The sequence below is a fragment of the Henckelia pumila genome, chromosome 1 (genome assembly GCF_033568475.1).
Source record: "Henckelia pumila isolate YLH828 chromosome 1, ASM3356847v2, whole genome shotgun sequence".
NCBI lineage: Eukaryota > Viridiplantae > Streptophyta > Magnoliopsida > Lamiales > Gesneriaceae > Henckelia > Henckelia pumila.
The window spans coordinates 169143930-169288108 of record NC_133120.1 but is presented as its reverse complement, the minus strand read 5'-3'; the positions used below and the strand labels follow the sequence as shown (position 1 = coordinate 169288108).

Below are 144179 nucleotides of genomic sequence, written 5' to 3'. Positions count from 1 at the left end.
GTCTGATCCCAAGAAATAAACCAGCATTAACTTCATCGTTTAATTACATAAAGAATTATTTATTTGTACAGGTACTGATCGTAAGTAAAGTTATTTAATCATATTTTGAATATTTTTTAAATATATTTTCATGAAAAGAAAGGTAAAAAATAAACAAATAAATAAATAAGGATTCTCCCAACCGTAATTCTCCAAGACAGCGGGAGGATGAGAGATGGAAAAGGCCACCGAATAATTTTCTGAAATTCAATGTGGATGCGTCGGTGGTAGATGGTTATCCTCATATTGGTTATGGTTGTATTATTAGAAATTCTCAAGGTATAGCAATGGCAGCTATACAAGGTACAATTCCTGGCGAATTCTCTCCAACAGTGGCAGAAGCTATGGGTATACGAGAAGCTTTGAGTTGGCTGAAAAGTTTAGATATGTCGCACATTATAATCGAATCTGATGTCATGCTCGTCATTGAAGCGCTTAACTCTCATGAGCCATATTGCTCTTATTTAGGTTTAATTATTGATGATTATAAAAGACTAGTGACAGATGTTCCAGTCTCTAGGTTTGCTTTTGTGCATCGATCAGCGAATCAAGCTGCTCATGCTCTTGCTAGGGGAGTTGTTTCTATGTCTGGTCTGATAGGATGAGTCTCTCCTAATCCTATTTTCTTATCTGATGTAATTGTTCGTGATTTTGTTTGATATAATATTTTAGTTTGCTTCAAAAAAAAATAAAAAATAAATAAATAAGACCACAAATAATTATGATCGATATAATTCCGATTTTAACAAAAAACGGACGACAACAACATTTTTATTAAAAACCGTTGTTAAATGTAAAAATACAATGGTTTTTCAAAAAACCGTTGTCTATTGGGTGTTGTTAAATCCCAAATTTCTTGTAGTGTGAACCTATTATTGGTACCCATGTATCATTGAAGTTACTGACATGGCAGAGATATTGTTTTGATTGGTTAGGTTTTTTACCACTTGAGACAGACTTTAGGGCCCATAGTTTAAAGATGACATCTTTGCACTTGCATTGTACGCAAACGATGATTGACGACAATAGTACAGACATACAAGTGACACAATATTCTCGATGTATTGCGTTGATGATTATTGGTGGTTGCATGCTACCTGATTCTGAAGGTTGTGCTGTCAAATTGATGTACTTACATTTTTTGCAAGATATTCAGAGGGTCCGTAATTATAGTTGGGCAAGCGCTGTATTAGCATATCTTTATCACGAGTCGTGTGCTGCTTCTACAGTAGGAAAACAAGAGATAGCAGATCCTTTATACATTTTACAAGCATTTTTATTACGAGATATTATGTGTATGTATCAATCTTTTTTGTTGCACACATTAATTATGTGTACTGAATTAAATTGTTTTCTTAAATAGAGAAATTACATGTATATTTCATAATAAAAAATTAACATTAGTTTTAACTTTCATAAACCCTTGATTTAAAAAAATCCACCTTAATTGTAACCAGCAAGGCACACATTAGTTTTTGTCTCAAGTTCTCAACGTTCCATTCATTTTCTTTTTTTTGGTTTATTTTATAAATAAATATTTTACTGTGTTTCTGAGATTTCATATGCAAATTAGTTTCATTTTTTCTTTCATTTGAATATTTTCTCATTCTTATTAAATTTCATGCAATTATGATGATTATTTTTTCCTATGATTGTGGCATATTCATGTCAAGGTGAATCTCGAATCTTTGTCCCTATTATTTTATGAGTTATTTTCAATTATTTTCTTACTCAATTTCATTCATGTTTTGCATGAGTACGAAACAAATATTTTAAGATGAAAATAATAACAAAAAAATTATAATAATTACAACAATAAATTTTATAGTACTCAAATAAATTAAAATATATCAACAAAAACATCACCAACGATAATAATAACAAATAAATTTGATATTACTCAAATAAAATATATCAATAAAAACATCACCAATGATAATAATAACATTAATATTAATACTAAAATCATAAAATTAACAATTCCAATGTTTAATACTATTCAATCATATGATTAATAATTCAAAATACGATAAATATTCAAAAATTAAATAATAAGTTAATTTTATAAGATTAATACGTACCTGGAATAAATTTAACACCAAAACTTTACCCAGAAATTGAAAATGCAATTTATTTAGGTGCCTTCAAGTGAAACAAAATTCATATTAAAAAAGATAATGAAAGTATAAAACTTAAGAGTACACGTATTATAATTTTTTACCTTATGTTCGAATTTCGTATGCCTCAGATTTACTAAAGTTCGAATATGATGAACCAATTTTTAAAAAATCATATCTCACTTTTGATAGTTTAGTGCCACTCAGATATGATCAAACAATAGAGAAACATGCTATTTATAAACCATGATAGTAAAAAACACACCCTAAGAAATGGCGTGCCTTTGAATTGCATGCTGTGAATGACAGCCTTTGACTGATTTACTTTATTTTAAAAAAATTTATACTCACACGTGACTTCAAATATTATTTTTTTTCCACGCCAGTTCACGCCTTTCATGAAGGCGTGACTTCAAATATTAATTTTTTTTCCGTGTCAGTTCACGCCATTCATCAAGGCGTGACTTCATTTTATCACGCCAATTTTTATGGCGTGTTACGGTAGAAATAGATATCCTCCTCAAACACTTTAAACACCAACAAATTATTAGATCTCACAGTAAACAGTGAAAAAACCCGTTTTGTTCCAGGCCTTTTTTTCTTTTTTTTTTTTTTTACGTATTTGAACTCTAAAATTCATGTTTATAAGTTTTTAAGGTGTTTTAAGTATTTTTAAGAGTTTCTATGCAAAAAATTTCAAGTTTTGATGTCAAGAACAAAAAGAACAACTCACATTGATCGGTTTAGTTATGTAATGCATTATATGCTATGTTCTCACGAAATATATGTTCCTTATGAAAAACATGAAATATTGCGAGATTTTAATGGACGTTTTTGTCTTTATTTTATTTAGCACGCATGATTTTCAAGCACGAAAGAATCAAGAGCATGACATATCAAGTTTCAAGTTATTTTCAAGGTTCATGATGACATGATAATTTTAAGATGTTTTTAAGTATGTTTCATGGACTATAAGAAGTTTATGATAAGAATGATGAAGTTAGGAGAAAGTTTATAATGATGATGTTATATGATGCATGAAAAATATTTTGATGTTGTGTTTTTCTTGTGGTGGTAATACGGGATTGGTGCCTCGGGATGAGCTCCGAGGAGGATCTTTCCAAACGATGCTCATGAGATAAAAATACAGGACTGACGCCCTGGGATGAGCTTCGAGGAGGACCTTTCCAAATAATGAAAGTTTAAGCGGCCAAGGTCGAGATGAGGAACATATTGACCAAGGCAAATATGTTTCATATACTTGTTGTACAACGACCGTGATCACGAGAACTCAATGTGCTCATTATGATGGTTGCCACAATTGCATGTATTTTATCACCCAAAATGAAAAATTTTATGAGATATGTTGTTATGCATGATGTTTATGTTTAAGTCTTGCACGTCCAAAGCAGGATAATTTTTAATATGTAATTAATTTGTATATGAATAATTCTTGTTGAGGCTTTAGACTCATTATACTTGATTGATGCAGTTGAAATTGAGAAGTAAAAAGGCTGAAGAGTCCAAGGAACGAAGGCATTGCATGACACGACTGTTCGAATCTCCAGCGTTTTAAAGCGAAAATCTTTGCCTATATTTACTGTTCTTTTGTTATTATATTATTTTAACGCGCGACCGTTAAAAGTCAATGGTAAAGAAAAGTTTGGATTTAAGTATTTTCAATGACGGTCTCGTGACGATGAATTTTGATGATTTTGAGTTTTTAACCTTTTATGTTGTTTATTTCATTCTGATAGTTTTATGCTTGGTTTCACGAATGTTTTAACAAGTATTTTTCGCACTCAGTTTATTTTATTGAAACTCATGTTTCGTCTGCTTTCTTAAGATTTTAATTGTCGGTTCAAGTTTGCTATTTAAGTAGTAGTTTTGACGTGCCCGTATAAAAACCGATCGTTGACTATAGAGTTGCATCATTTATTTCAAATATTTTATGTGCATTACAGTCATTAGCTATTAGCTTTTTATGTGTTATTTTCATAGATTTTAATTTCAATAATGATTTATTGAACTTGCAAATGCGATGCATACCTTGTACTGCTGTATTTGAAAAATTTTCCCACACTTTTACACATTTAATCTAAATCTAAAATCTAAAATTCTTAAAAACGCCTAAAATTACGCGATGTCACGAAGACCTTACTAGAAATTGATTTTTAATAAATTATGCGAACAATGGTCTGAATTGACGTGCACATAATAATACATTCATGCGAGGGCTGGATTAGTGGAAAGCCCAAATAGATTGTGGTCAAACAAAGGACGGGCCATTTGCAAAAATGGCCCCCCAACAAAATTCATTTAAGTCTATAAGCTTCTCATATTTTTTTTTGGTCAGTAGACCTTTTTTAATTTAATATTTAAGATAAATACTAATTAATTGTTAATAAGAGTTTGGGTCTTGTGAGCGTTGAGAAAGAACAAAACCCCACCAAAAAAAATGGCTCCCCTCTCTGGTTCCATTTCTGCTTCCTTCTTCAGTTCATCGATTCCATTTATGCTTCCTTCTTCTTTCCAACTGCTCTCAATCTTCATTTAATTTGTTGTGTGACCTCATCATTTATTCTATAATAAGAAATCTAGATGAAAAACCAAAGTTAAATGGCATTCTCATTCTCACAAATTTTTTTTATCACTAGAGATCAATATATATAAGGTATTTTGTTTGCTCATTTATGTTTTAATGTTTGTGGGTTATCCATTTGTCATGTAATTTGATATTTCATTGTTTGTTAAATCATTTATTTCAGTCGGTTACGTTATATATTCCAGTCAGTTGATAGAATTAAATCAGTTGGTTATATTTCAGTGTGTTAAACCATATAGTACAGTCTGTTAATAGCATTCGATCGGTTGGTTATGTTATATATTGCAGTTGGTTGAAAGAATTAAATCGGTTGGTTATATTTTCATTAGTTTAAAACATAATTTTCAGTCGATTGAGTTATATATTGCAGTCGGTTGCAAGAATTAAATCGGTTGGTTAAGTTATTTATTATTCTTTTATTTTTTGTTACAGATTTTGTGAACCGAGATATGATTGAAATCTTAATTAATTTTTATGGCGAGTGGAAGACTGACGGTGAAAATAAATATTCATGGTGTGATGGAAGTAATTCAGGATGACATGCTATATCTATTGATGAGAGTAATGTGAGTATTGAAGATGTTGAAGATGCAATTTTTGAGACACTTCATTTGGATAGGCAAGATATGGTATTGAAGCTAAGTTACTTGCCAAAATTTGAGGGATGCAACCCAAGACCAATATATATAAAAAGCTCACGAGCATTGGAAACTTATCTGTCTTTTGGCATTTTACATGTTAGAGCTTTGCTTCATGTTGAAATGATCAAAACAAGTGGCTTCAAAACTAATTTTGAAATAAATGACAATGCAAGAGATATTGAAGTTTGTAGAGATTTTAATGATGAGAGAGTTGCCAATTATGAAACTGAAGTATATGATGGTGATAATAGAACATATGATGAATATTTTGACGGTGTTTTTTTTGAAAATGAGTTAGAAAATGGAATGAATGAACATGAAGTTTTGGTGGATGAAACAACAGAGATTGATAATGTGGTGACCGAAATAGTGGAGCATGTTGTGAATGCCCACATAGACAGACTGATATGTAAACAAGTTGTTTAGTTTCTTGTTTAAAGTGTTGTATTTGGATGTTGATTAGTTTTTTTTGAGTAGGTTGTATTTTGTAAACATGTTATCAAACTTTGTATTGGCAAATGATCTAATTTTTCTTACAATCAGTCGGCTAATGCAAATATATCAGTTGGTTGGATATGTGAAATCAGTCAGTTACTGTACATATATCGGGTGGTTCAATGTATTTAATCAGCCGGTTAATGCAAGTTCAATATATTTAATCAGTCGATTAATGCAAATATATCAGTTTTTTGAATGTGTTACATCAGTCGGTTATTGTACATATCGGGTGGTTCAGTGTATTTAATCAGTCGGTTAATGCAAATATATCAGTTGGTTAGATGTAAAATCAGTCGGTTAATGCAAATATATCAGTTGGTTAAATGTGTTAAATTGGTCGGTTATTGTATACATCTTCAATGTATTTAATCAGTTGGTTAATGCAAATATATCAGTTGGTTAGATGTAAAATCAGTCGGTTAATGCAAATATATCAGTTGGTTGAATGTGTTAAATCGGTCGGTTATTGTATATATCTTCAATGTATTTAATCAGTTGGTTAATGCAAATATATCAGTTGGTTATATATAAAATCAGTCGGTTAATGAGAATATATCAGTCGGTTGCATGTGTTTAATCATTCGGTTAAAGCAAATAAATCAGTTGGTTAAGGTAAAATCGATCGATGTATGATAATCACATTCACCATCACACACCATTAGTATTCATCAGTCTCTGTCGACCATTAAAGTATTTTAGTTGGTTCAATGTGTTAATGGGTATGTTCAATTGGCTGAATCTTACATGTCAATTAGTTCAATGATATAAAAATATGCTACATTTGATATATTGTTAGTTTCTTATGTCCGTCGATGCGAACGAAAAAAGATTGTCCGAACTTTTGTAATTATATTTTAACTTCGTAAACTATATTTTCAACTGATTCAATGAGATATATCAAATAGTTCAATGTGCTTATTTAGTTTGTTTTAATTGGTTTAACGTGTTAATCAATCATTTATGCTTATGATCTATTAAGCATGTCTTTTCAAAGAAGAATATATGATGTAGAAGCAAATTTTACATTTGATCGTGATTGTCGGTTAATAAAAGTATTTTTGTTGGTTCAATGTGTTTAATCAGTCGGTAAATGCAAATATATCATTTTGTTAGATTTAAAATCAGTCAGTTAATTCAATTATAACAGTTGGTTGAATGTGTTAAATCAGTTGGTTAAATGTAAAATATAAAAGTATGCTTATATTTTCAGTCGGTTAATAAAAGTATTTTAGTCGGTTTAATGTATATATTCAGTCGGTTAATGCTTATATTTCAGGCAGAATAAATAAATTTCAATTGGTTCAATGTGTTTAATAATTCGATTAATAAAGGTATTTTAGTTGGTTCAATGTATTTAATCAGTCGGTAAATTCAAATATATCATTTTGTTAAATTTAAAATCAGTTGGTTAATTTAAATATAACAGTTGGTTGAATGTGTTAAATCAGTTGATTAAATGTAAAAGTATGCTTATATTTCAGTCGGTTAATAAAAGTATTTCAGTCGATTCAATGTATATATTCAGTCGGTTCAATGTATATATTCAGTCGGTTCAATGTATATATTCAGTCGGTTAATGCTTATATATCAGGCGGAATAAAAAATTTCAATTGGTTCAATGTGTTTAATAAGTCGATTAATAAAGGTATTTCAGTTGGTTCAATGTGTTTAATCAGTCGGTAAATGCAAATATATCATTTTGTTATATAACAGTTGGTTGAATGTGTTAAATCAGTTGGTTCAATGTATATATTCAGTCGGTTAATGCTTATATTTCAGGCGGAATAAAAAAATTTAGTTGGTTAATGATAAGGGTCGTTCAAAAGGAAATGACTTATTCTTATATTTATACTGTATTCAATCAACCAATTTCCACAAAATTAATCATTCTGAATACTATCACATCAACATCAGTCCAAAAACCATCACATCAATAACATCTTTCAACTACACAAATAGATCGACAAAATAATTTCAAATATATAACACCACTGCAAATCTATAAAATTCATTCACCATACCATACAGATGTTGCTAAATATTTTCTATATGAATTCACAATATTATCATTCAATCCATATGGAGACTGCTGAGACAACTCCACCTCAAAAGTCTTCAGCATCCATGCACCGCAATCAGAACTGTAAAAATGAATTATTTTAGACTCCCGCAAAATATATTGAGTTCAAATGAAATGGTGAATTATGTTTTGTAATAAAAATTCCAAAAAATTCAAGAACATACATAGCTGCTCATATTTTGAGGGAAATCTTTGGGGCGTGCAACTGTCCATATGTCAAGAATCTTGACTTTGCAATAATGTAGAAGTTGTTGAACCACATATGCTACTGGATCAATATAAGCAGTCATTCGAACACCTTTTGGATGAACTTGAAATGTCCAAAACTTGCATTACACGTTCAAGCTTGCTATCCAAATTCGAAACCATATTTTTCAACTCCACAAAATTTTTATCCATGTGCTCTTGTAAATCTTTTACTTGTCTAATAATATTTGATTCACTGAGGACATCAACTCGTCCAGCTTGATGAGATTGTTTTTCTGGTGCTTTCCTGGCTGAATCAATTTTAGAAGACCTTGTTGACTTATTTTTGAGACAAAGTTTACTTTCTTGATCTTCTTCTTTGGATTGGAGAGTCTCTTTAGATTCACAAAGAGCGGGATTCCTAATGCAATAAACAGATTTTCCTTCCAACAACAATGAATTGATAAATGACAAATCAGAATCTATGGAATCTTCAATGAAAATATTTTAAATGTAAGGAGCGGTAGATTCTTGATCTGTTGGTGATAAAATACTTCTAATAATCTATAAATTTAACATATTTTAAATTAGTAAATAAATAAATAGAACTTAATCATAGAAATCAATCATATTCTAAATACACTAACCTTTTTACCGCTCTTTGATCCATTTAAAATGTCAATATACCTAGGAGATCCTTTTTTTGGCCATTTGTTTGAAATCCATTGGCACATGCGTGATAGAGATGTATTGTCTCCTTCTCTTTGTTTCACAAATCGCTCTCCAATACCACAAACGCATTCGTATGCAAGAATCTAAATTCAAATTCAATTCAAAAATTATAAAACACATATAATCAATTATGTTAGAAACATATGAAAAATATAAAAATATTTATTTACCTGTAGCGGATAAATGAATCCAACCATATCATGGGTTCCACTGTTCGAACGCTTACCGTTTCCTACATTTTCGCTCAATACAACTTCTTTTTTCTTCAAGTCACACTTCAAATCACGAATAGCTCCTTTGAAAGCTATCGTACCTCAAGGATACTTATTAAAAGCATCAAAATCATCAATCAAGCTGAAATTTTTTTTATCAACTAGAGGATTCTTAACTGGCGCTAGAGGCCACAGTACACCAGAGACAAAGTACAAACAAGCCATCTTCACTCTCTCTATACTCAACAACTCATCCACACTTTTCAACTCCTTCAACTTCATTTCAACTTCCATCACAGAAACTTTATTACTGTCTTGAAAATATCTACCACAAAAATCTGAGACCTCAAGCACTTCTCCAGGAAAATTATCAGAACATTCCAACCCTGTTATCAATGCATACTCCATTCTAGAAAATCTTATCGGTCTATCATTCACATGAAACAAACCACATTTCATCATCATCATCAGTTACATAATTTTGTCTCATCAACATAAACCACAAAATCTGACTAGATAAATTATAATCTGCAACATATTTTATCAAATTGTCAAACTGTGTTTGTTCAATCATGAATATCATTTCCTCCTCGTCCAAGCAATTTAATATACTTTCACTCACTTTATGATATTTAGAATGTAAGCTAAACTTGCAGCTAAAATATTTTTCCTCTGATAGTTGAGATTTAAGATTAATCTGAACAAAAAAATCAATCAATTCAGCTACTAATATAAATTAACTGAACACTCAATTATTTTAAAATTTCAAGTGATTTATAGAGCAACATGAAAAATAAATAACTATATAAAAAAAACTAGCATATCCAAGTTTTTTGTGCAACCATATCTGATATTTTTTCTTCTATAAGCTGGAAGCTTTTTAAGGATAAGAGACCTTGATCGAAATAAATTGTGCTTGTGCCACAGTGGATATGTTGCTTATTCTTCAACAAGTATTATCCTCGAGCAAAACCAGCAACATATTTACATCAGAAGATTCCTATAATGTTTCACTAAAAATATGCATCATTGAGTAATGCAATAAATTAGGTGTATACAATCATGTTGAGGAATCAATATAAACGTGACAAACAAAGGAACTACATACCCAAATGAATCATAAATTATGTAAAATACTATATGATTTCTATTGAATTATGAATTAAACAAAGATGCATACATTTGTAATCTATATATGAATTTAAATAAATATCTACCTTTTTTGATAACAATAGACAACCTGAGGTAGTAAAGAGTTTCAAGAGTAATACCATATTTTCAAGTTACACTTTTTCTGGACGTCCAAGGGCATTCCCAAGCTGAGGCACGGATACCTTAACCCAGCCATTGTATCAACATTTGAAACTGAAAATCAATTACTTCTCCTTTTGTGCACAACAATACAAACGGAAAATTAGTTTCCTAACAAAAATACTCAATATCACTCAAATCAAAAGCTTTATGCATTATAATTACCTACACAAACAACATTCACATAACTAGAAACTAAGAATAAAGTTTATCAATTGGCATTTATGTGGGGCCTCGGGTTGCTAATCTCATACTTAGAGCAAATATTAATTAAACATCATTAATTAACAAAGGAAGGAAGAAGATCAAACAATTTTTTTTTTTTTTCAAACAAGGGTGCGCGAGGTCCGTCAAAAACAGCGGACCGAGCGCCCCCCCTACCCAACTCTCCGGTTGGGGAAAAATGGGCTGCGCTCAGTCTGCTAAAAAGAGCAGACCGAGCACAACTCTGGGCAGTCATTTTCTCTGGTTTTTGAAGGCAAAATTTGATCCTTCCATTCCTCCAAATCATCATATTCAAGTCCCAAAATGAAAGAGTGGGTGCCCGGTTAGCCAACTTGTGGCTAAGGGCTTTTATGACTCTATATAAAACAATCTTTTGTTTAATATAATTTACACTTTTATAATGGCATTGACTTTATCTTTCTTCATAATGTTATATTATGATATACTATTGTTGTTTTGATAAAGACCTTGAATATACTATAGTGTATGTAAGATGTGGTAGCACATGGGGATGGCTATCATGAAACACATCTTATAGTCACTGTATATTCTAAACTGTTCCTAGTCAATTGAGCCGTCCGCAAATAAGGGTAAGGATCGCTCGAGATTGAGACTAGCATTTGCAATGCCGAGTACCACGTTTCATTGGTATGGAACATAGAGATGTTCAAAGCATGCAAATAGATATTCATATGATGAATGATCGAACTACCCTATTCGCACTTTCCAAGTGGTTATCACTTATCGAGTGGATAAAGTCCGCGGTTTTGGTTGTACACCATTAGTCCTTATTACTTGAAACATCATTGAGACTCTATATGCTAGTACTGTAATTTGACTCGTTTACCGACTCTATTGGGGTCATCAGGTGTCGGGATTGGGTACAGTTACGACACATATAGAAGTCGATGCTTTGTTGTCAAGGATTCACCACATACTTGCGAGTGTGGATATCCTATGCGATCTGAGGAGATATTAGTGTGACGAATCTCTGGCCAGAGTACATGATGTATTTTAGGTTAATGGGTTTTCCTAGTAACACATGCGATGTCACTAATAGATCTCCAAGATGTTATGCATAGTTATCGAATCTCGAACGACTCTCGATATACCAATGGTTGTTGATTCGATCGGGATATATGGATGAAGGGACCGTACTCTACGCTAACCAAAATCTACTGGTTCTTGCAGGCACTATCAGTAATACCTAGGGAATCATGGGGCGATGTTGCTAGGCGCTCTTACCATGATTCGATGGGTAAGTTGGAAATTGTTATTCCGAGTCACAAGGAGTTGTGAGCCCACGGCTAGCTGTATTCCTAAACCATTGAGGGTTACACAAGTAATGGATTACTAAAACCCCGTAGAGATAGTTAAATTTAAAGAGTTAAATTTAATGAAAGAGAAGTTGGACTTCTTAACTAAAGGGAGTGTGATTTTCTAAAATGACATAGGGATGGGCATTTTTGGAAATCACTGAATTCGGATTCAGAAAAATTATCTTGACTTTAAAAGATGCAGAAATGGTTTCTGTGCACATTGGTAAAATCAGTTTATCAATCGGAGTCACGATGAATTTTATATTAATTTCTAGAACAACGGGCTTGGCTTGTTGGGCTTAAGTTATGGATTGTGGGTCCTAAGGAGTTAGAGTTCTAATGCAATTATAACTTAATCTAGTCTAGAAATTATCTATAAATATATGTACTGTGTTCGAAAATTACACAAGCTTTCAGTCTAGCAATTTTCAAAAATCAGTCTATATTATTCAAGAGGTTTTTCGAAAATTCCTCTGTCCCTTTTGAGAAAATTTGGACTGTGATTTTTGTGAAAAATTACAATTCGAATTAACAGATCATATCTGTTTATTCTCTACGTAAAACTTCTGATTGATTTCTAGTGCAGTCAATCAGAGGGTTTCTGTTTTTCATTCGTGGACATAATTCCGGAGTTAGATCGTGACTGTCATCAGTTCCCGGGATTTAAAAGAAGAGCAGATTAAATTCTGTTGGAGTCCACAATCAAGCCTTTGCTTGACGAGGTAAAAGTTTAACTATGTTTTTATTTTTATTTGAACAAATTTAATCGTAAAAGTTTTGATACCCATATATGAAATCTTTCCATATAATAAAATAAAATTTTTAAACTTTCGCTGCACCGGGTATCAATTCTTAATTGATCTGAACACGTTTTCCAACAGTGGTATCAAAGCCAGGTTGCTCAGATCAAACGATTAAATTAATCGATTGTACAAAATTTTTAAGCCTCGATTTTTTGAAACAAAACGAAAATTTTAAAATTAAATTTTAATGGGCAAATCGGGCAGCGAACGTCGCTGCCCAAGGCAGCGCTAGGCTGCCCTACCCGGGCCCCTTTTTGGGGCGCGGGCTGCCCGGGATTGTTCCGGGCAGCCCAAAAAAAATTATTTTTAATTTTTAATTAAAATTTTAATTTTTTTTGAAATTCTAGTTTTTGATCCGATCGAAAATTGTTTTTGATTGGTTCACGAGGCATCGGATCGAATTGTTCGAGTCCGAAAATTTTAAAATTGATTTTTGGATAAATTTGAATTTTTGGAAAATTTATAAATTTTATCCGTTAAATTAAATTTTATAAAATTAATTATTTTGGTACAATTGATGATAAGATATGATCTTATGGATGGATTAAATTATGATGTCTTTGCATGTTTATCCAATTATTCAATTATTGAATTAATTAATGGATAAAGGATGATCGATTGCCATGACCAATGTTTTAGGTGTATGTTAGGTGATTTACATTTGTCTTATTGTTGTTGGTGTTTATTTATGGGCTTGGTTTATAGCCCAATATGATTGTCATATGTAATAAAAGTGGGCCTGGTTTATTGCCCGTTCCCACCCCTAAAATGTATCTCATATTTGTCATCGAAATTTATTGTAAATTTATTAGACTTAGTGGGAGACAAAGATTTGAAGAAATGGTGGGCTCAGCAGACAATGAAGACCGAAGAAATGTAAATTGGAAGCTCAATGTAATATGATTGCATTGCATACTTGCATATCACCTAGGATTGGACTTAGACTCGTGATTGGCAACCACGGGTCGATTAGTTAATGGGATCAATCATCCTTAAATAATATATGATATTATTGATGTATGCATGTTTAGACTAAATTGTATGAATCCCGCAAGCATACATAAATTGCATGATGAGACAAATTTTCAAAATTAAAAATCCCTCATTTTAAATATGATTTAAAATTGATATCAAGATTAATAAAAATGGAATTTAAATATTGTTTAAATATTCCTACCTTCCATCAACGATCAATGTATGAGATGCTACCCGCGGATACGGTCCGGCTCATATTATTGGGGGGGCCCGTTCGTCGGAAAGCTGTACATTAGATCGACACATGTTGTAAGTTGGGTGGAACTCCCATGGGATTGGCTCATATTATTGGGGATCCACATGGCGACCGTCCATCACAACTTAATATTGATGGGTTATCTTGACATGTCACAATAAATGGCGTCATATTATTGGGCCCTTATTGGACATGAGGTGAAAACATGGGGGTTGCTTTGGAAGCAATTGGGCTCTATCTTTTGAAAATTATGGTTGGCTGATATTATTCGGGACTATAATTTGTCAATTGAACTCCATATTCCCACTAAAGAAAATGTTTTTCGTTTTCACTAAAGGGTAGTGAAATCGTCAAAATAGTGGGAGTGTAATTCATAAAATAAAATTTGCCATATTTTATGTCTTAGTAAATTAATTAAACAAATCACTGATTATTGTCTGTTTACTTTTCAGTATTATATTACTATGAATCCACGCAATCCACTGTTTTCAATTCTCGAACAAAACAAATTGATTGGCGCAAACTATACGGAATGATTCCGTAAGTTGAAAATTATTTTTACTTCGGAAAAAGCTTTCTACGTGTTAGAGTAGTCGCCTCCGAAGGAAGCCCCGGCTAATACAAGTCCGGAAGAGTTGGCCAAACTTGATTTATGGTGGGACCATGATATCAAGGCCAAATTCTACATGCAGGCTTCGATGTCTGATGAGCTTCAAAGGAGATTCGAGGATGCCGTGAATGCTGCTGACATTCACAAGAACCTCAAGGAACTCTTTGGAGCTCTGTCAAGGTCGGAGAGGTATGCCACCGTCAGAGAGATCATGACGAGCCGCATGCGAGATGGGACTTCGGTCCGTGAGCATGGGGTGCACATGATTGGGCTCATTGAAAAGTTGGTAACACTCGACTTGACTTTGGAGCATGAACTTAGTGCGGACTTGTTGCTCCTATCACTTCCTTCATCGTTTGACGGTTTTGTGATGAACTTCAATATGAAAAATATAGAGGCCACCCTTGAAGAGATGGTCAATATGCTTGTCACATATGAAGCCACACTAAAGAAGGATAAACCGGTACTCTTGGTTGGCTCCTCTTCTAACTCTAAGAAAGGACCAAGTGGAAAAGGTAAGAAACGTTCTGCCCCGCCCAAGAAGATTGTACCAAATAAGAAGGGAAAGGCCAAGGCTTCAATTGGGATCAAAGATGAAAACGTTTGCCATTACTGTAAGAAACCCGGTCATTGGAAACGTAACTGCAAGGAATACCTCGAACAGTTGCGAACTGCAAAGGGTATGTTTTACATTTAAATAAATGTTTTGCTTAATACTTCTTCTTGGGTATTGGATACCGGATGTGGATCTCACATTTGCAATGATTTGCAGGTGATAACAAGAAGTCGTAAGCTAAGGATGGGTGAGACCCAGCTAAGGCTCGGGAATGATTCTAGAGTCGAAGCCAAAGATATAGGAGACATTTATTTAGTTTTGCAGAACAATTTTAAGTTATTTTTGAGAGATGTTTTATATGTTCCGGATTTGGTCAAAAACATTATATCTATTTCTATGCTTGATAGAGATGGTTTTTCTTGCAATTTTGTGAATAAGATTTGCAATATTTACAAGAATGAATGTTTTATTGGAAATGGACAACTTGAAAATGATCTATATAGCTTAAAATTAAAAGACGTTCCAATTAATTATGTTGATAAACCGGTAACAACAATTAAAAGGAAAGACGATAGTCAAAACCCGGCAAACCTTTGGCATGCTAGGCTAGGTCATATTTCCTCAAGGAGGATGAACAAGCTAGTGGGAGAGGGCATGTTTGATATGTCTGATATTAACTCTCTACCTACTTGTGAGTCCTGCCTAAAGGGAAAAATGACTAAATCTCCTTTCAAAGGGAAACCTGAGCGTAGTCAAAATCTGTTGGATTTGATCCATATAGATGTTTGCGGTCCATTTAGGATTGGTACTAAATGTGGCAACACATACTTCATTACCTTTACTGATGATCATTCTAGGTATGGGTATTTATATTTAATGAAATATAAGTCTGAAGCATTTGAAAGGTTCAAAGAATTCAAGGCTCAAGTAGAAAACAAACTAGGTAAAAGTATTAAGGCACTTTGATCGGATCGAGGTGGAGAATACTTAAGTACCGAGTTTCTGGACTATCTAAAAGAGAATAGGATTCTCTCTCAGTGGACTCCTCCTATGACACCTCAGCTTAATGGTGTTTCGGAGCATCGCAATCGAACTTTGTTGGACATGATTCGATCCATGATGAGCTTCACTGAGCTCCCACCTTCGTTTTGGGGATACGCGCATGAAACGACGGTATTGTTGTTAAACAACGTCCACACTAAAGCAGTAGATAAAACATCATACGAGTTATGGAATGGCAAAGCTCCTAAGTATTCGTACTTGAGGATTTGGGGATGTCATGCTTACGTGAAGAAGACAGTGGGAGATAAGTTGGATAGTCGATCCACCTTATGTTATTTTGTAGGGTATCCGAAGAATTCAATCGGATATTATTTCTATCATCCTGCTGAAACAAAAGTGTTTGTTTCAAGGAATGCCACCTTCTTGAAGAAGGAGTTCTTATTGGATAAGAAAGGCAAGATGATGGAACTCGAAGAAATTCGAGAAGAACCCGAGATACAAAATAACGATCCTACACCTCAAGAATCATCACAAGACACGCCTATTACTAGGAGATCCGAGAGGACTTCTAGGCCTCCTATTAGATATGGTCTTCTTCTTGAAGGGGATCAAAGTGAACCCGACATTGGATGTGATCCAAGAAACTTCAAGGAAGCAATTTCTGATGTGAATTCGAATTTATGGCTTGAAGCTATGCAATCGAAAATAGACTCGATGCATTCTAACCAAGTTTGGTATTTAGTAGATCCTCCCGATGAAATTGTTCCAATTGGGTGCAAATGGATTTACAAAAGAAAGCTTGGGCCTGATGGAAAGGTATTGACCTACAAGGCACGATTGGTGGCAAAAGGTTATACTCAAAGACAAGGAGTTGACTATGATGAAACTTTTTCACCAGTCTCAATGTTCAAGTCCATAAGAATCCTTATTGCCATAGCAGCATGGTATGACTATGAGATATGACAAATGGATGTAAAGACTGCATTTTTTAATGGAAACATTAAGGAAGAGACCTATATGATGCAGCCTGAGGAATACACATCCATGGGAAGCGAGCATAAGGTATGCAAGCTTCAGAGATCAATTTATGGTCTCAAACAAGCATCAAGAAGTTGGAACCAGAAATTTGATGAAACGATAAAGGATTTTAGTTTTATCAAGAACTCGGAGGAGCCATGCGTGTACAAGAAAGTAGTTAAGAATGCGGTAACATTCTTAGTACTTTATGTTGATGACATCCTACTCATGGGAAATGATGTAGGGATGTTGCAGTCAACAAAGATATGGTTATTAGGTAGATTCTCGATGAAGGATTTAGGTGAGGCATCCTATATTCTAGGAATTCAGATCTATAGAGATAGATCTAAAAAAATGATAGGACTCACTCAATCAACCTACATCGACATCATATTGAAAAGGTTTTCAATGGATGGGTCCAAGAGAGGACATCTACCTATGTGTTATGGAGTTTCTCTATCCAAGTCTATGTGTCCCAAGACTGACGAAGAGATAGAGAAGATGACACACGTGCCATATGCGTCAGTCATAGGTAGTATCATGTATGGGATGATATCTACCAAACCGGATGTGGCCTATGCTCTGAGCGTCACGAGCAGATACCAAGCTAATTTCGGTCAAATGCATTGGAAAGCCGTGAAGGATATTCTTAAGTACTTGCGAAGGACTAAGAATTTATTCATGGTTTATGGAGGGAGAGAATTGAAGTTGGAAGGCTATACCGACTCTAGCTTCCAATGTGACGTGGATGACTCGAAATCAACCTCTGGATTTGTATTCGTGCTCAATGGCGGTGCTGTCTCTTGGAAGAGTTCCAAGCAGGACACCACAGTGGATTCCACCACTGAGGCAGAATACATTGCAGCATCAGCTGCTGCTAAAGAGGCGGTTTGGATAAGAAAATTCATCCAAGAGTTGGGTGTAATTCCTGAAGCTGTTGGTCCAGTCCCGGTGTACTGTGACAACACGGGTGCCGTTGCTCAGGCAAAGGAACCAAGGTCTCATCAGAAGTCCAAACACGTACTGAGGAAATACCACATCATCCGGGAGATCGTGGAAAGAGGAGACATCAGTGTCGAAAGAGTGGCCTCTACAGACAATATCGCTGATCCGCTTACTAAGCCCTTGCCAGGACCATTGTTTGACAAACATCGCGAAGCAATGGGATTACGTAGTATGACTGGTTGGCTTTAGGGCAAGTGGGAGATTGAAAGAGTGGGTGCCCGGTTAGCCAACTTGTGGCTAAGGGCTTTTATGACTCTATGTAAAACAATCTTTTGTTTAATATAATTTACACTTTTATAATGGCATTGACTTTATCTTTTTTCATAATGTTATATTATGATATACTATTGTTGTTTTGATAAAGACCTTGAATATACTATAGTATATGTAAGATGTGGTAGCACATGGGGATGGCTATCATGAAACACATCTTATAGTCACTGTATATTCTAAACTGTTCCTAGTCAATTGAGCCGTCCGCAAATAAGGGTAAGGATCGCTCGAGATTGAGACTAGCATTTGCAATGCCGAGTACACGTTTCATTGGTATGGAACATAGAGATGTTCAAAGCATGCAAATGGATATTCATATGATGAATGATCGAACTACCCTATTCGCACTTTCCAAGTGGTTATCACTTATCGAGTGGATAAAGTTCGCGGTTTTGGTTGTACACCATTAGTCTTTATTACTTGAAACATCATTGAGACTCTATATGCTAGTACTGTACTTTGACTCGTTTACCGACTCTATTGGGGTCATCAGGTGTCGGGATTGGGTACAGTTACGACACATATAGGAGTCGATGCTTTGTTGTCAAGGATTCACCACATACTTGCGAGTGTGGATATCCTATGCAATCTGAGGAGATATTAGTGTGACGAATCTCTGGCCAGAGTACATGATGTGTTTTAGGTTAATGGGTTTTCCTAGTAACACATGCGATGTCACTAATAGATCTCCAAGATGTTATGCATAGTTATCAAATCTCGAACGACTCTCGATATACCAATGGTTGTTGATTCGATCGGGATATATGGATGAAGGGACCGTACTGTACGCTAACCAAAATCTACTGGTTCTTGCAGGCACTATCAGTAATACCTAGGGAATCATGGGGCGATGTTGCTAGGCGCTCTTACCATGATTCGATGAGTAAGTTGGAAATTGTTATTCCGAGTCACAAGGAGTTGTGAGCCCACGGCTAGCTGTATTCCTGAACCATTGAGGGTTACACAAGTAATGGATTACTAAAACCCCGTAGAGATAGTTAAATTTAAAGAGTTAAATTTAATGAAAGAGAAGTTGGACTTCTTAACTAAAGGGAGTGGGATTTCCTAAAATGACATAGGGATGAGCATTTTTGGAAATCACTGAATTCGGATTCAGAAAAATTATCTTAACTTTAAAATATGCAGAAATGGTTTTCTGTGCACATTGGTAAAATCAGTTTATCAATCGGAGTCACGATGAATTTTATATTAATTTTTAGAACAACGGGCTTGGCTTGTTGGGCTTAAGTTATGGATTGTGGGCCCTAAGGAGTTAGAGTCCTAATGCAATTATAACTTAATCTAGTCTAGAAATTATCTATAAATATATGTACTGTGTTCGAAAATTACACAAGCTTTCAGTCTAGCAATTTTCGAAAATCAGTCTATATTATTCAAGAGGTTTTTCGAAAATTCCTCTATCCCTTTTGAGAAAATTCGGACTGTGATTTTTGTGAAAAATTACAATTCGAATTAACAGATCATATCTATTTATTCTCTACGTAAAACTTCTGATTGATTTCTAGTGCAGTCAATCAGAGGGTTTTTGTTTTTCATTCGTGGACCTAATTCCTGAGTTAGATCGTGACTGTCATCGGTTCTCGGGATTTACAAGAAGAGCAGATTAAATTCTGTTAGAGTCCACAATCAAGCCTTTGCTTGACGAGGTAAAAATTTAACTATGTTTTTATTTTTACTTGAACAAATTTAATCGTAAAAGTTTTGATACCCATATATGGAATCGTTCCATATAATAAAATAAAATTTTTAAACTTCCGCTGTACCGGGTATCAATTCTTAATTGATCTGAACACGTTTTCCAACACAAAACATGTATGTTTACAAAGAACAATATCCAGACATGTTTACACATAATTGATACATCAAACTAGAGGTGTAAAAACTAGCAATACAACAAGATACAACAAGATCGAGAAATCTCTCAATCAGGGTCATCCATACTCAAATCTTCTGGATAACAAACTCTGCTAAGTGAAAACAACTCACCTGCATCATATAACTCCCAACAAGTGAATCAATTCTGGCTCTATGAATAAATAATGAGAGCCAATCAATATCGATTGAGGTTGAATAACAAAAACCCCAAAATTGATCTCAAACAATTCAAGAATTATATCTCCAATTGATTTAATATCTTCAGCATAATCAAATAAAAGACTCAACTGTAACTGATTTCCTTATCAACATATATTCTATAAACTTTCAATCACCATATGCATTTCATAATCTTATTCTTCTCTATTGAATTCCAGTTCATAACTTAATCTAAAGTCGATAATCGCATCTGGAACATATTTGCAAACTTCAACCATTGGTATTTCTACCAATTCTGGTTTACTTCTTGAACATATCTAGTGCACAGAATATACGCATTTCGGAATTTTATTGTACTCACATACCGAAATAAAGAAATCTGAATTCTAGATGTCATACCATATCATCATATTCATATGCACTTCCTATTTTGGTTATTCCAGTTTAATCATTTCAGAGAAGCAAGCTCCTGTTATTGTGCACTTGATTAGTGCATCTTCATCTATCTTGAAAACATCACTAAATAATCCCAAGTACGAACACATCATGTTCAAGCATATCTCGTCAAAATTCTAATTCAACTAGTCAATCAAATCCACAGATTTTCTTCTTATACAGAGATCATAACATAACAAAGCTTTCAGCTATCAAAATATATCTATTGCACCAAAACATAAACATGTTAGCTAACCAAAATCATCTGTTACCTGCAATCTCATTTTCTGGTGCATTTATGTCTGATCCTCTGTGTAGCTCTGGGATTAATCTTCATTCTGATTTTGTCTTAATCTGCTTCAATTAAAACACATTCTAGCAACATGTGTCATTTGCTTGCATCGATTACATCTTTATGAAATTTCTCTGTACTAATTGCTAGGATATCTCCCCCAACAATGAGTACAAAACCATCAGCACACTCTGCATTCTGACCTAACTAATCTATTTCGGTCCACTAGAGCTAAAGGAATACTCCCATAACTCTTACACTGTTGACTATTAAGCTGAGGTTAATCGTTGTTGCTACTGCCACTACCTCTGGCCTCAAATCTACTCGGTTGTGGAAATTCCGTCTGAGGTTGTGATTATCTCATATCCCGTGGCATGTCAAATGTTCTTTCTACTTCAGAAAACTAGTTTCAACTTTCTTGGCTCTGTCTATGGCTTCCATAAAAACTTCAGTCGCCATCATTTACTCAAATATAAATCTCTGAGTTCAGGCCTTTCATACACAACTCAACTTGAGTTTCTTCATTATCATCTACTCAAGGAATACTTAGCAGCAAACTTGAGGATCTAATTTCATAGTCCTCAATAATCAAATTGCTTTGCCTCTAATTAGCATATTCTGCTTTCTTGGCTTATTCTATTCTCATATCTTTTCTATCTGATATGAAAAGAAATCGCTGATAAAACAAATCTGTTTTCAACATAAGCCAACAAATAACATACCTCGGCTCTCAACGGATTTCTTCGTAACAATATCTTCGTAACAATCCACCAATGTTTTTCCAAATCTTGAAGTTGGTATACAATCATCCTGATTCTACATTCATCTGAATGTTGCAAAGAATCAGCAACTGATCAAGCTCTATAAATCAACTTCCACATACACTGGCTTCATCTGTATCTTTCATGTTGGTGGATGGTATGTCTGAAATGTCTTCAATACTATCTTCATCAAGGTAAGCATAACATTGTTTCATTCAGTCATAAACAGTTCTGCTCAATTTGAGACTCTTTCTTCATCTGAAGACTACTGTTCTGTTCCATCTGGGGTACTTACCTTACTCGAAACAAAGCACTGTTCTGGGATGCTTACTTCACCCGGGGAAAACCTTATAACAAAAGCTATAAGAATTTACAAAAATCATAACTCAGTAAGGCAAGCATTTCTATCAATAGTAATCATACTCGCATGCAATTTATCAAATCAAGTAAAGCATTAATCATGCAATACTATAAATGCATACGACTCAATCTACCCCTCTCACTCATATCTATCTCGGTCCAAAAGCAAACCAACCACTGCTCTGATACCACCTGTTGTGGGGCCTCGAGTTGCTAATCTCATACTTAGAGAAAATATTAATTAAACATCATTAATTAACAAAGGAAGGAAGAAGATCAAACAATTTTTTTTTTTAAAACGGGGTGCACGAGTTTCGTAAAAAACAGCGGACCGAGCACCCCCCCCCCACCCAACTCTCGGGTTGGGGAAAAATGGGCTGCGCTCGGTCTGCTAAAAAGAGCAGACCGAGCATAACTCTGGGCAGTCTTTTGCTCTGGTTTTTTACAGCAAAATTTGATCCTTCCATTCCTCCAAATCATCATATTCAAGTCCCAAAACATGTATGTTTACAAAGAACAATATCCAGACATGTTTACATGGAATTGATACATCAAACTAGAGGTGTAAAAACTAGCAATACAACAAGATACACAAGTATTTTACTAAGTTCGTCAATAGTAAACCAACTACTTTGTTCTCTAACATATTGTACAACTATAACACATAATCTTCAGCTGAAACCCGAGTCCACAAATGCTAACACTTTCAATCTCGAACCATCCAAATATCGTTCAACTCGCTCCAGCCCTTCCTATTGTCATGCACACATACAAACAAGACAATAGCAGGAAACATCCGGTGAGAATATAATTCCTAGTATAAAAGACATAAACATAACAGTTCATATCAATTCTAATTACTCAAATCAAAGCTTCAAATCAATACTTCAAATCAATAGATTTATATAGCGCGTTAAGGAATTGATTCATAATAAATCACTGCCATCAAGATTCGTATACGATCTTGACATGGATATCTATCTATCGTAGTCATCTGACTCGAAAATAAGGTCCATCTGACCTTGGCAAAAGAATCAATTCAATTTTCTTCATATCATATATAACTTAAATAAAGATCCACTACCTGAGATGGATCGACAACATCAAATTCTAAATCAAGAATAAAGAGCAATAAATATGTGGTTTATCGGGACAACTCAAAAAGCTTCATCCTTGAGTTTCAAAACCCCTGACTCTCGATGTCGTATTATACCTTTCATTTGTTTAGTCGTGGTTGATTTGCTCCCAATCTGGACAATCAACACCACAAACTCATATCAACTTATGTTCACAACTTCAATTAAAGCTTCAAGGCTAACAAGTCACAATCCTTGTTATTTCGTCAATCGATTTCGAAGTTGTCTTCTTAACTTGAAGCCCCCTGTTTTCAATTTGAAAACACAACATATATATCCAAGAACATCAGCAAGAACTCAAATAATATCCAACTCAATCAATCTAGACTCGAATACTTGCCAATTCTTGACTCGATGGCATAACGGTTAAAATTCAGCAACCGTAACTCATTTCCAATAATTTTAACCATCATATCTAAATCATAAGCATCTCATACCAGCCATATATCATCAAACATCAGCAAAATCAGAAGCATAGGATCGAATATAACTTCTGAAAAATCATAGCAATTGCAACCGACGCTTGTTCTTCGATCCAACGTCGATATTGTAATACATATCAATTCTAACAATCATATTAACTTCTAATACACTTCCTAACATCAATATATCAGCATAAACCAGCAACATCAAAGGTGTATTAATTCGAATATAAGCTGGAAGTTCATATCAAAGTCCAACGACATCCGTTCTTCGTCTCGGTTTTGAATATATTATCACAACTAGATCAAGAACATGTATTCATAGTTCTAATCTGATTTTCCAAACATATAACATCTCAAAATAGTTTGAATCATAAGAATTCTTACATCAATTTTTAGCCCTCATCGCAAGGATTTCGGAACTATCTTCGGAATTCAAATCGCACGACCGGATCAAAAAATATCGACGTTTGAAATATAAACTTAACTTAAAATTCTGAATTCTCTCCTCTCGGCTCTTAGCTGAAGATTGATGATTCAGACTTCAATTACTCTGATGTATGTATAGCACACACGTGTGATTTCCCACTTGCAAAGAAAATTGCACTTTAGCCCCTCAACTCTTCATTAATTGCGATCTAGTTCTCGGCCAATGAATTAATTCAATTTCAATCCTAAATAATTTAAGAATATTAGAATTTAAATCTAAACTCCAAAAATTCTCAAATTAAATATTCTCGGATTAAAAATTAAAAATTGCATTTTAGTCCTCGAAACTTCGATATTTGCAAAACAGTCCTTGCTCGAGTTTTACCTCCGAATTAAATCCTCTTCAATTCTTGGAACATGGAATTTCCATCTTAAATTCCAAAATATTCAATTCAAATATTTTATTCTTTTAATTTAAGAATCCCGGAATTTAAATATCAAAATCCGTAAATTCTCAAATTAAATATTTTCGACTCGGAAATTAAATATCTAATTTCCATAAATAATCCAATTGAATATTTTCCAATATTCGAAAGTTACATCTCTAATTCCGTAATTAATAACTTAATATCTTTGAGCATTACAATTTACTAGGAAGAAAAAATAAAATGTTGAAGGTTGCACAAACCCACGCCACCCAAATATAGAACTCAAATTTGATATCTAAAATTTTGAGTTTTTTTGAAGGTTAAGCTAACGGAAAATCGCGAGAGTGAAAAGAGAAGAAGAGAAAAATTAAAAAAAAAAAACGTTGAGGGAGGGAGTCGGTTAGAGGAAGATCAAAGAAGGCAAAAAGAAAATGTTCAGGGAGGGACAATGAGAAGGAAAGAGCGAAGAAGACAAAGAAAGATTAAAACTAAAAGAATGAGGAACGAGAATTATTAAGAGAGTTTATTAGGTTTAGAAACGATAAAGCTGTGGACAAATTGGTAATTTTAAGTACAAGACCTCTTTTTTTAAATGCAAATGTTGTGAGGTCCATTTTTCTAAATTTTCCAACAAAGGACACCCAACCCGATTCGACCCACCAAATTTTCCCCATTATAGATGACCCGGCTTCATGTCCATTCTCAGTCGCCCTGAGATACTGCCAGCACCGTTTCACACCAGGAGGAAACGAAGAAAATTCTTCCCCATTTTCGGTTAATCAATCAATCAATTCATAACATTAGTAGAATCTCACGACGCCCCTCGCCACTCTTGAATTCATCGACTCTTTACCCGTTAATGGCTGGTTTTCAGCACCGATCACTAGTTTTGAATCACTCTGCATCGCGGAGTACATCGATTTGAGCGATCGGGCTCCACGCTTCGCCATGTTTGAAGCGCATGTACGCATTCTCTCGTTTAATTTGTTTTAACCATTCCCCATATTGTTTTGCTTGTGCATTTATTTTCTTGTACTTCTCAATCGGATATTCGTGGGAATTTATTATGTTCGTCATTCATGTTTAAGGGGTGGATGAAGAGTTAGTAGTTACTGAAACTAGTTTATTTTTAATTTTTGGTGTCTCTGGGAAAGTTGTAGTGAATCGGGCTTCTGATTACCTCATCAAAATGCTATGCTATTCGTATCGTTTATGGTTTTTTTTCCCACATCTTAATTGCATGTATAAGAGCACAGATTTGCTGAAATTGTCATGTGGAGGAAATATGAGTTTATTTGGCTTTTCTTTGTTTCAAGCATGTAAGGGTTGCCAATCTTTTTTTTTTTGGGTACTCTAAAGTGGAAATGGAAGTGGCGAGGGTGATATTATTAGGCCAAACAGGTTGAATGAGGACATAATCTTTGATTGTAGCTTTAGTGGAATTGGAGAAATTTGGTCAGGCTTACTGTTTAATGTAATGGAATAGGATAGTTTGTGCAAGCACTATAATATGAAGAGAAGTGAATCCTCAGAACCACAATAATGAAGTTTCTTCGTCTTGTTTTTTTAATTAATACTTGAAAGCGACACTCACGTAATCAGGACATTTGCTTATGTTTCTACAGTTGGCCGTGAACGAGAAATCTATTAGACAATAAAAAAAAAGATAACACGTGAAACGTTTGGTGGTTCATCTTCAGAAACATTTGTTTGATAAAAGCTGTATGTACAACCTGTAATACATTTGACATTCTCACTGTCACCGACATGTAATAACTTTTAATGGTGAACATATGGTTTCCCATGATTAATGACTTAGCACTTACTTTCCAGAAGATATTCTAAAGATCTAGAGGTGCCCCATGCCTGTAGTGCTAGTGGATTAATTGTCTTTAAGGTCGAAACATAAACTCTTTATATATAAAGTTCTAGTTTCCTATCAAAAAAAAAAGATAATCTGTACTATCACGTGTTTGGCGCGCTTGTGCATTTCAGTCTTCATGTGACTATCCTTTTTTGCTTGGTGTACTCTGTTGGTACTGGGTTTCTTCAGAATCCTTCTAAAATATCTTCATATGGCATATCCTTTTCTCAAATATCAAATTTTTGGGTTTGAGATTTTGGTTATCATGGTGGAAGACCCTTAGGGTGATTCTTCAATTGTGTAATTGAGCTTTTCTTCTTTATGCTATTGTAGGTTCTGCATTTGCTTCGAAAGTATCTAGGTGAATATGTACATGGTCTGTCAGCGGAAGCCTTGAGAATCAGTGTGTGGAAAGGTTATTTCCCCCAGTTTAATCCGTCTTTTGTTTACATTTTATGATTTAGCTGTACATTTATTAGCATTTTCAGTCTACATATTTTAGTTCAATGTGCCTATGTCATCAATCTCTTATTTTTTACTTTGTGCAAACTTATTCTACCTTATCGTCTGAGATCGAGGATTGAATTTAGAGTATTTTAATCCAGGATACTAAACACGTAGATAGAAGTTGTGCACCCTACCCTTGGATGTTGATTTGGTAATTTTGAGTGCTCATGTCATAGGTTACACTATTTTAATTTTATAGCAGTGCTTTTCTCATTTTTTCATGGATTTTACACTTCATGCAATTTGTAACTTTTTCCATGTTGACCTTGTTGGGATATTATCAAAATTTTCTATATTGCAAAATGATAACTTTATAATTCACCCAAATTGTTGCTCGTTTGTATTCTTCATTTATGGCGGGCTTTGAAAAGGTTTGCTTGGTGATCGATCAGCTCTATGTATTTGCTTACTATGCCATCTAAGATTGGGAGGCATGCTAACAGTGGATTTGTTATGTGTTGTTTTCTTTAGGAGATGTGGTTCTCAAAGACTTGAAATTAAAAGCAGAGGCATTGAATTCCCTGAAGCTTCCTGTCACAGTCAAAGCTGGTTTCCTTGGTACAATAACCTTGAAGGTAGCTTTGTGACATGGTTTGTTGTTTGTGCATTAATATACCCGATGAATGTGATCTAACAGCATATTTGTTAATCTTCAACACTTTTGCCATCTTTTCTCCTTCTTCTCTTTTAGCTGCAGTGAAAAATTATATTTATGGCCCTTTTGCTCTTAGAATAACAACTGAGAGAAATTGTACAACCTGAAAGTTGCCTACTTTTGAAAATTATGCAGCTTGTTTCTTCGAGGCTTTATTCCATGATATTATGTAGTTACATTAAATCTTCTATTTAGGTGGATGATTAGTCATTCCTGAAGTGGAACAGAAAGAACTAAATTTTTGATTGAAAGGTTGCCTGAATGCCGCTTTTTCTTTACATCGTTGTGGTCGTGAATATATTGGTCTTTGAACTTTGTTCATATTTTGGATTTCACATTTTTAATGTTGGTGGAAAGAGTAGTCCTTTAATAAGATATGGAGACTTTGACTGGGTGGGGGATTTTGGGAGTGGTACGTTATAGGGTGAAGACTTTGGCTGGGTGGGGGATTTTGGGAGTGCAGTGCTGTCTGAGGGCGAAAACGATGCAGATGATGTGAAGTTTTAACATAAGATAGATGCGGAGGGTGGGGTTGATAAGGGTTCAGTAAGAGAGGATGTAGACAAAGTGGCTGAAGACGAGGGCGGCCTTTTAGAATGTGGTGCCGTGGATAATTCAAAGGTAACGGCTGTTCCTTTACTGGAGGATAGCAAGGATGGGTGTTGAGAAGGTATTATTAGAAAGTGAGACGGGGAATAGATTGAAATCTGATTCCTCAAGGGAACTGAAGATTGAGCTTCGAGATCAAGTGAGACGTTGCAAAAGTGTTGGCCCTCTTGTTCTCTAAGCCCAAGTTGGTGTGTGCTTTGTCGGCGGGAGGTGGAGACACAGGAACACATCTTCATTCATTGTACCTTCACCAGAGGCCTTTGGTATAAGCTCTGGCGGAGTTGGGTTTCGTGTGGGTAACTCCGAGTTCAGCAAAGGATTTATTTGCTGGTGATCTAGATTCTAGGGCACGAGCTTGGTAGGAGGGGGAGACTACTTTGGATGGTGGTGATTCATTGTATTTGCCAGCACATTTGGCTGGAGAGGAACAAAAGAATTTTTGAAGATAAAGCGGAATCGGAAGATGTGTGTTGGAAAAAGATCAAATTGCGGGCTTTTATGTGGATTAGGAATCATAAAGAGTTTGCTCTGTTCTCGATTTTAGATTTAGTTAGAGACTGGAACGTGATACTTTGTTGATATTTAGTGGGTTCTAAAGGTTCCATTTGCGGATAACTTATCTGCTTTTTGTAATTATTACATGATCCTTTATATATATATATAATTATTACATGATCCTTTATATATATATATATAAAATATAATATGATCTCGTTTCTTATAAAAAAAAAGTATTTTTGTTTGAAACATTGTGAGAATTGAAATGTGGATTGTAACTTAAGAAGCCAAAGTATCATAAAAGGAGAATTTCAGCAGTCTGAACTATTTCCTCTTGCGTGCATGTTTCATCAGACCATGTTACACCCTGATATTAATGATTCGGTCAAATTTTTTGGCACAGCTGTAATTGGAAGCTTTTCATTCCTTGTTCTGTTACTTTTATTCTCTCTTGTCCTTGTTTCTATTTGGTAGAAAATGACATTTGTAAAAGTCTAAAATATAGAGATCTCACTGAGTTCCTCCTTGACCCACACCACCTCCCCTACCTCTTCCCTCCAAAAAGTAGTCTTAGAACTAAAGGTGAACACCAAACTATAGTTAGACTAGAATAAATAGATTTTTTTATGTAGCTTTTTTGCTTAAACATTAGGTTCCATGGAAAGGCCTTGGCAAGGAGCCAGTCATTGTTCTAATTGATCAAGTGTTTATTCTTGCCACTCCTGCACCTGATGGACAGTCTCTCAAGGTTAGAATATTATCGTTTGGTACCTGTTGAAATGCAATGCATTGCTAATAAACAATTCATCTTAAATATGTATACCCTTGTGCAATTTATATTTCTTCTCTATAAGGAAGAGGACCGGGAAAAGCTTTTTGAGGCCAAACTTCAGCAGATTGATGTAAGTATCCTTTGATATAATTTTTGCTTCCTCCTGTTATCATTACCACTTAAAACTGCGCAATGCAAGCTTGGGAGAGTATGGCTTAAGCAGGGATTGATGTTTTGTGGTATTGTGAAGGAATTGCTGCAATCAGCTATTATTATTATTTTTTTTTGATTAGAAACATAAATATTATTAATAATTAAGATAACTAGAGTACAAATTGTGGACCAGTGATCCACTAATCCTCAAAAGAGGTTCAAGTACATCTAGCTCAAAGCTAAGCTCCAATCCCTATACAAATCTGAAATCGCAAAAGGTTGAAATTCTTTTATATTGTGTAGCCAAGTTGATCCGCTCAACTTTATCTTGTCCCAAGTAACTTCAATCGAATCTTCTTCATCTTCAAAGATCCTTCTGTTTCTTTCTAGCCAAACAATCTAGCAAACGCAATGCACTAAAACATCCCACAAAATTTGCCCCCTAGTTCCCAGTGCCCAACACAAATCTGCTCCGAATAGCTCTCTCGTGGAACCTGGTGCCACCCATGACAAACCCACTTCCTGCAGCAGCAACCACCATAATGAACTTGTGTATGTACAATGAACCAACAAATGATCTTGACTCTCTGCCCCTTGTTTGCACAATACACACCAATTAGGGCTCAAGGAGCAATTCGGAAACCTCCTTTGAATCACATCACAAGTCGGCAATCTTCCCAACACCGCAGTATCCTTGTCAAAAACTAAGTAAACTTTCAAGCTAGTACCAACAACTTTATTAAGACAATAGTATGACACCAATACGAACATGGTCAATACAGAATAGTATCGGCTAGATTTCTGGAGCAAATATTTCCTCAATTTACCTCTCATTTGCAGATTCATTTATTCAAAGAGCTAGATTTTTATCAAAGTTTTTAAGATCTTAATAGAGGTACATCCGTACAAATACAATGCAAAATCATTTAGCCTGTAAGAAAAGCCATTGTTGAAACTAAATAATATTCCGAATTTCTCCCTTTAAATTTACTACTTCTTGCACCTTTTGATTCGATGTTTACATTTCAAAATTTGGCTCTTTTTAGGAAGCTGAAGCAGCAACTCTTGAAGCATTATCGAGATCAAAGCCTGGAAATGTATGCAGGATATCCATAACTCTATCTGCATGCTGTGCATGACAAATTTTCTGGTGTATATGAATTTTATGAATGGGTCAAGTTTATTATCATTGTTGTGGTTTAATCAGTACTAGATTGATCCTGCAGCACATAATTAGGCGGCCAATGTTTAATCAGTTCTTATTGAATTTGATTAGAAAGTGAAACAATTGGTTATGTAACCATTATGTATGACTTAAGCTTTACCGTTTTCTTTTATTTTATTTTTTGGGAGTTTTTATATACATACCACGTATAGTGTCGGAGTGTTCGTATACTATTTACCTACCAGTAAGCAGTTTTTCTAGAGTTGGAATTTTCATGGACTGGATGTTCCCTTTCTGCATTTGGGTTGTATAGAGAGAAAAAAAAAAGGAAAAAATGGAAGAGTGTTAAGAGCGTAATTCTTGATTTTTCATGGCATATCTCCTTCTTGGCTATTCGAATTGAATTCTTGATTGCAGTATAACTTATTAATTTGCATGAATCACATCCTGGGATGTTCCTTGGTGGCTTTTCCATGTCAAGAAAATGAGTGCTTTTTGGCAGAAAAAAATTACAGCAACTGACAGCATGATTCATAGAAAGGATCTTGGAGTAGTGGGTTCTACTTTTTTTCTTGTTCATACTTGTCCAAGCAACTTGGTTATAAAAGATTTTAGTTTTCCTCATTTCTTGTCTCATGCTGTTATCTTTTAGGATTCTTGTTTTAATTTGACAGTACTGTTCCTTTTGCAGACACCAGCTGGAACTTGGCTGGGTTCATTAATTGCTACGATTATTGGAAATCTCAAGATTTCAATTAGCAATGTTCATATTAGATATGAAGATTCTGTCAGGTTGGGATTTCATTTGGAGCTATTGTATTTCAAATTTCGAACTTTATTTAATTGCATGGTGCTCTATTTCGTCTATGTCCTATCTCCAGATGATATTCTTTCTACTGAAACTTTGGTGCTTTGTCTGCAGCAATCCAGGACATCCATTTTCTTGTGGTGTTACACTTGCAAAGCTTGCTGCTGTTACAATGGATGAGCAGGGAAATGAGACCTTTGACACTAGTGGTGCTTTAGATAAATTGCGCAAGGTATAGTTCAGGTCATTCCTTGTAAGTTATATCTGTTGCCTCCTGAATTTGATTAGCTTTTGGCCAATTGCCCGTGAAGTTTTTAAAGTTATTTGAATTAGGGCTTTTGGAACGTCTACGACATTGAAGCATGAATGAATCTTAGTTGTATACTAGAGTGTTTTAGTGTAAGTGGTAGCCTTTGGCCTTCTTAGTGCAGAAAATTTGGACTTTATGTCTCTTGGTTTCTGTCATCGTTCTTTAAATTTCTACGGGGTTTCCTTTTGCAAGTAACATCGAGTCATATGGTGCAGAAATTCTAGAATTATGTGTTTCTCCTTCATAATTTTTTGTAGTCGTTACAACTTCAAAGACTTGCTTTTTACCATGACTCAAACCATGATCCTTGGATGTTGAACAAAAGGTGGGAGGACCTTAGCCCCAAGGAATGGATTGAGGTACATTCTCATTTTGAAGCATTTCAGTGTTTTGTCCTTGTAATTCTGTCACATTTATGTCTTACATATTATCCTTTTTTCTCAGTATTTACATATTCTCACATTTTCTGGTGTATCTTTGTTTATGGCAACAGATATTTGAAGATGGAATTAATGAATCATCCAAAGGTAATGTATCGGTGTCTGCATGGGCTAGAGACCGTAACTATTTAGTTTCACCAATCAATGGAGTTCTCAAGTATCATCGCTTGGGGAACCAGGAAAAAAATGACCCAACTATTCCTTTTGAGAAGGCTTCTTTTGTCATTGCTGATGTTTCTTTGACGGTCACAGAGGTGATGAATCTGTACTTACGGTTGAGTCTGTTTCACGTATGTTATTTATGTTTCCTTAATAGTGCTGCTCTTGATGTGAGAAGCTGATTTTTGTGAATGTTTTATGCAATAGTGATATAAATTCGAAGATTCTGGAAATGGAGTATAGCAAATATCTTGTCGTTGTGTCTCTTGACATCAGACATCAGTCTAAACATTTCTTAATCACATATAACATGTGATTAAGCTTTTAGACATATTTTTCAGCTTTAGTCTAGTTTAGGAATCTGAATTTTGTAGCAATAAGATATCGAATAACTGTTTGTATTTTACTGCTACATCAAGAAAATTATTTGTTTTTCTTTTGTTCTTGAAGGATGTGTTTGTTGTATATTGAACTAAGTTCAATGCTTCATGAACTAATTTTCATTTTTTTTCCATAATCATCTCTCTCTTTCCTTGACATCAGTTAATTATTTCTAAGCATCTTGGATGGCTCAACAGAAGTTCTTTATATTTGAACATGGAGCGAGGCATTTACTTAACCTCGTCTTCTTGTCTCAGGCTCAGTATCATGACTGGATTAGACTTATGGAGGTCATATCGAGATATAGGACACATGTTGAGGTCTATCATTTAAGACCCTCGGTGTCTATTTCGGAGGATGCCACTTTATGGTGGCGTTATGCTTCTCAAGCTGCCTTGCAACAAAAAAAGATGTGGTAATGTTAATGATAAATGCAAATGGGTGGTTGATCATTTATAAAAATGCTTGTTCTAGCATGATAACTTGTGGACTGAACATATTAGCTATTTTAAGATGTTTGGTGGCACTTATGTGATTATTTTAAATGGATACAATGAGAAAAATTGGTCTTCAATTGGCTGTATTTTGACCTCTGAGATTGGGGCCAGGCTTGATAGTTTGAAGTTTAAGAACATAAGCATGAACACATTCAGACTAATACTTGCAAATATAGGAATACCTCCATTTTTTGATAAATTTGTTATAAATAATTGCAAAATATTTCGTATGATATAGTAATATATGCATCCAGAACAAATTGATACGATAACAATGTTAAACAGTTTCATCGGAAGGTCACAAAAAAATAACTCAAGTACTGGGAACTTTCATGATTGATGCGAAACTAGATAGTTTTGTATGTTGAAAATTCAATGCTGATAGAATAAACACTGAATAACCCTGCATTCAGTTTTTGGTCTGCAAATTGCAGTGTTGTTATAAACCACTTAAATGTAAAGGATTTGGAATTTTTCCAAATTCCATCTTAATGCATGTTTTCATTTTTCTTATTTCTCTAAACTATCTTAACATTGATTCTTGTTCCTGACAGTTATCGATTTTCCTGGGAACAAATCCAACATCTGTGTCATCTTCGTAGACGTTATGTGCAGTTATATGCTGATTCATTGCAGCACTTAGTTGTTGATAATTCTGAACTAAGAGAAATTGAAAAAGACCTCGATCCCAAAATTATCCTACTATGGAGGTATATTCCAGAATTCGACCATGCCAATTCGTAAAATAGTTTCGAAGTGTAACGACTAAAGTGATGGGCTAAGTTTCTAGGTTTCCGTCTCACCTTCAATTGATTTTTATGTATGTTTGGAAACATTGGATGTAAATTCAGTGGGTTAAGATGCTGATATGGTGATATTTGTAGATTTATAGATAAGAGTTTTTTTGGTGGGTCTTTCCTATCTATGGTCATTTCTGTGTGTGTTAGGCTGAATTATTAATGAACTGTGATGCCTGGCCTTCTAGGTTTCTTGCCCATGCGAAAGTAGAATCTGCTAGATCGAAGGAAGCAGCTGAACAGAGGATGCTAAGAAAGAGAAGCTGGTTTTCACTAAAGTGGTCTGTATAGTTTATCATTCAATTCTTTTCTGAAATTTGATTATTTCTCTGCTCTTCTACTGTCCTTTTTCTGAGTTGGTTGAAGGGCTGTCTTTGACTTTTCTACAAGTGATTGTGCAGCAGCATACCACGAGCCATTTAGAGAAAAAAAACCTTTCAATACTTTATCTTCCTTTGGAGCATCAAATTTGATATTCCCGAGTACTCCACATTTTTTATCAATATATATATTCTTTCCTCTTAAGTTTCCTAGTCGTGCAGGCGAAGCTCTTCTGAAGATGACTCTGAAATGGACACGTCAAAGGTCTCACAGTCTGTGGAGGAGAGATTGACTAAAGAAGAATGGGAGGCAGTCAATAAACTGCTTAGCTACCAGCCAGATGAGGATTTGGCTCACGTTGGGAGGGATATACAGAATATGATACAGTATATGATTGTTGTATCTATAGGTAAGGCAGCTGCAAGGATCGTCAATATTAATAACACTGAGATTATCTGTGGTAGATTTGAGAATCTTCAGGTATCAACTAAGTTTAAACATCGGAGCACCCATTGCGATGTAACTTTGAGATATTATGGATTGTCTGCGCCTGAAGGTTCTCTCGCTCAGGTTTGTTTTCATGTGCTGTGTATTTTTCATTCAATTTTTTTGGACAAATTAACCAAACAGATTTATCATGTTTTTAATTGATATTTTTCTTTTAAATTTTTGTTGCCCAAAGGGGGCTTTCGGGTTTCTTATCTGATTCTGTGTGCCCACAGAGTGTCTGTAGCGAGCAAAAGATGAATGCTTTGGCAGCTAGTTTTGTGCATACACCAGCAGGAGAACATGTAGATTGGAGCCTTTCAGCAACAATTTCTCCATGTCATGCAACGGTGATTAGCAAGGGCTTCTCCTTTTTCCTAGATTGATTAATCAGATTGTTCCCTGTTTCCTTCCTCTTCGTTATCTTGATTGCGATAGAAACGTAAACTCATAAAATTTTCTGTGATAAGCAAATGCTGATTTGCTTTGCTTGCCTTTTTTTTTTTTAAAAAAGTTCAGAATTGAGCAACTCCATCCTTTTGGCTCATGTTGTAAACCAGTGGTAATATTTTATGGCCCGTAGGGAGAAAAAAAGTAGATCAAATTGGCTTATAATTCCTGTTTTATGTTAGTAAAGCTGCTAAAAGTTTATCGATTATGATTTACCATATCTTTAGAGTCTAGGTCTTTTGGGTCTTCTCTTTCTTTCAGCATATTATTTCTCGTAACCGTACACTGTACACATCGAGTGAAACAACTTCAGAACTGATTAATAACCTATCCTTTCTTCAATGTTGTCCAATTAAAAGTGTAAATATATCGACTTAACTCTTAAGCTAAATATCACTCATATTTTCACATTCGATTTGGAGCTCAAATTTTTTTAATCCAGTTCAATAATCCTCTGGAAGCTTAAAAATTAAACTATTTTGGGCTTGGATTTGGTTTGAGTTAGAGTTTGAATTAAATTTCGATTTGTTCTAGCTCATTTATCAGGCACCATTAAGCAGAAGTTGTGACCTCATTTAGTTTATATATATTTATAAAAAAAATAATAAATATAGTAATGCTTGCCGGGGGCCAACCATTGAACATAATAATTTGGTTTGAGTTTTGAATTTAAATATATTCAAAGATATTCAAGTACGGCTCAAATTCAATAATATAAAAATCAAATTGTGTTCCATCCGGCTCAAATTGCACAAGAGCTAGCTCATTTCATTTCCAGTAGTCCTATATCTTCATTTAGCTAGATATTTGGCAAAAACCTCTTTCCAGAATGGAAGAAATATCCTTTTATTGATTGACTTGGACATAGAAAACTCCATCTTTATCTTTTTATTTTGTCAGAGTGGGGAAACGATTGTTTTCAGATATAGTGAAGCCTCAACCCCTTTCCATTTTGTTGTATTATTCGCTGCTAAACTTCCCTTATGCTCATTTGTACATGGTTTCTTCTGTGAACCAAATGTTATAGGTGTTCATGGAAAGTTATGATCGCTTTTTAGATTTCGTGAAGAGGAGTAACGCTGTCAGTCCTACTGTTGCACTCGAAACTGCAACTGCTTTGCAAGTAATGTCATTTGTAATTTTACAAGATGTTGGTGTTGCGCTATTACTAATGAGAAGTTTATTTATTTGACCAATTGTTCCATACAAAATGCTTTGCTTGTCAAAACTAACCTTAAGAATGCGTGTGGGGCAGCTCAAGATTGAAAAGGTGACTCGGAGAGCTCAGGAACAATTTCAAATGGTATTAGAAGAGCAGAGCAGGTTAACATCTCATATTTGTTAACCAGAAATCCAGTTCTTTTATTCCGATGTTGCTTTTTATCTATTGCTTCTGTTAAGTTGCTTGGTTGTATGCTGAATTTTATGCTCATTAGAATGTGGTTTTGTGGTTATTTTGTTGTATAGAACAAAAAGCTCATTTTGCTGAAAGAACTAAAACAGATTGTGCATTACATCAAAAAAGGTCTCGAGGATAAAAGATGTGCTATAAATCCATCAAATAAAAGTTCCAACTCTTAATTTCCTTCATATTAATTTTTTTCCCCTTTTCATTTGATTTAGGTCAACGTCTTATTTGATGGGCATGAGGGGATGCCTCATATGAACAATAAGATGTTTGATTTATACGTGAATATATGATTTAGCTAAATACCATGCTGTCCTTTCATTCATCTTCTTACAGAAGATACAATAATGAACAAAATGGTGCCAGATTCCCTTACTATAATTTCACCCCGAAGTGAATAAGTTTTTGTCACAACACACACTTAGCTGGACTTGAATTCAAGAGCTATGTCCGAGAAAACGAAAAAATCCACCACGAGGTTTTCGTGTTGCCACCAATTTATTTAAGTTGAATCTATCTCATTTGAACTTCTCCTTGCCTCAAATATTTATTATAATGGACTTTAAGTGGGTATACCATATGTGTTTGTCTTCTGAAGCTTATTAGATCTTCTAACGTTTGTTGGTATTGGACATATTTGTTGAAAACACATTCTCCAGGTGATTGTTAATTTATTTAAGAATTTTTACTTGTTACATAAAGGTTAACATTATTGACAAATAATACCTCAATTTCTGGTGGCCCTACAAACATTTTTTCATTTTTTCCTGACCAGTTCAAACAGTGGAATTATAATTATAAGATGTGCCATTAGGAGATTCTTAACCCTTTTTTTTTGGTATCACCAGATTTGCTCTTGACATTGATCTCGATGCTCCAAAAGTCAGAGTTCCTATTAGATCATGTACATCCCTTGAAACTGACTGCCATCTTCTACTTGATTTTGGTCACTTTACTTTGAAGACAAAGGTATGTTAATTTCCATCATCTTTTTATTTGCCTTTTTGTTCTTTTGCGTACTTGACTTTTTAATCTCCTTTTTAGGAGGATGGCCAGCACAACCAGCTTCAGAGTCTATATTCTCGTTTTTACATATCTGGAAGAGATATAGCAGCTTTCTTTACAAGTTCTGATTCTGAGAGTCAGTCTGACAGTGGGATACAAGAAGTTCCTTCATCTTCTGGTTCTGAAGATGTTGATAATTTCTATTCTCTTATTGATAGGTGTGGAATGGCTGTAGTTGTTGATCAGGTATATTTTATGAAACAATTTCATTCATCATGCAAGCTATCACGTGCTATTTGCATCTCTAGTTTAATTGGGTTAAATCTCGTACATTAATATACACTTTGTTTGACCAATAAGATTAAGGTACCTCATCCAAGTCATCCGTCAACACGAATCTCTGTTCAAATGCCAAGACTTGGGATACATTTCTCTCCTGCTAGATATTTTAGACTTAATAATTTGTTGAACCAATTCCATGGTGCAATGCCTAATGCTGAGCTGCATGGTGTGGAGAACTTCCAAACTGGTCTTGTCCCTTGGAATCCGCCAGATCTCGCAACTGAGGCTAGAATTCTTGTTTGGAAGGCATGTTTAGGACTTCAAATTTTTTTATACACTAACTAACACCACTGTATATGATCATTTCATTATGTTATCTCGACGCAGGGTATTGGTTATTCAGTTGCTGCATGGCATCCCTCTTTTCTTGTCTTATCCGGATTATACCTTTATGTGTTGGAGTCTGAAACCTCCCAAACCTATCACCGTTGCTCAAGGTAGTTTGTTTTGTTGTTCCTTTTCTTATCGTATTTGGGTGGATGTTATGAATGTTTTTGTTTCATCACATGCATTAGTCTCAACAAGTACTTGATTGACAATGACAGTGAGAATTTTCTTGTTCTGTGACTACAGCATGGCTGGTAAACAAGTATATGAAGTTCCCCCTAGAAATGTTGGTGGTTCGCCTTACTGTATTGCGGTGAGCACCAGTGGCATGGATATCCAAAAGGTAGGTAATGTTTGCTGGTGAGCTCGAAACAGCAGTGTCTTTTTGACACTCTTAATTTTAGATTTTCGGCTTTCCTTCTTGATTTCTTTTCCTTCGGGTACGATGCATTACTTCGTATTTCAAGAATCACACGGTTCTTTACAAAGTTTTCTGCTTTGTTCTTTTTTCTTTTCTTATGGTGTTGCGCTGACATGCCGGATATATGCGACTAATATTCATGTATTTTTCAATCGTTTTAACTCGATTTCATCCATTTCGCCTATGTGCTATAAAAAATCATGATTGGGAACAAAATCAATTTATTTATTAAAATTCCTCTAATTACCAGAAACTAAATCATGTAACTATAGGAAAATGTAGACACATCACCTGCCATCTTTGCTTCTTGTGAATGAGTTTAAGATCTAATGTGACAGCAGACAAGAAAAATATTTAAAAATGTAGATCATATGTAGATGTGACAACTGGAAAAGCAAATAACCTGGCTTGTGTTGTTCAAGATGCGTGCTTCCCACTCTATTCTCTTCTCCTTCGATGATGGTTACATAGTCTTTCGTGGTAATTTGGCTGTCTGATTTATTTGTTATCTCGTGAAAAACTGCTAATCAGAATTTCTTATTTTTAACAAGTTTCATTATCATTCTATTAGAGTTTTCTTTGATATCTTTGTCCATGCATTTCGTCATTTGTTAATTTGCATTATTTTCTGACTTTGCAAACCACATACCTTCTGGTTATGATGATGATACAGCTTTTCTTTTTAATGTTGAGTATTTGTCTTGATGGTAAAATAAATACATGTATGATTTTAATTTGTATGCAATCATTATGATCTATTGATCTTGATTATTCTATGCCTTTTATTGTGCTAGAACTTCCTGAGCAATTATGGTATGCACAATTTATTTTTTGTTCTTTATTTACACACTTAGGCTCTGGAGTCGTTTAGTACTCTGATAGTACAATTTCGAAGTGAGGATGAAAAAACTACATGGTTTCGTGGACTTGTACAAACTACATATCGAGCTTCTGTAAGATATCCATTGACCTTTAACTATCCTCTTCTTTGTCTTTATTATATCTCAACATGTTATCTTCCATCTCATATCAAAAAAAAAACATGTTATCTTCCATTTCTCCTATGTTTGGATTCAGACTCCTCCTTCAGTTGATATACTTGGAGAACTTAAAGATGATACCGTGGAGTTTGCTGAATCTCACGCCCATACTGCAAAAGCGGCTGATCTTGTTGTCAATGGAACATTGGTCGAAACGAAATTGTCATTATATGGAAAGGTTGGTAGGCCTTTTTTTTTTGGTTTGTGATTCTGGGGTTAGTATTTGATTTGTCATGGTTCCTAATAGCAAGTAGTTAATTTGCACCTGCCAATCCTTTAGTTTCTCCTATTATTATTGCCTTCTCAAATATAAGTAGCTCCTTTCGCTACTTGTAGTTTGGAGACATGGAGCACGAGAAGATTGGTGAGAAACTCATCCTCGAAGTTCTTGCTGGTGGAGGAAAGGTTAGTACTTGTGATTGGTTTTGCCTCAACATCACTTGATCAGTCGAACTTTCAATTTTATTCACTCCTTGTGCTGAACCGGTGTTTTGTGTGAATTAGCATAACTTAAGAGTGAGTGGAGTCATGGGTTGTTGCTGTGAAAAACTACCTAGAATATTGATAAAGTTTTTTTTTATCAGAAGCACAAATATTATTAATAAATTATAGAAGGTAAATACAAAGGTGGACCAGTGGTCCACAAAATCCTCTAGAATAGTTCAACCATTATACTAACTCCGGACCAAACTCCAATCCTATACAAATCTGAAATATCAAAAGATTGGAATTCTGTTATATTATGTAACCAAGTTGATAATCTCAACTTTATCTTGTCCCATATCTCTCCAATCGAATCTTCTTCATCTTGAAAGATCCTCCTGTTTCTTTCCAACCATACGATCCAACAAACGCAATTGCATTATAACTGCCCAAAGAATTTCCCCCCTTTTTTCCCAGTGAGCACCCAAATCTCCTGTGAACAAATCCTTCGTATTCTTTGGTGTCACCCACGACACTCCCAGGTCCTTCAACACTAACCACCATAAGGAGCTTGTTTATGGACAATGAACCAACAAATGATCCTGACTCTCTCCCCCTTGCTTGCACAACACACACCAATTAGGACTTAGTAGACATTTCGGAGACCTCTCTTGAATCAATTCACAAGTCGGCAATCTACCCAACACTGCTGTCCATGCGAATACCTTTACCTTATAAGGAATCGGAGTTTTCCAAATCGTTCGAAAAGGATCAAATTTTGGAAACAAAGCTTCCGGAAAAAAAAAAGTCAAAGAAAGATTTCACTAAAAACACTCCTGAAACATCCCACTTCCAAACTTAACATCCTCCCCTCCCTCCAATATGCGAACCCTACCCAAAACTTCCATCAACTTGATTAAATCACCCAGCTCCTCATCCCTAAGATTGCGACGAAGATGCAAATTCCAGGATAATGAATTGAGCGATGAGAAGGAGTCTCTGAAAAGAAAATGCGAAATGGGCTTATTATGAACTCTTGAAATCTGAAAAAGCGAAGGGAATAGAATCTTAAAAGAGAATTGCCCTACCCAACAGTCCTCCCAACATCTAATTCTATCTCTCCCTTTAACCACTAGCCTCGCTGATTGAATAAAAGCCGGATAAATCCTAGAGATAACTTCCACGGACTCCGAAACGTGTCCTTGCCAATCCCGCGTCCAACCGTTTTCTTGCATGTCATATTTGCTGACTACAATTGTAGTGACCCGCGCGTTGATCACCTACTAATCAGAAACTTAAGCATGCATTTTAACTTAATTACTCAAATAAATCACAGAAATCAGCGGAAAAACATAAATAAATCCCAAAAAGAAATAATAATGATCATACAACCATATTGAACTCTGTATTAATCCAAATACATCAGAAACATACAGGTCATCCATCGCCTACGCTCTCCTGGAACCACCAGCCTCATCCAGCCGCAGACCTGCCCCATGGAATAGGATGTCCAGACACAACAAAGTACGGAAGTGAGCATGAAAAGCTCAGTACGAGAGTATGAGTATACGGTATTATACGTGAATGTATGCAAATGAACTGGGTACCAAGACACTCAGGTCAAGAAACAAGCTCATAGACCGGGCCTAGGGTATATAGCACGCTGCGCCGTCACCTCATGAGGTGGCTCATATACCCAGTGGATAATGGTGATCTGATACTAGTACAAGTGTCCAACCATCACGGTGACTTAACACAAGATTTACGTATCCAACCATCCACAACTCGTAGGGTGAGCGCCTTACTACAGGATACCTCTAAGGTAAAGGCTCAATATGCTCATGTATGCAACATACAGTCATGACATGCTGTATCATATAAATCATGCAATCACATAATACATGCATACTCAATCTGGATATCTCAAATAATACCACCGTACCTCATATAGTAGGCAAGCTAAACCAGCTCTATGTCCAAGCCTATAGTCCGCACTACAATGCAAAATACTCATGCATTATAATCTTATTCTAAAAGCTTTAACTACGCTATAACATACTCCCTTTACTATAAGGAGCCAGAACTATACCTGTGTCCGTCGTCAGCTTGCTGATGATGACTGCCCAAGAACTTGGGCACCTATCCTCAGCAACTCCGGAGCGCCTTGCCAACACCCGGACCAAGCCTAGGAAGGCTGGAAACTCCCCCAAAACCCCTAGAAAACACCTAAACCGAGAGAGAGAGTTCTGAATTGGTGTGCAAAATGTGAGCCTCGGATGACCTATTTATAGGCGGAGATCGGACGCTCCGTTCCCTGCATGCGCAACACGTCACTGCATGCACAGTTCGGATGCTCCGATCCTACTTCGGAGGCTCCGAACTGCTACGTGTTCATACCACCTTGACACCTCAATCCTTGCATGACCTAATTGAGTTCGGACGTACGATCTGGGTTCGGACGCTCCGATCCGGCCATAGCCTCCGATCCTTGGTTCATGCCTCCGAAGGGTTCAGATGATCCGAACTTTCTTTGGCCAAAATTCCAAAAATTGTATAATTAAATCCAAATTAAGTCTCTAATCCTTGCTTAATCATTTTTACTTAATTAATCTTGTAAAATGGAGCCGGACTACTACAACAATCCTCTTCCACAACGTGTTCCCCTCATTTGAAAAACGCCACCACCATTTACCCAACAATGATTTATTCCTAAAGCACATATTGCGAATTCCCAGACCTCCCATAATCTTTGGAATGCTAATCTTATCCCAAGCTACCAATTGGCAATGTTTATCCTCGTCCGGATCCCTCATTAACTTCTCCATGGACTCTGCTACCTCCCTAGGGATTCTGAATAGCGACAAGTAGTACAACGGTATGACATTCATAACTGCCGAAATCAATGTAAGCCTGCCTCCTCTCGATAGAAAAGCTTTCTTCCAACTCGCTAGCTTTTTTGACATTTTAAACATCACCGGTTCCCAAAAAGATGCCTTGATTGGATTTCCTCCCAAAGGTACCCCCAAGTATTGAATGGGCCAAGACTCTAACCCGCAATCAAACTCACTAGCCATCTCCTCCTCCACTTCGGCCTCACAGTTAATGCTCAACAATGCACTGTTTTCTAGATTGATCTTTAAACCGGACATGTCACAAAAAGAAATCAGAATGTCCTTCAAAAATCTCAAGCGTCCTTCATTCTTCACAAAAAATAAAGAGTCATCAGCAAATTGAATGTGAGAAACCTCAACCCCTTCTCTTCCTATATCCCACCCTTGAATAAAGTTCATGGACTTTGCCTTGTCCATCAATCTTGCCAAAACATCAATCACCAAGTAAAAAAGAAAAGGAGATAAAGAATCACTATGCCTTAAACTTTTTTCTCTTTTTATTTTGCCACACGACCTGCCATTAATTATGATCGAGTAGTTAACGTTGTCGAGGCAGCCCTTGATCCATCTTCTCCATCTGTCACCGAATCCCTTCTTCATGAGTACAAAATCCAGAAATCGCAGGTGCACATTATCGTAAGCTTTCTCAAAATCTGCCTTGAAAACCCATCCTTTCTTCTTCTTCTTCATTCTGAATTCTTCTACCATCTCATTAGCTATGAGACAACGGTCGAGGATCTGTGGTCCTTCAATGAAAGCTCTTTGTGAATCCGCAATCGTAGTAGCCATTAGGGATGACAAAAATTCCCGAATTCCCGACCCTTCCCGAATCCTATCCCATTTCCGTTCCGAAAAAATCCCAACCCGAAAGTTTCCCGACCCGAACTTTTGGGATTTTTCCATCCCGATTAATATCGGGAGAGGGATCAGGAATAAAACCTTATCCCGACGGGATTCCCGACCCGTCCCGAAATAATATAATAATATATTTTATTAATAACTTTATTAATATAATAAGCTAAATATTATTAGGTTTCAACTCATATAACACTTAATTGTGGACTTAATTCGTATAATTTTTATTGTTGGAACGATAAAATTGTAAAATCACGAAATGACATTTTATTTTTGTGTATTTTTTTTAAAAATAAATTAATAATTTAATTAATTCATATTTATAATTATCTAATTAGAACAAATATGTAGAACAAGACTCAAGAGATTAATTTGACAATCTATTTAACAAAATTTATTTAGTAATTGTATCCGAACATTTTATTAATAAGTATTCGATACATTTTTTCTCTTAACAAAACCTTGAAACATTATCTAAAATATTTTAATATTATATGTTTTAAGTTAAATATTTATTTTTATTTATAAATATAAGTTTCTAAATAGTATATTTAATAAAATAATCACATTTTTTTTTTATAATTCGGGATTTTATCTCCCTACCCGACGGAATCCCGAAAAGTCGGGTCCCGAAATGTTTCGGGTACGGGATCGGGAGAAAAAAAAGTGTCCCGATTCTTTTCGGGATGGGAGTTGGGTAGGGGGTTTACGGGACGGGTCCCGACCCTATTCCACCCCTAGTAGCCATTACCTTCTTCAGACGCGAAGCCAACACTTTGGCAATTATCTTGTACAAACTGGTTACTAAACTAATAGGTCTAATATCCTTGATACGCCCTGAATCTTTCTTTTTTGGAATCAAACATATATAGGTTTCGTTTGTCACTCCGTTAATTATTCCTTTCTCATGAAACTCCTCGAAAACCTTCGTCAAATCCCCCTTGATTACATGCCAACAATCCTTATAAACTTCTAGTGAAAAACCATCAGGGCCCGGAGATTTCGATCCATCACACTCGAAAACTGCTTTTTTGATTTCTTGCTCCGAAAACGGAATCTCAAGCTGTAACATTTCATCTCGATCAATTGGGCTCCACTCCACGCCCTCTATGCCGAAACCCTGGTTTCCAGAATTGCTGAACAGCTTGCGGTAGAATTCTATCACTTTTTTTTTTTTTTTTTGAGAGGAATTCTATCACTTGCACCTTGATTAGCTCGCTGTCCGTGCAGAAAGTTCCATCTTCCAATTACAATTTCTCAATCCTTGACCTACTCCTCCTCTGACTGAGTAACGAATAGAAAAATTTCGTGTTGCAATCCCCTTCCTTCAACCACTTAACTTTTGCTCTCTGGTGTTCCTTTTGAGCGTTTCTGCATACTATCTCCTCTATTTCACTCCTGATAGCTCTTCTCTCTACCACCATACTGTCTTCCCATTGTCCCTCACTTTCCTGAATGTCCAGCGCATTAATCCTACTCTCCAGCTCCTTTCTTCTCGCATCTAGGTTTCCAAACTTTTCTGTATTCCACTTTCTAATGTCCGCTTTTATGTCCTTCAATTTTCTCATGAATTTATACCCCTCCCACCCATGCAAGTTTTTACTCGACCACCATTTAAAGAATTCATCTCTGAAATTCTTATGCTTTAGCCACATGTTTTCAAACCTAAAAGGGGTTGGGCCCCACTCCCCCTTTGTTGTGTCTAGGATCAAAGGATTATGATCTGAAGTTATTCTCGGCAAGATCAATTGTCTACTAACTTGAACATCTCTTTCCAACCCCCTGAGAACAAAAATCTGTCCAGCCTGCAACAAATAGGAGAGGCGCGCATATTGGACCACGTGAATTTGCCATTCAAAAGCGGTGGATCACACAACTCTAGCTCTTTGATCAAAGAATCAAAATTTCTCATGCTGCTGGTCAAAGTACTGCTGTTCATCTTCTCGCTCAATGATCTCACCACATTAAAATCTCCACCTACACACCAGTTAGGATTACACAAAACCTTCAATCCTGCTAATTCATCCCAAAAACTTTGACGGTCCTTAGGAGTGCAAGGTCCATTAACCGCTGAAAACCACCAATCCGTACTGCTGCCCTTTTCTATTTTAATTGATACTGAGAATTCTCCGATCAAATTATCCGTCGCTGATACCGACTTTGAATCCCACGCCATCAAAATTCCCCCTGATCTGCCCTAAGCTGGCAACTCCACCCGCTCAACAAATCTAGATTTCCACATACTAGCGATAAATCTCCTGTCCACCCTAAATTGCTTAGTTTCTTGGAAGACCACTATTTCCGGATTCTCTCTACGAAGAATCGTTCGAATCAAACTCCTCCTGCTGCTGGACCCACCCCTCTAATATTCCAAGAGAAAATCTTCATTAAACCACTCCACAGCCCGAAATTTGCTTGTTTCCATCTGATGCTCTAACAGAGGTAGAATTTCTTGAAAAATTGGGACTCCTATGATATATGCATTCTGTTTCTGCTTTGTCTAGATTCACTCTACTTACCTCCAAACGAGTAAGGCAATCGTCGATTACTACTCTCTGCCTCAGTAGATCACTGTCCTCCTTGTTCCCTTGAGATAGTAAAATTTTCCCAGCTTCCAAAACATCATCCCCTATCTGGTCATCCGGCTTTTTTTTCAACAGCGAGGTTGTACCCTCCCCTATTGCCATCTCACCCACCCTACGTAAGGAAAAGGAAGGTACGAAAGATTAGGAAGGTGAGTTTTGGAAGGAAAGCTTACCGAATCCCCCTTTAGATCAGGATATTCCTCATGTACCATTGGTTGTTTAGAATACATCCCTGATGTCCTCCAGTCCTTCTTGAGTCTGAGAATTGTTGCATGACCCCCATTCTTGAGCACAATCTGTTACAAACGAATCGGAAACCTCTGAAATGCTATCTCCGCCGAATTCTTTAACCGAATCTTCCTCAATCCACTCGGAATCCTTGTTAATTAACCCCGTGATTTCCGGTCCCAGGAGATCTCCTTTCCTGCCTCCCTCCGCTATTTTGGAACTTCGTTGAGCAGCCTCATTGGGTTTTCTCCTTGAATACACAATCGTGAAACGTGATGTCGACTGTTTCTCTATTTCTGCATCTTTATCTGTGGGAGTTAGCCCAACCGTCTCCGCTGCTATCTCCGATGAAGACTGAATAGCACCCTTCCTAAATTCTTCCATCCCTTTAGGGCTATTCTTTTTAAGGATTTTGATACGTTCACCTTTAAATGATGGCACCACTCCCTGTTCTCTAATAACCTGACTGCTCTCCATTTCTGGATCTTTGAAGTTGATCCATCCAGCTGTCATCCTCGCGCCATCAACCACAACTTGAGCATACGAGCGTTTTTCATAGATGTCATAAGCTGCTACGTTAACAGAATTCACTACAATGCGACAACCAAGGGTCCGCGAATCGTTTGGATTTGCAGAAAGCTGTTTATGAACCCTCCTGGTCCTACAACCTTGATTTTAGCTGCTGACAAATCTTTAAGCATAATAGTGTCTAAACTGATATCCAGCAAACCTCCACATTGCTCTCCCACTCTTTTGAGCAGATCATTAGACCATAAATCCCAAGGGAGACCTAATATGCTCACCCAACTGTTGCAACATGCGAACACTTCCTGTTCCCTGTTGATATCAGGTTTCCATTCTTCAAAGAACAATGTCACTCTCCTCTCTAGGAAACATTTCTTCATCTTCAAATAGAATGATGCAACTTCTTCGTTATTTGGCCACCACGCTGCTTTGTGTCATGAGCCTTCATTGCACCAATATGGATAAGTTAAAAGTCCAAAGGATTATTCTGTTATAATCTTTTGTAGGATTCATTGTTATCTTGTCTTTTATTTAAGTTTTAAATAATAGAATCATTCCATAGTTAGAGTGATATTTTATTTATGTTAGGATATTATTTTCTTTAATTGAAACATTGTACTCTACTATAAATAGAGCGTGTTTTATTAATAAAATTCATCAGGAAAATTAATCACAATATTGTGTTACGAGATCTAAGGTTCTCTCCTAACGAACCTTTAGACCAAGAGATCGTGAGGTTCTCTCCAACGAGCCTCAAAACTTCATGAATTATGATCAGCCCTTAAATCGCCCCATAATGTTATCAAAACCCTGGGACCATGACACTTTGTTAGCTTGGAATGGATATATCTCGATCCTCCTCTTCACTGTCTTACCTAGGATTGAACTCACCAGATCCCATGAAATGTTAACCCTATCCTTTGTAATTATAATTGCTTTCTTCCAGTCTTTTACTAGGCACTGATTTATGTTCTCCTTAGCGTCTAAAGTCCATTTTTCCTTGTTTTGCGAAGCCATGTTTCCGTTCTGATGAAGTGCCCGAGATCTTCCGCGGTCAACACTAGAATCGAATCCTGGAGCCCTCCTATACCTTAAGAAGAAATGTATCTGATTGGCCAGACGTTTCCACCCCCACTCCTCGCGCCCGCTAGGAATTATAATGCGCTGCTTAATTTGAGTAATTTTGCTCACTTCCAGCGAACTTCCTCTACTGTTAACGATTCTATGTATATAGATAACGTCCTCCTTATCTCTCCACTTGTTGAAAGCAGGGCAATCTTTAGGACTCTTAATATGATCCTCAATCTTTGACCAAAAACAATGGGCTTTGTTGAAGTTCAACTCCAATAGATAACTAGCCTTCCTTGTTCTCTATGTCAAGCAAATCGATGCTCCCCTCGAGCCCATTCTAGTTAGAAACAGTTTATGTTCAATCCTAACTTCTTCCACCACCCTAGAGATCGGCCGCTCATAATATACCTCTCTGCCGTGCCGAACCCCATCCCTCATCGCCATCCTAACTCTTCGATGCTAAGGAAACGCTCCGACTCGATACTCAACACAGGAGGCTCCCCTGCTCTCTAACCCATAACTACGAAGCTCGAGAAAAGGTCTTTGGGAAAAGAAGCTAAAAACGATTCAAAGCAAACAACAGCTCAGCAAATAAGGGAGAAATCCAGTCGCGATTAAGCGAGAAAAACCATCAATAAGAAATGGAATACACGCATAAGCAAAAGCCCGCGAGTCGGAAATTCAAAATTTGAAATTTGAAACCTTAGATCGCCGGAAAATATCACCCCCGATGATGTTGCCGGAACCCTAGACGGCCAGAAGAGGCCACCGTCGCCGTCTGCCACTGGAATAAGCACCGACGTGGTTGGGTCAAGCGACCACTACACCTTCCGAAAGGGAGATAATATTTTTAGAGAGAGAAATTTTTTTGAAACTCCTGTAGAGTATCCTTTCAATTGGGCATTATCAACTTCTTAGAATATTGATAAAGTTAAAGTGTTAAATTGAGATGGTCCTTTGGAAATTGTCCACTGGCTTGTTATCTTTGAGGAATGAAGTATTTGTATTGTATTGAAGTTATGATGTGTGTCATGGTATGTAGAGCTTTTCATTATCCTTTGCTGTGTATGGCGTAGCTAATCTTGGTTCAAGTATACTATTTGTGAAAGCATCAATAATGTTGAAAGCATAATATCCTACACATCTGCAAAGTCTTTCAGTTTATTGAATTACTAAGATACTGTGGTAAGAGTTTAAGAATGTTTCAATCTCAGATCTATTAAGAGATTGTGCTTTTGTTTACTGTTATATGATTAGGGAGTCAGTCTTTTCTTTTGTTGTTCGCGAATCTCTTGTCCGCCCTCTGTATTTAATATCTTTTACATATATATATAATGTATTATCATTTCCTATATATAAAAAAAGTTTATCTTAATAACTGAAGGTCTCCAAAATACTAATATTGTTGACAAACTGCGTCGCAACTGCTTTCATCACGTTGAAACCTCAAACATTTTTAACAGTGAACATAAATTGTGGCCACCTTTTACTTTCGCACTTCAACAAGTAACTCTTGTCAGGGAATGCTGTTGTTTATACATCTGTGCCCTTGACATGTGGATAGTTTCATACTAGCACAAGCTTCTACTGGAAGTTGAGTGTTTGGTGAATGCTAGTTGATCAACAAATTTGTGGACTATGTGATAATTACCTCCTTTGGCAATCTTCATTAGTAGAATATTTTGGTTTATATTGAAGTGTCAATAGCCAATATCACTGCTGGGTTTGATATTTCCTTCAATACTGAAAGTAGTGAACTTGCCAGAAATGCTCTGATATTTCTCTATTAGTATTGGAGCCCCATTCTGTTTGTCTTTATTTTGCCATCTAATACGATATGGTCTTGATTATTTACAGGTTCATGTGTCGCGTTGTTCAAGTGATTTGACAGTAAAAATGAAGTTGCATTCTTTGAAAATCATGGATGAACTTCAGGGTTCCCTATCTTCGCATTCACAATATTTAGCCTGTTCCATTATAACAGATAAACATTTGCTTAGCTATCCTAATAAAATGGAATCTCAAGGCAAAGACCTGCCTGCTGTGACAGTTGAAGAGGATGATATCTTTAAGGATGCCTTGCCAGATTTCCTGACTTCACCAGACACTTCTGAACTGGGTATCCATGAGAAGGATTTGTCAAAGGGAAAAATTGTTCCAGGAGATGTATTTTATGAGGCCCTAGGCTCTGATGATTCTGATTTTGTGTCTGTGACATTCTCGACTAGGAATCCTAGTTCCCCTGATTACGATGGTATAGATGCGCAGGTAATCTTCTGAAGGAGAACATTGAAAGAGTATGGAAACGTGCATTTGGAAATTTACTCCAGGTTTTTCTCTCTAATCAATCTATATATATTTTTCAGATGAGCATTAGGATGTCGAAAATGGAATTTTATTGCAACCGACCGACTCTTGTTGCTTTAATTGACTTTGGGTTTGATTTAAGCTCAGCAAATAGTCCGGTTGTTGAGACAAACAGTAAAAACACAGACGATGAGCCTTTATCAAACAAACACAAGACAGAGGAACCCGGTCATGCATCGGTCAAGGGATTGCTGGGGTATGGGAAAGGTCGGGTTGTATTTTATTTGAATATGAATGTTGATAGCGTCACAATATTTCTCAATGAGGAGGATGATTCTCAGCTTGCAATGTTCGTGCAAGAAAGTTTTCTTTTGGATATAAAGGTACTAGAATACCTTATCCTGATAACTTTATGTAAAATGCTATTGCTTTTTGTGGTCATCAATTGAATGATCATGACTATTCATTCCACTGTCCAGTGTTAGCTGTGTTGTTATGCTTAATTATTGCATGTAATTCTTGCTTTTGTTAAGGTTCATCCTAGTTCGATTTCTATAGAAGGCACCTTAGGAAACTTCAGGCTTTGTGATCTATCACATCGGTCTGATCACTGTTGGGGTTGGCTTTGTGATCTACGTGACCAAGAAGCTGAATCCCTTATACAGGTACTTGAGCATTTTGCATGAAAGAAAGTAATTCTTTTGTTTCACTTGTTGGTAGTCAGTCTCTTTCTTTTTTCCCCATTTTCCAGTTTACATTCAACTCTTATAGCATTGAAGATGATGACTATGAAGGATATGACTACAGTTTGACAGGCCGACTCTCTGCTGTTCGCATTGTTTTCCTCTATAGATTTGTTCAGGAGGTAAAGTTTTACTTTTATATTCAATTATCTAATTGTATGCCTTCTATCAGTCATTCTCCAATAATTTTTTCTAGCTTTCTTGACACATTCCATAGGTCCCGTATGAATTCATCCTAACCTTATCCTGACAGCATGTGCGATTTTACTCTACCTGCCGCTGCTACATTATATTCCACTCAGCGGCTCACTTTACATGATATTGAATGTACTGGAGGTTCTAATGTGCAATTCAGTCCTTTAAAAGGACTGTTTACAGCAGATAATTTTGCAAACTTACTCGGTGTTTGTTCATGTCAGTTACATGTTGTATTGCATCTTATCTGGGATAATTAATGCTGTTTATTTCCATGGTTTTGCTGGCAGCTTCATACAAACTGAAGTCCATAATGAATATTTGAATTCATTAGCACCTCTAATCAGTTAATATATTGACCCTATCAAAGCCAAATTTTGACTGTGCTTGAGCTATCAGCTGCAAGAGCATGAAAGAGTGAATAAAACTGTGAAACTGTCATTATTTTCTTGAAAACTTATGTTCACAATTGACTGCACGTGGATTATGTTTATGCTGGATTAAATCACTGGTGTGAATCGTGTGATATGTTACTTAATTCTCAGGTGAGTAAAAGAAAAAAAAGTCTCTGATGACTGCCTGCCTAAAGAAGACAAATTACTTTCCTCTCCCCCCTTTACCTATGAGCAGTCCAGTCTGGTACTGTCTTTCATGGTTGAATTTCTAGAAACCCTCCTGTTGTTTCGTAGGCATTATCATTGATCAGTTGGAATTGATAAACTGAAGGAACGTTTTGTTTCTGAACTCCTTGTTTTTACATATTTATCCAGTTTGATTAATGATATTATGAATCGAAATTCAATTACCATATTACCATGCAAGGCACTAGGCTAAAGTTCAATCACCATATTACCATGCAAGGCATTATGCGAAAGTAGTGTGGACTACATTATTTGACAAAATCTTGTATATGTGGGGCAAAAGAACAAGGCATATTCAATCTCAGATCTATTGAGAGATTAAGAATGTTTCAATCTCAGATCTATTAAGAGATTGGACTTTTCCTTACTGCTGATATAATTAGGGAGTCGGTATAAAAAAAAAATTTACATAGAAAATAATAGCTTCTATCACTTTTATGACTATGGGTGCAAACGAACCGAATCGAGCCGAATAATGGTAAAATTTTAAGGCTCGAATTCGGCTCAAAATGAAGTTTGAGTTCGAGTTCGGCTCAAAACATTCGAACTTATTCGTGAACTATTGCTTGGATATTATGGTTCGAAAAGCTCGAAAAGGTTCGAAATGTATATATATTTATTATATAATAATTATATTATATTAATTAAATATTAATGCTAGCGAACTATCGAACAAAAATTTTTGGTTCGAGTTCGGCTCGAAAAAAAGTTCGAACATGTTCGAATTCGGCTCGAGATCGATAAGCTCGAATACGAATCAAATATTTATCGAGCGGGCTCGTAAAGTTCACGAACATGCTCGGTTCGTTTGCACCCCTATTTATGACGCATGGCGATTCTCTTTGTTAGTCATGGTGATTGGTTAGATGTATACCACATAGACCATTAGCTCGGTGGTCACGGAATTTAATTTCATTTGCTTTGATTCTTAATATCTGAAATATTAGGTAAATGTGTTTATTCGCAGATAACAGCTTACTTCATGGAGCTTGCCACCCCGCATACTGAAGAAGCTATAAAACTTGTGGATAAAGTTGGAGGGATAGAATGGTTGATACAGAAATACGAGGTTGATGGAGCATCTGCCGTGAAGCTGGACCTTTCACTTGACACTCCAATAATATTAGTTCCACGAAACTCAATAAGCAAAGAGTAGGTTTTTTCTACTGCTTTCGGTTTTAACTGATTGATTTGTAGCTCTCATGTTTCATTTAAATTCTGGGAGAGCATGTGCGATGGATATTACTGATTTATCCTTTTGGGAATTTAGAACGGCAGGAAGCCATTTTAAGTGCTTACGGTCTTGCTCCCTAATTTTTTTGTTATCATTTTGATTATATCGCACTCAACTAGAACATCTTTCTATTGTGGTTATTCAGCATTATTAATTCAAAATCTGTAGATCCTCATTAGTTCCTCCTAATTTTCAGAAGAGAGTAAATTTCCAAAAATGATGAGCTTTAAAGATCCCCCATCTAGTCGTGTGTTCCTAGAACTTGATCTCTTCATATCTACAAAAAAACATTGTGCTGATCTTCACAATTATATGATTTTTTTAAAATCTGAAAATTGCACTGCGATTCATTCTTTTCTTGTGTTATATATATATTATATATATTTATGGAGTTTTGATATCGTAAGCAAACACTGTGGACACCTATGCGAGCACCGCTGAAGTGGTGTCCTATACATCCAATTGGTTTTCACCATATCAATATATATATGTGAATAATCTTTATTATTTCTCTTCAAGCAGATACCTATTTCCTTGAGTGAAATGTTATCTTTTTCTTTATCTGACAGTTTCATGCAACTTGATCTTGGCCACCTACGGATAAAAAATGATTTCACTTGGCATGGATGTCCTGAGAGGGACCCTTCTGCAGTCCATCTCGATGTTCTTGATGCTGAGGTTGCATATGTGATCCATAGTTTTCCAAATTCTGGGACAAGTCCTTACTCTGACACTGTGTGCATGAATACAGATATTAGGAATCAATATGGCTGTTGGAATCAACGGGTGCATTGGCAAACCAATGATTCGGGAAGGCAGAGAAGTTCATGTTTGTGTTAGGCGCAGTTTACGAGATGTCTTTCGCAAAGTGCCAACATTCTCTGTAGAAGTTAAAGTAAATTTCTGCACTCTTTTTTCATTTTGTGCTTCTTATCTTTTGTTACCAGTATACATAAAGAGAAGCTCTCATCTTTCTTATCTTTCATCCCTCCTTCCCCAAAATATCAACTTGCGCAAAACTTGTCACTTGTAAGATAGTGTTTTACCCCTCTTTCATTCACTTATTATGTTTGGTTAGCAAAGTTTTGGAGTAAGCATCAAATGGACATCAGGTATCTTGTCTATATATTTAATGAACTCAGAAACTTAGGCAATATTTTTTTCGAGCAAATATTTTTGTTTTCTCGAGATACGAATAGACATACATTTATTATTTCATAATTCTATTCCAAAAATACATTTTAAACCTTCTTTCATGTTCCCTATAAAATCATAATTTATATTTAACTTTTCATCATTTCCATTCTATTATTTTTTGTATTAGAATACCATACATTCTCTGTCTTAAAATTTCAGAGAAACACACACACACACACACACAAATAGATATATATATTCAAGAAGTGAAATAATCAACACATTTTGAAATTACATTACATCTAAAGTAAAAACACAAAGCCATTATCAAATATACAATATATTTTCCAATTCATTTTTCTGAAATTTTTTTCATGAAATATTGGAAACATAACCAAACATACCATTAGATGATATTTCTCTTTTGTTTACTGGCATTTGATATAGCCAGTTGTTTTACAAATAAACTACCAACTGTTACTTTAGTGGGCTAGATCTTCTTTATGAACTGATTTTCTGCAAGATTCAAACTTTTTGTTTCTAAATTACTCGCATACATAAAAAAAAAATCTTGAAAAAACTCGAGGAAACTGAAATATGCAGATCTCATCTCCTTAATTTATTTTGAATTTTCCATGTGTGAATCATCGGTAAACTCAAGGGCTTGGCGGCTAGACCATCTATCACCAACTATCAATATCCTTATTTTCTCAATGCGTGAAATTAGTGGGCTGGATCATAATAGCCCTTCTTTGATAACATGACAGCTATTGAAATCGCAAATACTCCAGTGCAACGTGAATGGACACGCATGTTGAGTTTGATAGGAACTGTGTTAAATATGGCTTAGATTCTGGCAGGATAGAGGTTCCATACATTTGGAGTCGGAGCAACTAGTGACATTATGACTCTTGTTGTTCCTAGTGGGCCATTTTATATGGCACATTATTTAAGTTCTGCATGTGATATTTTTGCACTAACTTGAGGGGAGAGTTATTGTGTACACTGGATAATGTCCTGTATTATTGCATTTCATTCTGGATAGAATTTGATGCATTAGAATCAGGGTATTAGTTTTTTAATTGATCCTAATATATATTGTAGTTTCCTTTTCCTAGATTAACTTTGTTAGAAATTAGACTTGGAACCTAACTCACCTCAAAAGCTAGCTCAAGAGGTGAGGATTGCCCTTGTCTATATTAAGGGCTCCCAGTACTCTATCCTACCAATGTGGGACAATATTTCAACACACCCCCAAGAATGAACATCTGAAGCGTGGAGATATTAACGGGTGATCTAAACGCCCAGGAATGAACATCTGGAGCTTGAAGATTGGCCTAATTATAGGCAGCCCAATTATGGGCGATCCAACACACGGAGGACCTGGGCTCTGATACCATGTTAGAAATTAGACTTAGACCTAACTCACCTCAAAAGCTAGCTCAAGAGGTGAGGATTGCCCTTGTCTATATTAAGGGCTCCCAGTACTCTATCCTACCAATGTGGAACAATATTTCAACAAACTTGTATATACTTTTTACAAATACCGCATCGAGACATGTAAAAATCATGTAGCCAATTTATCTAAAGGCTAATAACCATGAAAGAATTGATAAACAAGGCATAATTATTTTATTAAACGCTTCAAAGATAGTCATAATACAGCCTGATGTTTCAGAATATATGAAAAAAACTTCTACAACTAAAAGATAAGATATCAATCTAAATTAAAACTAAAATAAAGAGATAAACCAAGCTACTTATCCTAACAATCTTATCAACACTCCCCCCCAAGTTGAAATGTACAGATTATACATTCCCAGCTTGTCAACCATTTTTTTCGAACATAGGCCTGAATAGGCCTTTTGTTAGGACATTAGCTGTTTGTTCCGATGCTGAGACATACGTTATGCTAATTGATCCTTCATCAATATTCTCTTTAATGAAATGCCGATCAACCTCAACGTGTTTAGTACGATCATGATGTACCGGATTGTGACAAATATTTATTGCAGCCCTTTTATCACATAACATTTTCAGTGGCATCCTTGTTTTCATTTTCAGCTCTTCAAGCATACACAATGAGCTACTGATCTTAATTCAGCGCTTCGGCACTGCTTCTTGCTACTACTGGCTGTTTCTTACTCTTCCAAGTTACCAAATTTCCCCAGACAAAGGAACAATAGCCTAATATTGATCTTCTATCACTTACTGATCCGGCCCAATCTGCATCAGTAAACATCTCAATGTTTCTTGCTTCTGTTTTCTTGAAGAGAAGTCCCTTTCCTGATGTCCCCTTTAGATACCTTAAAATTCGATAAATGGCTGTAATGTGCTCTTCTGACGGGGCATGCATAAACTGGCTTACACAAACAACAGAAAAGGCTATGTCTGGTCTAGTATAAGCAAGGTAAATCAGTTTCCCTACTAGTCGTTGATATCTTCCTTTCACCACAGGAGTACCACTCACTGTTTCTCCCAACTTCTGATTTGGGTCCATGGGTGTATCAATCGGTTTACATCCTAGCATTTCCGTCTCATTCAAAAGATTCAACACATACTTTCGTTGCGAAACTGAGATTCCAGATTTGTTTCTTGCCACTTCCATACCAAGAAAGTACCTCAATTTTCCCAAGTCCTTCATTTCAAACTTAGCTGCAAGCTTTTTTTCAGCCTTTGCATTTCATCTAGATCATCTCCAGTAAGAACAATGTTATCCACATAGACAATAAGAATAGTTATTTTTCCATCTCTATGCCTATAAAATAATGTATGATCAGTATGAGCCTGCAGAAAATCAAGTTTTAGGATTGCCTTAGTGAACTTGTCAAACCAGGCTCGTGGGGATTGCTTTAAGCCATATAATGATTTCTTGAACCTGCAAACCTTACCACTCCTACTTTCCTCATCCAAACCAGGTGGTATTTCCATGTATACCTCTTCATCAAGATCTCCATTCAAAAAAACATTTTTTACATCCAATTGATACAGTGACCAATCTAGATTTGTTGCTAAAGATAATAAAACTCGTACCGTATTGATCTTTGCAACTGGCGCAAAGGTTTCTTGATAATCCACATGAGAGGTTTGAGTATATCCCTTTGCAACCAACCTTGCCTTGTAACGTTCAACTAAGCCATCAGCCTTATATTTAATTGTGAAAACCCACCTACAACCAACGGGGATCTTTTTCTTGGGTTTCTGAACAATCTCCTAGGTTCCATTCATTTCCAGTGCCCGCATTTCTTCTAGAACAGCTTGTTTCCATCTGAAATCATTCCAAGCTTCTTGTATTGTACTTAAGATTTTAACGCTTGACAGATTTGAAATCAGTGCCTGAATAGAAGCTGACAAATGTCCATATGCCAAATACTTAGCCACTTGATGTTGAGTACAGGACCTGGTTCCTTTTCGTAATGCAATTGGGATGTCAAGGTCCGGAGAAGAGATATTCTGAAGTTCATCTATAGTATTTTTTTACCCATATTCCGAGTTGGAGACTTGGCTGCCAGGAGTCTTTGGTTCTACTACCTTGTCCGGATGTTTCTTTCGCGAGAAATGCAAAGGAAACGACTGAACTAATTCTCCCCCGGCCGTTGACTGCGCCCGGAGTAGGACAAGAAGGCTGCGAAAGATAAGGGGAAGGACTAAGAGAACTCGATGCAGAATCTGATGGAGGATTATTCAGAGAGGGATAAATTGGGGTTGTTTTGTCACACAGTGGGGAGGCTGGATAAAGATACCATGTATACTCCCAAGCATTTGGAAGAACTAACTCTGAAATTTTCTCCACGGTATCAAGGATGAGGGCAGGGGCTGAATTTTCCTTCGGAAAGAAAGGTTGTGTTTCGAAGAATGTGACATCCCGAGAAAGAAAAATATTTCTTGAGAGTGACCGAGTAACAATGATAACCCTTTTGAGTGGAGGAGTATCCCAAAAATATACATTTATATGACCGATGATCCAATTTATTACGATTCTACTCATGAATATATACAAAGGCAGTGCAGCCGAAGACTCTGATATTTAAGGAGGAGGACAACCTATGTTTAGGATATAATTGGTGAAGACAATCAAGAGGAGATTGAAAGTTGAGGACACGGGAGGGCATTCTATTTATTAAATAACATGCTATTAGAATAGCATCCCCCCAAAAACATTTAGGAAACATGTGATGTGAACAAAAGAGCACGTACTACTTCCAATAAATGACGATTTTTCCTTTCCGAAATTCCGTTATGTTGTGGTGTATTAACACAAGAACTTTGATGAATGACACCATTATCGATCAAGAAATTGTCAAGTATAGAGTTAAAAAATTCAGTTCCATTATCAGTACGCAATATTTGAACAGTTGCATTAAATTGCGTTTTGATCATGGAAAAGAAAGATCGAAAAATTTGTGCAGCCTCCGATTTTTCCTTTAAAAGATACACCCAACAGACACGAGCATGGTCATCAATAAAAGTAATAAACCATCGTCGATTAGAAGTATTACACATTCGAGAAGGTCCCCAAATATCACTATGAATTAGAGCAAAAGGTTTAGAACAAAAATGTTTAGAAGGCTTATATGAATGGGGAGGTAAAGGAACACGGGTATGCTTTGCTAATTGACAAATTTCACATTGAAATGAATCATTATTTCAAAATAGAGAAGGAAATAAACGTCTTAAATACAAGAAATTCGGATGTCCTAGTCTAGAATGCAAAAGAAATATATGTTGTTTGCGAGAAAGAGAAGAATCGTTCCTTAACATGGTGACTCACGATAGATTCATTCTGTAAATAGTAGAGACTAGAGACCACATTAGCACTGCCAATCCTCTTCCCCGAGATCTGGTCCTGAAAAGTACAAGTAGATGGTGTAAAATAAGCAATACAATTCAAATCTGATGGAGATTAAATTGCATGATAAATTTGGCACATGTAGAACATCCTTAAGAACAATTGAGTTACTGAGAGAAACAGTGCCTACACCTTGTACATGAGTATAAGACCCATCGGCAATTTTAACCTTTTGAAGTTTTTACAGGGAGTGTATGATGAAAAAAATTTCTTACCTGATGACATATGGTCCGTAGCCCTAGAATCAATGATCCAAGGCTTACCCTTTGTAGTTAGGTCACCGAGGGCGGTGAATTTGGTACCTTTGTCAGTCAAGTTCGAAAATCCAGCCGTGCCAAACAGAAGTTTGCAAAGTTGCTCCATTTGTGCCGTTGAAAAAATTGCATCAGATTTATTTTTATCTACCTCTGAGTTGGCAGAAGCTTGAAGACCCCTTTTTTCATGATTTTTGAACTTGTTTGGAACTCAATTCGCCGGTTTACCATGTATTTTCCAGCAAGTCTCAATAGTGTGATACGGTCTCTCACAGCGTTCACACCAAGATTTGCCATTTTTCATATGGGAGTCAGAGCGACTCTCTAGAGTGCGTGTCACAAGTGCCGTATTTTTTGTAGATGGTAATGTATGAAGCATCACCCTCTTTCTAATTTCCTCCCTTCGAACCTCCGCAAAAACCTCATCGATTGATGGTAATGTCTTCATCCCTAAGAATACGGCCACGAACCTCATCCAATTAGCGATCGAGTCCCGCGAGAAAATCATAAACCCGGTCCTTAGCCAGCATCTTGCGATATAGGGCCCCGTCGTCTGGATCATTCCATTTACAAAAATGAACAGATCCATTTCACGCCAAAGTTTCTTCGGGGCACTAAAATATTGGGTGACCGTACCATCCCCTTGTCTCATGTTTCGAATCTGATTTCGAAGTTCAAACACTTGAGAGGAGTCTTCGAGATTAGAATATGCCAAGGTTACAGCATCCCAAATATCCTTAGCAGAGAGGTGGAAGAGATAAGTTTCGCCAATGCTTTCTTCAATCGAATTTATAAGCCATGCCATTACCATTGAATTTTGAACGTCCCAATTTTGATAAGTGAGATTAGTGGCAGAGGGTGGCGAAATTGACCCATCAAGATACCCAAATTTCCCTTTTCCTCGAATCACCAATTGAACAGAACGAGACCATCGACGGAAGTTTTTGCCGTTGATTTTGTGATTCGTAATTTGAAGGGATGTGGATTCAAAGGTAACGGTGGGGTTAAGTCCAGAGACCTTCGAGGATTTCTCTGATTCTGGATTCTCCAGCGTCCCAGAAAAGGCCATTTTGACCATCGGTTACAACCTTTAATTTTGCTATGATACCATAAAGGCTAATAACCTGTCTTTGATGCCATGAAGGCTAATAACCATGAAAGAATCGATAAACAAGGCATAATTATTTTATTCAACGCGTCAAAGATAGTCATAATAAAACATGATGTTTCAGAATATATGAAAAAAACTTCTACAACTAAAAGATAACATATCAATCTAATTTAAAATTAAAATAAAGAGATAAATCAAGCTACTTATTCTAACAATCTTATCAAAATTATCAAATAAAGAAAATCTCATGTTTGTGGTGACATTTACGTCACACAATGTAATACTCGACTTTTCAACCTTTGGGAAGGGCGGTGGTTAGATGGGGGACCAAAGTGAGGTTTTGGGAAGATAGATGGTGGGGGAGTCTTCGTTTCGGGATCTATTTCCAGCCTTGTTTCAGATTTCTTATGCACATAATATGCATATTTCTCATTTCGTGTCAACCGAAAATTCGTTGAATATCGGTAACCTTTCTTGGGACTTTCATTTTTGGAGGGATTTGAGAGATCAGGAAATTGCTAAGGTAGATGTACTATTAGATGAGTTGATGAGAGTTAGATTGATTGATGGGGCTGAAGATGTGAGAGTGTGGGATGGGACCCTTTTGGTATTTTCTCGGTCAAATATTTTTTTGAATCCTTCTTTCCTATTAGCGTTTTTCCTTTGTTTTCCTTCTTCAATGTTATCCGGAAATTACCAATCCCTTCGAAGATTCAAATTTTTTCTTGGACAGCAGTGTTGGGTAAATTGCCGACTTCGGAGTTGATGCAAAAAAGATGACCTTCATGTGCTTTGAATCCAAATTGGTGTGTGTTATGTCGGAAAGAGGGGGAAACTCCGTATCACATGCTTATACACTGTTCTTTCACGTATGGATTGTGGTCGAGGGCTTTGAAGGAGATGAGGTTAATGTGGGTAACACCTCGATCTCTACAGGAGCTTTTTGTTACGAATCTTGCTTTTCTTTTGGGCAAGAAGGGGAGAATATTGTGGTTTTTGGTGGTTCATGGTATTTGTTGGTTGGTGTGGTTGGAGATAAATGGAAGAATCTTTGAGAATTGAGAAGAAACGGCGGAAGAGTGTTGGGATAAGATCAAGATACGGATTGCTATGTGGAGTAGATCAGATTTTCAGAATATTGCAATCTCGGATTTATTAAGGGATTGGTCTTTTGTTTTTTGTTGATATGATTTGGGAGTAGTTATTTCTTTTGTAATTAGCGGATATCTTATCCGCCTTTTGTAAGATTTTATTTTATTATCGTATATAATATATAAGAGTTTCCTCTATAAAAAAAAAAAATCTTAATACCCTTCCCTAATCATTGATATATCATTTCTTTGGAACAGGTGGGTTTGTTACACGCTGTGATGTCAGATAAAGAATATAGTATTATCCTTGATTGTTTCTACATGAACTTGTGCGAACAACCAAGCCTTCCCCTTAGTTTTCGCCACAACAAGTCTGCTACGAAAGATACAATCAGGCTACTAGCGGATAAGGTGAACTTGAACAGTCAGGTCCTTCTATCGCGCACAGTGACTATAATAGCTGTTGAACTTGACTATGCATTGCTAGAACTGTGCAATGGGGCTGATGAGGAATCGCCTTTGGCTCATGTTATTGTGAGTATGATGTGTTTCTGTGCATAATTTTATTCTGTTCTTTTTGTATGACAACTTAATCTCTATCCTAGTTTTTTTTGGCAGCTGGAGGGCCTTTGGGTTTCTTACCGGATGACATCTTTATCTGAAGCTGACCTCTACATTACTATCCCGAAGTTCTCAATTTTAGATATTCGTCCCAATACGAAACCTGAAATGCATCTGTTGCTTGGCTCATGCTCGGACTTCAAAAAGCAGATGTCTCCAGAACGCAAGTCCGATTTACCAATTTCAATCATGTTTTTGATGGATGGCAGATGGCGACTGTCTTCCCAGTCGTTTGTAGTACGGGTGCAGCAGCCTCGCATACTTGTAGTTCCAGATTTTCTTATCGCTGTATGCGAGTTTTTTGTGCCAGCCTTAGGGACTATTACTGGAAGGGATGAATTAATGGATCCCAAGAATGATCCAATTTTTAAAAACAACAGCATAGTCTTATCTGCTCCTCTATATAAACAAAGTGAAGATATCACGCAGTTATCTCCCATTAGACAACTAGTGGCAGATGCTGTTGGTGTTGATGAATATGTATATGACGGTTGTGGTAAAACAATCTGTCTTATTTATGAGAAGGAAGCGAAAGAGGTCCATAATCCTATCATCATCATTGGGCGGGGAAAAAAATTAAGGTTTATCAATGTGAAATTTGAGGTAACATTACATCCACTCTTCTTTTTCAATTGTCAGTTCATTATAATTTTATTGTTTTTGGGTTTGTGTAATTATTTATTGTCAGACAAATTTTAAGCAGAGCAGTCTTCTCAATATTCATGCTATCTTCTAGTTGTATTCCTATTCACTACACATACATTTATTTTCTATTGTTAATTGAACTAGCTTATATTGGAGTAAGATTGAGGTTGTTCACCTATTATGATTACTGAGCGCTTATCCTTCACCTGAACTACTTTCTTGCTCATTCCTTTGTGGGCCATTTCCGATTGTTTTGCTATTTTGAAGTATCTCCGGTCATATCATATCTAACCAATTTCTAAGTTTTTCGAATGATTTTTGGTTCTTTATTTGCATGTTCTGAAGAATGGCTCGCTATTGAGGAGGTATACATATTTGAGCAATGATAGCAGTTATTCAGTTTCCCCGGAAGATGGAGTTGAAATTTCTTTCCTGGACAATAATTCTCATAGAAACAGTGAAGGCTTGGATCACTTTGAAGAGTCACCAGATAGCTCACTTGCTTCCACTGCTACTCAACTTGAATCAAGTAGAATGTCAAGTTTCAGTTTCGAAGCTCAGGTTGAATGTCTTACTTTCTGTAGGTCTTTTGCATTGGTACTGACTCTATATTCTGTTCAGTTGATGATGGCTAGTATGTAGCATCTCGTTTTAATATGGGTTTTCATTTTTATGGAGTACATATCAAAGACAAATTATCATCCTTCTTTTTGGGACCCTATTTCTCAACCTAACTTCTGGAGAACTAGATTTATATAATTACTTGAATTGAGCACACACAAACTCTCTACTTCCCCTGCCTTCTGGCCTGCCTTTTCACATTATTTACATGACCCTAGATGCTATGTCTAAGTATAGCTTTCTCCTGAAGTTGATTATAGCTTCTGAACATAATTCTTGATTCCATAAGATGCTAGGATCTAAATCTCCTAGCACATTCAATTCTGCAAATAATAGCTAATAGAAAAGGAAGACAGATTTACTAATATGAAATATGAAATATAATCTGAGAAGTATGCCAGCCAAGGATAGAATCCTTTTACAAGAAGAATGCAATCACTCTCTTGCCCCTAGCGTAAGCTAGTAAGAACCCTAGCACAAGCTAGTAAGAACAAAACTCAATAAACATCAATGAAACCCATTTCCTTCTATCTTGCCTAATTTATATTCCCGCATCCTAATCCCTTTCCTCTTCTCCAAGCTATGGTTCTAGAATTCTCTTGATAAGTGGATAGGCCCAATTTATCAAGGCCCATGATGATAACCCAACGTTACTTATCCAACCCATTATTCTGAAGTACCTAACATAAGAGCTTTGATGCTTTCCCTCTACTGTAGTTATGGAAGTAATGCTTCCAACACTTATGGAAGTAATCCTCCTAATGTTATTGCTTGTTCTAGTCCTTCCTATCCACATTGATTCATTGTAAATTTACTCACTATCCATATCTTCCTCGGTAATGCTTGGCCACAAATCTGTACGACCATTGGGCTTTTCTTTATTTTTTTTTCCCCCCCAATCCAATCACCTTATGAAGGTGGAGAATTTGGCAGGACACCTTCCAGAATGTATTAGAAAAACTAGCCACCTGGAATATGCATTGCATTTGTACAATTCATTGTCTGTTTACGAATAAATTATACATACATAAATTATGTACATGCATGAGATAATATATCACTGGCCCAATTGTAGGCCCATAAAGCTTTTGAAAGCCAAGTAGGGTTGGGATTATATTTCTTACACTAAACCCGATCGATTCAGTTCCTATTCTTTATTTTGTTTCATTCCATCAATCAATGTTAAATAAATGCTGGTTGTAAACATGTGGTGAATAAGGTATTTATAATAATGAATTGATAGAAAATGAGATGATTAATGAATGAATAGTGTGAGATTTATTAGATAAATGAAAAATTTGAATAATTTATTGTTCTAGAATTTTCTCATTACTTTTTATCCAAAAAGTAAAATGATCTTTTTTGTGCTCACTTAAAAGTAAAAAATTATTCAGCTTCATCTCGTAATAATATAATATAGATATTAAAAGTGGGTATACCTCCAAGACAAAGAGTTGGAGATGCTATAAAGACAATTTTCGACAAAATAGAAGGTAGGTTAGTGTTGAGATATGCGATTATAATAGACTAAATCAAATCTTGTTTATTTATGGGTGATAAGATATTTTATCTTTGGTAGGATTGTAAATTATTTAGGTTGATTCAGTTACCCAAAATATTGGGATTATGATTTGTAATCTGTAAATTATTTAAAGGGTAGAAACCCAATAAACGAGATACGACAGAAAAAGTTCTTCACTCCCTTATTTTTTCATGGTATCAAAGCCGAAGGATTTCTTCGTGTAAAAATCAAAAAATGGCCAACTCCGACAGCACCGTTTCTGTTGATCAATCAAAGGCCACACGTGAAGTACCTCCGCTCGCAACTCCGATTGCATTCGGTGCTGATTCCTCCTCTCTGTCGATCACAAGCCATAAACTAAATGGCAAGAATTTTCTCCAATGGGCACAATCGGTTAAAATTGTGATTTGTGCCCGAGGAAAGTTGGGTTATCTTACTGGAGACTTGTCTACTCCAAAATCCACAGATTCTTCATATCAACAATGGGTGGTGGACAATTCTTTGGTTCTCGCATGGCTTATAAACTCCATGGAGCCTCAAATAAGTCGCCGTTATCTTTGGTTTAAGACGGCTAAGGATGTGTGGGATGCCGCGCGACGTATGTATTCCGATCTTGGCAACGCTTCCTAGATTTTTGAGATTCGATCCAAGCTCAAAGAGATGAAGCAAGGATCGAAAACTGTAACTCAATATTTTTCCGATCTACAAGAGTTGTGGCAAGAACTCGACTTATTCCTTGATGAAGATGTGACTTGCACTACTTGCAATGACAAACAGCAGAAAAATCTTGAGAAGGAAAGAGTCTTTGATTTTTTAGCGGGTCTAAATCGCGAACTGGATGATGTGCGAGGCAGAGTGGTGGCTCGCGACCCCTTTCCTTCGACGGAAGATGCATTTGCAGAAGTTCGGCGGGAGGAAGTACGCCGGAAAGTGATGCTGATTGATGATACTCCAGCCCTTCCTACTGCTCCTGAAGGTTCTGCTCTCATCTCTCATAAACCCATGTCCTCTGACAAGTATTATCATGATCAGAAATCTTTCACACGCCCTGGATGTGAACATTGTCATGGCCCTGGTCATACAAAAGACAAATGTTGGTATCTCCATGGCAAACCTCCCAACTGGCAGCCAAAGAAGAAGAAGGATGGCAAGGCTTACCACACCCAGCCCACAGCAGGAAATTCTGGACCAGCTTCTATCCCTTTGTCCAATGAGCAGCTCGAACAAATCTGCAAATTTCTGAGTCACTCCTCAGTCAATTCACAACAATCCAAACTTTTTTCTGGATCATGTTCAGCAGCACAATCTGGTAAAAATTTTTCAGTACACAAATCTTCATATTCGAACCCTTGGATCATTGATTCAGGGGCATCTGACCATATGACAGGTTGTTTGAGTGTTTTTTGTACCTATGTCCCTTGTGGTAGTCCTACCACTGTTGTTCTTGCTGACGGTTCTTTAACACAGGTTACCGGAATTGGTAACATAAGATTATCCCCGTCTCTTACCCTATCGCTGCATTTTATGTTCCTGCCTTAAAATGCAATCTGATATCACTCACTAAACTCACGAGGGATAGTAAATGTGTTGCTAAATTCATGCCTTATTCGTGTCAATTTCAGGACCTACTATCGGGGAAGACGATTGGCAATGCTAAGGTTCATGATGGACTCTACTATTTCAAGGCTGAGTCTGGAGAGAGTGGACTCCAGTCTAGGTCTAGTAATGTTTCTTTATCCGTGTCTAGTGGTCATGATGTCATGTTATGGCACCGTAGGCTTGGCCATCCCAGTTTTACTTGTTTGAAAAAATTGTTTCCATCTTTATTTGGTAATAAAGAGTTTACTTCTCTCAATTGTGACATGTGCCAATTTGCAAAACATACTCGCACATCATTTCATCCAAAACTTATAAACCATCCACACCTTTTACCTTAATCCACAGTGACATATGGGGGCCTTCAAAAATTCCCACCTCAAATGGAAAAAGATGGTTTATTACGTTTATCGATGATCACACACGAGTTACTTGGGTTTATCTACTTCGTGATAAATCTGATGCAACCCTTGTGTTCCAAAATTTTCATAAAATGGTAACAACCCAATTCCAGACACAAATTCGAATGCTGCGCACCGATAATGGTAAGGAATATTTCAACTCTATTCTTGGGCAATATTTATCTGAGCATGGTATTATTCACCAGAGCTCTTGTGTTGAAACTCCGCAACAAAATGGGGTGTCGGAACGCAAAAATAGGCACTTATTAGAGGTTTCCCGGGCTCTTATGTTCACTATGCACGTTCCAAAATACTTATGGGGGGATGCACTTCTAACCTCTACATATCTTATCAATCGCTTACCTAGTCGCCCACTCAACTTCAAGACTCCCTTGTTTACCCTTACTCTACACTACCCTCAGTATGTACCTCATGAGATACCCTTGAAAACCTTTGGTTGTACTACGCTCGTCCACCTTCATGAACATCACAGAAGCAAGTTGGATCCTCGGGCCATCAAAACAGTTTTTGTAGGTTATTCTCCAACTCAAAAAGGTTATAAATGCTACTACCCTCAAACCAGAAAGTTTTATGTCACATATGATGTCACCTTTTTTGAAGAAACACCCTACTTCCCATCTGCTTCAATTCAGGGGGAGAAACTGATTGAATCTTGCTTCTGGGACAGTTTTAGTCTACCCTTACCTGTTGATCCACTGCACAGTACCATAATACCCAATCCGACTTCAGCCAGCAGATTTTCCAGCCCCAATTCCATCATCTCTAGCCCTCATGTTATCCATACAAGTGAACATTCCAGCCTAGAAGATGAGAGAGAGCAAACTCCTAGACAACAAGAACTACAAGTCTACACTCGAAGGAGAAAGCCTCACACTGAGAAAGAAGTCATGAACCCCACTCATTGTCAAGAAGATGATCCGATAGTAGAGCCACTTGACAAACCAGGTATATCTTGTCCTATTATTGATCTTGACATGCCAGTAGCTCTTAGGAAAGGTGTTAGATCTTGCACCAAACACCCTATATCTCAGTTTGTTTCTTACTCAAAATTGTCACCCTCATTTCGGGTGTTTACCTCAAATCTGTCCAGTATGTTTATTCCTAGGAATGTGGAGGAAGCATTAATAATCCCAGAATGGAAGGCTGCTGTCCTAGAAGAAATGAATGCCCTCAAGAAAAACAAAACGTGGGACTTGGTGAAACTTCCAAAAGGTAAGAAAACAGTGGGGTGTAAATGGGTTTTTACGGTTAAATACAGGGCGGATGGATCAGTGGAGAGGTGCAAGGCTCGTTTGGTTGCCAAAGGTTTTACGCAAACTTTTGAAATTGATTATAACGAGACATTTGCCCCCGTTGCAAAACTAAACACGGTTCGGATTCTCATTTCATTAGCAGTCAATCTAGATTGGCCTCTACATCAATTTGATATAAAAAATGCCTTTTTAAATGGGGAGTTGGAAGAGGAAGTTTACATGTGCCAACCTCCTGGATTTGAATTAGAAGGTGAAACTGTTTGTAAACTTAATAAATCTCTTTACGGCGTAAAACAATCTCCACGAGCTTGGTTTGACAGGTTTTCAAAGGCCATCAAGAGATTTGTCTACAAACAGGGACAAACAGATCACACGATGTTTGTTAGACACTCTGAAAGGGGTAAAATCACCATTATCATTGTTTATGTTGATGACATCATCATCACTGGAGATGATATGGAAGAAATGAAGAGGATTAAGCTGATGATGGCTAAAGAATTTGAAGTCAAAGACCTTGGAGCATTAAAATACTTCTTGGGAATGGAGATAGCGAGAAGCAAAAAAGGCATATCAATTTCTCAAAGGAAATACACTTTAGATCTCTTGGAGGAAACAGGGATGCTTGGATGCAAACCGTGCAAGACTCCAATTGAGCTTGGTAACAAAGAAAAGATGTTGGAGGGAGAGCCTGCTGACAAGGAAAAATATCAACGCCTTGTGGGAAAGTTAATCTATCTTTCCCATACAAGGCCAGATATCGCATTTGCAGTCAGTCTAGTTAGTCAGTATATGCATTCTCCTTGTCAAGGCCATTTCAATGCAGTCTATCGAATCTTAAGGTACTTGAAGCAAACACCAGGGAAAGGTTTGTTCTTTGCCAAAACCAATGATAAGAGTATAAAAGGATTCTCTGCTGCAGACTGGGCTGGTTCCATTGATGATCGAAAGTCAACTTCAGGATATTGCACGTTGTTGTGGGGAAATTTGGTGACATGGCGTAGCAAGAAACAGTTTGTTGTAGCTAGGAGCAGTGCAGAAACAGAGTACAGGGCCATGACTGATGGAGTATGTGAACTTATTTGGATTAAGAGGGTGATGGAGGAATTGAAGATTAAATTTGAAAATCCTATGAAATTCTTTTGTGATAACAAGTCTACCATCAGCATTGCTCGCAATCCAGTCCACCATGACAGAACAAAACATGTTGAAGTAGATCGACATTTTATTAAAAAAAAATTGGAGACAGGCATAATTGATATTGAATATGTTCCTACTTCCCAACAATTGGCTGATCTACTCACTAAGGGGTTAACAGAAAACTCACTTGAGTCTCTTGTCCACAAGCTTGGACTCATCAACATCTACACCAAGCTTGAGGGGGAGTGTTGAGATATGCGATTATAATAGACTAAATCAAATCTTGTTTATTTATGGGTGATAAAGATATTTTATCTTTGGTAGGATTGTAAATTATTTAGGTTGATTCAGTTACCCAAAATATTGGGATTATGATTTGTAATCTGTAAATTATTTAAAGGGTAGAAACCCAATAAACGAGATACGACAGAAAAAGTTTTTCACTCCCTTTTTTTTTCAGTTAGGTATATGTTCCTTCATTCCATCAGACCCGAAAAGTTGGGAAACCCAATATTTTCGCAAAAAGGGTCTCCTGTAAAAGGGGATTGGGGAATTTTTTTAATTTATTATTATTTTTTGTGTGTAAAGTCCGCATTCCAAGAAGAGGATGTGTAAGTGTACTTTCCAAACTAAATTAATCTCTTCCTGTCTTTGAAATTGCCTGACATGAGGACAATCACTGTTTAATATCTCCACCATTTTGGTAAAAGAGTTAAGATTTGTTTTGTTTCTTTTTAATTTGTCAGTTCTCTTTAATAGTTGGACATCATTTTTCTTTTCCAAAAGCATGTGTAATCTGAGTCGGTTCATGTCTTACTCTTGACAGGTGGTTTCTCCTGAATTTACCTTTTATGACAGCAATAAATCATTCCTAGATGATTCTGCACTTGGTGAAAAGCTTCTACGTGCGAAAACAGATTTTAGCTTCATGTAAGTCTTGGGTCTGAGATTTTAGCTTGGACTGGATCAAGATTAGAACTACTACTTGGACTGGATCACGTAAAGGGTTTAAGAATGTTTCAATCTCAGATTTATCAAGAGATTGAGCTTTTTAAATTTTACTGTTGATATGCTTAGGGAGTGTCGTCCGCGGATCTCTTGTCCGCCTTTTGTAATTAATGTCTTTTACATATATAATATATTATTGTTTCCTATCAAAAAAAGTCTTGGCTTCTTTTTTCATAGGTCTCAGTGTTGTTTTCTTTGAGTAGAACTTAGAAGCTTATGGTGGACAATTTATATTGGATCAATTTTCAGTCTCTCTCTTGTTTCTTTTTTTGAGCAGTTCGGAATTATCTTTTGAACGTGGACATAGCATTTTATATATGTACTATATCTGTAAGGGTGTTTATTTTGTTCCATAGAAGTTCCTTTTTTATTTTGAAATCACCAGGATGTTAAGCCTATAAGAAGACAAAACCACAAAAAAAGTTATTCTCAGCTTTATTTGTGGTCCTTTGGTTTATTTTCCTAAACCTTTTATTTGGCAGATGCTCCTCTGTTCATCAAAATCAGGGTTCCGAACGAAGGGATAAAAAAAACTCTTGAGCTGTTTAGTTAGCTCAAAAGAAAATGTTCATCTTGCTTTTTTTTTTGTCTAAATCACTCGTTTTTCCCTCTCTACGTGTCTTACCATTTGATGTCATTAACCTTTATCTTTTTGGTCAATGTGTTAAGTAAATAGCAATTGCATTTGAGAAAAATATTCCTCTTGAAGTTCCACTTTTTAGTACTGGAAAATTAGTCGCTAAATTGTCCTTGTTTGTTTGGCACCGGAATAATAGTTGTTGTTCATTTCTTTGCTTTCGATAGGTATGCATCTAAAGATGATGATAGATGGATAAGAGGTCTTCTCAAGGATCTGACTGTGGAGGCTGGCTCAGGTCTTGTTGTTCTCGATCCGGTGGATATTACTGGCGGATATACGTCTGTTAAAGATAAAACGAACATATCTCTCATGTCTACAGATATATATGCTCATCTTTCATTGGGTGTTATTTCCCTTTTGCTTAATCTGCAAAGTCAGTTATCTACAGCAATGCTATTTGGAAATGCTGACCCCCTGTCCCCATGTTCGAATTTTGATCGAATCTGGGTGTCACCTAAAGGTATTTGTTATTTTCTATTGCTTCATTAATGTAGTCTTTACTACTGTGACTTTTAAGTTGCTGGTGAATATTTTTCAAAATTGACGAAGAAAAGCCCCTACCACCCCTAACCCTCCTGGAAACCGACATCGTTTATAGTTCAATTCCTGCTCCTCTATTAACAGAATATGATTAAACTCGAGCAATTTGTGTACTAATTTGTTTGTAGAAAATGGGCGTCTTAGCAATCTGACATTTTGGAGGCCTCGAGCTCCAGCCAACTATGTTGTTCTGGGAGATTGTGTGACATCAAGGTAACTGTGGAATACAAATGCATTGTTTCCTCTGAATTCATTAGCTCATGATTTTCTTATTTAGAAAGGTTTTAAAACTATTTATCACCACTTTCTTCTTCGTGCTCTTTAGTGTAACTTATTTAATTAACATATTTGGATGACTAAGTGATGGATATTTAGCTTCTCTGTTTATGATTCTTCTGATTTTGGAGAGCAGAGGAACTCAGAGTTGCATAAGATTCTTTTTCATTTGCAAGTGTTTTTATTGACATATTACTTGTGGGCATTGCTCTTTGGAGTTGCTAATTTATGCACTGATAGGTTTATTGTCATGCATTCTCAGGCCAAATCCTCCTTCACAGTCGGTCTTCTCTGTGAGCAATACATATGGTCGAGTAAGGAAGCCCCTTGGTTTTAAGCTCATTGGTTTTTTTTCTTGCATTCAAGGACGAGAGAACAAAGGAGGCTGTTTAAACGATGGCAGCGATTGTTCTCTTTGGCTTCCGATTGCACCTCCTGGCTACTTAGCACTAGGGTGTGTTGCTCATATAGGAAGTCAACCGCCTCCAAATCACATTGTTTATTGTCTTCGTTCTGATTTGGTAACAACTGCCACATATTCTGAATGTATACTCAATGCTTCTGGTAATCTTTCATTTGAATATGGATTTAGTATATGGCGATTGGACAACTGCGTTGGATCATTTTATGCTCACCCATCTGTTGACTACCCTTTCAAAGAGTGTTGCTTTGACCTAAATCATATTCTTCTTTGGAATTCAAGCCAGCGTCAATCTTCATCAAGTCAATCTGTTATGGATACTAGTACTGAACTGAAAAATGCATGCCCTCAGACTAGTAATGAGGGTGCAATGTCTTCTGGTTCGGATGTTTTAAGGTCGATTTCTAAAGCAACCTCATGCTGTATGTCAATCCCAAGCTTTGAGAGAATCTGGTGGGACAGAGGTGGGGATCTTCGCCGGCCATTTTCAATATGGAGGCCTATACCTCGTCCTGGATATGCTGTTTTGGGCGATTGCATAACAGATGGGTTGGAATCTTCCCTGGTTTCTTGTTTGTGCACTGTTTTATTGCTATTTTTTATTGTGTAGTTACTTGGCCTTATTTTTCTGCAGCATGGAACCTCCTCCACTGGGCATCATTTTCAAGGCTAATGACCCTGAAATTTCTGCCAAACCCGTCCAATTTACAAAAGTTGCACAAATAGGGAAGAAAGGCCTGGAAGAAGCTTTTTTCTGGTATCCCATCGCCCCCCCTGGTTATGCTTCCTTGGGATGTGTGGTAACCCGACAAGATGAAGCACCTCGCCTGGAATCTTTTTGCTGCCCAAGGATGGATTTAGTTAGTCAAGCTAACATTGCTGAGATACCAATCTCAAGATCTTCAAATTTGAAATCATCTCAGTGCTGGAGTATTTGGAAAGTTGAGAATCAGGTCAAACTATTTGTGGTGTTTAAATTTGATTATTTGACTCCGCATTTTTGGTCACATCGTATTTCTATAGAAGAGTATCAATTTCATTAAAAATTTATTTCCTTGACATTCCATTATACTTGTTTATTTAGGCCTGTACGTTCCTTGCTCGTTCAGACCTTAAAAAGCCATCAAGCAGACTAGCATTTTCTATTGGAGACTTAGTGAAGCCAAAGACAAGGGACAACATAGCAGCAGAGATGAAATTAGGATGCTTTTCTCTGACAGTTTTGGACAGCTTGGGTGGAATGGTTAACACTTTGTTGGATAATACCCTCCACTATGACGATTACTTTTTATTGTTGATTTTCTGTTTATCCTTTCCGTGTTTGTTTTACAGATGACTCCACTTTTTGACGCAACAATTACCAACATCAAGTTAGCAACACATGGTCGACTTGAGGCATTGAACGCTGTGTTGATTTCTTCTTTTGCAGCATCAACTTTTAATACTCATTTAGAATCTTGGGAACCACTTGTTGAGCCTTTTGATGGGATTCTTAAGTAAGACATTTCGGTCTCCACAAGTTATAATATTTCTTATATTATCAGTGGCATAATGGTTGAATTAATTATTTTCCTGTTGGAAGGCTTGAAACATATGATACCAGTTTACCCCAACTGTCAAGGGTAGGTAAACGAATGCGAATTGCCGCTACCAGTATTCTGAATATAAATCTGAGTGCAGCGAACATGGATACTTTAGCACAAGCCACGGACTCATGGAATAAGCTGAGGGAACTTGAAGAGAAAGCTTTCATACTAATGCAGGTTAAACGGAATCTTTATCTTTTATACAAACACAATCTCCAGTTACTTATCTTGTTTTGTTCCTCTTCGCAACTTATAAGTTTCCACAGGAAGCTACAAGTCCTGATGCACCTGACAAAAAATCTACTCACCTGGCGTTGGATGAAGATGATTTTCAGACAGTGACAGTGGAAAATAATCTTGGGTGTGATATATACCTGAAAAAAAATGAGCATAATTTTGATACTGTCAGTTTGCTGCCACATGGTGATTGTATCTCCCTGAGGGTCCCACCTCCAAGGTATTCTGACAGGTTAAATGTCGTGGATGAATCAAGGGAACCTCGATGTTATGTTGGAATTCATATAGTCGAAGCAAAGGTTATTATCCATTTTTCTTATGTGTCCATTTTTATCACTGTTTCCGTCAGGGTAGCTGAGAATACTGTTTAAGTTTTCATTTTTATCCTACTTACTATGTAGGGTTTACCTCTTGTCGATGATGGAAATAGTCACAAATATTTTTGTGCGTTGAGATTGCTTGTTGAGAATCAAGATGCAAATCAGCAAAAGCTTTTCCCTCAAAGTGCGAGAACAAGATGTGTTAAGCCAATGACGTCTAGGGCGAATGATTTGGATGAAGGCACAGCTAAATGGAATGAACTCTTCATTTTTGAAGTTCCTCGGAAGGTATGCATTGCTGAAAACCCTGCCACCAACTCCCACCCCAGAAAGAAGTGATAGAAACCAAAATTGCAACATGCACTCAGTAACCGAAAAATGAAGAAAGAAGGCTGCAGTTTGTGAATGCCATATTCATCATTTGAAATGGGAGGGTAATATAAATAAATCATATGCCATGTGTAAACTGATAAATAGGTATTCTTGTTTATACCTATGCGAGCAAAACAAGGTTTTTAATAAATAACAATGACTAGAAGCCCCATCTTTGGTAATAAACCAAATATAATCTATATATAAAGGAAATTATACGAAGAACATAACATATTTATTGGAATGATTTTCTCCTACCTTCTTAATTATTGGGATTTGAAGTGGATCTTTTGCACTCCCTTTGAAGTTGGTGAATGAATATCATACATTCCCATCTTGCTAACATTGGGCTCAATTTCCATCTTTCAATAATTCCAATTTTCTCCTAATTACTTAATTATGGGGATTTGAAGGCGATTTCCGAAACTCCCTTTGAAGTTGGTGAATGAATTTCGTACATTCGTATCTTGCAAACATTTGACTCAATTTCTATCTTCAATAAAGCTTTTGTGAGAAAATTAACTATTTGAAGGGATATATTGTTGGCTTGTAGCCTTGCTCTCAATACTTGACTTACAAAAAAATTCTATCATTCCTTGCATCATTTATCTTATCATGTTGAAAGGGATGATTTGGTGTAGTCAGTGTTCTTAAAGTCGGCGTCAAGGCCCGCCTAGGCGGCCCACCGCCTCGCTTTCTTGCTAGGTTATGCCTCTAGACGTTGGCCGCCTAATCTCCCCCAAGTCGCCTAGGCTGGCATAAATAAACCTTGGCGGTTACTATTTTTTATAAAAAAAATTGTAATAAAAATCTAAAAGAGAGAGATGCGACGCGAGAAACAAGCACAAAAGTAAAGAAGAAACGCAGAAAAGAAAGTCAATCCAAAAATTAAATCTCAATATGAAGACTTGATATCTATTAATATTTGTTATTATTATTATTAAAATTTTATAAAGACTTTCATACAAAAAACTGAAAAACATAAGACATAAAATTATATTTTATAGTAAAACTCATGAATATTCCAATTTATTTATTATTTAGGTTTAAAAAAAAACCGCCTAGGCGGGCTAGGTGGCGACCCACCGCCTAGCGCTTTTTAGAACATTGGTATAACAGTGATAGACTTGCTATCAGTGTGAAGTTTCATGGGCCCATGGGATCTAATATCCTTGAAGAATCTTTCTACCCAAGTTGATTCACACATCCCTTGAAGAATAGCCCTGTATTTATCTTCAACACCACTTTTTCTAGCCACAGTTTACTTCTTACTTTTCCTTGTGACTATATTTCCCTTGACTTTCATGTAGTAGCCAATAGTTGACTTTGTATCTTCAACCGATTCTGTCCAATCTGCATCGAAAATCCTTTGGCATATTTGTTTTAAATCACCATATACAACAGATTTCTCCCTGAGGACACATTAAGTATCGAGAATCTAATGTACCGTTTCCAGGTGCTGTAAGTTGGAGAATCCATGAACAGATTAACACTCGCACATGTGTGAGATCAGGATTAGTAAGCGACAAAGTGAATCAACTTGCCGGTAGACTCTCTAATACATTTCCCTTGACTTAGCCTAGAGTGTATTGTCTGACTTATAAAAGTTCCTTGTTGACTCTAACAATTTCCATCAAGAGAAAATATTGGTTTGATAGGTAGGCTGTACTGAGGATTTATTCACCACAATAAGCATTTGGTACATGACTTTGTGATTGTAAGGGATCGGGCAATTTCAAGCAGACACAAGTTTCTTCATTGATCTGCGTCCTTTTGTTGATGTGTCTATGTACATGAAATTTGTTGAAGATTATGAGGGATTTTTTGTGGGATGGTGGCGATGGGGAGCATCATTGTCACCAGGGGGCTTGGGACCAATTGTGTGGACCTAAAGAGCAAGGGGGTTTGGGCATCAGTAGTATATGTTTGATGTTGGTGGAGATTTTCTAGGGAAAGAGAATCGCGTTGGCGGAAGATTATTGTTAGAAAATATGGATTGCAAGAAAATAGATGTGTTGCAGGTTTAGCTAAGTTTCCACTTTCAGGAGCCTCTGGAAATTGTTGGTGTGTTAATTGTGTCCCACATCGGTTGGATAAATGTTCTGAGAGTTCCTTATATAGACAAGGACAACCCTCTCCCCTTGAGCTAGCTTTTGGGGTTGAGTTAGGCCCAAGTCTGAATTCTTAACATGGTATCAGAGCTCACACTCGTCGTATGTGTTGGACTGCTCATAATTGAGCCACCCGTCTCATAGTTAGACCACCCGTTAATGTCTCCACGCTCCAGTCGTTTCATTCCTGGACGTGAGAGAGGTGTGTTGGTGTATTAGTTGTATCCCACATCGGTTGGGTAAATATCCTGGGAACCCTTTATATAGACAAGGGCAACTCTCCCCCTTGAGCTAGCTTTTGGGATGAGTGATAAATATCCTGGGAGTTTAATATATAGACAAAGATAAACCTCCTCCTTAAGATAGCTTTTGAGGTGAGTTAGGTCAAAGTTAATTCTTTAACATTGTATTAGAACCCAGACCCACCGTTATTTGCGGGACTGCCCATAATTGGGCCACCTGTCTCATAGTTGGGCCACCTGTTAATGTCTCCACGCTCCAGTCGTTTCATTTCTGGACGTGAGAGGGAGTGTGTGTAGGTGTGTTAGTTGTGTCCCACATTGGTTGGGTAAATATCCCGAGAGTTCTTATATAGACAAGGACAACCCACCCCCTTGAGCTAGTTTTTGGGGTTGAGCTAGCTCTAAGTCTCAATTCTTGACAGAAATTCATCTCTAAGATATATCCGTATTTCATTCAACATTGTGAGGGTTGTGGCCAGAGAGGGTAACATTATTAGATGTGGACTCTTCCTTTAAGGTTCTTTTCCCTTCTTTATTTCAGATCTCGATGGCTCATAAACGACCAGTATCTTTCCTCGTTTTTTCAGCTCGGTCTCGGGTCTTTCTTCTCTTGGAATTTTCATTTTTGTAGGGATCTTAGGGATGTGGAATTGAGTGTGTTGAGTGTGCTGTTAGGTTTTTTGGAGAGGGCTATTATCTTTCAGGGTGCTGCAGATTATAGATCTTGGGTGTTGGATTCTTCAAGTACTTTTTTAGTTAAATTTTTCTTCGAGTCTTTTTTCCCTTGTTCTAATGCTCCTCACTTTGCGCTCTTTCATTTCATTTAGAAACTGCCAATTCCCTCTAGGGTTAGAGTGTTCGCGTGGATCGCTGGCCTTGGTAAAATTCTGACTTGTGAGGCGATGCAGAGAAGGAATCCCTCACCTTCTCTCAGTCCTAACTGGTGTGTGCCATGCAGGCAAGATTTGGAGACTCAGGACCATTTGCTTTTACATTGCTTTTTTGTCAGTTTGCTCTGGACTTGGATTGGGTCGTTCCGAAATCTTCATGGGATTTATTCCAACTAGATTTAGGCCGTGAGTGGGGAATATTTCTGGAATATGGTAGTTCACTGCATCTTGGTCTGTTTGGTGGGAGAGAAACAAGAGGATTTTGAGACCAAGATGAATCCGCTCATGATTGTTTCGAAAAGATTAAGTTCAGGCTTCCTTGTTGGCTTCAGTCGACAGCGGATTATAAATCATTATCTTTGTCTGATCTTTCTAGGGATTGGAGTCTTATTTTTTGTTAGTTGGCTCGAGTTTCTAGATTTTTGGTAGTTCTTTGTTGAGTTGACCTCTGGTCCACCTACTCTTTGTAATTATCTTTATTTCTAATATTAATATTATCAATTCTTTTCTAAAAAAATTTCGATGAATACCCCATTTTTTACAAGATAATCTTTAAGCTCGTGTGTGAAATTCTTCCTCCCATTATGTACTGTGCACATCCTTGTTGCAGGGATTGGCTAAATTGGAAGTGGAAGTGACAAACCTTGCTGCAAAAGCAGGAAAAGGTGCCAACACTGCTCTTTCCCCCACCCCACCCCACCCCTCCGACATAACACGCACACTAAGTACTGGATTCACTTTGATAATTTGCTTTTGGCATTTGATGGTGCATTCACACCATATTTCGATGTCAGCATGCTGTTGCATGTGTGTTTATTGCAAACGGGCTCAAGCTTCTAAGTGTTAAGAATCCTTTGTCTTTTTATGTTTTCAAATATTTATAATTGTTTTATATTTTGGAACATTGAGGGAGGGGATTTTGGAGGGTTGAGCCCTTGACATTTCTCATCTGAGACACTTTTATACTGCTTGATCAAATGTCCTTTGGCTGATACTTATGATTCTGGTGTGGAGATAATTTGGCCTGATGCACCACTTTGCAGAATTTGAGAGATGTGTTGTGTTGTTCTCATGTTTGATTTTTTTCTTTGTTTTATAATTGATCTAACATTTCTATTTGATTAATTATTAGGTGAGGTTGTAGGTGCATGTTCCTTTGCCATCGAGCATGGTTCGGGCATGTTGAAAAAGATAGCTTCACTCGAAAAGCTCTATCGAACGTTGGATGTGGATCCGTTAAAAAGTAGAGTATGTGTAACTAGGGATTCATTGTCTTTTTGACCCATATGATTGAAACTTTTATTCTTTTGATATTATGCTGATGAAGGTTTAATTTTCAGGGGCATATTGATGACGTGCATCCTCGTGGTTACCTATTCATTTCCACTTCTTACATTGAGAAGAGCGTGGTTGCTGACTTCGAAAGTGGCCGAGGAGATGGAAAAGATGCTGGTGCTGACGTGGGTTTTTGGGTTGCAGTTGGCCCAGAAGGTCCATGGGATGGTTTTCGCTCATTACTTCCTCTATCAGTGAATACCAAGAAGTTGAGAGATGATTGTGTGGCTTTAGAAGTTTCTATGAAAAATGGCAAGAAGCACGCACTCTTCAGAAGTCTTGCCACTGTAACAAATGATTCAGATATCAAATTAAATATTTCAACATGCCCTGATTCTGTTATTCACGGCCAGGAAACCGCTTCTACATTACGCAGTAATAACTGTGTTATTGAAGAGGTTTTTGAAAATGAGAAATATCATCCGGTCTCTGGTTGGGGTAGCAATGAATCTGGTTCACGAGACGAGGATCCTGGACATTGGAGTAACAGAGACTTCTCATATTCATCCAAAGTGAGTATCTCTTAAAATATTTATAATACATTTATCTTAATTTGACATATATGAAATATTATAATTGTACCCATTTAAATTCCTCGAAGGAATTTTTTGAACCTCCTCTCCCACCTGGATGGATGTGGGCATCAACATGGACTGTTGACAAATCTCACTTTGTTGATGCTAATGGCTGGGCTTATGGGGCTGACTATCAAACTGTAAAATGGTCCCCAAATTCTTCCAAATCAGGAACAAAATCAGCTCGTGATGCAGTTCGTCGAAGACGCTGGACCCGCACAAGGCAAAAAGTTGATGACTGTGTCACAAGTTCCATGACTGATAAAAATTATTTTGATGTTGTCATAAATCCTGGTTGCTGTTCGGTTTTACCGTGGAGAAGCATGTCCAAGGATTCTACTCAATGTCTACGAATCCGTCCATCTGGTGATCACTCTCAAATTTCCTATGCTTGGGGGCGTCCAGTTTCTGTGGAGAAGGATACATTATCTGTTGATCCAGGGACACTTTCTCGTCAAAATACCTTAAAGCAAGGGAGTAACACTTCAATTTCTCCACTTAGTTTGAATAAGTTGGAGAAGATGGATCTTCTTTGGTGTTGCCCTGGTTCTAATGGCAGATTATTTTGGCTCACCATTGGGACAGATGCATCCATTCTTCATACAGATCTTAATACGTCCGTTTATGATTGGAAAATATCCGTCAGTTCTCCATTGAAGTTGGAGAACAGACTTCCGTGTGCTGCAGAATTCAAAATCTGGGAAAGAATGAAAGATGGTAAAAGCATAGAACGACATCATGGCTATGTATCATCGCGTGAAACTGTTAACATATATTCTGCCGATATTCGAAATCCTATATATGCCATGTTAGTTGTTCAAGGTGGTTGGGCTATGGATAAGGTAAAATTGTTAGTCTGAGCATGCATGAGAAGTACATGCATGTTTTTCTTACGTTTCTTATCAAAAAAAAAAGTACATGCATGTTTTGCATAAAATTGTGCGTGAAAACTATTATTTCAAATATATATTTTTAATTATTCATCCTTTTTTGGCTCATGGTGAAACAGGATCCAGTTCTTATTTTGGATCTGACAAATGGTAATCATGTTTCATCATTTTGGATGCTTCAACAGCAGAGAAAAAGGTAGTCTCTGATTATTTGCATGTTCTGATATTTCTTGCTTTTCTATATCTTTAAGCTGTCTCTTTTTCCTCAAAGCTCTTGATGTGGGAAATTTACTATAGTTGGCATGAGTTGTCTAGATTCATGAAGTCTTTTATTGCCTTGAACGTAGTGGCTTCTACGCTTGGTCTTTGTAGCAGATTCCATAGACGGTTATGCACCATGTTCCCTTGTCTGCATCTAATTCAGCCACCTCAATATCATTGGTATAAGATATTATATTTGCCCTTCAAGTCATTTCATGTAATGACAATAAAAGCAAGTCTCAAATCATTCATGATGCTAAGGAACTGATGATAAGAAAGAGAGCCCAGTTGATGGCAAAATTGCCATTTTCATCTTCGTTACTGATTCTGTCGAAGAGAATGCATATACGGTAGCATCATGAGGGAAAGTGCTCCTAGGTTCCCAAGGTAGATTTGTCTGAATTATAAGGATATTTTCTGCCATGTGAAATCGAATGAACCTGTTGGTCAATATCTGGATTTCTTTCAGATTCCCAAAAATATATGAATCTTGATTCAAACATTATCACCCAATGTATTCTCCCTAGGCTGCTATGGTATCTGTTGTTAGCGGTTGAGATCATCCGAAGGGTGGTTCATTTCATCCCTTTTGCTGCAAAATTTATCCCTCTACACTGATTAACTAAAGGATACTTGCATTGACAACTGTTAATATGCTTGACCGATTTTATTTTGTTTTATTTCTTTCTGATGCCTTTAACTCAGGAGGTTAAGGGTCAGTGTTGAGCGTGACATGGGAGGAACCGCAGCTGCTCCAAAAACCATTAGGTTTTTTGTTCCCTACTGGATAGATAATGATTCCTTCCTGTCATTGGCATATAAAGTGGTGGAAATTGAACCACTGGATAGCAACTCTGTGGATTCTGTTCAAGTCTCCAAAGCAGTGAAATCTGCAAAATCAGCCTTGAAATATCCTTCTACTCCAATAGTTGGAAGACAGGTTGGTGGGAGGAAAAACATTCAAGTACTTGAAGCGATTGAAGATACTAGTCCGATACCTAGTATGCTTTCTCCACAAGACTATATTGGCCGTGGTGGTGTCATGCTATTTTCGTCACGGAATGATGCGTATCTGTCCCCAAGGGTGGGAATTGCTGTTGCTGTGCAAGGTTCTGAACATTTCAGTCCTGGAGTATCACTTCTTGAGCTGGAGAAAAAGGTAATTTGGGGAGTATAATTCATTGTGTGTGATGATGTAAGATTTTCACAAGATGTGTATGCAACTTACAATTTTGAATATGCCTGGACTTGACTTCTCTGCAGCAACGGGTTGATGTCGTAGCATTTAATTCGGATGGAAATTATTATAAGCTTTCAGCTGTGCTACACATGACTTCAGATAGAACGAAGGTATTCGGTGGAGTTTTGTAATTGCAGTTTTCACTTGTTTATAAATTTCTATCATGGATCTTTCATTCTACTGATTCCTAGGTAATATTTGACTAACATGATTCAGTTCCAGAATAATGAACAAACATAGGATATGAGCAGAAGAGTGTCTGAAAAATCACCTATAGTGGCCTAGGTATAGGGTAAGCAGCAGCATAGAGGTAAATTGATTAGCTAAAATGTGAAGTTTACAAATACCAGTTGTTCGTGCATACTGTAAAAAAGAGAGAATTCTTTTTTTTATTTCAGTACGTACTTTACATTGGATGCAACTATCTTAAATAATTTACAATACAAATCAAATCCCAAGATTCTAGATGTAATCTATATCTATCTATAAATAAATAAATCTTGTTACCAAATAAACTGAAATTATATTAAAGATAAGATTTGATTTAATTTAATCTAAATATTTCTACACTCCCCCTCAAGCTTGGCTATAGATGTTGATGAGTCCAAGCTTGTGAATAAGAAATTCAAATGAATTTTCTGTCAGGCCTTTAGTTACTAGATCAGCTAGTTGATGAGAAGTGGGAACATATTCAATGTCGATTATGCCTCCATCCAATTTTTCTTTAATGAAATGACGATCTACTTCCACATGCTTCGTTCTATCATGATGGACAGGATTATGAGCTATACTGATGGTAGACTTGTTATCACAGTATAGTTTCATAGGGCTTTCAAATCCGATTCTCAATTCTTCCATCACTCTCTTTATCCAAATGAGTTCACATATTCCATGTGACATGGCCCTATATTCAGCTTCAGCGTTGCTCCTGGCCACAACAGATTGTTTCTTGCTCCTCCACGTTACCAAATTTCCCCACAATAATGTACAATATCCAGATGTCGATTTTCGATCATCGATCGAACCGGCCCAATCTGCATCAGTGAATCCTTTTATTCCCCTGTCATTGGTTTTAGTAAATAATAAACCTTTTCCAGGTGTTTGTTTCAAATATCTCAAGATGCGATACACAACATTGAGATGACCTTGACGTGGAGCATGCATATACTGGCTAACTAAGCTGACTCCAAATGCAATGTCTGGCCTTGTATGTGAAAGATAAATAAGTCTTCCCACAAGGCGTTGATACTTTCCCTTGTCAACTGGCTCACCTTCCAGCATCTTCTCTTTATTACCAAGTTCAATTGGGGTCTTACTTGGTTTGCTTCCCAGCATGCCTGTCTCTTCTAGAAGATCTAAGGTGTATTTCCTTTGAGAAACGGAAATTCCATTCTTGCTCCTTGCTATCTCCATCCCTAAGAAATACTTTAATGCTCCAAGATCTTTGACTTCAAACTCTTTTGCCATCATTTGTTTGATTTTATTCATTTCTTCACTATCATCTCTAGTGATAATAATATCATCAACATACACAATGATAACAGTGATCCTTCCTTTCTCAGAATGTTTCACAAACAGTGTGTGATCAGCCTGTCCCTGTTTGTACCCAAATCTCTTGATAGCCTTTGAAAACCTGTTAAACCAATCTCTAGGAGACTGTTTTAAACCATAGAGAGATTTGTTAAGTTTACAAACAATTTCTCTTCCTAGATTCTCCGTAAACCCCGGAGGTTGACACATATAGACTTCCTCTTCCAACTCACCATTCAAGAATGCATTTTTAATGTCAAATTGATGCAGAGGCCAATCAAGATTGACTGCTAAAGAGAGAAGAATTCGAACCGTATTGAGTTTGGCAACAGGAGCAAAAGTTTCATTATAGTCAATCCCAAAGGTTTGTGTAAAGCCTTTGGCCACCAGTCGGGCTTTATACCTTTCCACTGAGCCATCCGCCTTATATTTTAGAGTGAAAACCCATTTACTTCCCACTGCACACTTGCCCTGTGGTAATTTCACCAAGTCCCATGTTTTATTTTTCTTCAGGGCATCCATCTCTTCTAGAACAGCAGTTTTCCACTCCGGAACAATCAATGCCTCCTCAATAGACCTGGGAATAGGCACACTAGATAGATTTGAAGTAAAAGCACGAAATGGAGGTGACAGTTTTGAGTAGGAGACAAACTGGGAGATAGGGTGTTGGGTACAAGACCTTACATCTTTTCTAACAGCTATGGGCAAGTCTAGATCAAGAATGGAATTGGATATACCTGGTTCTTTGGGAGGTTCCACCACCGGATCATTCGTTTGACAGTGAGTGGGATCCATGACTTCTTTTTCAAACCGAGGTTTTTTCCTGCGAGAGTAGACTTGTAGTTGCTGTCTAGGAACATGTCTTTGCTCTGTGTGACTAGAAGAGGGGCTGGAAGGGTTGCTGGGCAAACTGGATACGCTGCCGGACGAACTGGTAGGGCTGGAAGGGCTGCTGGATGAAGAGTTAGTTGAGTTGAAATTGGGCAGTGGACTGATATGTACAGAATCAGTGGGTAAAGGTATGTCCACAACATCCCAGAAGCAAGATTCACTCTTGTTTTCCCCCTGAATCGCAGCGGATGAGAAATAAGGAGTATTTTCAAAGAAAGTAACATCACACGAGACATACACTTTTCTGGTTTGAGGACAATAACACCTATAACCCTTTTGTGTTGGAGAATATCCAACAAAAACAGTTTTGACAGCCCTAGGATCAAGCTTGCTTTGGCCTTGGTTATGGAGATGGACAAAAGCTGTACACCCAAAGATTTTTAGAGGAAGATCATGGGGTTTAAACACTTGAGTATAGTGCTTCTTGAGAACAGACAAGGGAGTGTTGAACTTTAGAGGGCGACTAGGTAGACGATTTATTAAGTAGGCGGAAGTTAAGATAGCATCCCCCCACAAATATTTTGGAACGTTCATTGTAAACATAAGGGCCCGGGAAATTTCTAACAAGTGCCTATTCTTTCTTTCCGACACTCCATTTTGTTGTGGAGTATCAACGCAAGAGCTTTGGTGTATGATCCCATGTTGTGATACATACTCACCAAGACTGGAATTAAAGTATTCCCTCCCATTATCTGTTCTTAGCATTCGAATTTGGGCTTGAAATTGGGTTTGTACCATTTTATGGAAAATCTTGAATGTGTGAGCAGTTTCAGATTTATGTTGAAGCAAAAAAACCCAAGTGACTCTTGTTTGATCATCGATAAATGTGAGAAACCATCTTTTTCCACCGGAGGTGGTGACTTTGGAGGGTCCCCATACATCGCTATGGATTAAAGAAAATGGTGTTGATGGTACATATGGTTTTGGGGAAAAGGAGGTGCGAGTTTGTTTAGCAAGTTGGCACATTCCACAATCAAGCGAATCAAGCTCTTTATTACTGAACAAAGAAGGAAATTGTTGTCTTAAAAAAGAAAAACTTGGATGACCAAGTCTACGATGCCACAACATAAGTTCTTGACTCCTAGACACAGAAAAAGACACATTATTAGACTCGAACTTCTGTCTACTCTTTGCTGGATCATTCTCGAAGTAATAAAGGCCGTCATGAACCCTAGCACTGCCAATCATCTTCCCTGATAGTAGGTTCTGAAATTGACATGAAGAAGACATGAATTTAGCAACACAGTTACTGTCTCGAGTCAATTTATTAACTGAAATCAGATTGCATTTCAATGCAGGAACATGGAAGGCTGCTAACAGAACCAAAGTTGAGGATAATCTTATGTTACCAATTCCAGCAACGTCTGTCCTAGAACCATCAACTAGTATAACAGTAGTGGGACGTGTGCAAGGAATATAGGTACAAAAGATATTTAAACAACCTGTCATATGGTCTGATGCCCCTGTATCAATGATCCAAGGATCCAGAGAGAAATATGAGGATTTTTGGACAGAGAAATTTTTACCTGAATGAGCAATTGAACATGAGCCAACACTGGGATGGGCATTGACCGAAGATTGATTGAGCTGTTTGCAAAGTTGTTCAATCTGCTCTTTAGTCAAGGACATAGAAGTAGATTCTGTTTTGCCATCTTGAAATTGGGTCTTGTACACCTTGCTGTCCTTTTTCTTTTTAGGCTGCCAATTCGCAGGTTTCCCATGGAGGTCCCAACATGTATCCCTGGTATGTCCAGGATAATGACAATAGTCACACAGCGGACGAGTACTCGACTTTTGGTTGGGATTTTACTTCCCAAAGGATGTAGGCTTGTGTGAAACAAGGGCAAAACCTTCTGGTATAGACGTAACAACCGAAACATCAACAAGCATTACTTTTCGGCGAGCTTCTTCCCGTCGAACCTCAGCGAATGCATCTTCAGCCGAGGGAAAGGGCTCTCGGGCCACCACCCGACCGCGTACTTCATCCAAGTCGCGATTGAGCCCCGCAAGAAAATAAAATACTCTTTCCTTCTCGATGTTTTTCCTCAGTTTGTAACTGCAATCCACACAGATTGACTCTTCCTCAAAGAAAAGGTTGAGTTCTTGCCAAAGGTCTTGAAGATCCGAGAAGTATTGAGTGACATACTTTGAATCCTGCTTCATTTCTTTGAGTTTAGAACGGAGCTCAAAGATCTGAGAGGCATTACCAAGATCTGAATACATACGTCGGGCTGCGTCCCATACTTCTTTAGCCGTCTTGAACCAGAGATACCGTCGGCTAATTTGAGGCTCCATTGAATTTATGAGCCAAGCGAAAACCATCGAATTCTCGACCACCCATGTTTTGTATGAAGAATCGGTGGATTTGGGAGTTGGTAATTCACCGGTGATATACCCCAATTTTCCTCTGCCACAAATCACAATTTTTACTGATTGTGCCCACTGGAGATAATTTTTTCCATCTAGTTTGTGGCTTGTAATTGAAGAGGATGAGTGATCATTCCCCAAAAAGGTTGTGATGGGAGTGAGGGTTTTTTCGGCCATGGAATTGCCGGAATCAGTACTGTCTTTCGAAGGGGAAGAATCGGGTTTGGCCATTTTTAAACCTTAGGCTTTGATACCATGTGAAAAAGAGAGAATTCTTTTTTTTTTTTATTTCAGTACGTACTTTACATTGGATGCAACTATCTTAAATAATTTACAATACAAATCAAATCCCAAGATTCTAGATGTAATCTATATCTATCTATAAATAAATAAATCTTGTTACCAAATAAACTTAAACTATATTAAAGATAAGATTTGATTTGATTTAATCTAAATATTTCTACACATACATTTGTGTGAACCCGGGTCTTTATGCAGCGGACAGGAGTACAGATTTCAGATTATCGCTTTGGTAGGGATTATGAGAGAGAATTTTGCCTTGTATCTATATAAAATAGGGGAAATCTAATGCGCTTGACAGCATGTTTTACTCACACAACACTCATTTTTAGAAATCATAATTTCATCTTTTTCCCTTGAATCTTAAAATATATTTTGTTGTATATTAACTCTTAAATGTTTACATCTATTTACACCCTCATATTGTAAACACCAACACTCACATCCACCTTCCTTAAGGGAGGTAGAGGCAATTTATGTTTTTTTGGAGAGAAGGCTTGTTCAACGGGGACAAACGTGAAAGGAGACAGATGCAATTCATCGTATGAATAATAGCAATTGTTAAGTTATTGTTTCTCCCTAAGAATGTTGGCTTTTGTTGGAAGACGGAAGTTGATAAAGTGTTGCTTTTGCTGGTAAAAGATATCTATATTCGTATTGTTCCTCTCTGTCCGTAGTCTTTCTCACATTCAGAATATACGCGACAGAAATCTTCCGAGACTAAAGAAATGTGGGATCATTATTTCTTATTCTTATGCCATTTTGGTTTGGAAAATAAATTTCCCATTTCTTGAGTGGTTTTGGACATGAAATAAATTCTATGACGTAAATGAATGACTGAATCACCAACCCACGTGTATCTGCAGGTTGTGCATTTTCAACCACAAACAATGTTCATTAACAGAGCTGGATTTAGCATATGCATGCAACAGTGTGACACTCGTATGATGGAATGGCTTCATCCCGCTGATCCTCCCAAACATTTTGGATGGCAGTCTGGAAAAGCTGAGTTGCTCAAGGTTGTTCATAAGTCTCACCCATATTAAAATATGCATATATTTTCTGAAAAGAGTTGTGACTTACTTTATCCATCTTATCTGTCCCGAAATAGTTGCAAATGGACGGGTACCAATGGAGTGGACCATTCACAATTGGTACAGAAGGTTTTATGTCTATTTGCTTGAGGTGTGAGTCAGGAAGTGGTCAAATGCATATTTCGGTTGAAGTAAGAGGTGGAACTAAAACCTCTCGCTATGAAGTTATATTCCGTCCCAAATCTGTTTCGAGTCCCTACAGGTGATTGTAGAATCATGCTCTCTTATATAATTTTCTTTTCCTTGGCAATTGCCCCTTTAGCCTCACCTAGGTATCAAAATCTGTTGTAGAGAATGGAATAAATATATTTGATGATTTGTTGGAGAAGCTAGGGGTTATATCCAGAAAGGCTGTTCCTTCTGTGGTCCACGTTATCATAATGACTTTTGTTTTTGCTTTATTCTGTCCTTGTCTAAGGCAACTTTGTCCCTATTTGATTCTTTCATACTAAAGCTTACAAAATGCTTTTATACAAAGTGGACTCTGTTTCAACTGAACAAACTCTCTTGATATATGACTCTCTCTATAGATGTGCGTGTACATATACAGCGCATGGTTCTACAGTATTTAGTGCTATCATTGTAAACAGAAAACTTGGATATTGTTTTCCTGTCTTCTTTTCCCTCTTTGGTCTGCTAAGAATCGTTGTCACCTGTTCAAAACTAGGGAGTCCTTTTACCCTTGCCCTGTACTTCTCTTGACTTATCTTGATTTTACAGAACCTAGAAGTACTCGAGGCCATAAAAGTTTTTACATGTTAAAAAGATGTTCCAAAATATGAAATATCTACATGAGTATGGGATAGTTGAGTTTTTGATTATATACTTAGAAATCTTATACTGAATTGACAGACTAACAGTTAATAGTTTGTTACCAAAGCTATTGAAATCCATCACTAGCTTAGAATGAGTGACTATTATGTGTCTTCTGAAGCTGATCAATATCATGGTGGACCAAGAAAGAATATAAATCACTAGCTTAGAGCGAGTGACTATTCTGTGTGTCTTCTGAAGTTGGTCATGGTGGACTAAAATTTCTGATTTATTTTTCTTTTCAAAAGCCCTTTTTTGTGTATTAGCTTTCAATTCTCTTTTTGCCTCCACTGTCTGTATTTCTAACAAAAGCTATTTCAGGATTGAAAATCGCTCTTTGTTTCTTCCAATACAATATCGTCAAGTCAATGGTTCAAAAGACTCTTGGAGGTCTCTACTCCCAAATGCTGCTGCTCCGTTTTCATGGGAAGATCTTGGTAGACAACGATATTTGGAATTACTGATAGATGGTGATGAACCTTCGACATCACAGGTATATGATATTGATGAGATTAATGATCATCAACCGATCCAGGTTTCTGGACGCCCTGGGAGGGCTCTACGAGTCACCATCCTTAGGGAGGAGAAAGCAAATGTTGTCCAAATCAGTGATTGGATGCCAGATGAAGAAGCTCCCACACTTTTGAATCGAAGTCTTTCGTCTTTGCTTCAAATCTCTGATAGTAATTCTCAAACTAAACAGTCAACATCCACCTCACATGGTGAGTTTCATCTCATTGTTGAGGTTGCAGACCTTGGAATATCCATTGTGGATCATACACCTGAAGAGATATTGTATTTGTCACTGCAAAATTTTTTGCTCTCACACTCAACTGGACTGGGCTCGGGATTTAGTCGGTAATATTCTTGTTTACATAACTAGGAGTGAATTGTCAATCGCTTGTCTTATTTAATTGTATGTATGGAAGTTGTAACTTTGATTGCATCATTTCCATTTTCAGTCCTCAATTTAACCACTTTGATAATATGGTTCACTCGTGACTCTGGATTTTCTGATTCAGGTTAAAAGTTAGAGTGGGGGCGATTCAGGTGGATAATCAGTTGCCTTTGACTCCAATGCCGGTTCTCTTCCGGCCACAAAGAGCTGGGGAGGAGACTGATTATATTTTGAAGCTTTCTGTGACACAGCAATCGACCGGCTCTTTAGATTTATGTGTATATCCTTATATAGGTTTGCAGGTGAGTATTGCAAACATATTTTTTTTCACTGGATTTTTATATTTAATGCTAAGAAATATTAAAATTATATTCTGTCAGGGACCTGAAAATACTGCATTTATGATTAACATCCACGAACCCATCATTTGGCGCCTTCATGGATTGATCCAGCAGACAAATATTTCCAGAATTTTTAGTTCTCAGACCACTTCAGTTTCAGTTGATCCCATCATGCAGATTGGGTATGCAGTGCCCATCTCTTTATGCCATCTCTTCAGAAATTAAATTTGTGTTAATGAATGGTGGTACTCTTGCTTTGGCAGTGTTTTCAATCTTTCAGAGGTTCGATTCAAAGTTACCATGGCTATGTCCCCTACTCAACGTCCAGTAGGTGTCCTTGGATTTTGGGCAAGCTTAATGACTGCACTTGGAAATACTGAAAACATGCCCGTAAGAATTACTTTCAGTATTTATCCCGTAGACTATAATGTTGATTTTTACCTTAAATTAGATTCAACTACTAATATTGGGTACGGTGGAAAAGTATTTTGGGAAAGCCAAGAGAAGGTCATTTGTCCAGCCAAAGTGCACTTCCCACAAGTCCCTAACTAGACATTAATGATCAGTCGTCGGTATTTCATTGATCTCTTCTGGTCACTAGCTTAGCCCAATTTAGCTATTGAGTACCCTGATGGATTTCATCTAGTACAAATTCAGTGATCCCTTTTTCTAGTCCTTTTACCAGATAAGTATTATTGGTATTGTTGTGATTTCATCTCTTGGTGGTGTGATTTGTAATACTTTATGATATGATTAATCAGGTTCGGATCAATCAGAGATTTCTCGAAAATGTTTCTATGAGACATAGCGTTCTTGTCAGTAATGCTCTCTCAAACATAAAAAAGGATATTCTTAGTCAACCTCTCCAGCTGCTTTCTGGAGTTGATATTTTGGGTAATGCTAGCAGTGCACTTGGACATATGAGCAAAGGTGTTGCTGCCTTATCAATGGATAAGAAATTTATGCAGAGTCGCCAAAGACAGGTTTCTACAAAGATTCTTACCTTTTATGACTTCAATAATTCGTGCTATTGTTAGTTGTTGTTTCAGAGTTGTATTTAAAGCAAAGATATTAATGGGTTGCGTAGACAATCTTTCTTGATTTTCTTTCTATACAATTAAATAAAGATTTTATTGAGCTTCAAGTGCTGGAAGCATGTTCTTTGTTGTAAGCACACATGTCTTCTACATATTTATTTCTTGTGCTATCTTCCCATTAACTAAGCAACCTCATTTATGCTCTAGGATGTCACCTTTGGGTGCATGGTTCTTATAGTTGACTTATTATTCTATTTACGGTTCACTTTAACTTTCAGATTGCATTTGATTGATTTTTTCTAAAACTTGTGTACGCTATATTCTCTATTTTTCCACGTTTCTTAGCCTAAGGTTTTCAAGAGAGAACACAATTTTTTAAAACTTTGAGGAACGCAAGCTCAAATATCTCTGTGACAGCCAAAATTTTGTGATTATGTCTACTATATTCTCTACTTCAATGATACTAAATCATGTCATGGCTTTCCCATTACATAGCTTTTTTTACTTTACATTTGCAATTACAGGCTAAATGATGCATGCCTTTTATAGTAATGCAGTTTCTTTCTTGCAGGAGAACAAAGGTGTAGAGGACTTTGGTGATGCCATTCGAGAAGGGGGTGGAGCCTTAGCAAAAGGTCTATTCCGAGGTGTCACTGGCATTTTAACAAAGCCTCTTGAAGGTGCAAAAGCATCTGGTGTTGAGGGTTTCGTACAGGGTGTTGGGAAGGGTTTGATAGGTGTTGCTGCACAGCCTGTTAGTGGTGTTTTGGATCTCTTGTCAAAAACTACTGAAGGTGCAAATGCAATGAGGATGAAGATAGCATCCGCAATTGCTTCTGAGGATCAACTACTTCGCAAGAGGCTACCGCGAGTTATTAGTGGTGATAATTTACTCAGGCCTTATGATGACTACAAAGCGCAGGGACAGGTACAATTTTTCATTACTCTATGCCTTTAAATTTCTGCTCTCCTTTACTGTATTATTCCCAGTTGGTTGGTCATAATCTCTATTAGTTGGTACTCAGTGGTTTTGACGTTTCAGATGTGTATTCTCTAATTTTTCACTGTCTGGTGAAACTTTGGTGGATATCTTGCATTTAGGATTTATTTGTGACAACAAATTCTGATCTCTGCCGTAACCTGTATGATTCCCTGGCTGCAATTTTCTAGTTTCTCAATTGAAATATGGAACTGATGCCTTGTTTCCTCACAAATGAAGTAACAATCAACACACTTGAAATACCAGATAAGAAAATTGTGATTTTACTCATGAATATTATGACAACCGCAGTTTCATTGTTCTAATAAATCAGTTGACATTCTGATCAAAATCAACTATATGGACCGATGTTTGTTATGCATGAAATGCCTTTTATTGTTGCCAAATATATCTAGGGTGAAGCTATTTTGACGGCTTTCTATTTGATCAATAGGCTGTCTACACACATTATATAATATAGCACTCCTTTGACACACTTCATAAATAATTTCTTGTGTGTCACTGAATTCTGATTTCCCTCATAATTCCGGTTGCTCTGTCTTTTCATATTCCTAACGACCTTGGATCAATTCTTGATCCTCGATCCGGAAAGGAGGGTTGTTTAAGTAATGTGATAACCTACAAGTTGAAGCATATACTAATGTAGATTGGGCGGAGAATGGTACTCATACGATGCTATACATCCATTGAAGGCAACTTTGCCACTTGGCAAAGCTAAAAAGCAAAACTTCGTGTTTAGGATTTGTGCTGAAGCAGAGTTTAGATCAATAGCTCAGGGAATTTGTGAAGCATGGGAGATATTGGAAGAAATAAAAATCTCAAATCATATCCCATGAAGATATATTGTGATAATAGAGTAGCCTTCTCTATTGCTCTTGATTCGGTTCTTCACGATAGAAGAAAGCACGTGGAAGTTGATAAGCATTTTATCAAGGAAAAACTTGAGAGGGGAACGATTTATATGCTTTATATTCCTCCTAGATAGCATATTGCAGATTTTGTCACTAAAAGAGTACTTCAAATACTTTGACAAGCTGTTTGGGAAAAAAAACTGTTGGACAAGTTGGTGAGCAAACTTGCTATGGTCATGTTTATAGAGCAGTAATCAGAGGAAACTTTCCTAGGTTAGTGTCCCAAAAAAATGTATATAGTCATTTACATCTAGTAGGATGCATTTGGATTACTGGATTTTAAATCCGTGATTTCAAATTCTTTTGACTTCTTTTGAATGATTAAATTTGGTGAATTTTAAATTTACTCTGTATCAATTTAAGCATTTTCAGTAGTAATTGTGATTGATTTCAAATACATCTATCTTGGATATATCATTCCATGTTTAACAATTTCTAAATCAAATCCTTCCATCCAAATCAAATCCATCAATCCAAACACGACTTTAGATGAAATAGAAGAAAATAATTTTATATTCGCCTTTGTCTATAAAGTAATGGTGAATTAAAGTATTGAAAATGTTAGGTGGTCCCGCTTTTCAGTTTCGATGTGCTGTTAAAACTTTATCATGATTTCATTGCCAGTGTTATGGTATTTTTTATTGTTAGTTTTACTCTCAGTTGTATGGTTATCATGCTTGCCAGAACTTTGTCACTGACAGTTGCTGTTACTTGTCTTTGCGTTATGAAGATTATACTGCAATTGGCAGAGTCTGGATCATTCTTTATTCAAGTTGATCTGTTCAAAGTACGTGGGAAATATGCCTTAACAGATGCTTATGAAGACCACATTGCTCTTCCCAAGGGAAGAATCATTTTGGTTACTCATCGGAGAGTTGTATTGTTGCAAGTGAGTTGGTTCAATTTGACTGGGAACATAATTCCTTTGTTAAAACGGATGAGCCTAACAAGTTGTCTTCATGCTAGTGACTTTATAGGGAAAATAGCATTCCGCCCCCCCACCCCTGTGAAAACCCAAAAAAGCACGACCCCCTAAAAGAAATTGATGATCTTTAAAAGCCTATATCTATTAAAAATAAAAATAAAAAAGTAGAGGCATAAAATCCCCTGCAAATAGGCAAATGTGCTGACTTTTAAAACATAGGGTTTGGAAAAACCTTTAATTTTGTATGGGAGGTTATGTTTTTTTCGATTCTTCACAACGGTAGTAAGTGCAGTTTGCCCTGATTTTTCAGCACTCATACTCACAATTTCTTGTATGTTGTTTTCAGCAACCATCTAACCTCATTGCTCAGAAAAAATTCAATCCAGCCAGAGATCCATGTTCAGTGCTCTGGGATGTTGTGTGGGATGACTTGGTGACAATGGAATTGATTCATGGAAAGAAAGACCATCCGAATGGTCCACCTTCGCGTATTATTCTATATTTACAGAGTCGATCATTTGATACAAAGGATCAATTTCGAATAATTAAGTGTAACCGTGATTCGAATCAAGCATTTGAAGTTTATTCTTCGGTAGAACAAGCAAGATGCACCTATGGATCGGCACAGCCAACGGTTGGGTCTTGAACTAGCTGATCATCTTTCTTTCAATTTTATACTTCCTCTTCCTTGTAATGTTTTTTATGATGTTGAAATTTTTTTTTTGATGAGGATAAGTTAGCATCACAAGTTATCTAGGGAATACATCATGCACCTCTACAACCACTTGATTGTTTCTAAACTTTGAGAAGCCATGTTTCGCTAATTGCTCTAGCCTGTCTGTGTTGTTGTGTCAGGCCTTGCTGAAGAGGAAAGTGACGAAACCATATTCCCCTGTGATTGATGCGGCTAGCTCTGAAGTTAATACCAAGGGAGTTCACATATTATCTACCCACCAGATGCCGTCATCTGTAACTTTAAATTCTACTCTAGGTGCGGTGAACAATGATTGACATATAGGACACTTATTACCTCTGCTATGAAGTGTGGTAACTGGTAACCATTACTGCTAACACAATGAATGTGAAGGTACTTCAGTCAACGAACTTGCATATCATGTGTCATGCTTCTTTAGCTCCACCACGAATAGACACAGCAGCAGCGCATGGTATATCCCAGTATATTTGATATCATACTCCTTTCCTGCCAAACTTGTCTGCCATTTCAAGTAGACATGTTTGAAAAATTTGTGGATAGGTATCTAGAAAGTTGAAATGCCAGATCTCAACCACTCGTGAATGGGAAATGTTGGTGACCGAGCGGGAACAAAATCTTTTTTCTTCAGTGATGTGCTCTGAGAACCCGTGCAAGCAAGCAGATATCTCTCATTTTTGTATTTTGCTGTGGTACAGTTCTTTCACTCGGGTTTTTGAAGATGAAAATACCAATTGTTGTGTGTATATAACATTTGTTCGGAGTTCGGACACCAAGCAAGCACCTGGATTTCGTTTTTCGATGAGGCATACGAGGATCAGTGCATCTTTAATGCTCCTATATAAAAATTTTGGCGACCATTAAGACTGGCAGTTAACGCAGCATCACTTGTACATGATCTTGTAAAAGTTAGCATAAAGGAACGTGAATACCCGATGTTGATATTTATATATGTAATTTTTTTCCACATTCTTCTTATTTTTTAGTTATTATTTCCATGCACTATCCTCTTGAACTTCTATTTTAGAATATCAATTGATTTCAATATCCATATTAAAAATCTAGATTTAATGATATTGTGAAAATGATGTTCTTACTTAAGCTCTGCTGATGTTATACGTCTTCCGAACTATATAAATATTCACCGTGTGTTTTCTTATGATCTTATTCAAAATTTCTTCTCTCGAGTGTCAGATTCTAAATAAATTTAAAATTCAATCTATGACCAATAAATTAAAAGCATTGAAATATAGAAAACACAATTAAACTTGAGAAATTCAATCACATAAATCAGAAGTCATAGTAATCGTCAAAACTAAGGTACGTCATTCATCTAGAAATAAAAAGTTATTTCATAATGCAAAAGAAACAAGAACAAAACATGTTTATGAATATAGACATCAAATTTCAATAATAGGAAAAAATAGAGAAATAATAGCGAAGCAAATCCGTATCTCTGTTCCCAGATTCAGCGTTCTTCGTCTTCGCAATCGATCTTTCTTCCAAATCCTTCCTTTGAATGCATCATTCTCTCTCAACTCGTCTCTCTTGTGTGACGTGTGTTGTGTGCGTGTATGTCCCTCTTGTAGGTCAGATTTTTTCTTCTATAAGTTTCAAAGCCCGATGAATAAAGTCTAACAAGTCTGGTCCTTTCGCTAACTCTTTCTCTTCATATTTCTCGCAGGGGCAGCGCCTAGGCTCTTAAATGTAACGTCTAGGCGCTAAATTGGCTTCACAAGTGCGCAGGTTAAGCGCCTAGGCACCACTGCTTCGTGTCTTCTTCCCTATTTAGGCGTTTAGGCATCTCGTTTTGGTACTTAGACTCTTCCTTTGCGCTCCAAAATCATATATTGATTCATCTTCAATCTTCTTTGTATCTTCAACACTTCTCTTTTCATGCAATTCATATATTTTGTCAAATTCCTGTATTCCACATAAGAACACCAAAATGCGCAAAATACCACTCAATTCATAACAGAAGCCAAGCTAAATCATATAAAAATTATGTTCATAAATTGCACTTATCAAATCCCCCCAAACATAGATTTTTGCTAGTCCCGAACAAAACAAAACATGTAGACAAGAAAATATCATACATAAAATACACAAGAAAGCATGATATTTTGTAATACAATCGGTCTCATACTTCCATATTCTATCATTCACTCCATATGTTGGTTATTTTCATCAAGATTTTTCGTGTGTTTGGTTTGCAATCTCATCCAACAACCTAACACTCGATAGAATTATACAATTAGTAAGCTTCATAAATTCATTAACTTCGTCCTCAAGTTTCAAAACAAAATCTACTAAGTTCAACTTTTATTTGCACAAATCAAAAGGACTTTGTCGGTTATCAATGGGTTCAAAGTATAATCAAATCAAGTGTACCCAATACTAAATCAATGAAATGAGACGTGTATGTGTGAATTGATCATAAACATATTCACCAAATATGTCTCTCGAGTATCCATAAACTTAACTCTCCCAACCATTCTTCACTAGTATATTAGATAAATGTGACTTAATCCATAAGAATTCTAAGCTTATAATGTAAGGCTTTGGCTCATGGCTACAAAATCTCCTCTTCCTTCTGCTTCATTATTCATTCCTTTTTTTTCATGTTCTTTTTTTCTTTTCACCTCATCCCAACACTTTTCTATTTCACTCCAAATTTTTCTCTCTTTTTTCTCTTTTCGATAGGGAAATTCAAAACATTTAACTTGAATGCTCACTCTTCTTATAGGTAGGAAATAGTGTATAGGATTTTTATAAGGTGGTCAATGTGGGATTACAAAAGATGTCGAATGAGGGTCAATCACATACTCTCACGTGTGCCATTCATTTTCAAAGAAGCTCAAATAAGGTGACTTGAGATTAAATTATTTCATTTGGTGGCTCGAAAGGATTAAATAATTAAAAAATTGTCTATCTCATCCCTAAGACACATTATCTGTATTTCACCTCAAAAGGTGCTAAAGAGAGTTCTAGATTGTCTCTCAATTCACATTCAACTCCTACTTACTGATACAGTGCTCAATTATGTCTCATGCATATATACATATATATATATATATAAAAGCCACTACCGGGTTTTAGTGGTCGCGGACCAAGTGAAAAAACATGGTTGAACAACTGAACATTCCTCTATATATATATATGAGGAATTTTCAGCTGCCCAGCCATGTTTTCCTACTTGGTCCGCGACCACTAAAACCCGGTAGTGAGTTTTATTGATGCAAAAAAAAAAAAAAAAACCACTAAAACCCACTATCGAATTTTAGTGGTCGCGGACCAAGTGAAAAAACATGGTTGGGCAGCTGAGCATTCCTTATATATATATATATATATATATATATATATATATAAGTGAATGGTATGAATAAAAATACTTTTAAGTACTTTCATCTTTTTTACAAATAAGCTCAAAGGGCAACAATTGAACATATTTATAAATGAAAATAAGCCCCAAACAATTTCAATAAAATGCCTAAATCATCTCTGTGTTAACAAAAATTTACCTCGGTATCAAGCAAAAATAACAAGAGTTAAGAGTTAATTCCTCTATTACATATCACTTAATTCACATAATTGTTCTCTAATTGTTAGGAGTATCGAAAATCAGGACATTAGTACATATGGGTGAAAACTCAAGATAAAATATAACAAACACTGACTTTTTTTTCCATATCTGATATCTTTTAGCATAGCACTTATTTTCATCATCATAGGCTGAAACATTTACAAACTCATGCATTTGAATCACCAATGTCCATCCAACTAACTCAACATCTATCAACTAAAGCATAAACCAGTCACAACTTTCAATTAACTCATCAATTTTTTCACACCCCTCCCCAAACTTAAATACGTGCATTGTTTCCAATGTACAGTAATAAATAAAAACATGGGACACGTACCTCGAGCACCGAGTGTGAGGACTCGGCACTATCATTATCATCCTCCGTCTCCCCTCCCACCCCCTCACCCACGTTTTTTTTTGGAGGAGGGTCAGAGCCTAGGCGCAAAGATGTAGAGTCTAGGTGCTACATGTTACGTCCGAAATTTTTCTACGTGATTTCGCATGCATAATTAAGAAAAATAATTAATTTTAAAGACTTAATTTATAAAAAAATAGTTGTTTGATAAGTACATATTATTGAAAACCTATTTTTCACCTACTAAGTCCACTTTAAGAACTTTTAGTACACTTTTAAATTTGAGGCATTATTTTGGACGAAGATTGGAGAATTAATGTCATAATTTAGAATGTTAAAATCTGATAAGTATAGGCTGGATTATTGTCACTTTGACCTAACTAGAAAATGAAACATCCTAGAACTTCTAGTGAAATTTTTTTTTTTTAAATAACTCTCTAACTATAAAATAATAAATATAAATATATATATGCCCATACATATATATATTGTACTTTAAAAAAATACTTTACTTAATTTAAAATAAAAATACACAAAAAATACAATAAAGGTACACGCATTCAATTAAATACTTAAAACTAATTACTAAATAATAATTTATAAGAATGTCATAATAAAATTCCTAAATAATATTTCTTTCACAAAAATTCATGAAAACTTAGAAAATAATTACTTAAATGTAAAATCCATGCATATACTAAAAATCTATAATAATAATACATATGCGGAAATATATGTTCTAGTCTCTCAACATAAAAATCATCTTAGAGCAATGGTCACGGGTTCTAGCCGCCTGGATACTCATATACCCTCGCCACCAGTCGGGAACACATTAACTTCATTAACATTCTGCTCACCTGCACCATTTAAATCTAGTGAGCCTAGAGGCTCAGCACGTTCTATCCTTATATAACAAAATGAAACCACACACAAGCACACATCATATAAAATACGTGAATAATAATTATACGTGCATGCTCTTAAAATATTATGCATATAAACATGAATAAATAATTATAATGCTTCATCATCATGCTAAACATAAACATCATATTTAATAAATCTCATAAAATGTCTTATCATAATTTCTTAGTTCTCAACAGGTCGTATCCATGTCGGTGGCATCATACTGAGCGATTGATCAATCTATAAACCAACGTACGCGGCGGTGGGATTTCCACCTCTGTGCTCCCACTTCACCAGCCCTCTCAGCTGGATCCATAAGCTCATCATACTTATACATCATTAGGAAGGTCACCGGGCCCAGGTATCCCGGCCTCCAACCACATCACTTTCCACCTTCACTTCAACTTCCATAAAAATATTTTTCATAACATGCTCTTAAACTTATCATGAAAATTCTTAATGATGCATGAACATAAAAATTCTCATTATTTCTTTATTTTCATGAAAATTTGCCCGTAAATATATATTTAATTTATTTTCTTAAAAATCATACTTATATATCTAATAAAAATGCATGCATGAATTAAATATATATTTACGGACATTTATTTTCCAAGGACTTGTTCGAGCTGCTGACCACTAGACTTAAACTCAAAAATTTCTAGACTGGCTCAAAAACCCAAAAGCCCAACCTGACCTGGCCCATTAAGCTTCATGGGCCCCCAGGCCCATGAAAAACTAATGGGCTCACTAAAAACATAATTTAGGCCCATCAACTTATTAACTTAAAGTTAAATTAATAAAATTATTAACTAACCATTAACTTATAAATTTGACTGATAAAATTACTAAATCCGACACAACTTGGCCCAATAATTCTCATGAATCACACGGCCCATGAAAAATTAGTGGGCTCACTTTATTAATTATTTAAGCCCAAAATTAATATTAAATTAGTGTAATTAATTAATTAAGTCAAGCCCAAACCCATTAATTATTAACTAAATCTCTTATTTAATTTAAAATAAAAATACCCGAGTTCAACTAATATAACCCAGATCCGGACCAAACTAACTCGACCCATTATATTTTAGACCCGACCCGGACTCGAAAAGCGGAGCCCGGCCTGCCAAAACACAAGACACAACCCTAGCTTACCTCTCCCTAAGCCCAACTCGAGGCAGCCCTGAGCGGCTTCCGAAACTCTGATCGTGCCGCCTGCTCAGGCCACCTTTGGATGTGAAACCACCTCCCATACTTAGCCAACACCCAGACGGTTCTAACCCAACAAATTTGACCTTAAACCAAGCCCTGTAGAAGGAGAACGAACCAAAACAACAGAGCCCCTCTGCTGCTGTTTGTGCAGAACGCGACCGCTGATTCCGGCCGTTCGGCCGCCAATCTCCGGCCACCACTGGCCGGAGAACCACCTGGAAAAACTTTCCAAAGGTCTTGGGATTATAACTCAACTATAACCAACCGAAAACTCGTCCTGTGGACCAAGAACGAGCCCTCGCACGCAAACCGCTCAGTTTGCGTCTAAACCTGCGTCCAGCATGAACCTAGCCCAAACCAACGACTAAAGCCACTGAACCGTCATCCAAACACGACCCTAGGGACCCTATATCAACCCTCAACCCGTTGGTCAGCAAGCTAGAACAATCCATGACAGAAAAACGTGATAAAATTGATTCATAAGCTTTAAAAACGTAGGTTCTATGCATGTTCATGAATGTTCTTCATTAAAACCACATATATCATGCAAGATCATAATTTTCATGCTAAAATCAGAATAATATGACTTAAATGGTGTTCAAGAAGGGATTCAAACGTGCCTTGATGAATATTTGCAAGAAATAACGTTTATATCGCGTCGTACGGCTCTCCGGGACGAACAGATCTCCAACCAATATAAAATCTTAAAAGCTCGGCTACGGGGCTGTGAAAATCTTGCTGGAACGATGAAGATGATGGAGAAAGGTTGAGGGAGGCGGCTAGGGAGTTGAGGCGTGAGATAGGGTAGAAAATCTTAGGATAATATTTGGGTAGTCTAGGTTAAATATTTAAATAAATACTTTGGGTAGATAATTACTAAAATTTAAACTAAAAAAATACATGATAATTTGCTAAAAACTTAAAAATCCCGAAATAATAAAATAGGTGATTTTTAAAACATAATAAAAGTCATTAAAATAATTTATTTTGGGTAAAAACGGACATCTAAATATACATATATATAAATACCATAATTTTCTTCAAATTATACCTTAAAATAATATTTTAAGGCTCCTAAAAATCTCCGAAAATATTTTGGGTGAAAACAAACATCTCGTCCGTCCACGGCCCCGCCTACGCGATCATAAAATAAACTTTCTCAAATAAATTCATAAACCACAGAAAACAAATTTAAATGCCGAAAAAATATTTAAAACATGAAACTAAATCACATAATTTAAATAATCACTCATAAAAACAATTTAACACATTTTCAAATTATTTTAAACTTATTAAATCTCTTAGTTATTTTAAACTTATTAAATCTCTGGAGACCATTTTTGCATACATGGGGATCACCGATGCTGATAAAGTAAGGTGCGCTATTTACATGCTGAAGGGATATGCAGCATTGTGGTGGGAAGGGGCAGTGATCGGGGTGGACTTGGCTACGTTGGCATGGGAAGATCTTAAGAGGATGTTCTTCAAGAAGTATTTCACCGTGGAGGCACGTGGACTACTGATTCGGGAATTTATGAGTCTCCGTCAGGGAGACAAATCTGTTGCCGAGTATGTGACGTAGTTTGAGCGGGGATGTCATTTTGTACCATTGATCGCGAATGATGAGCAGGAAAGATTGAGGCACTTCACAGATGGATTGAGACCTGACATTAAGCATGATGTGTTTATGGATAAGGTGGCGAACTACAAGGCGACGATAAACAGGGCGTTGAGATCCGAGCAGGGAAGGATGGAGATACATGCAGCTTATCAGCATAAGAGGCAGTTGCAGCGACCCTTCAGAGGCCAGTCTTTGCAGCCTGCAAAGAAACAGTTCATCGGACCGGCTAAGGGCCCAAATCCTTCCCGACCATAGCAGAGACAACAGGGCCAACAGAGGCCGCAGCAGAATGGGGCAGCCGCCCCAAATCCCAGAGGTATTCCCTTATGTAAGACTTGTCAGAAGCCTCATTCAGGCCAGTGCATGTATGGTATGGGAGTCTGCTAGAAATGTAAGTTACCAGGTCACGTCGCGATGAACTGTCCTACTGCAAGGAACATCCCGGGGCGTGTATATGTCATGCAGACAGAGGAGGCTGACCCAGACACGTCTTTGATCACGGGTAATCCTAACTTATGTATTTAAAATTCGATAATTTGCATAATTATTATAATTTGCATAGGAAATTCATGTTTATGTGACATTATTTTGGTTTAATTAACTGTTCTTAAGTTGTATGGTCGTGGGGACATTTTTATGAGTTCAGGGAAGATTCTTGTTAGAGGTAATGCTACGTATGCATTGCTAGATTCAGGAGCTACACATTCATTATTGCTCAAGAATTCGTTAGGCGAGTAGGCATCATATGTGAGACCTCGTTTCTAATTAACTAAAATCAGACAATAATCGATAAGTAAACAAAAAACCAATAAAAATTTTTTAAAAAGAAAGCTCGCGCGCCCGCGCTGACATCAACGCGCCCGCGCCTAAGCTCCGCTAAAACCAGCGCGCCTGCGCTGATGCTGCGCAAAAACTAGTGCGCCCGCGCTCGAAGTAAGAGCGCCCGCGCCCATACCTCGCAAAGAGGCCGCGCGCCCGCGCCGTCCTCTCGCCCAGAAGAGTTAAGGCACTGAAATAAACTCAATAAAAACCTAAAAACTTGCATTAAAAGTATTTGACATGCCAATAACAATACAAGTAAGGTTTAGGGAAGGGAAACATTCAATACGGTAGTACCTACATCGATTTTTTCTTACAAAACAATACAAGAAGTTCGAATGACTAAACATGTTCGCAAAACATAACTAGGTTGACATGCTGATTCGACTTTTAAATGAGTCTCACTTCTATCTCTTGCTCTAAACGCTAACCAGGTCTATGCTGACTTGATCCTGCCCTTCCTGTTGCCAAGTACACATACAAAACAAAGAAACAGCCGGATAACCGGTGAGAATGATAATCCCAGTAAAAGCAACAAATCAAGTAATAAAACAATAAACATGCTTTCAAGACAACAACACAATCAATAACAACGTAATGAAATGCATGTCTTTAAACCGGGATATCAAATCTGATAAACGAAGGATTGCTACTGTGCTTTTGGGATCCCGAGGATGAGATCATGTGACGACTCACCGACTCTCCCAATCGAGGTGGTGCCACATATCTCACTCCTCTAGACTTTGAGCAACCATAATGAGTATGCTAGCACTAGGCGATACGACTACGACCTAGGCCACTCAATCATAGTTCCCAAACGTCCAAACAAAAAGGGCGGTTCTGCCCGCTGAATCAACGTAGGCTCAAGATGAATGCATAACAGAAACATAAAACATAAGACACATAGTCAAAAGCAAAATCAATCAACAAGACACAAGTTCCTCATGCTAGAACAAGTGTAGATGCAATATGTGATTTAAAAAGGGAAACTCGAGAACCAACTGTCCCGAGTATGCTATCCCGCTACGATGATTGCTTTTACCTTTCAATGTCGTAGATCCAACTCTGGACAAGCTACAAAAAAAGATTGTATCAACAACTATACAACCTAAACAACAAACAACGGTTCAAGGAAATCTCTTTACCGTTCTTAGTCCAACTCTCGACGAACAATGCTGCTAACACAGGGCTCGGCAAACTCCAACGAATCTGTACGAATACAAGAGTTGATCAACAACCATGATCACTCACAAGCCAAAGCTTCAATCAATACAAAAATGGTTCGAAATCTCCAAAACTCAAACCGACGGCATAACGGCTATAAACTGAACAAACCGGAAACGCAGACAGCAGTTCAATACCGATATAACCTCATATCAATGCCCAAAACATCAATAACAAAGCAAACCCATCAATCTCAAAATCCACATTTTCGAAAATGGCTTCCAAAAATTGTAACAAATCCGAACGTCGCTCTAATTCAAAACCGACAGATAATAAACGATCAGAACTCTGTCTAAAACAACATACTCAAATCTCAAACGATTCTAACAACATCTAAAAACTAGAATGTATCCGATCGTAGAAGAACTTACAATATAACGGAGCTCTCGCTGCAGTGATCGCTAAACTGCCTTCAGAAATAAATTCCAACGGCCGGATCGAGCTCGGACTGAAATCTGGAAGCTTGGAAAAGCTTGGAGGCGTTCTAATGGAGCTCACGGTTTGGAGGAGGAAGATGAAGACTTTGTCAACCAAGTTCTAAGAGTAGATAATATATAAAATCCACAATTTGCGTTTTAGCCCCTGAAATTTCCAAAATTTGCAAAAAGGACCCTGATCAAAATCAAGTCGGCTCTTGAACTCTGCAATCTCTGATTAACTCAAATAAACTCATTTAAGATAAAAATGGGGCGTTACAATTCTCCCCCACTAAGAAGAGATTTCGTCCTCGAAATCAACAAGAACCACAACTCATAAGATAGAATAAAGAACTAAAGACAGTAAGAAGAACTCACGTCATCCGAATAACTCCGGAAATCGCTGTCTCATGTCAGATTCTGTCTCCCAAGTCGCTTCCTCGACTCCGTGATGGATCCACTGCACTTTCACCAACGGGATCGACTTGGTTCAGAGCTGTTTCTCCTTCCGATCAAGGATCTGAAGCGGTCGCTCAAATTAGCTCAGAGTCTCGTCTAACTCGGCTTCGTTAGGCTGAAGAATATGAGAAGGATCTGGATGATACTTTTGCAGCATAGAGACGTGAAAAACTTCGTGAATACCAGATAAAGACGGAGAAAGTGCAAGTCTGTAGGCAAGATCACCTATCTTCTCGAGAATCTCGTACGGCCCGATGAATCTCGGAGATAACTTCCCTCTCTTACCGAATCTGACAGTGCCTTTGAACGAAGAAATCTTCAGAAAGACTCGATCTCCCTGAACAAAACTCAGAGGTCTACGCCTGACATTCGCATACTTCGCCTGTCTATCTTGAGCTGACTTCATTCTGGTCTGAATGATCTTAACCTGCTCTGCCATATCTCTAAGCATCTCCGGTCCCAAGTCTAGTGACTCGGAAAAATCATCCCAAAACAACGGAGATCGGCACTTTCTACCATACAAAGCCTCAAAAGGCGCCATACTGATACTCTCTTGGAAGCTGTTGTTGTAAGAAAACTCGAAAAGAGGCAAAGAATCCTGCCAACTAGTGCCAAAGTCTAGCACTACCGCTCGCAGCATATCCTATAACGTCTGGATAGTCCGCTCTGACTGTCCATCAGTCTGAGGATGATAAGCTGTACTCAGATGCAATCGAGTACCAAGTGCCCCCTGAAGACTGTGCCAGAAGTGAGAAGTGAATCTAGGATCTCTGTCTGAAACGATCGACTTCGGCACACCATGCAATCTCACAACATTGCTAACATACAACTCAGCCATCTGATCATAACGATACGTCATCCTGTACGGAATAAAACACGCAGACTTCGTCAATCGGTCGATCACTACCCAAATGGCATCGCATCCTCGAACGGATCGTGGTAGCTTCGTGACGAAATCCATGGAAATGTGATCCCACTTCCATTCAGGAATAGATAGACTGTGCAATAGACCTCCTGGTCACTTCTGTTCTGCTTTAACTTGCTGACAGTTTAAACACTGAGATACAAACCTCGCCACATCTCTCTTCATTCTCTTCCACCAGAACTGGTTCTTCAGGTCGTTGTACATCTTACGACCTCCAGGATGAATACTAAACCGACTGCAATGAGCCTCTCGAAGAATACGCTGCCTCAAATCCGAAATATCAGGCACAACAATACGGTTATTCACAAACAAAACATCATCTCTAACCTGGAATTCAGACTGATGCCCAGATCTGACTTTCTCTACTGAAACCTGAATGCTCGGCTCAGACTTCTGTGCTTCTCTGATTGCAACAAACAACTTCGGTTCGGCTTGAATAGCAAACACTCTGATAGTCTCCCTATCTGTTTCAAACTCTAACCCAGAAGTGCAACAATCATCGATCAACTGAGAAACACCAATAGTAGAAAGAGATAAAGAACAAAGCTTTCGGCTCAAGGCATCTGCAACTGCATTCGACTTTCTCGGATAATACTTGATTTCACAGTCGAAATCCTTCAACAGGTCTAACCATCTTCTCTATCTCATATTCAGCTCTGCCTGTGAAAACAAGTACTTAAGGCTCTTATGGTCATAAAAGATCTCGAAACACTCACCATACAGATAGTGACGCCAGATCTTCAGAGCAAAGATGATCGCAGCTAGTTCAAGATCATGAACCGGATAACGAGTCTCGTGCGGTTTCAGCTGCCTCGATGCATATGCCACCATATGCTAATGCTGCATAAGAACACAACCCAAGCCTCAGTTAGAAGCATCACAATAGACTGTGAAACCTCCAGTACCCTTCGGAATCAAAAGAATCGGAGCACTGGTCAGTCTCCTCTTCAGATCAACAAAGCTAGCCTCACAGTCTGCAGTCCAGACAAAAGGCGCATTCTTCTAAGTCAGATGGGTAATAGGCTTGGAAATAGACGAGAAACCCTCGATGAATCGGCGATAATAACCAGCTAAACCCATGAAGCTTCGGATCTCAGGTACTGATGTCGGTCTAGGCCAATTCATAACCGCTTCAATCTTGCTGGGATCGACAGAAATCCCATCTCCAGAAATGATATGACCGAGAAAGACAACTCGATCCAACCAGAATTCACACTTAGAAAACTTGGCAAACAACTGCTCAACTCGCAAAATCTGTAGTACGGTCCTCAAGTGCTCCGCATGGTCAGTACGGCTCTTCGAGTAGATAAGAATATCATCGATAAATATAATGACGAACTCATCTAAATAACGCTAAAAGATACGGTTCATCAAACCCATAAAAACTGCTGGAGCGTTAGTCAAACCGAACGGCATGACTATAAACTCAAAGTGACCATACCTCGTTCTGAATGCGGTCTTAGGAACATCTTCCTCTCGCACTCTCAGCTGGTTATAGCCTGACCTCAGATCAATCTTAGAATAGACAGAAGAACCCTGCAACTGATCAAAAAAGTCATCTATTCGGGGTAAAGGATACCTATTCTTAACTGTAGCCTGATTCAACTGACGGTAGTCGATACAAAGCCGCATAGAACCATCCTTCTTTCGAACAAACAGAATAGGAGCACCCCAAGGCGATACACTAGCTCTGATGTATCCCTTGGCAATCAAATCTTCAAGTTGCTCCTTCAACTCTCTCAGTTCAATAGGTGCCATACGATAAGGAGCTTTGGAAATAGGTTGAGTACCTGGCACCAAATCGATGCTGAATTCGATCTCTCGCATAGGTGGCAATTCAGGAACATCTTCCGGAAACACATCAGCAAAATCTCTAACCACTGGTAAATCTACCAAAGCTGGGCTAGATTTCAGTACATCAGCCGCATAAACCAAAAATCCTTCTGCACCTCTCTATAACAAACGAGTCATAGATAACACTGAAATAAAAGGAATTCTAGATCGAGAACCCTTACCAAGAATTTCCACTCGTCTACCATTTCAGGTCTGAACCTGACAACCTTCAGAAAACAATCAACTGTTGCCCTGTACTTGGTCAAAGCATCTATACCGACAATACAATAATTCTGAAAGTCCAAGCATAATACAGTCGAATTCTAACAAATTTCCCTCAAAACAAAGTTCACAGTTCCTGACTAGTCTGACAGAAACAGTTCCTCCACCCAACGGTGAAGTAACAGCTACTATAGTAGGCAACAACTCAGTAGGCAAGGCATGCAATAACACAAATTTCTCAGAGATAAAGGAATGGGAAGCACCTGTATCTATCAAAACATGAGCAGAATAACCAAAAATCGAACAGTTACCTGCTATAACATCGTCAGGTGCTGCCTGAGCCTGATCCTTTGTCAAAGCAAAGACTCGTGCCTGCTGTCTCGGAGGCTGGTTCACACTAGAGTTACCTCCCTGTCTGTTCTGCTGGTGAGACTGGAAAGAGTGCACTGCAGAAGACTTCCTCTCGGGTTGAGCTGCAGGTCGAGATGAACTTCTGCTCTGAGCTCTATCCCTGTTACGCTGAGGGCACACCTTAGAGAAGTGTCCCGATTGCTGACAGGTGTTACAATTAACAAAGACTCCCACACACTGATCCGGTGAGTGTCTTCCCCCACACTTGCTGCAGTACATGGCTGAAGATCCAGAACTCTGTCCTGAACTGAATTACTTGTAACCACTGGAACTAGAAGAACTGTTCCCCTGCCTCTTGAACTGTTTACCTCTTGCTTTGTACTGATCCTTTCTGTTTCCCCCACTGTTTCCACCTTCATACCTTTGCTGCTGGTTCTGATGTTGAGGTGGCTGATTCTGATACTGAGATGGTGGGTTCTGATACTGCCTCTGTTGCTGAGGTGCTACCTGGTTACCTCTGTGGGGACCCAAATCCTCACATGCTAAGACTCTTCTCAAGCTATCCAAGCCAACTCTAGCTTGATCATGCCCCAACCTGATGCAATGCACACATACAAACAAAACAACAGCCGGATAACTCCGGTGAGAATAAATCTCAGTATGAAAGACATGCATATACATCATTAAAGCATATGGAATCTATATGCCATAATAATCTAAAATCATAAAACATATAATAACATGTAAATCATAGAATCATCATCGACTCTTAAATTCTTAACACATAATGATTCATCTAAAGCAATAGCATATAAAGCATAATAAAACATTCATTTCTAGAATGGCATATCACAACATGCTAGCATAACTGCATATGCTAAACCATAGAAAACTCTAGGTTAATGCATAAATGCAATGCATGTGCCAAGAAATAGGCTATCAAATCTGATACCAATAAGCTTAGTTCTTGGGATCCCGGGGAAATAAAATCTTTAACAACCACCGACTCTCCCACTCGAGGTGATGTTAACTATCTCAATTCCCCTGACTTTGGTGCAACTATAGTGAGTCATCTAGCTCTGGACATAAATCTATATTCCGTTCCATGAGTCATCTGACTCTGAAAGTAAATCTACATTCCATGCCACTCACTACAATTCTCCAAACGTCATCTGCACTCTAGGCCATTTTGCCCTCTGTGCTATTCAAGGTAGGGTTCAAGATGAATGCAACATAATCTTTATGCATTAAATAATCTAACACATCTTGAACACACCATTCAAACATCATTCAAGGAATAATAAGAAATACAACACATAAAAACACTTAAACAAGTAAGTATGTGATTTCAGGATAACTCGAAAACCACCACGTTCTCGAGTTGTTCTACCTGGCAAGAATAATGTCAACTCATACCTTTCATCGCGATTCAAACATCTTGAATCTGTTGCCAATGCTGATCATCTCAAAGCTAGCCAAATCAGTCATACAATTATGCTCATTTCAAACAATGCTACTTGAAAGTATTCTTGATTCAACTTCAAACACTTCAAGTCATTCGAACTCGAACTCATCGATTCGACTTCGATAATCTTCAATTCAAATCTGAAATATATTATAACATATCTAAAAATCAATTCCAATCTGAATCAATAGTTCTTTAAAGCTTATTCAGTTCAAATCTTGCTAATACAATCGGAATTCAAACCGACGTCGCAACTATTCGAGTTCGATAAATCTTTCGATTCGAATATCATTATATATTCATTCTAAACATAATCTCATATTCAATTCATTCACAAGAAACTTGAAGATGAGCTCTAGACATTTAGAATGCATATCAATTCAAAATCTTGAACCGACGGCGTAACGATACAATTTCGGTCTTTCCAAAAGCTTAAACATCAATATGACAATCATATCAATCTCATATCATCACCAATTCTTCAGCTATATTTCGAAAATGGAAGCCTTAAAAATTCATATTTCTGAAAAGTCTTACAAAAATCGTAATCATGTTCAAACGACGATCTTTTCTCGATCCGTCATAGATATGCTATCGTCGTATATGCTAGAACATGTGTATACAATCAAATATGAATTATAACAACAACTTAAAATTCAAACATGGTAGAACTTCTTAAAACTTACGTCAAAACGTAGCACTCGGAGCTGTGATCGCAAATATATGTTCAATCGGAAATTCTACCGGACGGATCAAAAGATATTGGAGCTTAAAGGGACAAAAATGGACTTGGAACCCTTTTTTCTCCCTTATCTCGGTTGATTCTGCCCATTCTGATCACTTTCCCCTTCTTTAAACGTTTTTATGGCCAAGTTGCAAGGCGAATTGCACTTTGGTTCCTAAACTTTGGCCTAATTGCAATTCAGTCTCCGGACAAGCGATATAATTCAATTTCAATCCTAAATCACTTAAGAATATTAGAATTTAATTCTAAACTCTAAATATTCTCAAATTAAATATTCTTGGATTAAAATTAAATCATTTCGGACCTTATCGCATTTTAGTCCTTGAACTATTCAATATTTGCAAATGGGTCCTTGCTCGGATTTCATCCTCAAATTAAATCCTTGATATTTATAATCTTGGAATTCACATCTTAAATTCCATAAATATCAATTGCAAATATTTTTAATCTTTTAATTTAAGAATTTCGGATATTAAAATCTTAAAATTCGAAAAATCCTTAAATTAAATATTTCTGACCCGAAATTGAAATCTCTAATTTCCATAAATTCTTAAATTCATATATTCTCTCTTATTCGGAATTTAAATCTTAAATTCCGTAATTAAAAACTTAATATTTTCGGGCCTTACAACCTCTTTGCCTCCACAAGCCTGCTTCTGCTCCCTTTGCGTGATTCATGGCATCCGCAAAGTTGTTAGGCCTGTTGGTGTTTACCAACGTGAAGACGTTGGGGTTCAAACCATTGATGAATTGATCTGCCTTAGCTTCTTCATCTCCGGCAATTAGCGGTGCAAAACGCAACAGACTATCAAACTTAGCCACGTACTATTCAATGTTCAGATTCCCTTGCCTCAGATTTGCAAACTCTGCTCCCTTATCTTTGCGATACGAGATAGGAAAAAACCGCTTATAAAATTCAGATTTAAAAAGAGTCCAAGTAACTTCCTTACCTCTACTTTCCATTGCTTTCTTTGTCATGTTCCACCAACTCTTAGCAACCCCACGTAGCTGATGAATGACTAACCTGATTCTGCGGTCATCGGTGTAGTCAATGGAATCGAACAACTGATCGATATCATCCAACCAACTCTCGCAGTCAACTGGATTTTCTGAACCCATCAATAACGGCGGATTGAACGACTGAAACCTCTTCAACAAGGTTTCCATAGGCGTTGCTGAAGCATCCAACTAATCAAATTCAGTGCTAGCTTGCTCAGTCGCAAGGATAACTGGCGGTGTGTTTCTGTTTATCACTCGACGAGGACCCATCTGATAATCAATGTTTAGGACACGAGATATCTCAATCGTTACAATCAGTGCCCTTATAACCACTTGGAATACCGGATACCAGTTGATAACCGAAACAGTTATATCTCAAGTAGATCATGCTTTATAAATATAAATCACAAAACCATGTAATTCAATAATCCTCAACAATACAGCATGCTCGCATGGAATTAAGTACACAGTTAAAATAATTCAAACACATGCGAGGAGCCAATACAAGCAGACTCGATCTACCCGCTCACTCTAGTTCAACCAAGAATCTTATCGCTTTGATGCCACTTAGTGTGAAACCTCGTTTCTAATCAACTAATATCAGACAACAATCGATAAGTAAACAAGAAACCAATAATATTTTTTTAAAAAAAGAAAGCTCGCGTGCCCGCGCCTAATAAAACCAGCGTGCCCGCGCCTAAGGCAGCGCGCCCACGCTGATGCTGCGCAAAAACTAGTGCGCCCGCGCTCGAAGTAAGAGCGCCCGCGCCCATACCTCGCAAAGAGGCCGCGCGCCCGCGCCGTCCTATCGCCCAGAAGAGTTAAGGCACTGAAATAAACTCAATCAAAACCTAAACACTTGCATTAAAAGTATTTGACATGCCAATAACAATACAAGTATGGTTTAGGGAAGAGAAACATTCAATACGGTAGTACCTACATCGATTTTTGCTTACAAAACAATACGAGAAGTTTGAATGACTAAACATGTTTGCAAAACATAACTAGGTTGACATGCTGATTTGACTTCTAAACGAGTCTCACTTCTATCTCTTGCTCTGAACGCTAACCAGGTCTATGCTGACTTGATCCTGCCCTTCCTGTTGCCAAGTACACATACAAAACAAAGAAACAGCCGGATAACCGGTAAGAATGATAATCCCAGTAAAAGCAACATATCAAGTAATACAACAATAAACATGCTTTCAAGACAACAACACAATCAATAACAACGTAATGAAATGCATGTCTTTAAACCGGGATATCAAATCTGATAAACGAAGGATTGCTACTGTGCTTTTGGGATCCCGAGGATGAGATCATGTGACGACTCACCGACTCTCCCAATCGAGGTGGTGCCACATATCTCACTCCTCTAAACTTTGAGCAACCATAATGAGTATGCTAGCACTAGGCGATACGACTACGACCTAGGCCACTCAATCATAGTTCCCAAACGTCCAAACAAAAAGGGCGGTTCTGCCCGCTGAATCAACGTAGGCTCAAGATAAATGCGTAACAGAAACATAAAACATAAGCCACATAGTCAAAATCAAAATCAATCAACAAGACACAAGTTCCTCATGCTAGAACAAGTGTAGATGCAATATGTGATTTAAAAAGGGAAACTCGAGAACCAACTGTCCCGAGTATGCTATCCCGCTACGATGACTACTTTTACCTTTCAATGTCGTAGATCCAACTCCGAACAAGCTACAACAAAAGATTGTATCAACAACTATACAACCTAAACAACAAACAACGGTTCAAGGAAATCTCTTTACCGTTCTTCGTCCAACTCTCGACGAACAATGCTACTAACACAGGGCTCGGCAAACTCCAACGAATCTGTACGAATACAAGAGTTGATCAACAACCATGATCACTCACAAGCCAAAGCTTCAATCAATACAAAAATGGTTCGAAATCTCCAAAACTCAAATCGACGGCATAACGGCTATAAACTGAACAAATCGAAAACGCAGACAGCAGTTCAATACCGATATAACCTCATATAAATGCCCAAAACAACAATAACAAAGCAAACCCATCAATCTCAAAATCCACATTTTCGAAAATGGCTTCCAAAAATCATAACAAATCCGAATGTCGCTCTAATTCAAAATCGACAGATAATAACCGATCAGAACTCTGTCTAAAACAACATACTCGAATCTCGAAAGATTCTAACAACATCCAAAAACTAGAATGTATCCGATCATAGAAGAACTTACAATATAACGGAGCTCTCGCTGCAGTGATCGCTAAACTGCCTTCAGAAATAAATTCCAACGGCCGGATCGAGCTCGGACTGAAATCTGGAAGCTTGGAAAAGCTTGGAGGAGTTCTAATGGAGCTCACAGTTTGGAGGAGGAAGATGAAGACATTGTCAACCAAGTTCTAAGAGTAGATAATATATAAAATCCACAATTTGTGTTTTAGTCCCTGAAATTTCCAAAATTTGCAAAAAGGACCCTGATCAAAATCAAGTCGGCTCTTGAACTCTGCAATCTCCAATTAACTCAAATAAACTCATTTAAGATAAAAATGGGGCGTTACATCATACCCGAGGATGCTATTACGAGCTATGATATTACCTTTCCATCTGGCGATATTCTTACTACCTCAAGTGTACTTAATGAAGTGGAGTTGAAGCTTTAGGGAAACTTGGTTAGAGACAATTTAGTGGTGTTACCGATGTTAGGATTTGATCTTATTCTTGGCATGGATTGGCTGACATCTAAGGGAGCTTCGATAGACTTTTGGAAGCGGACAGTTTTATTGAACCCGTCAGGCGAAGATTCTTTTGTCTTTCTCGCAGCTCAGAGTAGTAGTGCTTCGCTTGTCATATCTTATGTGCGTGCAAGAAGGTTGTTACAGAAGGGTTGTCAGGGATTTCTTGCAAGTGTAATAGCAGCAGGCGAGTCATCTACTAGACCTGTGAGACCCCATTTCCTAATCTTCTAATCTCGAATAATAATCTAAAATCGAACACAAAGAGCCGAGGAAAGGAATCAAATTTTTTTTTAAAAAGAAAACACTGCGCGCCCGTGCCAACATCAGGCGCGCCCGCGCCTCTGCCTCGGGTTTCTGCTCTCAAACACAGCGCGCCCGCGCGAGAATTCGCGCGCCCGCGCCGTGCTCTCAGGCAGAGGCATTACTGCCTCACAGAGCTGCGCGCCCGCGCGCCCAACCCGCGCCACCCACTTGGCTTCTGAACTACAGGGCACAAAAATAATATCTTTTCAAACTCAATTCAATATTCCAAGCAACCAAGGTTCAATCCAATGTTCATACATGATATAAGGGGTTCGAAATACCATCAAAAATGATTTAACAATACAAATTTGACGATATAATCATTCGAAAATCAAATAAATTCGAGTTTCCTAAACATGAATCAAGACATGAAATTTCATCAACCCTATAATGCAAGATTGCTAAAAGAACAAACTTCTAGACGGTGTCTCACTCTATCACTTCCAACTCGATCTAGTCATGCAGCTTCTGACTCGATCCTGCCCCACCTGCCATCATGTACACATACAAACAAAACAACAGCCGGATAATCCGGTGAGAATATTTAATTCCCAGTAAAAGAGACAAATAAAGCAATTTAAATAATATATCAATTCATGTAATATAAAACAACGAGTCAATCGATTCAAAGAGGCATGTCAACACTCCTCTCGAAATACATTAAAATGAAATGCATGACCTCAAAACTCGGGATTATCTAATCGAATAATCGAATATCAATCGGTACTCGGTTGGGATCCCCGGGTCAAGTTTTCACGAACAACTCACCGACATACCCATTCGAGGTGGATGTTGCTCAACTCAAACCCCTAGACTTCAGAGCAACTATAAGAAGTATTCTAGAAATTGAAAAAACTCAAAATCCAAAGCCACTTCAATATAGCTCCCTAAATTGTCTAAATTCAAAACGAATCGAATCTTTGGCTCAAGATGTATGCAAGTGAAATTAAACTCATACAATTTAAAATCAAATAATTCAAATAGCATACAAGCATGTGATTTCTTTTGGGCACTCGAATTAATTCAAATTTGAGTTAATCGTCCCATCCATTCAATTGTCGTCTTCTTACCTTTTTAAGTTCTTCGGGAATTCAAATCTGAAAATGACAACGAACTCAATCAATATCGAATCAAAACAAGTCGAGCCATCTCAAGAAGTTCAAAACTGTACCGTTATTTGACTACAATCGGTTCGAGCTCCCAAGTTCGTTCCAAACCCGGATTCTTTCAACCAACTCTGAAAATATGAAATACGGATTCGATATAAATCTTCTAACTCAAAAAAACCCGGAAATCAAACCGAATAATAAAACCGATAATCCAAAACTCGATTTCGACGGCATAACGGCTATAAACGGTCAATCCAAAAAAATCAACAAACATCATCAAACAACTCAAACCATCTCATATAATCCTACAATACTTCAAAACACAACAAATCTCAACAATATTCAAGACCCCAATTTCGAATTTATACTCCAAAAAATAATATAAAATCCAAACTTCGTTCTTTTTCCAAACCGAATTCGAATACACAGTCTATGCTAGCTCAAGAACGACATACTCGACAAAAATCAAAGTTCATGGATCATAGCAAAACTTACGTCAAAACGACGCCCTCGTTGCGGTGATCGTGAATCTCAACTCGAATCTGAAATCTGAAGGTCGGATCGAGCGAATCAAACGAAAGAAAAGCTTAAAAACCAAACCATGGCTTTCTCGGTTTAGGCATGAGGGAGAGGGGAAGGAGAAGGAGAGAGGACTGATGGTGATGGAGTAGGATAGATATTATATAAATCAAATAATATATTAATCCCCATTGACTAGTCAATCGGCTATTAGTAATTCGGTCCTTGAAACTCCAAATTCAATCAATTCAATCCCGGCTCAAATAATCTCATTTAATTTAAAATAAATAATAATCAACTCTGCTAATCCGAAATAATTAATTTCAGGGCCTTACAATTCTCCCCCTCTAAGAGTCGGTTTCGTCCTCGAAATCAAAGCAGTTCAATCTCATAAAAACAAGATAAAGTTTGAAGACTGCTATGATAATTCTTCTCTCAAAATAACTCTGAAATCGCGGTTCTAATCAATTCCTCTTCTTGCACCGTTTCTTCAAATCCATATCGGCTCAACTGCATAAACTCATCTGATTTGGTTTTGCTAAAGAGCCGTTACTATGTTCGATCTACTCTGAATCGGTCATCTCAAACAAACTGGCGACTCATCAATTTCCGTCTCAACATCAAAGAAAATCTGTGAATTGGCAACAAAAGACGTGGAGCACGTCGAGAATACCCGAAGAATACGGAAGAACAAATTAGTGGAAAACAAGGAGAACTGAAGGAGTAAAGTCGGTAGGCGAGATCGCCCATATCCTCTAGAATCTTAAAGGAACCCATGAGTTTATCGGGATATTTCTCTCTCTCTTATCATAACTGCCACAGCCTCTAAAAGGAGGAATCTTCTGAAGTACTCGGCCTCCCTGAACATAAGTACAGAGATCTGCGTCGGAATTCGAATAATTCGTTCGTCCTTCTTCTCAAGTCATCTTCATCATAGACAGGAAATCTCCATCCGTCTATCGAAACTCGAATCGAATCTGATCCCAAGTCAGGGAACTCAGAAAATCATCCCGATTCAATTGGGATTCTCATTTATTCTCGTACAATTCATTTACAAGGATTGATACTAAGATACTCGTCTGGTAGCTGTTGTACAGAAACTTCGCAAAATATAAGAAATCCATCCAGCTAGTGCCAAAATCAAGAACTACAACTCAGCATATCCTCTTAAAGTCTATATCGCTTATTCTTGGCTGTCCGTTGTTATGAGGATAATAAACTGAACTCAATTATAATCCAATAATAAAAGTCTCTTAAAGACTGAGTTCAAGGTGAGAGTTAACTCAAAATCTCATTCTGAAAGGACATACTTTGACAAGTCAACTATCTGAAAGTCCTCCTGACAACAATCTTAATCATATTGTCGTGTCTGAAATCCATTCTGTACGGAAACAGAAGCAAACTACAGCAATATCTCAATTATAATCAGATATCATCTCCAATTCAGACAGTTCTATACCTCTGTGACCACATGCCGAACACTCCCAATTCTATTCTGCACGGATAAACTGCGACAGATAAAAACAATCTGAAATCCTTTATGGCCAACTTCTCAACATCGGGTCGAGTTTGGAATTCGTTTCGTACGGAATACAATAGCAGATTTCTCCAATCGGTCTAATACAGCTCAGATGGCTTCAAATTTCCAAACTGATCGATAGCTTCAGAAAGGTATTCGTCGAAAAGTAACCATCTTTTCATTCTGACAATTAACCGTACCACAGACAGTCGGTTCCGTCTCTCTATCAGCTATCAAAAGTGGACATGCTAGCAATTACGAAATCATACTTCGAACCTCATTCTTCATCTGTTCCTATAAAGGTCGATTCCTCAATCCTCTGAATATCTTTTGGTCGTCTGAAAGAATAATGAATGACTGCAAAGTGCCAATCTCAAGATGCTCTGTCTCAATCAAAATCTCTGGCACAACAAAAAAATCACTCACAACTGAGGTATCGTCACTGTCCTGAGACTCTGACTGTGCCCAGTTCTGACTCTTCTTCATTAAATTCTACAATTCGAATCTGCTTCCTGCGCTATCTCCATCTTCTAAATCAATTCTGGCTCAGTTCGGATAAAAGAATTCTGATAGACTTCCTATCTGTTCCAGACTCTAAATCAGAAGAGCAACACTCATCGGTCGGCGAAGTCAAGGATAGTAGATAAAATAAGAACAGATTCATCGGCTCAAATAGAATAATGGTAGTAGATAAAATAATAATAGATCATTCTATTCAAACCTCAGTTGCTGCATTGTATTAATTCGGATCATACTGGAATTCACCATCAGATTCTTCATCATATCCAATCTTTTCCTCAGTCTCAAAATCAGTTCGGTTGCGAAACTCATATTTTGACTTCTCGGTTTAGAAAAGACTTCGAAAATTTCACTGGAGATAGTGATGCCCGATCTTACAAGCAATAAGATCACTGCAAATTCAATATTATGAATCGGATGTTGAGTTTCGTACTGCTTCAGCTGCTACTATGACTGAGCTATCTCAGACTTTCTCTGAATAAGAATGCCTCCAGAATCTGGATAAGAAGATGCAATGCACTGAAGATTATCAGTACAGAGGAATAAGAAATACTGGAGTTTGGGTCGATCTCTTCTACATGTCAGACAGGCTGATATCATAAGATTCGATTCAGGTACCAGTGCATTCTCTGGAGTTAGATGAGAAATCGGCTCCACGACGATAAGAATCTCTCGAAAATCTGCTATAGAACTCAAAATCTTCAATTCTCAGATACAGATGTCGGTTTGGCTTCAATCAAAATAACTTCGGTCTTGCAATGATCGCAGAAATTCCAGCTCTAGAATTAATATGATCGAGGAAAGGACATCTCGATACAATCAAAATTCAGACTTCAATAGCATAGCATGCAATGTCTCGGCACGCAATTCTGTAAGGCCATTCTCCAATACTCTGTATGATCAGTACTATTCTTCGAACAGAACCGAAAAGATCGATAAAAATTTCTAATTTCATCTAAATACTTCTGATAGATTCAGTTCAAAAAATCTACAATATTGTAGACGAGATTCACTACAAACGGTACGACTATACTCCAAAGCATTCATACCTCGATCCAAGTCTAGTCTTCAATACTTCTTTCTATCAAACTCTCAGCTGATGATGTCTGATCTCAAGTCATGGCTGAATCTAACCCCATGACCCAGAGGAAATCCAGAAATCTCATCCGGATGATAACAGCAACTCTTTAACCAATGGTTTATCAACCAATTCAGGCTAGTTTCTAGGACATCAATTGTGAACAAGAGGATTCCTCCGCGAAATTCTAAAATCAAAAGGTCATTCGGCAGATCAACTAACAAAGAATCCTGGAATCGAGAATCCTTACCGGAGGATTTCCGTTTGTCTATTGACTCGAATCTGAACCTGTCAGCTTCCTAAAACAATCCACAGTAGTCCTGTACTGGATAAAGCAGCTAACAGACAATCAAATCAAAATCTGATAACTGATGTACAATACTGCTCAGTTACAATCAAATCAAAATCTCAATCAATTCAAAATCTGGAGTACAATACTGTTCGGTTCCAACTTATCTCATCAATTCAAAGAAATGCTACTGATAATCAAAATTCAACAAATAGAGATGCATCAATAAATATCAATAAGAAGAAAGATAAGGTGCGTAACCAATCATATCAAAATAAAAATAGAAACCATACTCTACTATTTCCTACGGTCATCATCGGTGAAATCTAAATCTGATCATCGATAAGAGTACAACTAAAATCTGTTGCCTCGAAGATTGATTCGTCATATGATTAGTTCTCACAGATCCTGTTATTGCGGCCGAAAGGAGCAACTGAAACGGCTAGTATCCTTGTCGGAGTTAAAAACACAAGGAAATTCCCTTCGCAGATCTTTCGATAATATCATGATGACGAACTGTGGCATAATGTCCGGGCTGATGATAGGCCTGACAGTGTCTTCTGATCTCAAAGCACTGCTCGCTGATTTTTTTTTAAAACTGTTTTCTCTTCGATTAAAGATGATCTCTAAGTCCCTCTAACTTTGATCAAACGGTGAAAAGGAATCTGTCGAAGAAATTCGGATGAAAGCGGATTCCAAAAAAAGTGCTCAAAACTTGATCCCCTAATTCTCTTTTCTTCAAATTCTACCAACGTTCATCAATCCTTTACATTGGTACCACACTAACCGAATTCTCCGGTCATCTGTGTAGTTCAGAGAATCACCCAACTGATCGAGCTCTTATATTCAACTTCTGCGTCCAACATCATTCTCGGTACTCTTAAAAATTGGTAATCTAAATGACTAAAACCCCCTTGATAGTACTCCCATCGATGTAAGAGTGACATCTATCAGTGTAGTAGTGGTATGATCTAGATCAGTCGAAGGAGTTACTGCTAGTTATCGTCTGCTAAAATTCTTCAGGAGACAATTATGATAATCAGTATGAAAAGGATGCTAAATCTCCATCTCAAAATTCGGTGTTCCACATCTCTGTTCGATAATTTCGTTCGACTACCATTAACTGAATTTCGGATCTCAATCGGATTCTAGCTCATATCTCAAACAATCTCTGATCTGCTAGCTCAAGCATATGGTGGAACTCGGACCCGAAATTAAAATACAGTTCATATTTCAAGTAATTCATGCTTTAAAATTTAAATCACATAGCCATGTAATTCAAATAATTCTCAACCAATAAAGCATGCTCTCATGTATCTTAAATAAATCATTTACATAAATCAATCACATGCGAGAGTTCAATTCATGCGGACTCGATCTACCCCGCTCACTCTAATTCAATTCTCAGAATCTTATTGCTTTGATACCACTTAATGTGAGACCCCATTTCCTAATCTTCTAATCTCGAATAATAATCTAAAATCGAACACAAAGAGCCGAGGAAAGGAATCAATATTTTTTTTAAAAGAAAACACCGCGCGCCCGCGCCTTCGCCTCGGGTTTCTGCTCTCAAACACGGTGCCCCCGCGCGAGAATCCGCGCGCCCGCGCCGTGCTCTCGGGCAGAGGCATTACTGCCTCACAGAGCTGCGCGCCCGCGTGCCCAACCCGCGCCGCCCTCTCGGCTTCTGAACTACAGGGCACAAAAATAATATCTTTTCAAACTCAATTCAATATTCCAAGAAACCAAGGTTAAATCCAATGTTCTTACATGATATAAGGGGTTCGAAATACCATCAAAAATGATTTAACAATACAAATTCGACGATATAATCATTCGACAATCAAATAAATTCGAGTTTCCTAAACATGAATCAAGACATGAAATTTCATCAACCCTATAATGCAAGATTGCTAAAAGAACAAACTTCTAGACGGTGTCTCACTCTATCACTTCCAACTCGATCTAGTCATGCAGCTTCTGACTCAATCCTGTCCCACCTGCCATCAAGTACACATACAAACAAAACGACAGCCGGATAATCCGGTGAGAATATAATTCCCAGTAAAAGAGACAAACCAAGCAATTTAAATAATATATCAATTCATGTTATATAAAACAACGAGTCAATCGATTCAAAGAGGCATATCAGCACTCCACTCGAAATATATTAAAATGCAATGCATGACTTCAAAACTCGGGATTATCTAATCGGATAATCGAATATCAATCGATACTCGGTTGGGATCTCCGGGTCAAGTTTTCACGAACAACTCACCGACACACCCATTCGGGGTGGATGTCGCTCAACTCAAACCCCTAAACTTCAGAGCAACTATAAGAAGTATTCTAGCAATTGGAAAAACTCGAAATCCAAAGCCACTTCAATATAGCTCCCTAAATCGTCTAAATTCAAAACGAATCGAATCTTTGGCTCAAGATGTATGCAAGTGAAATTAAACTCATTCAAGTTAAAATCAAATAATTCAAATAGCATACAAGCATGTGATTTCTTTTGGGCACTCGAATTAATTCAAATTCGAGTTAATCGTCTCATCCATTCAATTGTCGTCTTCTTACCTTTTCAAGTTCGTCGGGAATTCAAATCTGAAAATGACAACGAACTCAATCAATATCGAATCAAAACAAGTCGAGCCATCTCAAGAAGTTCAAAACTATACCGTTCTTTGACTACAATCGGTTCGAGCTCCCAAGTTCGTTCCAAACCCGAATTCTTTCAACCAACTCTGAAAATATGAAATACGGATTCGATATAAATCTTCTAACTCAAACAAACCCGGAAATCAAACCGAATAATAAAACCGATAATCCTCGATTTCGACGGCATAACGGCTATAAATGGTCAATCCAAAAAAATCAAAAAACATCATCAAACAACTCAAACCATCTCATATCATCCTCCAATCCTTCAAAACACAAAAAATCTCAACAATATTCAAGACCCCAATTTCGAATTTATACTCCAAAAAATCATATAAAATCCAAACTTCGTTCTTTTTTCAAACCGAATTCGAATACACGGTCTATGCTAGCTCAAGAACAACATACTCAAAAATTATCAAATTCTGACAACCCGAAAAAAATCAAAGTTCATGGATCATAGCAAAAATTACGTCAAAACGACGCCTTCGTTGCGGTGATCGTGAATCTCAATTCGAATCTGAAATCTGACGGTCGGATCGGGCGAATCAAACGAAAGAAAAGCTTGAAAACCAAACCATGGCTTTCTCGGTTTAGGCATGAGGGAGAGGGGAAGGAGAAGGAGAATGAGAGAGGAGTGATGGTGATGGAGTAGGATAGATATTATATAAATCAAATAATATATTAATCCCCATTGACTAGTCAACCGGCTATTAGTAATTCGGTCCTTGAAACTCCAAATTCAATCAATTCAATCCCGGCTCAAATAATCTTCTTTAATTTAAAATAAATAATAATCAACTCTACTAATCCGAAATAATTAATTTCAGGGCATTACAAGATCTATAACAGATGTGGAGATTGTTCATGAGTTTTCTGATGCCTTTCCGGATGATGTGGTAGGAGTTCCACCAGTTAGAGAGGTTGAATTCAGTATCAAGCTGTTACCAGGCACTGTGTCTATCTCTAAGGCACCGTATCGTCTTGCTCCCACAGAGATGAAAGAATTGATTGAACAGATTCAGGAGCTTCTAGAGAAGGGCTTTATTTGCCCCAGTGTGTCACCTTGGGGTGCACCGGTCTTATTTGTTAAGAAGAAAGACGACAGCATGAGGCTTTGTATTGACTATCGAGAGCTGAACAGATTCACCGTGAAGAATAAGTATCCACTACCAAGGATAGAAGATTTATTTGATTAGTTGCAGGGAGCTTCAATTTTTTCTAAGATCGATCTGCGATCTGGTTATCACCAGCTTCGAGTCAGAGAGGTGGATGTGTCCAAGACTGCTTTTCGGACACGTTATGGGCATTAAGAGTTTATGGTAATGCCATTTGTACTGACTAATGCTCCAGCGGTTTTCATGGATCTCATGAACCGTGTCTTTAGGCCATATCTTGACCAGTTTCTCATTGTTTTCATCGACGATATATTGATTTATTCGAGGAGCTTGGAGGAGCATAGACAACATTTGCAGAAGGCTTTGCAGACCTTGAGAGAGCAGAAGTTGTATGCAAAATTCAGCAAGTGCGAGTTTTGGCTCAAGCAGGTGGCATTCTTGGGCCACATTGTTTCTAAGGAGGGTATAGCAGTGGATCCATCAAAATTCAAGGCTGTTCAGAATTGGGGGAATCCGAAGAATGCTTCTGAGATACGCAGCTTCTTGGGCTTAGCCGGTTATTATCGAAAGTTTATCAAGGGTTTCTCTTCTATAGCAGTACCCTTGACATTACTGACCAAGAAGAACGCCAAGTATGTTTGGAGTCCCAAGTGTCAGAGGAGCTTTGATCATCTTAAGGAGGCACTTACTTCTGCACCAGTGTTGGCGATGCTAGTAGATCATGAGGAGTTTGTGATATATATAGATGCGTCTAAGATGGGCTTAGGTGTTGTTCTTATGCAGAATGGTAAGGTGATTGCCTATGCATCGAGGCAGTTGAAGACTCATGAGCAGAACTATCCGACGCACGATTTAGAGCTTGCAGCTGTTGTGTTTGCACTTAAGATATGGAGACATTATTTGTACGGTGATAAATTCCAGATTTTCACTGATCACAAGAGTCTCAAGTACTTCTTCACTCAAAAAGAGTTAAATATGAGAGCAGGATTATGATTGTGATATTAGCTATCATCCGGGTAAAGCTAATTTAGTGGCCGATGCATTGAGTCGAAAGACTTCCGCGTTATCTTATATTTCAGTTCAACAACCTCTACAGGATGAAATTCAAAAGTTTGACTTAGAGATCTACCCCAGTGGACGCGCACCGAGTTTATCTGCCCTTGTATTACAGCCGACTCTTAAGGATCAGATTCGAGAAGGACAGACCACTGATGAGCAGTTGCAGCGCATGAGGCGCAAGGATGAATCAAAAGGTAATCTTCTCTATACAGTGGATGATGGAATTATTCGATACAGAGGACGTTTGTGGGTGCCGAGCACTGATCAGTTGAGAGCAGATATCATGTCTGAGGCACATGCATCACCATATTCCATCCATCCCGGGAGTACAAAGATGTACCATGATTTGAGGACCTTGTATTGGTGGCCAGGTATGAAGCGAGATATTGGTCGATTTGTCTTCGAGTGTTTGACCTATTAGCAAGTCAAGGCAGAGCATCAGCGACCAATGGGATTGCTACGACCACTCCCTATCCCAGAGTGGAAATGAGAGAATATATCTATGGACTTTGTAGTGAGACTACCGAGGAGTGCTAAAGGATCGACAACGATTTGGGTTATTGTCGATCGACTCACCAAATCTGCACACTTTCTGCCAGTAAGGACTACTTTCACTTTGACTCAGTTTGCAGAGCTTTATATCAAGGAGATAGTCAGAATGCACGGTATTCTAGTGTCTATCGTGTCAGATCGAGATCAAGGTTCACTTCTACATTTTGGAAGAGTCAGCATACAGCTTTGGGGACCAAGTTATTGTTCAGCACTGCATTTCACCCTCAGACAGATGGTCAAATGGAGAGAGTAATTCAGACACTTGAGGATCTGCTGAGGGCATATGTGATCAACTTCCAGGACTCGTGGGAGTCAAGATTTCCGTTGCTGGAGTTTACCTATAACAACAGTTTTCAAGCGTCCATAGGTATGGCTCCATTCAAGGCTCTCTACGGGAGAAGGTGTAGATCTCCTGTACATTGGGACGAAGTTGGAGAGAGGGTTCTTCTAGGACCCGAGTTAGTACAACGGACCGCAGATATTGTAACTCAGATCAGATAGCGGATGAGGACCGCACAGAGCCGTCAGAAGAGTTATGCTGATCAACGACGACGATACCTCGAATTTGCCGTGGGAGATCATGTGTTCCTGAAAGTATCGCCTATGAAAGGCGTGATGCATTTTGTTAGGAGAGACAAGCTCAACCCGAGGTATATTGGTCCTTTCGAGGTTTTGGAGAGGATTGACACGTTGGCCTACCGTTTCGCATTACCACCGAACCTAGCAGCAGTCCACAACGTGTTCCACGTATCTGTGCTTCGGAAGTATACTTTTAATCCATCGCATGTTTTGGATTTCGAGCCTCTACAACTGTCTCCAGAGCTAGCATTTGAGGAGAACCCCATTCGGGTCTTAGCTCATGAGGAAAGGAGGCTTAGGACGCGGGTTATTCCGATGGTCAAAGTCCAGTGGCTGAATCATTTCAAGGAGGAAGCTACTTGGGAGACCGAGGCCAACATGAGGGCTCGTTACCCGGAGTTATTCGGTACGTAACTTAATTTTGAGGACGAAATTCAATTTTAGGGGGGGGGGGGGGAGAGTTGTTACGTTCGAAATTTTTCTACGTGATTTTGCATGCATAATTAGGAAAAATAATTAATTTTAAAGACTTAATTTATAGAAAAATAGTTTTTTGATAAGTACATATTATTGGAAACCTATGTTTCACCTACTAAGTCCACTTTAAGAACTTTTAGTACACTTTTAAATTTGAGGCATTATTTTGGACGAAGATTGGAGAATTAATGTCATAATTTAGAATTTTAAAATCTCACAAGTATAGGCTGGATTATTGTCTCTTTGACCTAACTAGAAAATGCACGACAAGTCCATTTTTCCTACACAAGTTGATGGCCCTAGACACGTCCCTTCTTTACTACAATTTAAGGCATTGTCTAGCCTCAATCATTCTCCTCCCTCTTCTCTCCTTGTCCCTTCGAGTATTCATATACAATACTTAGCAGCAAATAACTCACAGATCCACACACCTCACAAAATTCTTGGTGCAAAATTAAGGAAAAATCGGAGTCCGTCCGTCCAAGTCGCGATCTACACAACTGTATACGTTTTTCTTGTGTTTTAAACACAAAGACACGTTTGAATTCTCTTCTTTTCTCACCATTTAGGTTCTATTATTTTGCTTTCATCATGAAATATTTAACCATGTATGTTGGACGTGGAGCTTAGATATGAAATTTGCATTACTATGTTGAGCAGATTCGTTTTTCCTAACTATTCAAGTTTTTCCTCACGTTTTTCTTGGTTGGATCGTTCAAGGTCTGTTGGCTCATGTCTAAGGAGTGTCTAAGAGTCTCTAGGATCGAGTTGGATGAGTTCATGAAATTGGAAAAGGCTGGAAACGAAATAGTAACCGAAACATGCACCAAACGCGCAGGTTGAGCAGTTTGGGGAGAATGGATCGTGTAGATTGTAGAGTGAGAGTTAGATGTTGGTTACAGTTGTGCTAGAACCCCAAGACCTTGGAAAAGTTCCTCCAGGTGGCTTTCCGGCCGGTTATGGCCGGAGCTTGGTGGTCGAACAGCCTGAAGTTGAGATTAGTGTTCTGCGCGCGAGTAGAAATATAGGTTCTGTTGTAATGGTTTGTTCGCCTTCTAAAAGGCTTGGTTTGAGGTACAATTTGTTGAGTTAGAACCCCCTAGATGTTGGCTAAGTATGGGCTCTGGTTTCATGGCCAAAGGTGGCCAGAGGAAGGAGAACAAAAGGAATTAGTACAGCTGCTCAGAGCTGGACGTGAGCATAAATCTGCTTGGGTTAAGTTCTGAATTTTTGGGTTTAGTTCGGGCTGGGCTCGGGCTGGGTCATCCGCATTGGGTTCGAGGGGTCATTGGTCAAGTTATTTGGGTCCGGGTCTGGGTCGTATTAGTCGGGCTCGGATATTTTTATTTTAGGATTTATTATTAGTTTAAGTGTTAAATTAAGCCTAAGTTGAATTAATGAATTTAAATGGGCTAATTGGGATAATATTTTGGGCTTAAATAATTATTTAAGTTAATCCATTAAATTTTATGGGCTTAGGATCCATGAAAGTTATTGGGCCAATTTACGATATTTTGGGCCCATTGGGCGAGTTTAGATTATTAGTGGGCTTGGACTTTATAATTGGGTCATTATTGTCTTATTGTGTTTGAATAATTTATTTGGGTTTAAACGTAAGTTAATGGGCTTAAGATGAGTTATTGGGCCAGCATAAAAGTTAATGAGCCTAAGTTTAAGGAGTCAGCAGTCTGAACCAATCCATAAAAAAATATGCATGGTCCGTAAATATATATTTAATTATTGCATGAATATTTTAAGTATGAAAAAAGATTATTTTATATTTATAATAATTAATTAAATATATATTGACGGATAATATTTTACGAAAAATAAGATCATGGATGATTTTTATGATGTGCATGATATTATATGTATATGTATGATGTTGGACATAAAAATAATTTAAGGAAGTTGAAATGAATGCGTGACAAATACGGGATTGGGGATGGGATACCTACGCCCGGAGCCCTTTCCATAGAGTACGGGACTAAGAGTCGGGATACTGGGGCCCGATTGCCTTTCCATATGTTATGATGATTTGCCTATGGATCTGGGGTCAGCCTGGTGAAGGGGCCAAGAGGTGGAGATCCCACCGCCACGTACGTTGATTCTTTGATTGATCAATCACTTATACGGTCACACAACATGAATATAATTTTCAGAGTTTTAAATGATGATATGCCCTTATTATGATGCATGATGATTATGATATGAATATTTATGCTATGTTATGAGATGATCATGAGTTATGTATTTTATGACATGCATGTATATATATTATTTATTATGTATCGTGCATGTGTTATGTGATGCATTATTTTAATCATGTTGTTATTATGAGATAGAACGTGCTAAGCCTCTAGGCTCACTAGACATGAATGGTGCAGGTGAGCAGGGAGACACTGATGTAGAGTATATTGCCCCGACTGGCGATGAGGACGTATGAGATCTCGACAGTTGGCTAGCCCGTGACCTATGCTCAGTTTATGTTTTCAGGTGTCTTGAAGAATACTATATTTTTCGGCACAAGTATTATAATTTATTTATGAATTTATGGATTTTATGTTAAAGATTTTACGAGAGTTCGAGTAGTGATATTTTTATGTATGGAATTATGTTTATTTTTAAAAATAATAATTTGCATGCAAAATTATGAAATTTATTGTAAGTTTATTTTATAAGTTTCAATATTTATGTATTATTATATGTTTCACTACTATTACTCTCTTTATATATATATATATATATATATATGTGTGTGTGTGTGTGTGTGTGTGTGTGTATTTATTAAATATTTATTAAAAAAAAATTGTAGTAGTAGAATCGAGTCGTTTCACTACAACTATGATTTGGGTTCCCATTTAGTTCTTAGGCTCTATTCTGCAACACCTAGGCGCTGCAGATTCGCATCTTGCGCTTCAATGCGCTTAGACGCTGATTTTTGGGGCCTAGGCATTGGAGCTTTGAATTTTTCCACTAAAAAAATCAAAATTATAATCCATGTCTAGTCTCCTCATGCCCACCAAAAAAAAATGAAAGAAAACAACGAAAATAAAATTAAAACAAAAGATAAATAAATCAAATAAAAGATACTAGCTTGGGTTGCCCCCCAAGTAGCGCTTAGTTTAAATTCGTCAGCTTGACTATACACTGATTTTAGCCCGTTATTGTCACTTGGTTGGAGGCTTTTTTCTTATCTTTCACACCCCCCCCCCAAACATACTCAAAAATCTTCTTGTACTTGACTTTCTTTTTTTCATCTTCTTCGCCACCTTCGGATCCTGCTCTCTTTGCAATTCTACTTCACTCTCAACTTTGCTGCATCGTTCCATTTTCCGTGCTTGCTCAATCATGAACACATTTTCCTTGAATGGATTGCTAGCATCTTTGAATACAACAAAAATTACATTATCATCTTCAAGTCCCATTGTTAGATCCCCTCTCTCGACATCTATCTTGGTTTCAGCAGTAGCCAAAAATGGTATTCCCGAGATCAAAGGCATGTCTTCATCTTCCTCCATATCTAGCACCACAAAATCAGCATGAAAAATAAATTTGTTAATTTTTACGAGGACAACTTCAATTATTCCACATGGATATGTGAGAGATCTATCTACTAGTTTCAAAGCGATGGTCATGGGCTTCACCTCTCCAAGTCCTAAGCTCCTGAAAAATGGACAAAAACATCAAATTAATACTAGCTCTTAAATCACATAGTGTTTTATTATTAGAAGAACCAATAGTGCAAGAAATAGTAAAACTCTTTGAATCTTTTAGTTTCTGTGGTAACTTCTTCTGAAGGATGGCGCTGCACTCTTCAGTCAACTTCACTGTCTCAAAATCTTCCTGCTTCCACTTCCTTGACATCACCTCTTTCAAGAATTTGGCATATTTCGGCATTTGCTGTAAAACATCAGCGAATGAAATGTTGATCTGAATTTTCTTGAAAATATCTAGACATTTGGCGAACTGCTCATCCGGTGCTTTCTTCTTAAATCTCTACGGGTAAAGGAGATTCGAATTTAGCGCAGATTTTTGTTCGGATGTATTCTTTGACTCTGTATGCTTGCTCTCGCTATTCTTGCTATCTCCAACTCCACCTCCAACATCTTCAATTGTCTTTTCCTTCTCTACCTCAACTTTGTGTTGATCAGCTTCAATTTATTTTCCACTTCTCAAAGCTATAGATTTGCAATGCTCTATTGGGTTCACCTCAGTGTTACTCGGAAGCTGACCTCTGTTTGATCTTTCAATGCATTTGCTAGTTGCTCAATCTGTGTCTCCAAGGATTTCATTGTGACACTCATATTTCTCATATGCGTCTCTAGGCTATCAAGACGAGATTCAGTCTTGGCCATCCTTTTTCCATATTCAGCAACAAAATTTGAAAATAAGTCTTCAAAAGATGGCTTTCTTTCTCCCTTATTTGTATTAAATCCCAGAGAGGGATTCAATAAGTTCTTGTTATTTTCATAAGAGAAATTTTCATGATTAAGAAAACCATGATGATAAGTATTTGCAACAAGGTTACCTCAATAGCCTCTGTTGTAGATGTATTGGACCTCATCAGGAGTATGTGACTCTTCAATGGTGATAGTCACACCTTCAAAATTTGTTGTACTCACTTTGTTCATCGCAGCTATTTGTGTAGTTAATGTTGCGGATACTTGAGCAGACAGAGACGTGATAAGATCCACAGCGTAAACTCCGACTGATTTCTTGAATCCAACTCATTTAGTAGGCCATTGAAACCTATTGATTGTCATTTGTTCTAGCATTTCATACGCCTGAGCAGGATCTTTTGAAAATATAGTGCCTCAAATAGCTGAATCCACAAAAATCCCCCTAGGCGCATTCAAACCATTGTAAAACAATTCGATTTGCACCCAGTATTTGTAGTTGTGGTTCGGGAACCTTCTCAGTAAGTCCTTGCAACGCTCCAATTCCCCATACAGCTGTTCCGAATCGTGTTGTCTGAATGTGTTGATCTCAATCTTCAATTGAGTGAACTTAGCAAGAGGAAAAAAATTTTCCTGAAACTTGACTGGCATGTCCTTCGAAGTAGTTATGCTCCCAAGTGGTAGTTATTGAAGCCAACATCTTTCCTGATCCCTGACAGATATCGGAAACAACAGTCTAATAATATCTTCAGAAACACCATTAATTTTTACCGTATCCGTGATCTCCAGGAATTTCCTCAGACGCATATGAGGATCTGCAGTGGCACCCTCCTTTAAATTGGTTCCGATGTACCATGTTGATTAGTGTAGGCTTCAGGTCAAAATTATTAGCATCGATAGTCCCTCGAGCTATGCCGGAATTGTGGGCATGGATCAATGGTCTGAAGTGATCTCTGATTGGCACTAAGGGTGGTCTTCTCTTCTTTTCTTCCTCAAATCTCTTGCAGTTCTCTCGATCTCAGGATACAAAAATGGAGAATCAAGGCTATGAGTTCTTTGCATAAACTGCGAAACAAAGAAAAATGATGACTCAGTGACTAAAAAAATTGTAAAACAACTCTAAATTAAAATCTAGACTAATTGATAATAATACTGATATAGATTCAAATAAAATACTCCCCGACAACGACACAAAAAACTTGTTACAAAATTTCTTACTCGCAAGCACACGGTGTCAAGTTTTAATATAAGATAAGTAAAGTATCTTTCTCACGAGGAGTATGTATTCAAAGTTATACTAATTCTTGTAATTAAAATAGACAAGACTTTATCTAAAAAATTCAGAAATCAGATTTCTTCAAACTTAAATAAATTAACTAGAAAAACCAACAAGCAAACACGCACAATGGATAGATATCAATAAGAAAAAATTATCTAGAGGTTTGATTTCACTTAGTTTCTACGATGACTACTTCTATCAAATTTTTGTTCATCAATTTCACTTTTTTAATAGCCAATTACTTATTCCTATTTTCCTTTGCCAAGTAACAAATAGAATGTATCAATTAACTTTTGATTCCACTATCCCTATTAAAAATCTAGACTTAATGATATTGTGAAAACAATGTTCTTACTTAAGCTCTGCTGACGTCATAAGCCTCCCAAACAATATAAACAATCAACAGTGTATTTTCCTATGATCCTATTCAAAATCCTCTCTCCCGAGTATCATATTATAAATAAATTTAACATTCAATCTATGGACAGTAAATTGAAAGCATTAAAATATATAAAAGATAATTAAACTTGAGGAATTCAATCACATAAATAAAAAAAAAAAGTCATAGCAATCGTCTCAACTAAGCTATGTCATTCCTCTAGAAATAAAAAGTTACTTTATAATACAAAAGAAACAAAAAACAAAGCATGTTTATGAATCTAGACATCAAACTTCAATAATAGGAGAGAAAAGAGAAAGAATAGCGAAGTCAAATCCGCGTCTCTGTTCCTAGATTCACGTTCTTCGTCTTTGCAATCGATCTTTCTTCTGAATCCTTCCTTTGAACGCACTGTTCTCTCTCAACTCGTCGCTCTTGTGTGACGTGTGTTGTGTGCATGTATGTCTCTCTTGTAGGTTAGATTCTTTCTTTTATAAGTCTCAAAGCCCAATAAATAAATCCCAACAAGTTCGGTTTTTTAAATTTTGCAAAATATTTTTTTTCATATTTCTCATAGGGAAAACACCTAGGCTCTTAAATGTAGCGCCTAGACGCAAAATTGGCTTCACAAGTGCGCAGGTTAAGTGCCTAGGCTCTTGAGATTGGCTCCTAGGCGTTTCTTCAAGTGCATGTATCGGTGCATAGGCGCCAAAATGTAGCTTTGAAGCGCCACACTCACGCACCACCATCATTGTTTAGGCGCTTAGGCGCCTCATAGTGGCGATTAGGCGCCACTACTTCGTGTCTTATTCCCTATTTAGGTGTCCTTTCTTGTTATTTAGTCTCTTCCGTAACTCTCCAAAATCATATTTGTATTCTCAATACTTATCTTTTAATGCAATTCATATATCTTGTTTGGTTCCTGTATTGTAGTGACCCGCACCGTGATCACCTACTAATAAGAAGTTTAAGCATGCAATTAATCAATAAAAAATCTTTATCAGAGTACATTGCGGAAATTAAATAAATCAAATACCAGCAAAGCAAAACCTAGTGGTCAAACCTGCCATCCAGCCTTGGTCACCACCTAACCTTCCTGTCTTCAGGAGAACTACCTGCTTCTGCCCCATTGAATGGGGTATCCAGATAACAGAAAACAACCGAAAATGAGCCTAACACGCTCAGTATGAGAGTATAAGTATACACTATTATATGCGCATGTATGCAAGTGAACTGGGTACCAAGATACTCAGGTCAAGAAACTAGCTCATAAACCGGGCCCAGGGTATATATCACGCTGCGCCGTCACCTCAAGAGGTGGCTCATATACCCAGTGGATAATGGTGACCTGATACTAGTACAAGTGTCCAACCATCACGGTGACCTGACAAATTACTTATGTATCCAACCATCCACAACTCGTAGGGTGAGCGCCCTACTACAAGATACCTCTAAAGGTTCAATATGCTCATGTATGCAACATACAGTCATGACATGATGTACCTTACTAAGGCAGATCCTAGAAGCTGCCCTCTAGGTGCATGCCTACCATGCAACACTACAATACATAAATACCATGTATTATCTAGCATGCCAAAATCACCTTACATGCTCTAAAAGCCTTAATTAAACCATAGCCTACTCCTTATTTACTATAGGGAACCAGAGTCATACCTTCGTCCGTCGTCAGCCCGCTTATGTCGAATATCCCAGAACATGGGCATAGCCTAGCTACGACCCTTGGATGCCTCACCTGAGCTCCGCCGCCTGGCCACTACTGCGGACACTGTTCGTTATATAAAAATATACTATTTTCTACTCCAACTCTTAAAGAAAGAGTCCTGAAGCCCTTAAAATAGAGCCATTACGGGAGAGGAGAGGAAATTTTGCAATTCAAAAGTAAGCCCTCGGACCCCTATTTATAGGCATCGATTGGAAGGTCCGATCCCCGGTTCAGACGGTCCGATATTTGCATGTTTTTACGTTGCATGCATGCAAGTTTGGACGGTCCGATCCCTCTTCGGATCGTTCGATCTCTTACATCCAATACACCTGTAGAATTCTTTTTGACATCTGTCCTGGGAGAGTTCGGACCGTCCGATCTCACTCTGATTCCGAACCCAAATCGTGCCTCCAAAGTCCCTTGGGTTCGGACCTCCAAACTGCCCGAGCCCAAACCATTAAGAATTTCTGGACATTCTAGATTCAAATCCTTGGTCCGGTTGATCGTATTCAAAATCCCTTTAATCATATTTTATTAACTCTAAACATGATTAGCAACTTAGTCTTGTAAAATGAAACCGGGCTACTATATTCTCCTCCTATTTAAGATATTTCGTCCTCAAACAATCTTAAGTATTGAATGCAGTTAACACTGAGTAAACATATTTTATTCAAACCGAGTATTTTACAAGATACAACTGAAATATAACACTTTTCAAAACAATTATGAATGCATACAGCTCTCAAGTTCTCAAGTGGCTTCTTCAGTGCCTTGATACTACCACTGAACTAGAACAAGAGAAATGACTCTTGTTGCGTCAACTATATCTCATGTCACTGTCCAATAATCCAATTAGACCAATAAACTCTAGAGATATCTTTCTGGTAAATCAACTATATCAATCCTCGATTGAATTAATTCTGGTCCTTTAACCTGTCGTTTCCCCCACTTCTTTCCAGAACAGTGCAGTATGACATCATCTTTTGTACAACGCCTCAACTGGTGTCATAACACTACTGCAATGGTAACTTTTGTTGTAAAAAAACTCAATTACTGAAATCTGATTTTTCCAAGCTGGTCAAAATCCATAGTTCAAGCTCATAATATATTCTCAAAATACAGATATTATGTTCTGACCGGTCATCATTCTCCAAATGATAGGATGTACTCATATTGAGAATATTCCTTGAGTCATACTTGAAACTCCCCCAGAATATGGAAACACGTCTGGAATCTCTATTACTGACAAAATTCATTGGTATGCAATGAGAAATTTCTTGAATGTGTAATCCATCACTACTGTCACAAGTGAACTCTCAATTACACAAATTGAAACACGCTGTCTCGGTGAGTCGATACATCACAACCCTGATGGTATCATAATTCCTCGAGAATACTAGCAAATGGATCACAAAGTCCATCGTGAGAACTCCCATTTATACTCAGGAATCGGTAACTTATGATACAAACTTCCAAGCTGCTGATGTTCAATCTAGATCTGTTGACTCACAAGTCGATTAGTACAATCCTTAGTAATAATATAATGACATATATCTCATAACTTGAGATAACACCTGAAAATAATAATACTGATTATCCTTCCACGGATAATAATAATTCCTTACTGAATTCTGACTTGCACTACTAAATGAACAAAACTGTTTCATCCCTCTTTGGCAAAGTCCTTAAATCAAAAAAATCTAGCTAACCCCTGACTCGATCTCATCGAATCATACATTTCAATTGCCTAACGCATCCAATAGACATTCAGGAAAATCAGTGACAACAATCCCGCTAGACCTGATAACTTTAGATCTCAGCTGTTGTCCTTTTTCCATGTCTAAACACTTGATGTTATCCTGTTAGTATCCATTGAAATTCTAACACTTGCTAGATCAATTTCTGACACTGAAATCCCAGAAGTACTGCAAAAATATTTTTGATAACTGCTTACCAGGGTACTGTATTCATCCTATCAGTTTCTTACAATGATTAAGAATCTCATAGTTCAGTTCCTAATCACCAAGTAATGAACAATATCAATCGTTCCTTCTATAAAAGAAAATTTTTCTCCCCCATCACGGGGTTACAACATCTGTATCTACAACAGATAAATTAGGAGTAAACTTCCTATCAACTCTTCTTAAGCAGAAGGAAACCCAAAAGCTGAACTAGCATACTTCTTGGAAATAATTACGTCTATCTCTGATCGTCTTAGACGATAGTCGCAAATAGTCTTTGGGCACTAAACTTTCACCAGTCTAACTAACTATTTAAAAGCAAACATGAACACCTAAGTTCTCACTTTTCACTATCCAAGTGAATTCTCATATTGCCGAATACATGTTGTACTTAGTAGGCTCATGAAATCCGTCAAACACTAACTAGATCAATCATTTGATAGATCTCAAACTCTTCTGATGTAAAAATTTTCCTAGTCAGGAAACACTTATCCCATCACAGTTCTTAACCACCAATAAGATCAAATATCTTTTCAATGTTATCAAACTGAAACTAAGTTATACTTTAACGTAACTGCTGCAATGATATCTAGATTGAGTAAATTTTCCATCTCCCTCTAAAGTACAAAAGATGTCCAGAATATCATTGGAAATATACTCCACCATGTCTAGCCTTGATCACAGTTTACGTCTCCCAGTATAAGTCATCTCGGTGTCCTGATGAAAACTTGTCTTTACTTGACAATCCAAAAAATCATATTTCAATTCTTACATGGTAACTTATCTAAGTAAATCCATCCCTTAGAATCCCAATTATCATGATGATCATATTCTTGATTATTAATTACTTTTCTGATAGAATCAGATAATTATTGTAGAACCTCTTGGTTCTCCCCCGATAGCACATGCGAAAACTATCCGTTCAGAATATACACTTGTCAAGGAATCCTTCCAAGACTATTCTACCCACGGAATCAATATCTATATCTTTGATGAAGTCAGACGATAACTCATCACATCCCTTAGCACTAACCCAACACCAAGAATAATCTAAAGAAGACTCAAATAAAATCTGAATATTCTCATGATAGTTATACCAATTGCTATGACTGTGCATACATCGAGACTTAGGTAAGTCTTCCTATAATGCCAAACTTGAACAGGATAATCCTTCCAGAGTACATTGGCATAAGGTCGCACTTACTATACCACCTAAAAACCCGACAGTCGTCAGCATCCTGGTATAATTCATCCCCGAGTCTCTGATAAATCATTACTAAGAAACATTCTTATCCGGACCAAAATCATTGGTCAAAGAAAACTTTCATAATTTCACAGGAGCACAACTCAAATCCCGAGTCTGCAAGTATCTGAAAATTCAATCCTGTTGAATACCAATTCAACTAAACTCTTGAATTAAATCCCAAAGTCCCAAATCAAAGGCCAAAACTTATCTGCTCAGAATGATCACTTGTCAATAAAAATCCTTTTTATGACTAATTCTGACAGTATAATTTCAACATCTGTATCTCTGACAAAAAACAGACAAAAAACTAAACCTTGATACCACACTTGGTATCTATCCAATCCAAAGTCCTAACTTTCTATGATTGTTGCCAAATTTCCAGACTGAGTAGCCTTCCCTATATAGTCCCTGGAGCACACAAAGGCCTCCAAAAAATCTCTGAAGTATGAAAACTTCCAGAGCAATACCGACTAAGGGTTGTGCCTCCTCGTGTCTAGTCCTGGTCACAGTCCACAACTCTTGGTATTACTTGACCTGACATCCTGATGAAAATCTATCATCACAAGGCAACAACCTAAAGAGGTCAAAACAGCCAACTTGTTCTAAGGAAAACCCGCCTAGAACAAACACTCGTGCCCCCTGATGAATCGCATCACCCATGGCACTATCTATAGTCATTTGATTAACTATGTCATCCTAGGAAACACACTTTGTACTTAGCAACTGAAAACATTCATAATTCAATCCTAATTATACACATGTTTAAACAAATGACTGATCCTTTATTCAATACAATCAAGATAATCCAAAAGATTACAATACTTGAACCACCAATACAGGTTCTAATACAATCTTTAATATAATCCCATGTAATACATAAATTAATCAAAAGATTACACTAAAAGATGTACAATACAACAATAACTGAGTACATCAAATAACTGAAATCTTTAATACATCTGATTCAACTGATTACAACTGAAATCTTACAGTTTGACTATATGCGGAAATCTTTCATTCCGTCTACTGATCTTGAACAAGAGGTTTCTCGTCTGCCACACACTAAAGCATCATGTCAGCAGACCTTCTTCCTCACAAGATCTAAAAGATTAAATCTCGCTAATCTATCGGATCCTTCCAATATTATTGGGTTCCTTATCTGGTAGATGAGACAAGATTTTTCTGACAATCTCTCCTACTAGTGAAGAGTCTTTTGGGGCGGCTTCCTTGGTTGAAGTTGAATGGATGACTACATGTCACACATTCCATTCAACCCTATGAAGCGTCTGGTGTTGAATCCTGGATCTTCTCTTCCAGCTACATCCTGCTGGGATCCACATAATACGAACCTCTGCTGCCAACCTTGGAAATAGAGATCTTGGAAAAGCCTAAACATCTTGCTATTTCAATTCTTGATACTGCTATCGTCATTGAATCAATCTTGTAATACTACAAAGGATAACCAATATCAATACTAAGTCCCAAAGAATCTTATTTCATGCTCTGATACAATAAATGTAGTGACCCGCACCGTGATCACCTATTAATCAGAAACATAAACATGAAATTAATCAATAAATAATCTTAATCAGAGTAAATTGCGGAATTTAAATAAATCAAATACCAGCAAAGCAAAACCTAGTGGTCAACTCTGCCATCCAGCCTTGGTCACCACCAAACCTTCATGTCCTCAAGAGAACTACTTGCATCTTCCCCATTGAATTGGGTATCGAGATAACATAAAACAACCGGAAGTGAGCCTAATACTCTCAGTATGAGAGTATGAGTATACAATATTATATGTGCATGTATGCAAGTGAACTTGGTACCAAGACACTCAGGTCAAAAAACTAGCTCATAGACTGGGTCCAGGGTAAATGACACGATGCGTCGTTGCCTCAGGAGGTGGCTCATATACCCAATGGATAATGGTGACCTGATACTAGTACAAGTATCCAACCATCATGGTGACCTGACACAAGACTTACGTATCCAACCATCCACAACCCGTAGGGTGAGCGCCCTACTACGGGATACCTCTAAGGTAAAGGCTCAATATGCTCATGTATGCAACATACAGTCATGACATGATGTATCATATAAATCATGCAATCACATAATACATGCAAACACATAATACATGCATACTCAATCTGCATATCTCGAATAATACTTCTGTACCTTACTAAGGCAGATCCTTGAAGCTCCCCTCTAGGTCCAAGCCTACCATGCAGCACTACAATACATAAATACCATGTATTATCTAGCATGTCAAAAATCACCTAAGATTCTCTAAAATACTTAATTAAAACATAGTCTACTCCCTATTTACTATAAGAAACTGGAGCAATACCTTCGTCCGTCGTCAGTTCGCTGATGTCGAATTCCCCAGAACTTGGGCATAGCCTAGCTACGACCCCTGGATGCCTCGCCAGAGCTCCGTCTCCTGGCCACTACTACGAACACTGTCCGTTATATAAAAATATACTATTTCCTACTTCAACTCTTAAAGAAAGAGTCCCAAAGCCCTTAGCCATTAAAGGATATGAGAGAAAATTTGGCAATTCAAAAGTGAGCCCTTGGACCCCTATTTATAGGCATCGATAGGATGGTCCGATCTTTGCATGGTTTCCACATCTCATGCATGCAAGTTCGGACGGTCCGATCCCTCTTCGGATTGTATGATCTCTTACGTCTGATACACATTTAGAATTCCTTTTGACATCTGTCCTGGGAGAGTTCGGACCGTCCGATCTCTAGATCGGATCGTTCGATCTCACTCTGACTCCGAACCCAAATCGTGCCTCCGAAGTCCCTTGGGTTCAGATCCTCCGAACTGCCCAAGCCCAATAAGCCCATTAAGCATTTTCGGGAATTCTGGATTCAAATCCTTGGTCCGGTTGATCGTATTCAAAATCCATTAATCATATTTTATTAACTCTAAACATGATTAGCAACTTAATCTTGTAAAATAGAATCGGGTTACTACATGTATTCCACATAAAAAAAAAACACCAAAATACTCATAATAACACTCAATTCGTAACAAAATACTCATAATACCGCTCCAAAATCATATTTGTGTCCTCAATACTTATCAAACTCGATACGTAGTTACCTTTACAGAAATTCCCCATTCATCTTTGTCAATATTATTCGATGATCTCATAGGATTTGAAGTAGCTAACAATGTTTCTACATCAAAATTTTTCAATAGTTATTTTTTATACTTTATATGGTTGATGAATATTTCTGTTTCAACTTTTTTGACTTGAAATCCGAGAAAGAATGTTAATTCTCCTATCATATTTATCTCAAATTTAACCTACGTTACACATTGCGATTTGCTGATCTAAATATAATATCATCTACATAAATTTGCACGAGTAATGTATGCTGATTTTTGACAAAACTATATGATGTTTTATACACAGAGCCAATGGTAAATTCATCATAAATTAAGAATTTAGAGAGAGTATCATATCATGCTCTTGGTTCTTGTTTTAGGTCATACAAAGCCTCATGAAGTTTGTAAACATGATTAGACAAGGAATGATCTACGAATCCAAGAGATTTTTTAACATATAACTCTTCTTATAGTAGACCATTCAGAAAAGCACTTTTTACATCTATCTGAAACAATTTGAAATTATTGTAAATAGTAAAAGTGAGAATCTAATAGCCTCTAATGTAGCTATTCTAGCAACGAGTTCATTGAAGTCTATGCCATCTTCTTATCTAAAGCTTTGCACTACTAGTTTTGCTTATTTATTATTAAAATATCATCTTCATTTAATTTGTTTCTAATTATTTATCTTTTGTCAATTAAAGACTGATGACTATGTCTAGGTTCTAAAAACCAAACATGATTTCCCTTCAACTGATTTATCTCATTTTCATTGCTTCTCTCCAAATTGAATCACCTAGAGCTTCATCAATTTTCTTATGTTCTAGATGAGAAATAAAAACTTCATGCATATGAACTCATTTAACATCTTGTTTCTTGTTCTAAGGGTGAATTCTACTCCACCTTTAACTTGGTTCTTAGAAGAAGACTTCTAGTATCATCTCTTCATTTTGTTGTGCAGGAATCTCATCATTAACTCCTTAATTATCATGATTAGTATCAACACGATCCTAAGTTATGCTAATTTCTTATTCTGGTTTCAGCTCAGGAACTTTTGGTTCAAGAGATTGAATAGATCTACCATGCACAACAACTTCATCTTCATTGTTCAAATCCAAATGAATGGCTTCTATTCTGTTACTTAGAACATTGAGATTATATTTCTCAGGAGTACTGTTGGATCCATCAAAATCCTTCATGCACAGTTTCTTCAACATTTAGGGTTATATTATTGAGGACTCTAAAAGCTTTTTTGACAACAGAATATCCAAGAAAAATATGATCAGCATCTGACATAGAGTCATATGCAGTCAAATGATTCTTACCGTTATTGTAAATTCAACATATGCATAAAAAAATATAAATATAAGAAACTTATACTTTCTCTTCTTCTTTTTTTTTTTGAAATTTCATATGGTGTCTTTTCAGCTTTCTTATTCATCATCATTCTATTCTGAGTGTAGAAAATAATGTGGGCTAATTGCATTTACACCTCTTGTGAAAAGTTTAAAAGGCATAAAACCCCCTGTATAAAATTAATAGCATGTTAGACCCTATGTTTTAAAAAAATTAGCATAAAAACCCCTATGAGAGGGTATAAATGTGCCCGAGTTTGTATAACATAGGGGTGAAATGTGCTACATTTTAAAAAACTGAGGGATGCATTAGCCTATTAATATTTCTTGGGGGGTTTTATGTTTTTTAGACTTTTCACAGGAGGTGTGAATGCAATTAGCCCCAAACAATGTTTATTGGTTTTGCAGAGAAGTGTTGTGAAATGTTGGAGTCAACAAGCATAATATATGCTGCTTTTTTTAGAGTTATGTTTCTTCTTTCAGCAACATCGTTTTGCCGAGGGGTTTTGACTGCTGAAAATTCATGTTGTATTCCTTATTCAATTAAATATGTTTCCGGACTCTTGTTAGTAAATTCAGTGCCACGATCGCGATCGCTTTTGATTCTATTAACATAAACAAATTTCTCATTTTGAATATGTTTCAAAATCTTGATGAACGGAGCATTGGTATGACCTTACCATTCAAGAATATAACCCACGTAAATCTAGAAAAATCATTGGAAACAACTAAAGTATATTTGATTACCTCTAAACTCGTCACAAATATATGACCAAATAAATCTATATACGCAAATTCTGAACAGTGTGAAGTAAATTTACTTTATTTATTCTTGAAGCATGATATTACATAGGGGTGGTAAAAATTCTCAAAATCCCGATTCTTCCCGAATCCGATCCCATTTTCGTCTCGAAAAAATCCCTACCCGACATTTTCTTGACCCGAATTTTCAAGATTTATTCCGTCTCGATTAATATTGGGAGAGGGATCGGGAATAAAACCTTATCCCGAAGAGATTCTCGATCCGTCCCGAAATAATATTATAATATATTTTATTAATAGATTGAGCTAAATATTATTGCGTTTTCACCCATATAAAAATTAATTGTGGATTTAATTTACATAATTGTTTTATTTT

General features: G+C 37.2%; 2 protein-coding genes across 6 annotated transcripts; both read left to right on the top strand.

Moving 5' to 3' along the window:
• Positions 1-25433: 25433 nt before the first annotated feature.
• On the top strand, positions 25434-96930 carry LOC140863173 (uncharacterized). Of its 5 annotated transcripts, XR_012143862.1 has the most exons (64): positions 25435-25743; positions 26978-27059; positions 27623-27726; positions 29566-29661; positions 29768-29815; positions 30885-30935; positions 31695-31795; positions 31926-32043; positions 32379-32480; positions 32615-32815; positions 33359-33516; positions 34153-34308; positions 34584-34676; positions 34938-35286; positions 35439-35552; positions 36680-36775; positions 36908-36975; positions 37909-38029; positions 38105-38311; positions 38426-38653; positions 38735-38844; positions 38981-39077; positions 40010-40108; positions 40233-40373; positions 40532-40600; positions 50631-51041; positions 51140-51463; positions 51614-51745; positions 51832-51945; positions 53627-53811; positions 54463-54571; positions 54645-54788; positions 62594-62869; positions 62954-63559; positions 63947-64162; positions 70979-71082; positions 71965-72260; positions 72469-72553; positions 72879-73586; positions 73672-73990; positions 74122-74280; positions 74370-74533; positions 74620-74800; positions 74881-75159; positions 75262-75468; positions 79406-79460; positions 79928-80043; positions 80136-80642; positions 80732-81547; positions 81715-81791; positions 82562-83015; positions 83120-83206; positions 89051-89203; positions 89296-89480; positions 90413-90949; positions 91114-91291; positions 91370-91512; positions 91594-91720; positions 92092-92313; positions 92939-93295; positions 95009-95167; positions 95550-95837; positions 96059-96290; positions 96434-96930. XR_012143862.1 is itself a non-coding variant. In XM_073266551.1 (63 exons), the coding sequence occupies exons 1-63, from the start codon at positions 25729-25731 to the stop codon at positions 96212-96214; spliced, it is 12651 nt and encodes a 4216-aa protein (XP_073122652.1). In that variant the 5' UTR covers positions 25435-25728; the 3' UTR covers positions 96215-96930. The 5 variants fall into 5 exon arrangements, 4 of the variants coding, with proteins under 4 accessions (XP_073122794.1, XP_073122652.1, XP_073122532.1 ...); XM_073266551.1 differs by having other exon boundaries at positions 74890-75159; positions 96059-96930; XM_073266431.1 differs by having other exon boundaries at positions 96059-96930.
• A 30089-nt stretch (positions 96931-127019) lies between these two features.
• On the top strand, positions 127020-128664 carry LOC140874436 (uncharacterized). Its single transcript, XM_073277725.1, has 3 exons — positions 127020-127400; positions 128256-128409; positions 128474-128664. Exons 1-3 carry the CDS (start codon positions 127020-127022, stop codon positions 128662-128664), a joined length of 726 nt encoding a protein of 241 aa, XP_073133826.1.
• The last annotated feature ends 15515 nt before the right edge of the window (positions 128665-144179 follow it).

What these genes read in the sequence shown, in the direction of transcription:
- LOC140874436 (XM_073277725.1), top strand. Translation starts at nt 127,020, where the DNA reads ATGAGGACCGCACAGAGCCGTCAGAAGAGTTATGCTGATCAACGACGA. An exon ending in AAAGGAGGCTTAGGACGCGG is followed by an intron (nt 127,401 to 128,255) that starts GTTATTCCGATG and finishes TAACTATTCAAG; the next exon opens with TTTTTCCTCACGTTTTTCTT. An exon ending in AACATGCACCAAACGCGCAG is followed by an intron (nt 128,410 to 128,473) that starts GTTGAGCAGTTT and finishes TGTTGGTTACAG; the next exon opens with TTGTGCTAGAACCCCAAGAC.
- LOC140863173 (XM_073266431.1), top strand. An exon ending in AGCTGGTTTTCACTAAAGTG is followed by an intron (nt 34,677 to 34,937) that starts GTCTGTATAGTT and finishes CTAGTCGTGCAG; the next exon opens with GCGAAGCTCTTCTGAAGATG. An exon ending in TGGATCCGTTAAAAAGTAGA is followed by an intron (nt 80,044 to 80,135) that starts GTATGTGTAACT and finishes TTTAATTTTCAG; the next exon opens with GGGCATATTGATGACGTGCA.